The following is a 144,179-nucleotide window of genomic DNA, read 5'->3' as shown; positions in this document are numbered from 1 at the left end:
ATCCATAAACCTGCAAAAAATGAGTTGGCAATTTATTTCAAATTTTTTCAATTGATATTGGGATTATTCTTTTTTTCATTTTGATAATGGATCATTAAATGTATTTGATTGAAAAACGCAAACATTTAAAAGTAAAAACAATCATATTCTAGTTTATAGATTGTGAAAAAACTAATATGAAGAAATGTTTAAAAATAAATCATTAATCCTCTTTCTTTGAATGTATTTACCATCCAAGTTCAAAATCTCATGCTCTCTAAGCAGCATCTTGATCTTCAAATGAATTTGACATTAGTTCAAACCACTTGGTGTCAAGAGTTATACCAATGCACCCTCTTTGTTTCTCCTGTGTGCAAGAAACATCATTTAAATTGTAAGATCATCTAAAAAAACTATACTTAGATTTGAGTCCTAGCTGATCCATGAAAAGTTCAACATGTATAGAGGTCTCATGGAGGAAGTTACAACTTCCTTTATTGAATTTTTTGAAAGCTCACAGAGGAAGTACCTTCCTCCATTGAGTTATCCTTTCTCCACAGGACCTCTTTTTATTCAAAATAGAAATTTGAAAAAGTAGGTTGACACCTTGAAATGTTGCTTGTACATATTGACAGTAGCAAAATGAGATAAAAGTATATTGTGAGCAACTATGTAAGGTTCTGTTGAAGAGTTCCCTTGCTTACAAAGAAAGTGAGAAAGTATTGAACATCTTCTTGGAGCTTGGATGCCAAGGTCATAACCATGGATAGAAAATACCCTGGGCTCATTAAATGTGATCCAATGCTTCACTTTGTCTCCAAAAGCCTCAAAACAAGCCTTTGAATAATTGGAAAAATCATTAATGCAAAATGTAGACTACAACTATTATTATGAAATGGTTGCATGAATGAATTATCATGGGTGAGATTATACACAATGAGTATAAATTTTTATTATATGTTTATAAAGTGCTATATTATAAATTCTGGAATGCTTTTCCTTTCCAGAAGTATGTTCTTCATTTACCTCTTTGGCCTAGAGATGCCAAGATTTGCATTTGTAGGATTTACTTTCCTGGATATATCTATGGAAATTCCCTGTCACAAGATATTCCCCTATTAGAGTAACTAGTTGTTTTGTCTGTGTCTTAATTGATTTCGTTGATATATCTACAAAAATTTCCTCCCACTTCTCATGGAGGCATGTTGTACTGAGATGATCTAAATGATCTTCTAGATTGTTTTATGTTCTCCAAATTTCTCCCATATCTTATAGATGTTGAATATCTTCTTTACCCAATTATATTCATAATTTTGTCCATTCATTCATCCCGTGTCCATCCATGGAGCTAGAACGAACATGATCACCACTTTCAATTCCTTCAATGCATATTTTAATATCTGGAATCCATTGCATTTTGTATTTATGTAGGAATATTTTTAGCTAAAAGAATGTTATTCTTGACATTTTTTTTTTCTTAGATAACAATAGATGGCAATAATATCACCAACTGTATATTTACATTTTTATTATATGTTTTTAAAGTTTTATATTACAAATTATGGAATGCTTTTCCTTTCTAGAAGTATGTTCTTCATTTACTTGTTTGGCCTAGAGATGCCAAGATTTGCATTTGCAAGATTTACTTTCCTGGATATATCTATGGAAATTTCCTATCACAAGATATTGCCCTATTAGAGTAACTAGTTGTTTTGTTTGTGTCTTAGTTGATTTCATTGATATACCTATGGAAATTTCCTACCACTTCTCATGGAGGCATGTTGTACTGAGATGATCTAAATGATTTTCTATATTTTTCTTTTGTTCTCCAAATTTCTCCCAAATCTTATAGATGTTTAATATCTTCTTTACCCAATTCTATTCATAATTTTTTCCATATATTCATCCCCTGTCCATCCTAATATAGTCTAGAGGTTCCATGGAGCTACAACGAATGTCATCACCACCTTCAATTCCTTCAACACATATTTTAATATCTAGAATCTATTGCATTTTGTGTTTGTGTAGGAATATTTTTAGCTAAAAGAATGTTATTCTTGACAATTTGTTTTGCTTAGATAGCAATAGATGGCAATAATATCACCAACTATATATTTTTTGGGTATTATTTTTATAAATAATAGTATTAGTTTTTGATGGTTGTGTACATTACAACCAATAACCATTAGTTTTATCTTTGGGAAAGCAATTATGTGTTAGGGAAGTTATGATGATTTTAGCCTTCCCTGTATTGAAAAATTAAATAAATTATAATACCAAACCTTTAAGAAAAGATACAATTATCAGTATTAACTGTGTTCAGTTCCTATTATTATTTCTTTTGTTGTAATCTGGTAATGTAGAATCAATATCAAACTAATGCATACCTTGTTGTCTCCTAATTTTTTTCAATGATAAGAATTATGTCACTTTGATATGGTTTATATATCGAGTTGTTTCTGAACATATTTTAACATTTTAGTTGATTAGATCATAAAGTACATTGATCAATTGGATAGAATCTTCTCATTCATTTTTGCACTTAAGTAATATTCTTAAGCTTCTCTTTAACCCAAAGAGAGCACATTTTTTTCTTGCATTGTTCACAACCAATTCTTTTATCTCAAAGCTAACATACTTATACCTAAGGCTCAATTGTTTCTATTATGGTTCTATTATACTTATAAATTTTGCATGCTTCTTTAAACCTGCAACTTTTTTTTCTAATAGCTTAATCATTTTAACGTGGCTTCTATGAATTTCCATAAGTTTATCTTGAAAAATGTTTTCCCTTGTTTTTGTCAAAATCCCCTCCATGATTCATAGGCTGGTAGTATTTGAGCTTTGTTACCATTTTAATAACATAATCTGAATGTGGACAAACAACAACTTATAAATGTCCATGAACACTATATTTGTATATTATGTATTATTTTGAAACATCACACAAGAAAATTGAGATTCATTAAACTATTACAACTTATTAAAACATTAATACTTTCAAGAATGGACACAATTGTTATTCCAAATGTTAATCTAAATGGTGATCTACTCTTAAGGGTGTGTTGTATCTATATATATGCAATTAAAGAGTGGGTTGATGTCACATCAAAATTGCACTAGCCAGTGATGAATTTAATTTCATATTCAACATGTATTATGAACAAGAGTATGGGATTACATGTTGACCTGGATTATTCAATGAACATATTAATGGTATTTCTTTTACACTGTAGAAATCATGTCACATATTATGATAGCCATGTATGATGACTACTCCATCGTATAACGACTCTTAGATTGTACTTGTATATGATAGTTGTTACTTTTGGTGTATGCTGGAAGTTACAGGATAACAATGATCTCAGGCAACGATATGTCATCTCTAATATTCTAATGTTTTAGATTATGGTAAAAACAAGTTTTGAAGGGACCCCGAAACCCTTTCACATCCTCAAAAAAGGAAAAAACAAGCTAACCAACAGGAACGAGCCTATAAACCTACTAAAAAGTAGTATCAAAATCAAGTTTTATAGGGACCTAAAACCACTAAAAAAGTCCAAATAAAATACCCAGGTTTTACAAGGACCTAGAACTGGTAGTATAAGAAAAAAACTAAAATCCAAAAAACATGACCAAACATAGGAACCAAAAGAACTAGCCAGCAAATAGGACCTGCACAAGAACCCGACTAGAAAAGAAGACCCAGGAAACTATTGCAATTTTTTAATCATCTTCACAGCCTCCTTACCAATCTTAGTCGTATCCTAGATGGAGTTAGCAACCGAAGAAGCAGCATCAATCAAAGCTTTTTTCCTCAAACTCTATCTTGTCCTCTTGCTTGGGCCCTCCAAAGATATGGTTCCTTCATTAACTCATTTACCCAAGGTCGTCGCGGCTGCACCGATGCTTGAGGTAACTTGCTCCATTTTTGTTTCACTTTCCCTGATGAGCAATCTAAGATTCTACTTGTAATCCTTTAGTTCTTTTGGGATATCTCCCATTTACACTTCCATTTGTTGAATAATAGCTTGGTCAACCTCCTGGTTATGTTGCAAGGTATCCACTTTCTTCTTTAGCCCCATTATTTCATTATATAACCAGGAATCAACCTAAAGGAAAGAGTCAGCTTTTTGTTTAGCAGAGTGGAGGAAGGAGAGAATGGTTTCCCTCACCTGGGAGTCACCCGCATCATCAATAGTGGTGTGTGGAACAGGGCCATCTTTATCAATATGAATCCCCTCATCCAATGGTTCCACCTCACCAGGCTCTGCTTGAGTATGTTGGCTTTGTCACTCCTTATCATTTCCCTCAGTCTCCTTAAGAGGAGTGGGAGCTTTCCCCATGTTTTCCTCCTCACTCAAAATGGCTAAATCATCATTTTGCTTCTCCTTATCACCTCCCCCAGACACAATATGAGTGTCCTCATTTTCAGACTTGCTCTATTCTAAATTCACCTCCGTAGAATCTTCCTCTCTCCCCTCCTCATTATTGTCTTTCAAATCCAAGTAACCATCCAAGTTAGAGCTAAACTCCCCAGCATCCATCCCCTCCTCTTCCTCAAGGGCATCCTTATCAGAGCCATCAGTGCTCTCCACCTCAGTATCCTCTTCCTCAATTTGTCTTTGAGAACTGGAGGGTTTCAGTTTAGCCTTTATTATCTTTTTAACACTCTCATCCATTTTTCATGTAATGGGATTAAGACTCTTATGCTTGGCAGTGGAGGGGGACGAAGAAATGGACTTATTTTTACAAAAACCCTCAATGAGTAAAATCAGACCTTCATGTAATATGGGTTGAGATTGTTTCTTTTTATGGGCATTCAAACTTTGGAGCAAAGAAAACTGCAAATAGAAAGGGAAGGAAATTATGTACTTGTACCTAAAATGGTTAAGGAATACAAAGTGGAATTTGTGAACCCTTTTACTTCTTCCATCAAGGATGAAATATTTGTGAATACAACCAAACACATCACACCAAATACCTTTTATCTGTTGTACATCAAAGAAGTCGCCACTCTTTTCCAATTGCAACTCCTCTTCTTCCGTCTTCGAGAATTTTTTGTAGGCCACATTGGAAATACTGGTCTACTTCGAAAACTTGATACCTTTCATGGGAAGACCAGTGACTTCGGTAATGAATTCCTCAGTCAGCTTAATGGACACTCCATGTAGAGTAACTTTGTTGTCCGCCCAATTTTCGAAGAAGGCAGTGATGACATGGGGTTTGAATCCATGCAACTGCTCTAGGTAGCTAGCCACCTTCCCTTTCTGGAGAATCTTTCAAACGTCCTGCCTAGCCTTCCAATCATCACATTTTTTGGGTTCCTGCTTCTTCGGTTCACCTCCCATATTACAGAGCAGACAAAAAACCAGAGACACCCAGATATCAAAAGCAGAGAGATAGAAGTGAGACTAGTTTTTTGTGACACGATATCGAGGATGCCTTTTTGAGGATATGTGCAGAGAGCACATAGCCTTCACATGAATGTACCTCCTTGGGAATGCTAAACTGACAATCGTAAGGCCACTCCCACAAATCATTAAATTTCTAATTCGAGCAAATCTTTTACACTCTGGAATGAATAACATCATAATTAATGATCGCTTTAAGATCCACATGTTTGTGTAAGCCATCGAGCCACCTCATCTTTTGCCCCATTTGTACTGTGTGATTAGCTATCCAATCAGCAACCCCGTTGGCTTCTCTATAAGTATGGGAGATGACCACCTTTTCAAAATTTTGAAATAGAGTTTTGATTTTCATAACCGTTGCCTCTATAGACCAAGAGGTAGTATTTTTATTATTAAGGATATTTATAATATTTAGAGAATCACCTTCCAACCATAATTTGGAGTACCCCAAATCAACAGCTAAAATGGTAGTATAAAGGGCAGCAGTAGCTTCATCAATATGACTATTTGAGTGACCAATAAGGATTGCAACGGCATCAATAACATTTCCCATATGATCTCTAAGAATGCCTCCACATCCTGCTCTTCCCAGGTTACCCTTGGCTACTCTGTCAAAATTTCCTTCGATCCATCCATTAGGAGGAACAAGCCATTTTATAATCGATCTAAGATTATCAATTTTCAACTTAGGATCTTAAAACCTTAAAGGGTGATCAAGCTGGAAGGTTTGAGCAAGCTCCCTCTGGGACAAAAAATTCTCCTTGAAGGCTCTAATAATATTTTGACCAAGCACCCACCCTAGAAGATCTTTATTTTTGAATATCCTATTATTTCTTTCTTTCCATAAACCCCACCAAATATGGGGGAGGGTTAGTTTCTTGAGCATTAGGATCCTTTGAGGGGCATCTCCAACTCTTGAAAGCAAGCTCCACATTGTTTTGATGAACCCATGTCATGCCCCAAAAGTTCAAAATCTCAGTCCAGACTTCCTGAGAAAAAGAACAACTCAAAAACATATGATCTCTATTTTCATATCCCTTTCTACATAAAGAACACCTGTTAACCAAATGTATACCTCTTTTTTGCAAATTATCAAGAGTCAAAATTTTTTTTTTGGAGAAGAGTCCAAAAGAAAATGTTAATTTTGGGAGTGAGACCTTTAATCCAAGCTTGAGTCCAAAGAGGTTGATTGTTCATATTCTTAGGAGCAAAGATAGAAGAGACTTTGAAATTCCCACTGGGGTCAGCAAACCAGATAATCTCATCCTCCAAACAAGGGTAAAGAGAGACATCATTAAGGGATAATTGGATATTATTGAAGACATGGCTAACATCAGTTAAATTCACCCATGAATCATTCTGCCAGTAATGACAAACAAGAAGGCCAAATCTCTACTTGCAACGATCAATTAAGGCCTTATCATTAAAATATTCAGTCAAAGGGTGATCCAAAAGCCAGATATCTTCCCAAAAATTCACTTTAAGTCCGTTGCCAACTTTCCATGCACATCCTTTTTTTTTAAATTTTCTTGGTCCCATGAATAGCAACCCATATGGATGAAGAGTGAATAACATCAAGAGATTCGAGGAAATCAGAAAGGGAGTAAGAATTGGAGAGATACTTATGTTTCCAAATGGAACTCCACTCTTTATTGTCATGGTACACTCTCCACCCCTATTTGGCTAGAAGGGCTTTATTCAAACTACTGGTTTTCTGAATTCCTAATCCCCCTTCACTGTGAGGTTTACAAACTTGGTCCCAAGCAATTAAAGGCATTCTCCTTTTATCCTCTGAACCAAACCATAAGAAGTTTCTTTGAATTTTATCAAGAGACTCAGCAAATTTAAAAGGAATTCTGAAAAGACTTAAAGCATAAGTAGGAATGCTCTAGAGACAAGCTTTGAGAAGAGTTAACTTACCAGCTTGGCTTAAAAGAATATCTTTGCATCCCGCCAACTTTTTTCTAAATTTGTTAATAAGCTCTTCCCAGAAAGCATCAGGGACCTTCAAACCTAGGGGGAGCCCCAAGTAAGAGGAAGGGAGAGAACCTATAGAACATCCCAAGATTTTAGCAATTTTAACTTGTTTGTGGATAGCGGTGCTGATGAAGAACACAACACTTTTGCTCCAATTTACCCCTTGACCGGAAGTAGCAGAATATAAGTTAATAGCCTGTTGTAAAATCCTAGCTTTCTTCACTTCAGCCTTACCCATGAAGATAGTATCATCAAAAAATTGACCATGGGAGCAAGTTAATAGTTGAGAAGAAGGTTTTAAGCCCTTGAGAAAACCTTTTTGGACCAAGTCCCCAATAAATCTCCCCAAACAATCAGCCATAATAACAAAAAGGATGGGGGATAAAGGATCTCCTTGTCTCAGCCCTCAAGAAGGAAAAAAGAAGGGAGAGGAACTACCATTAACCAAGATTGCTATAGAGACAGTAGAAACCAATTGGCGGATTAGACCCACAACCTTATGATCAAAGCCAAAAGTAAGCAAGATATTACAAAGGAAAGACCAATCCACTCTATCATAGGCCTTGGCAATGTTATATTGATGTTATATTCTAATTTTTTGATCTAATATTCTGATGTTATATATATGCAATTATCTCTATTATAGGAATCATCTTTGATGTGTATTTGATGTTATACGCTCTTCAATGGATGTTGTCTCTGATATACAATTGTATTTCTTGCATCAGTAGTTGCTATTGCAACCTTCAATCCTCTATAGTTGAGAGATTCCACAAAGGGAATATATAATTTATAAAATCAATTCTTCTTATCTACCTTTGGTGAGTCGATCAACTTGTATAAATATGTGATTTGGGATATGAAGGGACACAGTGGAAATTCATCACCTTTCATAACTAGTTTATTTGTTCTTCATGATTATTATGAATAAATCATGGATGATTACCCAAACATTATGAGTTATTAAGGACAACTGATAATGGAAGCCCCATAATGTTGGCTAGTATAACAACATAGTAACAATTTATAATCCAATACATGAATTGGAAGTGATGCCTGATCATGTTGATGCATGGAAATACTAGTAGTGATGGTATACACACTCATCAACTTAATATCTGACAGAGGTGTTTATGAATGTAGTGCTCAATGCAATATGCCATGGGTGCCTCTAGTCAATTTATTTACTAATCACCATTCTTCTTGCTTTATAGGTGTGTGCATGTCCTGCTCTTTTAGCAACTTCTGTATAATCTTACACTTACTTTGGTAGAGATGATTTTTATGTGAATTAAGATGCCTATACATTGGAGTATTTGATGGCGGAGATGTTGATTTTTATCACTGATATTGCTATTTATTAATATTTTTCCTATTCTCATTATAAATCTATTTGTTTCATGTATTGTTGATTGATGCTAGTCCCTACCATAATCAATGATTATATTATTATTGGTGATGTAAAGATATTCTTGATTGGTCTTGTAAAATAACTAAGGAGAAACAATGCAAGGTTAGATAATATATGATTAGTTTATAATGTGAATATTAATGAGTGTTAAATATTAATAGATTTGTATATTGTTTTCAATCCAACTATCACCCTACCAAAAAGCATCTTGATTATTAATTTTGGATGTTCTTTTAATACACTTGATATAGAATCTACAGGTTGCAAACAAATCATCCTTCTTCCACCAACGAGTCATTCCATTTCAGAAAGACCATGTCTGATGCTATCAATGCACAACAAAATAGGGAGACAATTGTTAGACTGTGGTCTAACTTTAAAAAAAAAGGTGATGGAAAATGTTATTGTCCTTCCAAAATTTGTAAGGGCTTAAAGACTCAAAGATATCTAATCAAAATAGCCGAGGAACATTGTAGGCAACATGGTCACATTAAAGGGGGAAATGAATTTCGTCCGTTGGTATGTATTTTAATAGTTTATAAAATACATAAGACATGATTTGATGATGACACCATGGTCATGGTTAATATAAGGTCATCATTTTGATATAGGCCAACCACCCTAGGTTTCATGGTATGGACCATGACGATTCAAAGAATGTGGATTTCAAAATGAGGGAAAATGGAGGTGTGAATATAGAAGCAAAAGGTAATGATCCAATTCAAGAAAATCATGATGATGATCATGATATTGACACAGACCTTGATGTACCTATACATGAGAAGGCACACAAGCCCTTATATGAAGGCTCCCAAATAACTCTTCTTGTTTTTGTATGTTGTTGGTGAACTTGAAGGTTATGAATGGTTTATCCAACGTACCAATGACACATATGTTAAGATATGTCATCTTTTTTCTTTTTTCAGTCATAATTCCCTTACAATTAACATTGGGTGAATTGTGTAGCAATTAATATTTTTTATATTAAAAATTTATATTTTTTGTCTTAGGTTGATAGGTGAGTGTTTGTTACCACCATCAAACATTCTACCTTGCTCATACTAAGAATTAACTGTCATTATGAAAGATATTGGAATGGAGTATCAAACAATACATGAATGTCTGAATGATCATATTATATATCATAAATAACATGAATTTGTAACACAATGCCCTATTTGTCATATTAGTAGATATCGATCAGATTGAATAACAAAAAAAGGTGTCTTGCAAGGTTCTTTGGGTTATTCCCATTATTCCACATTGACAACAATTATTTAGGTGCAATAGCTTGGCACATTTATGAATTACCATGCACGCAATAGAAGTCGAGATGACATTATGACAATGCCTATGAATGGTTCAACATTTAAGGAAATAGAGAAAAAATGGCCACACTTTAAGGAAAAACATCGTAATCTCAAGCTTTCATTGGCAACAAACAGTGTCAATCCATTTGGAGAGATGGGATCTACTTACTCAGTGTGGCCTATTTTTGTTATCAATAATAACATTGCTCTTTGGATGACCATAAAGAGGGAGCACATAATGTTGGCACTAATTATTCCAAGTTTTTTTTTCATTTAATAGTCATTTAAATTACTTTATTATAAATAATCCATCAAAATGGTCATAATAATTATGTAATGTTTTTGTTCATTCAACTAGGGAAGTACCAAGTTAAAGATATCAATGTATATTTTGAGTCCGTTGTTAATGAGTTGATGGTGTTATGGAATGGGATCACTATGTATGATATCTCTAGACCAATAGGATAGAGACAATTTCAATTCCATGCAATGCTTGTATGGACAATACATGATGCCCCTGGGCTAACACATTTCTTTAGTATGTTTTATTTTTAACACCTCTTTTTTGGTATGTTATAGTGCTAACACAAAATTAAGGTATTTAATCCAATTATACATGATCTTGTAGATCTTGAGACAAAGGAAAAAATTGCATGTCCTGTTTGTTTTCCAAAGAGGAAATCTTGTCATTCAAAAAGTTTAGGAAAGTAGGTGTTTGATGAGAATAGACACTTTCTCCACAAAAATCATAAGTACTGAATTACCTAAAAACATATTTACAATGAGAAAGAAGAAACTACATCAAAGCTACGGAGAATGACACCTCGCCTATGGAAGTTGGAATACAATAAAATAAATTGCAAAGGTAATGTCATTCCATCTTATAGTTTTTTGTTTGAAATTCACATTTTGATTTTGTTTACTAATGATGTAATTGATGCTCCTAAAGGTCGTCAAGGCATTAATGACCAGCTTCCAAAAGGAGTAAAAAGTTATGCTATGAAATTTAGTAGGTTGTCGTACTACGAGAAACTCCCAATCATGCATTTGTTTGATCCTATGCATATTGGAAAGAATGTAACAAAGATGTTATGAAAAATCTTGGATGGAAGGTGTGACAAAGGCAAAATTCTCAAAATTTGTAGTGATATTGAAGAATCCAACCATGCAATGAAAAATTTCATTCGATCAAATAACAATCAAGACCATATTGTTACAAGTGCCCTTAGTTGGTTATTGTTAGAGTAGGAGAGCAATGCTATAAAAGAAGTCATAAAAAAATACAATTTCCCACAAGATTTTCTATGAACATAAATGATCTCATATTAAAAAAAAGTGAATTTGGGTCAAGGATGAAAACACACAATTGACATACATTTATGAAGGTAATTCATGTTATTTTGTATTCACTATATATTTGTATATTGCATGTAATTTTCATTGCATTCTTTTATAAAATATTGATAATCTCATTTTACAAATATTGCAGTATGTTCTACCTCTATCTCTCCCACAACACTTCGAAAAAAATATCAAACAAGTTATATATGATCTTGAAAAATATATGAGGTGATTGTCGTCAAAAGCAATCATTAAAGAAGATATAAAAAATGGAAGAAAAAAAATTCTTGTCTTATGTGTGAAATGCAAAAGTGTCCACCTCCAACTTTTTTCAATGCACAAGAACACTACCTCATACATCAAGTTGAGAAGATTGAATTGTGTGGACCTACACCAACTAGGTCAATGTGGAGGGTTGAGAGGCACTTGAAATTTTTGAAAGGCTTGGTTTGACAAAGAGCGCATCCTGAGGGTTCTATGGAGGAGGGATATAAGGTATACGAGACCATGATGTACATTAGGGAATATCTTCCTAAGTTTGCAGCAAAGATTCGTGTAGATTGTATTTGGGATCCAAACTCCATTAACAAATTTGAAGGGGAGTACTTGATGGGCAAAGGTGGATTGAGGAAAGTGAAAGTTAAATATAAGATGTTATTTTAGATAATTAATTCTTATAAATCTTCAATATAAGTTATCTATAATTGGTGTATTTTTCTAATGCAATTGGTCAAGAGTGGGATGCAATACATTTGTATATTGTGAACAATCTTTGATTGGATGATGGTATGGATTGAATGATGTCAACAAAATAGTTTCTCATTAGCATGGGAAGGTGTTGCTTCATTGGTTACAAAAGCTCATTGTAATAAAGATTCCAATGTTACACTGATGATAGTTGATCTAGTAAAGGGTTTAAGAGGTGGATAGGTACGTACAAATTTATTAATGATCATCACTCATATGTTTCATAGCAACTCATGATGCAAATAATTGTCACACGCTTCAAAAATTGCAGGTCAAGCACCACAAAGTTATGTACTATCATGGGCACAAATTTTGCATTAAAAAGTTGGATGACACTAAGAAAACTTGTGATTCTAGGATAACTGTTATTTTTGAGGTCACTAATATATCATCTAGAAATGACATACATTCTCAAAAATCCCAAAATCAATACTATGGTATCTTCGATGATATGATTGAGTGTGACTTTAACTTATTCAAAGTAGTTCTATTCGTCATCAACTCGTACAGGCTAGGACGAATCAAAATGATCCAGATAGAACTGTTATTCAACATGATAATGGATTTACAATGATTAATACAAGGTCATTTGAGCCAATTGGATATAAACCTTATGTTCTTTCAAAGCAATGTGAGCAAGTTTTTTACTCAAAGGTTCCACATAAACAGGGTTGGTCATTTGTTGTTAGACATGAACCAAGAGGAAGGCAGATAAAGTATAATGATATGGAAGAAGAAGATGTTGAAGATGATGAAGAAGAATATGATGAAGATCAAGATGATGGTGATGATGGTGACAATGTTGGTGATGATGATGATGATGATGATGATGATGATGATGATGGTGATGATGATGATGATAACGACAATGATGATAGTGATGATGATGATGATGATGATGACGACGATGATGATGATGATGACGACGATGATGATGATGATGACGATGGTGATGGCAATGGTAATGATGATGATGAGATAAATGAAGAAGATGATCAATGACATGATTGAAATGTACAAGGTATGTGATCAATGACTCCTACTAAGCTTTGATCGTTAAGTACAGCATACACCAAAAAAAATTCAAAACCATATGTGCAAATATAAACATTAAGTACAACATGTCCAAATTTTTTAAGATATACATGACTCATAATAAGCTCTAATTGTTAAGTACAACATGCACCAAATTTTTCTTTCAAAACCATATGTGCAGATATAAACATTAAGTATAACATGTCCAATTTTTTTAAGATATTCATAACTCCTCGTAAGCTTTGATTATTTCACATGTAGGTGTCCTGAAATAAATTCAGTGAAATTTTCATGTTGTCTTCTAAATTATTTGTAGCTAACTTAAGATAAATGATTAACATATGCAGGAATTTAACCCCTTTAGCAAGGATCGTGCATAGTGACATGAATCAGTAAGTATAAGTCAATAAATAAATATATTTTTCTTATATTCTTCTTTTTTAAATAGACAAAGAAGAACCATAGAGACATGTAATTATATAATCACTTTCAACTTAGTATATTTTATATCTCTCAAGTATAGAAAAAGACGAACCGTATGCTTGGGTCATGACTTGATTATTCTATGTATATTACTTAATTATTATCAAAATTCTCTAGAAGTTGAAGCAGGGATGTGACAATATCTCATTTGATGGATTGCAGGGACCACCAAATAGGTACTTGTCAAATCTATTTACATCAATGAGAGAAATGAGGGAATGGTAGATGAAAGTTCTACATGTACTATGGCTAAAATGGGGAGATCAACTAGAGGTCAAAATATTAGAAAAAAATTCAATAAACGCATGCAATTTTTCCTTGCTAAAGGGAGGTCATGTTCTTATGATGATGAGAGAAAAGGCGACATCAAGGTGCCCTTTGGTACACACATATTGAGAAAGAATGGGTACCTAATGAGCTACCTCCAATTAACATTGATTTTTGTGTTAATGAGAGGATATATTGCATAGCTCCATCCTCATTACATCGTTTGGGCCTATTTTCCATAGATAGGATAAAGTTATGTTACAATAAAGTTGTTGAATTGGTGAATTATGTCGATCCTTGTTAAAATTACAATGATTGAATGTGGATTGTTCAATATATAAAAAAGTATGTGTAAGCATGCACTATCAGCAAATTATATACAATGGAAAGAAAATTATCAAAATAAAAGATTTGTTATGTACATTGATGGGAGACCAAAAGCTGCAGGTAATATTACGAGTTTTATAAATAGTACGTGACCTTCCTCAACTAATAAGTAACCCAATTGAATTTTTGGGGTGCATGAGGGGAATCAAGTTTTTGTATGTATGCTAAAATCAATAAGTGTAGGGGAAGAACTGCTAATAGATTACCATTTAAATCGCATAGATACAAACAAAGTTACTATCATAAGGGTGGCAAGTACTATATACCATTTTATTTATAAGTTTTTTTTGCTAAGATCAGTGGGCTGAAGTTTTTATATTTATTCTTTTTCATAGGGTGATATGGATCAAACATGGGATAGGCCACAAGGATGCTCCTCCTACCCATTCTTCGGCCATGGTAAACCTTATTGAAATTGTACAAATTAGATAGTTGAAGAATGTTATGTCATTATCAAGGTTGCATGGGGACGAGGGTATTTTGAGTACTTAGGGTACCAGTACCAATACCAATACGGCTATTTTTCATAATAGAGGCTGGGGGTACTTGGTTATCAAACTTAATTTTTAATTATACTTTTATATTCATAGAACATCTGAAATTATGAGTCATGAAAAGTTTTTTTTTAAAACAAGAGCAGTGATAAAGTTTGCTAATGTAATGTATTGTTTTCGGTTTCAGATTGTTGTATGTTTGTAATAATAATATATGATAGCTATTTGGATGCATAACAAAGAAGGAAAACTTTAAACATGAATAAGAAGATCATAAATCATATGACAATGACATATTGCAAATGATAAACTTCTGCCTTGAACAGTGATAAAGTTTATTATTAATCAATATTGTATCAAAGTTTCAAACTAATCAGGTATTGAATTATCTTCCCATTAAAAAAAGTATAATTTATCATCTAGCATTTAACTACATGTTAGTATAAAGCCAATTGAGATCTAGTCTCATGAGTAATAAATGTGGGGAAGACCAGAAAAATGTATCCTTTGATTTAACTATTATCATTAAGTGATATCAAATTTCCACTATCCATGTTATAACTGTATCTTGTTGGATGGTAAAAGAAAATATAGAATGAACATTCCCTCATTACAACAATGATGGCCCTTCCTTGGATGCTCAAGTTATGGAAAAACACATCAATGTTATAAAATTGAAAAAACACATGAATGTCTTGAAGACAAGTCATTTTAACTATCATGGAATCCCTTGTGGATGGAAGTGAAGATTTAGACTAAAAATTTTGTAACGATATACTAGTATAATTTTAACTATCGCAAAATCACTTGGGGATGGAATTGAAAATCTGGACTGAAAATTTTGTAGCGTCACACTGATGGGTCAAGTCACACCCCAAATAAAATTCATAAATTTGTTACCAGCATGCAAATGTCAAATGGACTAAAACCATAAACATGTGTCATTCTTAGGCATGTAGAAGTATAAATCTCCAATGGCAAAAAAAATTCCACAATGTATCCATTTGGCAGTCAACTTGCAACCACAGCAAAAACATTTAGTTTCCTACACTTGCATACATCAACAAAGCAGAAAATTGGCAGAGAACCAATTTAAACTTGAAATGTTGAAGCCCACTAGGATGAGAAATCACTAGTGTTTGAATCACCCATAAATGCTTTTAGACTTTTATTATATAAATAATAATTTCATTCCCATAGTTAATAATTCATTGTAATAACAACCCTTTCCTAGAACTCTCTTGTCAAATGAACACCATAGTAATGCAAATAGAAGTTTATTGTCATATAACATAAAATTGCAAAACTAAATTATTACGCTAACAAATCATTTCATTCTTTGAACCTTTCACAGTGTGGGAAAACAGAACATGTCATTTTAATCAATTATCCATCTGATTGATAGAGGAAAACTGATAGCCTCAAAATGTTAGCTGCTATATAGAAAATCTAAAATTATGAGTCATGAAAAAAAAATTAAAACAAGAATAGTGATAAAGTTTACTAATGTAATGTGTTGTTTTTAGTTTCAAATTGTTGTATGCTTGTAATAATAATATATGATTACTATTTAGATGCATAACAGAGAAGGCAGACTTTAAACATGAACAAGAAGATCATAAATCATATGACAATGACTTATTGCAAATGATAAACTTCTGACTTGAACAGTGATAAAGTTTATTGTTGATCAATATTGTATCATTGTTTCAAACTAATTAGGTATTGAATTAAGCTTGATAAACAACAAGATGATATGCAAACAAAAATCCAAAAAAATAATCAAAAATCTTACTCAATGTCCTTAGCTATGATTTTGGAGATTTTATGAAAGTTGTATTGATATTTCTATCACAATGTAATGTTTAGGATCGGGGAAGAGCACCTACAAGAACAAAGGCAGCTGCTGCCCCTTCTGATGAGGATATCGCAAATGTCCCTAATTTGACATACAAGATGGAAAAAAACTAAAAAAATATCAATATAGAAATAATGAGCATTTTTTATGATTGCTGAAGTTTTAATATTTAATCTTTGTCACATGCTCCATCTCCCACCCATTCCTCAACAATGCTAAACCTTATTCAAATTGTACAAATTAGATAGTTGAAAAATGTTATATTATTATGTTATTTTATTTAGGGTTTTGGAGTTTTTATGAAATTTTTACTGATATTTCTGCCACAATTTGATGTTCAGGATAGGGGAAAAGCACCTACAACAACAGAGGCACCTACCCCTTCTGATGATGATATCACAGAGGTGCCTAATTTAACATATATGATGAGGAAAAAATTGAATAAAATTCAATTTAGATATTATGAGCATTTTCGAAGATCCAAATCCAATGGAGGAGGTGTTGAAGAGGCAATAGGAATTGATGGCCACAACACATCATTTTGAAGTAAGCAGTAGTGAATCTTTAATTATAACAAAAGTTCAATAAAGGTTAATTTTATGTTGTGAACTAAAATATGTATGTGTTCTTGTTACAGGATTTTTTGCAAACTCAAGTGCCTAGTCTAGGACATCACAGTGAGGTTGGTACTAGCAAAGCTCCAACTACCTTAGGTAAAATAATCCTTAAGTTGACAAGTTACAAGGAATTTTTTCTTTGATTGAACATTCAAACACTTCTTAACTCTTACTTTTATTATATCATAATATCTTTGCTAACAATGTATTGTTCACTAGGTCATTAAGTGCAGGAGACTCCTAGGAGGTTGATAGAGGTCCACCAAAGATTGTTGACTACAATGTCGGTAACAACGGCCATGCAAACATTGACGCCTTCACGATCTATGATTGGCAAATCCTTGTTTTACTATATTTGGTTTTGTGTTAATTATGATTTGATAATTTGTACTTTAATCATGGGTGCACCTAGTAGTACATTCATTCCTAATGTTTGTGATGCTAGATACAGATCATTGTACATGTATTGGTGATAATTCACCATCATTTCCTAGATCTACTTGTGTTTCTAGCACGGGAGCTATGCAGACATTATTGTTGATTGACAACAATGAATTGATGCCTTTGAAATGTCCTAAGCTTCCTAGTACTTTTAAATTATTATTTTTTATATTGTAATATGCATTTACCTATTCATAACAAGTTTTGGATTGACGATCCCATGACATGTTTTACAGGAAATAATTGCTTTTATAAGACGCTTTATGACCATGCAATGAAGATATTCGAGCCCACCATACGTACAAGGTACACAACTTTTCTTTTAGTATATTCAAGGTACACAACTTTAGTTAATTTTTCTATCTAACAATTTTGTGTTTTCTCTTAAAAGCTGGAACTTACAAGATAAAAAATTAAAAGATCAATTCATTGCAGATTTAGAGCATTAGTTTGGTAATATTTTTAAGGAGAAGAAAATTTTGGAAAAAGCTGCAAAAGATCTTAACACTATGAGGGACTCCTATAGAAGAAGTCTCATCCACAATCCAAAGTACAGGCGTCCTCCCTTTATTTCAATGAGGGATTGGAATGATTTCATTTTGGATGCAAAGGAAAAAAAAAAAAAAGGATGTTAAAAGAGGAGTTACACCTACAACTGAGAGAAGAAGGTATGCAATAGTATTAAATACTAGTACAATGTAATAATGCACTAATTATGCATCTTTATATCTATTTCATCTAACATGTTTCAAACTTTTCATAGGTTGCAAGTTATGGCAAAGGCAACAAAGGCCAGGCTGGAAAAAATTGGGCAGCACAAACTTGGGTCTGGTGGATATTTGAAAATTAAAACACGAATTGTAAGTAGGAGTAAATAAATTCTTGAAAATTTTTAGTTATAAAATGGAAATAATTTTGTTTAATCAAAAATGCAGGGCTCTGAATTTAATTTAGAGGCCACAAGAGAACACCAAAAAATTCCCTTCAAGGAAGGCTATCAAGTTGTGGTTGAACACCTATGCCAAGCTTCCACTGGCCCAACCCAAGAGCCCCCTACATCATGTGAATAGGTAAATATGTAAAAAATAATAATTAAAAATTGAATACTTGAGCAACAATCTATTTGATAATAATGGGTGCATGGCATTGCAATGCAGCCTCTAATTGTAACACAGATCCTTATTATACGCCGCAAGATGAAACCCCTGATGTGCATCATAGTGTCAATGGAGGTGTTCATTTGCTATTTAAAAATAATTATGTAATTATTAATACAATTTAACATCTTCAATTGAACTTGGTGTAACTTTTTTGTGTATATTTTAGAGGATATAGAATGTCATGTTGAAGGAGTGTCAGAGCATGTTCAGACTGATCACCATGTAGATCATGTGGCACATTCAGGTAAAGAAAATCTATGTTTTGTTCATTTAAATAATTTTTTTGATTTGTAGTTCATTTACTTAATTAAATACATGTAATTCACTACTATAAATGGTTTAAATTTAAGTCATGATGCAGTTGTTTTTACAGCAGACTCCCCTTTGCCACAACAGCCACCTGTTCCTGAACAAATGAGGAGGAGACATGCATTGGCATTAAAATCAGTAGAGGAGGGGAATGACAAGAGGGATGATGAGGACATTGATATTCCTCTTACAAAGACACTTTTTAAAAAAGAACATTAAGAAGCCCAAAAGGAAATGATGTTAATGAATTTTATGTGTTAATGAAATATTCATGAATGTTGTGTGTTAATGAATTTTAAGTGGTAATAAAATATTCACTAATGTTGTGTGTTAATGAATTTTATGTGGTAATGAAATATTCATGAATGTTGTGTGATAATGAATTATGCATGAATGTTGTGTTAATGAATGTTATTGTGTGATTATAATGATTGAATGTTATATTTCAAAAATGGTTGAATGAATGGATGTTATTATATGTTAATGAATTTTATGTGTTAATGAATGTTATCGTGTGATTATAATGATTGAATGTTATATTTCAAAAATGGTTGAATGAATGTTATTAGATGTTAATGAATTTTATGTGTTAATGAATGTTATCGTGTGATTATAATGATTGAATATTATATTTCAAAAATGGTTGAATGAATGAATGAACGAATGTTATTAGATGTTAATGGGGAATTTAGTTTCCACCTTCACATATTTGGCCTTGTTAAGCAAAGAATATTAAACTATTCTCAAAACCAACTGAACCTCAAACTAAACTAAACATAAATCAAATTTTTAAGGCCAGCTATCCATGGCAAATATCTAGCACCAAAATCTATAACACATGAGAAATGGCCTAGGTGATAGTTACTCTAGCAAAAAGAATAGCTATTCACAACATTGTTTGGAATATGGTTGGTGTCTGGTTTGGGATATCTCAAGACTTTCTCTATCCTCCCCCAAGTGTTGAACATAGTGTTCTAATAATTGAACTCCATGAGTTTGAAGAATATGCCATTGATGACATTGAGGACTCGTCACCATCTACTATCAGATTGGTTGTTGGAGGTCTAGCCATTGCCTTCCATGCCAATTAAAAAGTAGTAACATTTTCCAAGGACTAGAATATCTATCTCTCCCCTAGTTTTCAATAGATTAGGGATGAGGAAGATGTAAAGTAATGTAGTTACTTTTAGTTTTACTATTCTGATTTTGTCAGACATCCTTTATATCAGGCTATCAACCATCAGGATTCCACATGGTGATGAGGTTTTGTGCTCATTTGCATTCAAATCAATAAAACTTAGTACAAAATGAAAACACTTGTGTAATCATTTAAGAACTTTTTGGATACTTCTTGTCATCAAATTTTGTAGAGGAAAAAAGATGTTTGTAAAGACATTCAAGCAATTTTTTAAGTTACCCAATTATTTGCCAAGTTGATATTTTTAGGTCTATCAAGGTTTTGTCGAGATTGAGTTTCCCAACTATGATTGGAAGATAAGTGTCATACATGAAGACCAACTGGTAAACCATCTAAAACAACCTCCATTGTCATGATCAGGTAGACATTAAATGCACATTTGTAACATAACAAATATAGAGATTTAGCATGAGAGCATGAAAATGAGAGAATGCCCTATATGAAACATACAAATTAGTTAAAATGGTTCTAGTCCTAGTATTCTTCTTTGCCTAACACTTAATATCCATATTGTTTTTGCATTCTTACAGCACATCTTCTATCTAGGCCATGGTTGCTTGTGTTGTCCATTGGACTACTCAGGATCCATGTCGCCTATCATCTATGCCTTATGTCCAAAGAATCCACGACTCTAGTCTTTTACAATTGGGAATTGTCTTCTTTTCAATGTTGCATGGTACTCGTTTCCATACCCAAAATTGTTTCTAAAGCTATGTTACTCAAAATTGTTTTAATGTTTTTGTCATCAAGGCACAATCACCTCCTCGAAAGCGTGGAAGATCCAGTTCATATTCCTCTAAATCTCCTAGTCCACAAAAGGTGCATAAAATAATCATTAGTCACTTTTGACAAGTTTTTTGGTCTAGAATCATGGTTGTTTTGATTTTCTTTTTGTTTGTACATCTGAAAATGCTCATTGAGGTCGATGGAACACATAATCGCATTTAGATATCTCATATATTTGTATGTTTGGAAATGCTTATTGAGGTAGATGGAATACTTAATCATATGTAACAATGCACACAATTGCACTTCGATATATCATATTCAAGATATCCACAATTTTGAGTTTTATTTAGCATCTTTGATTCTTCAGCGTTCCTCTTGTGGAGATAGAAACTTTCAAAGAGTTCAAATCTAAGAAGGTGCATGCTCTATTTATAGCTTGGGCTTGTATGCTCATTTCATTTTTCACATTTTATTGATAATTTTTCTTAATGGTTCTATAGGCCCATGAGAGGAGGAAAAAGAAAACCTAGAAGTAGGTGAAGTAGTTCAAATTCACCTTCAAAAAGCAACACATAAGGGTAGGGAGTTTACAATATTTCGTGGCAATTTCGCTATGAATTTTTTTTCCTACTTGAAGAAATGCAATAGTTTAATTATGTTTGCCAACTGCAGGTTTTTTCAGAAAAATGGATAGCCTTGAATTTAAGTTAGCAGGCCTTGGACTTGGAAGACTCCTTTCTCTATGAGTAGTATCCAAGTTTAAATATTTGTATTTGTAAATTTTTTTTCATATGAATGTCCCCTACAGCTTTAATGTTGACAATGGTTGTTTGTGTGTGGTAGGCAAGTGATCCTTGATTTTGTAGTATTGTGGTGGTAGAAATTTTTTTGTTGTCAACCAATTTAATATTAGCAGAGTTGATTGGTTCATCCCATGAAAAGTCTTGCTTCTCATTTCTAAATACCTTGTCAGGCAATTCACATGTATCTTTGCAACAAGCAATGGTTTCAGTAGTATGCCTTTATCACTCTTTCACTGTAAGCAATGATTAACATAGAAGGGATTCACTTTGTTGCATTTGACCACACAAACAATATTTTTGAGACAATTCCCTTAAAAAATATTTTGTCGTGTGTCTAAACCATTCCTCCCTATTATTTTGGTCACCCTGATGATATTTTGCTGCCTTAATTCATCAATGCATTTTATGATAGCCAAATGGGATTCATCATCATGGACCGCAGTTTTATTGGGCATGTGGAATATTTTGTAGAGTATTTAGTGAATTTTTGACAGATAATCACAAGAGCTTTTAAATCTATGATAATCACATTAATCAAAAGACTGGAAACCTATTTTTGGTACCATCTGAATGAATTTGTCCCCTTGTTTACATATTTAATATTGCTACCAGATATTTATTCCTTATGTTTTGTGCCTGGCATTCTTGTGCAATGAATACAGTTCAAATCAAAGTTCAAGAATGAGAGACAAAATTATTTCTACTAGAGTAGAGATGCATATGATTGAGAATATTTGACTAATGAATTTTATTTTTTGATTATCTTGAATTGTATTCTAACTTTTTTTCATCTTTTGGTGCTCCCTTGAATGCAATTTTGGATTCAAGCAACCAAAATTTCTTCACTAATTTGTCCTTGAATGAGGGGATTTACTTCCTTTCATTTGTCTAGATTATTTGAAATATATGCACAAATATTTGAGGGTCATGGGATATATTTTCATTGTTATTTTGGAGTCCAATTGTAATCTCTATTTTTTTTCTTGAATGCACATACACATCAAAAAGGGGTGGGTCTTAAAATTTGGAAATAATAAGAACTATAAACCCTTGATGAGGAGGATTACCAAGCTAAAGTTGATAGACCTTTATGGCTTAGGTGTTATTACAAAATTGATACAAGATTGAGGTAACATCTTTAGAGTAGGTAAGAGGATGTGGTCAACCATTTATAGTGAAGAGGTTGGGAAGAAAGAGATATATCTTCCTTGTCTAGTATACCTCTATAAAATCATCGACGTGAACATGATCTTCAACATGCACTTCACAAGAAAATGACTCCAGCACAAGAAGCTACTCGCAATAAATAAACAAGGCATTCTTGACAATATATTAGCAGTAGTATTTATCACACCATGCTTATACTTGACCACAAGAAGGAACTGTCATAGAATTCCCATCCATTTGTAATATCTCAACTTCTGTAATACTAATTTTGTTTGTGCCTACCATTATATGCGTACTACAATCTCCTTTCACATGAGGTATGTTTCCACTTCTTTGCTAAACCAATGCATAAGTTCCATATTGTAGGTGCTATAATTCAAAATGGACCCCTTTTGAACATCTCCAAGTGATCACAGATTGGTCATCCTCCTTGCAAAAGCACTACATCTGTAGCATAATCAATTAGCATTTGTCTCTACCTCAACTGTTACTTGCAAGTAGGGTAAAGCTAGGACAGGTTTTGTACTTATTTTCCTCTTCAACTCCTCTAAAGCTTGTTAATGTTTATTGCCCTAATGAAACTTTCATAACTACTAGCAGATGAGGGAACTTAGAGACACCAGAGTCTAGTATGGATACCAATATGGCTAATTTTCATAGGTAGGAGACACAATAGGAGACAAACATACTTGGTGATGCCATTTTTTTTAAACATTTAATAATTTCCAAAAAATATTGTAACATAGAACATGGAAAGCAAGAATACCAAATCAACCATACAAGAACACTAAATAGTAAAGGCAAATTCTCTTTAGAACACCACAATGACAAGAAACCAGTCATACAACTATTTTTGTCCATCTCAAAATGTATACACTTAGTAGATATAAGCATTATAACTTAGCATGGATTACTGTATCATCCAAAATATCAACATGAGATCTTATGCAGGCTTATATTTTTTATTTGTCTTACTTTTTCACCTTATAACGTGTTTTTCCCTAAGCTTTTTGGCGAGAGATGTCAATTTCTATTCAGGAGACTTTGGAGACGACGGGATAGGGTGTCCAAAAGAGCCCTATGCTTCGGAAAATTTGTATAGATGTCTCTTGTAAAAGAGACATGTCTCAAGCGCCGAAGATGGGTCTTTAGGTAACAATGGAAACTTTCTTCCTTTACCTATGACTTCATTCAATGGCGAAAGAATAAGAGTTCTTCACAAAGTTGTTGAGGTATTGTGTTGTGCGTAGAAAGCTTCAAGTCCCACTCATGATTGGGAATTTTGGTCATTACCAATGGCCTCAACCTTGGAAGGATCTACCCTTTTTCTCCTCATCACCCAACACATGACCAATGTACAACAAAAATGTTTTGGCATACTAGCACTTAATTATCAATCAACAACAATTTGTGCTCCCTTAAAATTTCAAATACCTTCTCAAAATGAGACAAATTCACTTCATAGAGTGTACTCACCATAGATATGTCATGTAAATAAATGATATATAGGTCAATGAATTGTCTCAATACTTCTTTCATAAGATGCTTAAAATGACTGGTGCCTTGCACAATTTGAACAATGTACCAGTCACTCATCAATGCTTGATCTATCTTTAAAGCACTCTTCCACATATCCTCTTCCTTTGACCCACACTTTGTGAAATCCAAAATTAAGGTCCCACTTTGCAGAATTTTTGGCATACAAGAATTGTTCCAACAGATTATCAATTTGGATAGCAGATATTAGTTCTGTGCAATCTTATTCAATCCTTAACACACATCCACCAGATCCCATCTTTCTTTGACACAATGCATAATGTAAGAGCTACCAATGGAGCATTTCTCAAATTTGCAACAATACTGTATGTATAGTATATGTTATCTTTACAGGCTTTTTATCAATTCATGTTTGAAATTTTTGTTATTGATTGTAGCAACACATAAATTAAAAGGAGAAATAGTTGCTAGATATATTTGAGCATGTAATAGAGATTGTTGTGTTGCTATCATGTTCAACCTGGGTGTCGTGTTGTAGTCAAGGAAGTTCTTTGAAATTTGTCTTTTGAAAATTCCTCAAATCAATAACTTTATGTGGTACAAGGGGGCATACCACTTTGAACTCTCTGTCCTTGCCTAGCAGCATTCTTGGTATGTCAAAACAGCAGATGTCCCCTCGCTAAAGAAAATTTGTTAAATACACATGGGATACCATTCAAAAAGGGGAAATGTCATTGGGAGAAAGCAATGTCATCAATGAGCTCTGGAGCAGGGCCAATGCTCATCAAGCTTCTCTAGACTCATATAATACCTTGCTTGATAAAATTGTTCAACACAACAATCCATGAATGGCAACTCTCAAGAAATATAAATGATAGAGAGTCTATGGGTAATATCATTAAGAAATTAACTTGCAATCACCCATGCAAGTCTAGATTCTATAGCATTTTGATGAGGATGCTATACGTGCGACATGAGTTTCGACTAGTATTCATCGCAATTTTGATGACAAGGAGCATAGCGTTTTGACGAGAATGCTATATGTGCGATGTGAGTTTCGAACAGTATTTGTCGCAATTTTGATGCAAAGGAGCATAGCATTTCGACGAGGATGCTATACGTGCGACATGAGATTCGACCAAGGTTCGTTGCAATTTCGACGCACAGAGGTAGAGCATTTCGACAGGGTTTTTATTGCTTTCGACAACCATTGGTCACATAGGTGGAAAGTGTAGTGCACAATGCTTGCAAGTTGAGGCAGACATCCCAACAATAGTTTTGTCGATATATCTACCATAGTAATGTCAAAATTTTGACAAACATTTATGGTGTCGTAAAATCAACAAAAAAAGATTGACAATAGTGTTCGTCGTTTTGTCGACATAGTGGTGTCAAAATTGCGATGAATCCTTGTCAAAACTTAGGTCTAAATTTACTAGTGTTTTACGAAAGAAGATGACTTTGAAGCTTACAACTTTTTAGAGTGTCCTAGTTCATATTGGTGAGATTTTGATTATGTGAAAAGAGGGAGAAAGAGAGGAAAGATTGATGGAAGAGACATCAAATCACAGAGGAAACTAAAAAAGCATATTGCAACATCAGGCAAAGAAGTTGATTCAAAACTAGTATAGGAGTTATAAATGTTTATGACTTTCACTCGAGAAACATTTCTACCATGGCTGTTTGATGCAGGGACATCCACATGAAGGGAGCCCTGCAGAATCTTCAAACTCATTTACTGTACATTGCATTTCTTCAACTTGACCATAAATTACTTTTAATATATGCAGTTCACTCTAATTTAAGCCAAAATTTAGTGATTGTAAATGTAACATAACAGCCCAAATGATGGGCATTTAAATTTTGTTTGGGTGATGCTCTACAGGGGGCATCGTACCAGCATCTGATTTGGGGAATTCTAAGCCTGAAAAATATTGTGAGTTTTTTTTTCCTGGGTTTTGAGTTTTGGTGACAGTTTTTACCTTAGATGGTTGCAGGTCTGTGAATGACCAAGATTAGAGGAAAATGTTGTAAAGGGATCTTGCCATTTTGTAGTGCAAATTTTGTTTTGTGTATTATCAAGAAATCCTGAGGATTGCTACATTAGTCAGCTATTCATTTCTACATATTTTTCTGTCATATATTTTAGATGTGTGTGGTTCGTAGTGTTGATTGAGACAGGTGATAAGGGGAATTCCAACCTCATTGCATCAAGATCAACCTACATAATGGTAAAAAATGCAAAGATATTAAGGCTTCTTTCAATATGTTTTATAAGGAAAGTATCTTCCATTTCCACAATTTTGACCCCAACCAGCAGATGGGGGCAAAAAGAATGCAGTACAAATGGAGAACTTTCAAAACTTGAAAAATTGGTAGATATTAAAATTGGAACACCTAACATTATCACTTCCATGATTCCCCTCATTTTATTTAGATGGATTTGCATAGAAAGTAGATCAACTCACACAAACAGTATCAAGTTGTACTAGATATATGTTCATAATCCATTCTAATTTGCTTTTTCCCTTGATCTCTTGTACTAGTTAGAGAGCAAGTTTATGAGGATACATGTTTCAAAAAACATGTATTGAAATTAGTTGTTTTGAGTTTTTTTCTTTCCATCCTAGCTAATTTCAAAATCTCATCTACGAAGTCCTGGTGAATAAGGATTCTAGAATCTTTGTGGCTTGCTAAACAATTCAATGAGAAGTTACATTAAACAAGTCGATATAATGCAAGACTGGTGATCAAAATACTTTTATATTTATTAGTTACAATTTGGAGGTTTTATACATTTAAAGAGTCCTGAAAGAGGTTTCTTGGGAGCAGGGATGGCCTTTATATCCACAAACCTGACTTCCCCAGGACTAAACAATAGTTCGCTGTGCCTGCAATTGGGAAAATGGGAAAGCGGTAAACAGATGCATCTGCGGAGAGAATAGAAAGCACTTTATAATTCATTTCAACCAATCTCATTACATTAACAAATTTAGAGAAATTTTACCTCCGGAGATCCAATCCAGTAAGACCTGCCTGAAGAATTGTCAAGTTGTCTGAATCAGGTGAGACAATGATCACATTCTGACTGGAATATTGTGTTTCCAATATGGACATGAGTTGTGTCACACGAACGAATACATCAGCAACGCTTTCATTTGGAGTTCCATCGGTGAAAGGAGGCGGCCTATAATTTGGAGAAATTAAATCTGCTGCATATATCTGTTCATTAAGCATAGCATATTGCTCATTATCTGCTTGAAAAGACGAAAAAAGAAACAGAAAGATGTTCCATTCCAGATAACCATCATATTGTTTTAGCTTATAAATGAAAATTTATGTTATCTGCAAGTCATGATAACTTGCATAGAACTCCTAGATTTCTTGCTTCAATGAAAAAATATCAATATACCAGTTTAAAAGCTAATGAAGACAAGGAGAGAAAGACAAATAATTTCTTGTCAGCAAGGACCATCTAGGATCCCACTACAAACTTGCAGGTCCATCCAGGACAAACCCAGGTGTACCTGCAGCAAATTTGAGGTGTGTGATGCCCAAGCAGAAAATTTTAGAGCTTTTAAAAAACATTGACTCCCAAGTTTGACTAAAAATCCAAAAACGGCCCCCAAATTCTAAAACATAGATTCCAATAATATTAAAGACAAAAACAAAGTCAATTCTCATATTGTGAATGTAAAACAAAAATATAATTCATTATTTCTTGCCATTGCATGTACAGATCTGAAGATTGATGAATTAAACATTTTGAAATAGTTGGTTTGCTATGTTTTTGCATTAACTCTATGAAGATGGGAAATTGCTTATTATAATTATTTGGTCTCTATTGACACCCTAAAATGATGAAAAATGGTAGTTCAAATCCCTTACAATTAGGGACTCAAACTCAAAGCCTATCATTTTCAAATCATGGGAGTAGCCATAGTGGATGTCATGTTGAAAGACTCCATGGCAACATCACATTGAGTGACTCCATCATGAGAGATTATGTTTACATTTATTTCACACATGGGGGTAGCCATGGTGAACATCATGTTGAGTGGCTCCATGATGCTATCATGTTAAGAGACTCCATGATAGATTATGTTTTTTCTCACAAATGGGTGAAGCCATTGTGAGTGTCAAGTTGAGAGATTCCATGACTCAAGTATTTGGTAAGATATCGCCTTTGCTAAGAGGGAGTATTGAAGTTTGGTAGCTGTGGGAGCTCTACATACCTATTATGGTTGCTCCACATTCAAGCGAATTACGACTACGAAGAGTCTACAATGCTGAATAGATTTCTGCATGATGATTTGAAAATATTCCTCCCTAGCTAAGATGGAGTATTGATGTTTTTGAAGTGTCAAGAGTCTTCTTTTCTCCTACTAAAGACACTTCATTTTACGTTCTTGATTTCTGATTTTTCTAGCAAATTTGTTTCATATTCCATGTGATAGAGTCTTTAAATAGGCACGGTAGATTCATTGAAAAGTCACAAAAAACAAATCTAAAAGGCCCCATCTTGTATATGATGTGGAGGTCATTATGGTAGTTGTCACAATGAACATTTTTGGACCGTCACAAGTTATGGATAGGTCTTGTTGTTTCCGTTATTGTCGCTCAGATTGAGGATTGTTCACATTCCATGTGTTCGAGTGGTGTTCTTTAAGGAAATGATTACCCTATGAAGAATCTCGTCCTTCGTGTTGGCCATCAAAAGATAATAAAGAATCTTAAACTCTAGAAGGTGAAATGGCACTTCTTGATAACTATCGTCAGTTCATGCAGCATAGGAGTTGAAGATCATAATGTCTTGCATTCTTGTTTCACTGTATTGGGAATATTGCATGACATTCTTGTGGCACATGATTCTAATATAGCATGTGTCATCTTTCATTTGATATGGGAGATTAGTGTTTGCAAAGGATATGATCATGCTTGCTATTGAAGCTTTCTTTTGGGGAGACTATCATTTTCACAAGTTGTTGTAGGATCTGTTAAATTTAGAACCAAAAAAGAAGAGAAACAATATTTTGAAACTCAAAATATACACAAGAACAAATGACACAATTATTTACCCTAGGAAAGCCCTCCACTTGAGGGTGAAAAACCCAACCACACCAAAAATTCAAAATCCTTTATTGAATCTTTATTGAATAAACAAAATGGATACAAATGTTCACAAGCTTGTTTACCGTACATGTTAAGAAACTTAAGACATGTAGTATAGCACGATAGAACACAGAATAGATACTTTATTCATATATGCACTTAATGATTACAATCCGAGTACAATGACTACAATGATGATTCCAAAGTCAATCTCGGACGTGTACATATACCTTTCTGAAGGGGTGACTCAAGCATCACACGCCCGTTCGGATACTACTCTACCCATCAACTACACTATATGCATTTTACCGACAACATCATCCCCCTCAAAAGAAAAGTCATCTTCGGATGACAATACAACAAAACTCAAAATAAACAAAATACATCAGTGCATAAATACTAGACAAAGGGATGCATCCCTGGAGTAGTGGTCGTCCACGCCCTCAACTCATTCAACTCCGCCTGTAGCTTGTAGACTTTCTCTTTCCTAATCTTCAATTCTGCTCTCTAGGGCTGATTGCATCATCTCTGCAATTTCTCCCAACTCTTTCTCTTTTCCTGTTGCCACTTGTTCCTTTTCTGCTGCCAACTTCTGTAGCTGACTGTCTATCTAACAGAGCTGTCCTCTCGGATTGCCAGGCCGCCTTCTCAAATTCCTAGGCTGCCCTCTCTGAAGCTAAACTGGCAGCTGACTCCTCTCGAGCTCTCTCAGTTGCTACTTGATCTGCCTAACTCTTTCGAAGAGTGTTATACGCCTCCCTGTGTAACTTCACTATCTCATGAGTCAAAGCCTCTACCCGGCTCTCCATACCAAGATCTCTCGTCGTGGCCCAGTCCTGTCGCATCTCCACAGTCTCCACATCCGGCCATCCCCTCTCCTCAAAACAAACTATAAAGGCAGCTGGGCATTCCAATTTCATGAAAGATATGACTCCCTCCAACTCCTTCACCACTGAATCCAACGCCTTAGTTTCTATCGAATCTAGCACCTAGTGAGCTCGAGTCGCTAGAGTTGCTGCATCAACAAGAAATGTCTCTCTCATCCCTATCTCCCACGCTATTGGGTGTTCTTGTTGTGCACCCATAGCCTTCTCCACTACTTCCGCCATACGCTCAACAATGCTATGTGGTACTCCCTCACTCTGTATCTGTCCTACCTCCTGTAATGGGTTCTCCGAAACTACTTCCCGCGTGGGTGTCGATAGGTATGTCACTCGAGGTGCTAGGGTTCGATATTTCACACAAACTCAATACAAGAGTGATAGGCACACAGAATGATCGTACTCAGATCGTATACAAATGATCTTTGAAGCCAATACAAAAGATTGCTTGATATAGATATGATGGTGTCTTGTAGATATTGTTGTTCCAAATACAATATTGTCTCACAAACTTACACTTGAGTCATTATCACACCAGACTTCCTGTTGTAACTAGAACCCATACAAAATGTCTATCTGAACAGCAGACTAAAAGCCAACAAGATAAAGAGACAATGACAGTTACACAACACTATTTCAAATTTCTGAAATCACGAATAACCACGCAGTCACTATATCATTGATCCTTTTGCTAAGACAGAAAAAATACATAATAAACTCTCGAGAGATGAATACCATTTGACTTTTTTTTTATTCCAGCAAGCATAGAATACCAAAGAACCTTTCAATAATGCTTTCTCTTCAGACTTCATTACATGGGCAGTGATGGTTATGAAAGAAAGTTGATTCACCTTCAAAATATGCAATGCCTTAAATATGACGACCATGAGACAAACACGAAGGCATATGTTCTCATAGCAATGAGACAACTAGGCTCCACACACATACACATGAAGTTGGGCTATTACGGTAGAATAAAGAGAACATAGTGTAATTGAATTTAAACAGTAACACAAACAAAGCAACCAAATAGTAACACCCCAGATCAGCATATCCAAATTGAACAAGCTTGAGAACAATGGAACATGAACACCAAAGATAACACAACCATCATAGGTACAAATGATCTCTCTTGTCACTACAAAACATTAACACTCCCCCATGGCAAAGGAGATGTCATTTACAAATTTGCATGTCATGGAGTCTCTCAACATGACAAACACAGTGGTTACACCCATATGTGTGTAAAAAATAACTTTATCACAGACTTCCTGTTGTAACTAGAACCCATACAAAATGTCTATCGGAATGGTTGACTAAAAGCCAACAAGATAACGAGGCAATGAGAGTTGCACCGTTTCAAACTTCTAAAATCATGAATAACCATGCGGTCACTATGTCATTGATCCTTTTGGTAAGACAGACAAGATACATGATAAACTCCTAAGAGATGAAGACCATTCAACTTTTTTTTTCAATGCCAGCAAGCATAGAATACCAAGGAACCTCTGATGACGCTTGCTCTTCAGACTTCATTACATGGGTGGTGACAGTTATGAAAGATAGCCGATTCACCTTCATAATATTCAATGCCTTAAATATGATGACCACGAGATGAACATGAAGGCATGTCCTAGCAGCGAGGGGACAGTTAGGCTCCCCACACATACACATGAAGATAGGCTATTACAGTAGAATAAAGAGAACAGAATGTGATTAAATTTAAACAGCAAACACTGATGAAGAAACCAAATAATGATAACTCTGATCAACATATTTGAATTGAACAAGCTTGAAAACAATGGAACATCAACACTGAAGATGACACAAACATCACAAGTAAAAGTGATGTTTCATATCACTATAAAACATTAACATTCCCTCTTAGCAAAGGAGATATCATTTACAGATTTTCAAGTCATGGAGTCTCTCAACATGACCAGCACAATGGCTACACCCATATATGTTTAAAGAGAAACATTATCGCAGATTCTCTCAATATGATAGTATCATTGATTAATTCAACATGATGTTCACCATGGCTAATCCCATGTGTGAAATAAACACAAGCTCACATTACAAAGTCACTCAATGTGATGTTGTCATGGAGTCTCTCAACATGACATCCACTATGGCTGCTCCCATGAGTGGAATAAACATAAGCTCTCATCACGAAGTCACTCAATGAGATGTTATCATGGAGCCTCTCAACATGACATTCACTATGGCTACTCCCATGAGGGCAAAGAGCGACAAGGGCTTTCACCTCAAAAATTTCTGTTTCAGAGAAAAATACATTACAAAGGCTGTCACGTCAAATTTTTCCGTCTCACAAAAAAATACATTACAAGGGCTTTCACCTCAAATTTCTCCATCTCAGAGAAAAATGCATTATAAGGGCTTTCACCTCGAATTTCTGTCTCAAAGAAAAATACATACAAGGGCTTTCACCTCAAATTTCTCCATCTCAAAGAAAAACGCATTACAACAGCTTTCACCTCAAATTCCTCCCTCTAAGCTCATTATAAAAACAATTGAATGGTGAGACCGCCTCTCAATAAAGACTCCCTCTCAACAGGGGCAGCATTCTCACAACTTGGATTTTCCCAATTAATTACAAGTTGCTCCAATGTTTGACCAAACAATGAGCTATCAAAGCCACATTGGTTCTTGAGTTTTCTAACCCTCTACAAAGGACTTTGCACTCTCCCTCTACTGCTCAAGCTCCCTCTGAATCTTCAAGAACTTGCATCAACCTCCTCAATCAAGATTTCTGCAATACTTGCCTTAGAGGAACGATTTTTCAATATACACCTCTGAAATTTCTGCCATGCTACAGTCTAGAACTGTCCTCCTCAACCTTATCCCAGATGAGCCTATTCTGAATAAGTTTGCAAAGATATCAATGTCAAATCCAAATCAACTCTGCAATTTTTTTCTCTGCAGCTGAAGAGTTTTACCAAAAAAATTAGCACATTACCTTGCAACACTGCAACCCACTTAGATGACATGTTCACTTCTTCACAAAACTTCCTCTTTATCCCTACCTCAGATATTGCAAAGAAATTTTCTAGAAATGAACCCTCCTCTATTAACTTAGAACCTTAATGCTCTCAACTTGAGCCTTGGATTCTTGGAATTTAAATCCCTATGAAATCATTTCCTCCTCTTAGAAGAAACTGATAACAATGATAGGTCCTTTGTTGTTTAGTGTCTTCATCTATCTCAATTTCTTTGTAGATGCAAACTCTCCAATCAAAGCTGACCCAACCTTGTTATTTGTAAAATCACGACTGCAAGCTAAGTCTTCATGAATGTTCATTTCTCCTACGGACATAACTTCCTCACTGGATGTATTAATCTCTTCCCCTTTTGAATTCCTTATGCAATTTTGGATAATAAATCCATCATCCTTTTGCTCCTTGATCCATCCTGCATTTTACAGGGATTAATAATAGTTCATAGAATCAAAACTATCCTAAATGGTAATATACAGACCAATGATAACAGAATACAAAAATTACTATCCTAAAGATGAACTACACAAAAGATTCATAAACATTATTCAAGGATGTGAAATGATTCTCTCTTTATAGGCATAATCTTCCCCTTGGATCAGAAAATAAGAATCACATGATCCTACAAGATTTTAAGACCTGTTCAACACCTCCAATGAACATATAAAGGTCTGCAGCTAAAATCTAGAAAGTGCTGAAGCAGTCTGTGCAACTCAACATGGAAACGGAGTTTCTAAGCTTCATACAATACCCTCATAACTCACCCAACTGGACTAATTCAAGAAACAATTGGCTACAGGAATTTGAACAAGAGTCTGATATACACCTCCACTGTAAGATGCTACCTCTGCTTGACAGATATTTTTCTTTGCCACTCACACTAAACTGAAACTATGTATTGCTTCTAATTCAAACTCCACATGTATTAGAGACACTCTGAATTCAATGTCTTTATCATCAGCTAATACCATTTCTGGCATCTATGGTTGAACAAAAAACAACACGCAGATATGAATGGCTATTCAAGGATGCCAAATCGGAGCCTAGACCTGCAATTCATGCCTTAGCACTGCTGTACTCTTATGACAGTCTGTTTTGAAATTTCATCAGTTTGTATGCAAAGTTTGTTTTGAGTTTCTGAGATCTTATATCTGATTGCATTGCAGTAAAGTTCTAATGTTGCCAACCAACTTAAGAATCATATAATCATGAAAATAAGGATGCAGAGGAAAGGAACAACCAAGGCACAATAGAAAACCATTAATAATGCTTCTTATCAAACTTAAGCACAAACAAGGACAGCTCTTATATGACTGAAGAAATTTATTTAACACATGATAGTTCTGGACAAATCAGATACTCAAATCTGAGATGCACTAAAACATTCAATGTTGTAGGACCTAGGTTGAAGTAAATGACCTATTTGACCATTTGAAGACAGTTATTAATATTTGCAGATATGAATCCTTTACTCCCAGCAATGGTGATCTTCAGGAATGCAGGAGATAGAATACCGACAATACTTGGTAACGAATGTGGAATATTCAATCCCGGAGATAAGCAGCATTAGCGAGAACTCACAGGAGGGAAGGGTACAGAAATTTGGTAATAACATATCCCAATTCCCAGCACAGAGATATAATCTTACAATCACAATCAAGGCTGACATTCTCTCATAGTAATGGCACATGGCACAACTGTCCATACAAACCATAAATCTTCAGCCCCAATATTGCACTACAAGCCACTAAATCGCTATTGAAGTGCCCACTCCATAAGAAAGCCTTACATCCCACAGAGTCATCAAACTGTCTTCCTAACTGTCCATGACGTATTAAGAAATCTGTACATTCAAACCAAGAGCTTCAGAAATTTATGCTTAGTCCAGAATTCATTTGCCATTATATATATTTGTGTGTGTGTGTGTGTGTGTTATCAATGCCCAATTCATACGCCTGAGGATGGAAGAAGTACTGAATCCAGAACTCCCGAACCAGTCTCCTTTTTCAATCCCGATGACCATCAATGCTATTTTCCTTCCACAAATACATGCGCTGAAGCTTGCATAGAGATTTCCACTGCTGTCCTCAGAGAACCAAAGAAATTGTCGGGACCATTTCCACAAGTTCTTCACCACGTTACAATCGATAAACGAATCAGTAGACCGCTTTCAAAATATTTCATCTAGGACTTTATAGTTTCCAAAGTATTGGGGAAGAAATATTTAATTTCAACTTTAACTTCATCCACAACAACCTAAATATGTTCCCCGAATGAACGGAAATGATAAGTGACAATGTTTGCTTGAATAACTATTCATGGTATCAATTGTTTTGATATATTTGTTCCCCTTTAATAAAAGACAATCCTTTATTGAAGCTCAATATTCTAACCCATGATTTCCTTGCAACACATACAAGCCACTAGCTTCTGTGACTATTTAACTCTTCTGCTTCACCATAATAGTCAGGCTGCTGTAAACAAATATATTGAGGGGCAAAGTCTTGTCGAATATATGTTTGCCCAAATAATAGAAGCTCAAAAGTTTTGGTTTTGGATCTTTTCATCTTTTCATTAAACATGGCTCTGATACCATGTTAGATTTAGAACTAGGAAAGAAGAGAAACAATATTCTAAAGCTCAAAATATACACAAGAACAGATAACACATTTATTTACCTTGGGAGAACCCTCCACTTGAGGGTGAAAAACTCAGCCATAACAAAAATCCAATCCTTTATTGAATGATCAAAATGGATACAAACTTCAAAGCTTCAAAAGCTTAATTCGATATAATGCAAAGCTTATGTATTTCACACATACTCAATACAAGAATGATTGGCACACAAAATGATCACACCTAGATCAAAAACAAATGATGTCTGAAGCAGATACAAAAAGATTGCTTGATATAGATACGCCGATGTCTCATAAAGATTGATGTTCCAAATACAATACTGTCTCAGAGGCTTACGCTTGAATCATTATCGCACTAGACTTCCCATTGTAACTAGAAACCATACAGAATGTCTATTTGAATGGTAGACCAAAAGCCAATACGACAAAGAGACAACCACAATTACGCAATATCATTTTGAATATCTGCAATCATAAATAACCATGTGGTCACTATAGCATCGATCCTTTTGGTAAGACAGACAAGATACATAATAAACTCCCAAGATATGAAGACCATTCGACCATTTTTCAGATACCAGGAACCATAGAATAACAAAGAAACTTGGATGATGCTTGCTCTTCAGACATTATTACATGGGCGGTGATGGTTATGAAAGATAGCCGATTCACCTTCAAAATATTCAATGCCTTAAATATGATGACCACAAGACAAACACGAAGGCATATGTTCTGGCAGCGATGAGACAGCTAAGCTCCACACTTAGAAGCACGAAGATAGGCTATTACAGTAGAATAAAGAGAACAAAGTGTGATCATATTTAAACAACACAAAGAAGGAACCAAATAATGATAACTCTGATCAGCATATCTCAATTGAACAAGCTTGAGAATCACGGGTACAAATGATGTCTCTTATCACTACAAAACAAGAATAGTGTTGTGATGTGGATCCTAATCAGACTCGGAGGTTTATTCGGCATGTACCTTGTATTGTAAAAGGTGTCGGCTGCTATTTTCCTATTGGACAACTTATTCTAACCCTAATTTTGTAAGCGGCAAAAAGCTTGTATAAAAAGGCTTAGGGTTAGAGATTTCATAATGTAATGGTGATAAGCTTCTTGCGGCGGTATTGAGCTCTAAGGAATTGTGGATTATAATCACTGGATAATAATAATATTGGACTTGTTGTTGGTGGACGTGGCCTAGGGATTGGGTGAACCACGTTAAATCCTGGTGTCTTGTGTTCTCTTTTGTGCGATCTATTATTTTCTGATATTGTTTATATTTGCATGAAACTGTTATTTTTGTCTGAGGTTAATCCTAACAAACAGGGTTGTGTTGAGAAATAAAGCATGGTTAATCAGTATTCTTCATATTTAGTCTTAGTATTGTTCACAGCAGATAGAGAGAAATTTGTTCTTTATTATTTCTGTATGCAGCCTTCATTTAGTTTGTAGTTCTTCCAGTTGTAAGTTCACCAGTTTGTAAAAGGAGTTCTGTTTATTCTTTAGTCGTATGAAGGCTCAAGAGTTTGTCAGCTCTATATCTGGACTCTGTTATCATTATTCAATAAAGGAGTAATTATTTGTGTGCCTGGGTTTTCCATCAAGGAGCATTATTCCAGGGTATCTCTAGTGTTCTTGTGTTTTAAGATATTTACACTTTGTTTTATGTTATTCTGGTTGTAAATTTAACAAGGTAACAGAGCCAGATTAAAGAAAAATAGAAATGAAATAAGACTGGAAATGGCAGATTTGGAACTGGAAATTGAGGGAATCTAGTAGGTTTCTACAGGTGTAGGAATCACTTTGCTTCTGGGGGGAAATGTGTTTCTACCAGAGGGCCACCATCTTTGATTTTGACAAGATAGATTGTTGCAGGTGTTACATATCGGAGAATACGGAAGTTTGCATCACATGTTGAGTTTCATATTTTAGAGGGTGGTATGTTTCTCTAATGCTCAGGGTAGCATTTCTTAGTGATCAAACATGTTGGAATGTGTGAAATCAACAGTCAAAGTTTGTCGTAAGTCTGAGACGACTGGAATGCCGTGTGAGCAGTGCAACTGATGGGTTGTTCATGTTTTCTCTACCTATGGAGTTGAATCAAACAAATATGGTCTATTGTGTTCCGTGGATGGCTTACGTGCCTGTTAGTAAGCTTGGAGACTTTTGATGAATGAGCCAAAGCTTCCGAATAAAAAATAAAGACAAACATTCATTCTGGGTGAGTCATATATGTATTTGAAGGTCATTGTGTTTGGAATTTAGGCAGGAGCCTAGCTGTTCAGTCAACATTGCAGTGGTCTGAACTGAGTGAAGGTGACTAAAGTCTGCACAGATTTAGAGACATGCATAATTGTAAAACCAAAGATTGGTTTGGTAACTTCTGGAGGACAATTTTTTTTAGGAGAACATCATCTTTGGTACTGAGAGATGTCTCCATGATGGTCATCGTTTTTCATTCTTTCAGTAATTTGAGTTTTATTTTGGTTATTGGTTAATGGTTGATTAATAGTGCACAGTAACCATGTGAGAGATCTTGTTGAAAACTACATCTTTTCCATATGTTTTGTGAGACATTTTCTATGATGATCTTCATGCATGAATCCTTAAACAAAATTTAAAGAAGCCAGCATGGAGTAGAGACCAGGTAACGGGGTGATTGGCAACATGAACAAAGTTATCAAGGAAGCTTTAATCAGTCTTCAGGGTCTTAGTAGCAAATCTGGATATTGACAAAAGGTGTGTAGAGGTTAGCAAGAGTGTATTGGCATTAAAAAAAACAGATACTACATGAGCCATCTTCAAATCATTGTGTTATATGTGCAGGATGTGCAAGTTGGGATGGATTGATTTTAAGAGAGAGCCCAACATAGTTAAATCTTAACCCTCAATCTACCTGAGATTATTCGAAAGTTTTTTTTCTTGAACTTTCTACAGCCAATGAAAGACAATTCATACCAGCAAAATAAGTTTTGAGATGGAGGAAGTTCCAACTGCTAAAGGCCTTCATTCCATATTTCATGATAGTCATGTGAACAAAAACACTCACTGGAGAATGTGACTTCCAACAAACAAGACTTATTGGGTAACAGCGTCGAATCTTCAAGATCCTTCGCTCTTAGAATGCTCTGTTCATTTTACGGAATGAAGGAAAAGTGGTAAACATGGCTGATGTGAGTTGACTTTCCCACCGTCATTGGGGCTCATGCAAAGAGTTGATCTCTCTATCAGGCATATCAAGCAATCCGATCAATGTGTTGTTCCCTCGTGGTAATCTATCAATCAATTTAGGTGTGCTGTTTATAATTCTCTCTTCATGAATTCCTTGAGGTTGAAGCCATGTTTTTCCTTTACAATCGTGATTTTTTCACTGTTATAAAATCATTTCAAACTATTTGGTTGACTATATATATTTATCTTGACTATTTTATATTTGTGACTAACGGTGTTTTATCTGATGTATGATTACATTGTTCCCTTGAGTATCTAATTGCAAATTTGATTTTTGAGATGAGAAATAGAAGTTTGGAACCCTGTTCTTGGAGAAAATGCCACAAGATATTAGTGACAGTGTGAACAAAAATATTGATATTCATCCATAGAGGCCTCGGTTGTGGAGTCAGTAAAAGGCAGGCGAGAAACCAAAGATTCAAAAGGACTGCTACAAATCAATGTCCTATGTCTCAAAGTTGTTGTGAATGTTGTGAAGCATTCTCTTGTCAAGCTTAAGTGCAGATATTATATTCACCTTGACTACATTGGATCCGTATACATTGCAAAGGGGATAACACAGTACCCAAAATTAGAGTAGTAACTAAATAGCGAACTAAAACTTAAAGATTATAAAGGCGAAATGAAAAATAACTATCCCCCTTGGTAAGATACACGTTTGAATTTGTTGTTTAGAGATTGCCCAAAATTTGCAGAGATATTACAATAGCAGCTCAGAGGATAATCTGACAGTACTTTGTGGCAAATCAACTAAGTAATTGATGTGAAATTACAGTTATCATGTATATTTCATTAGGGCATAGTATCATATGGGAAGTATTTCAAATTGATTTAAGCAAATAAAGAGTATTGTGTTGTTGAGAACCCAGTTGTAAGAGTCTATTGCATGGGTAAACATGATGGAAATGTGTCAAGCTTTCACTGAGCTGTCGAGTTTTTGGAACAGTCATCGGCTGTCTTCCATTTGGGTAAGAGGAATCAAGAAGCATTAGGATGATGAGAGATTGCACTCGAGGGAGGAAGATCTTGATGCATCTTGTAGGCTAAAGAAGTGAAGATGTCAGCTATGTGTGTTGCAGCATTGCAAGGCCAAGTACTAAAGTTCTTGGAAAAACACTTCAGCTGTAGAGAGCAGAGTTGCACAGTCAATTCGGATTTGGTATTGGTAGCTCTGCTAAGTTATTCAGAATAGAGTGATTTGGAATGAGGTCCAGGAGGACAGTCCTGGACTATAGCATGACAGAAATTTCAAAAGTGTGTGTTGAGAAACCATTCCTCTAAGGTAAGCCTTGTAGGCAATTTTGAAAGAGGAGATCTGGAGGTTGATGCAAATGCTTTAAGACTTGGAGGAAGCTTGAGCGGCCAAGTCTTTTGCAAAGGATCAGCAAGCATCCAAAGCAGTCTGGCTTCTAAAGTTCCTTGTTTGGTCAAACATTGGAGCCAATTGTAATTTATTGCGATGATCAAATTTGTGAGAATCTTGTCCTTATTGAGAGGGAGATTTCACTAAGAGAGAATCTCAACATCTGTTGTTCTTATTATGTGTTAAAATGCATTTTTCTTTGAGACAGAACTTTAAGGTGAAAAACCCTTGTAATGCATTTTTTCTAAGACAGAAATTTGAGATGAAAGCCCTTGTGATGCATTTTTCTATGAGACACAGAAATTTGAGATGAAAGCCCTTGTAATGCATTTTTCTCATAGACGGACAAATTTGAGGTGAAAGCCCTTATAATGCATTTTTCTCTAAGACTGAGATGTTTGACGTAAAAGCCCTTGTAATGCATTTTTCTTTAAGAAAGAGAAATGTGAGGTGAAAGCTTTTGGAATACATTTTTCTCTAAGACGAAGAAATTAGAAGTGAAAGATCTTGTAATGGATTTTTCTTTGAGACAAAGAAATTTGAGGTAAAAGCCCTTGTTTCCCTTTGAGACAGAGGTATTGCTCTTTCCACTAATGAGAGTAGCCATAGTTGATGTCATGTCGAGAGACTCCATAAAAAAATCACATTTAGTGACTCCATAATGAGAGCATATGTTTACATTTATTTCACACATGGGAGTAGCCATGGTGAACATCATGTTGAGTGACTTGATAGTGCTATAACGTTGAGAGACTCTGAGATAATTATGTTTTTCTCACAAATGGGTGAAGCTGTTGTGAGTGTCATGTTGAGAGATTCCATGAATTGAGTATTTGGTGAGATATCTTCTTTGCTAAAAGGGAGTGTCGAAGTTTGGTAGCTCTAGGAGCTATCTGCGTACTTGTGATGGTTGCTCGACATTCAGGTGAATTAAGACTATGAAGAGTCTACAATGTTGAATTGTTTTCTACATGATAATTTGAAAAGATTCCTCCCTAGCTAAGAGGGAGTGTTGATATTTTTTTAGTGTTGGGAGTCTTCTTTTTTCCTACTGAAGAAGATTCATTTTACCTTTTTGGTTTTTGATGTTGTTGGCAAATTTGTTTCTTATTCCATGTGATGGAGTCTTTGAATAGACACCATAAATTAATTGAACAGTCACAGCAAACAAATCTGGAAGGCTCAGTCTTGTATATGACTTGAAGGTCAGTATGGTTGTTGTTAGGGTGAATATTCTTGGACTGCCGCAAGTTATAAACACATCTTCTTTTTCGGTTATTATCATTCAGTTCCATGTGGACAAGTAGAGTTCTTTAAGGAAATGATTATCATATGAAGTCTCATCCTTGGCATTGGTCATTAAAAGATAATTAAGAATCTTAAACTCCAGAAGGTGAAATGACACTTCTTGATAACTGTCATCAGTTCATGCAACAAGGGAGTCAAAGATCATCACACTTGCAGTCTTGTTTTACTGTATCCTGAAAATCAGATGACATTCATGTGATACACAATTCTGATGGCATCTTTGATTTGATATGAGAGATTAGTGTTTGTAGAGGATAAGGTCATGCTTGTTGTTGAAGCATTGTTTTGGGGAGACTATTCTTTTCACAAGTTGTTTTTGTAGGGTCGAATTGAGACATACAGTATGGTTAATAAGTATTGTTCATATTCAGTTGCAGTTGCTAGAGATAGAGAAAGTTTTGTATGATTTCTGTTTGCAGCGTTCATTCTGTGTTGAGTTCTTCCAGTTGCCAGTTCACTATTTTGCAAAGCGGGTTTTCTGTATTCTTCAACCGTGTGAAGGCTCAAGAGTTTGTGAGCTCTATATCTAGACTCTGTTATTATTATTCAACAAAGGAGTACTTTTGGTGTGGCTGTTTTTTTCCCTCGAGGAGGGTTTTCCTAGGGTATCTCTGGTATTCTTGTGTTTTAAGATATTTACTCTTTGTTTTATGCTACTCTGGTTGTAAATTTAACTCTTAAACAATTTAATTGCGTTTTAGCAATATTGTTGAGGGTGATCTCAGCTACTTAATTCTCTCTCAAACTATGACATACATTAGTGACAATGATTTACTATAAACTGACATGTCCCCTCCGAGGTGTTATATTCCAATTTTTGACCCAATTTAAAATGTTCATATAGCTGTTAAGTTCACATGAAGTCAGTTGACAATTAAAATGTTATAATCCTGCGAAATGATAAGATTGTTAGTCGTTATAATTTCATATGAAGATAACTTGCTAATTAACCATTGTGATGATATTTTAAAGTTATTTCCGATAGTTGATTATTTATCATGAATTCATGGAATTGAAAAGGCGGTTAGCCGTCATGATTATTTATGATTAATAAATTGTTATGGTGATATGATTTAACTGTAGGGAGCACGTCAAAGGGTGGAAGCATTGTCAAAAATGAATTGGGCACAGGGGCATCACCATCACTAGGCAAATGGGTACAAATCTTGAATCACCATGGTTGAAGACCTAGCGACTGCATAACTGGATACACACATTGGACACACATGAGCTATTGGATAATCTTTATAACATTTTAACATTTTAACTTAATCAAAGTACATACCTTTAATGGTTTGTGATTGACATTCTCATCACTTCAATATAATACATATATATGTACATTCACATAGATATAAAAATAAGGTGATACCATAGTACTAATTTATACAAACTTATAACTATGAAAATACGTATATCTAAATATGCGTACAGCTGGAGAAGATATGGAGATAAATAATCTTCCAGGTGATACACGTATTTAGACATGCATACCTTAGTGGGTACAACCTTGGATAAATATTAAATATGATGTCATCATAATAATATATATGCGTGCAAATGCCAATAGTGGCATGTTGTGATGGTTAAGTTGTTGCGTTGTTATCCTTGCCATCAAGGTTCAAATCTATTGGGGATGAGGTCCCCTGTTTGTGGCCTCACTGGTTCATAGCTCCAAGTCAAAGCGTTTACCCTCTTGGGGAAAAATATATATACATATATAACTTTATAAATTATCCTTTTGAATAAGTAACCTTCGAGTTCTCTTCCATATTTATTTATTTCTTTATAAAACGCAAGAATGTACACTTGGCATTTTTTATCGCTGATTCAAGAAGATGATTCTTCTTATTTTTATAACTGCTCAAGAATCACGGCTTCTTGGAAGCTTGTATTATTTTCGAATGCCTCCTTTTATATACAAGTTGGGAGAACCAATAACTGGTGTTCTGCATTATATACCTCTCTCTTATGTTTTCTTTTATCATTTTTGCTGCGAATGATTGAGGACAAATCGTAGTCATTGTTTACTCTGAGCTCTGCACTTTGGATTACTCACGTCAATAGGAGTCAACTGCATAGAGTCAAGCCAAACTCACATCTCCCTAATCAGATTATGTGGTCAGCCATTCCAAGTCATATTTCATTATATAAAAATTTGCAATTGAATTTACAGCAGTAAGATGTGTCAATAAATTTCATGAATCATTGTTGAATTCTAAAATCGAATAGACATTCGATGAGTCCATTATTTCCATGTTAAATCAAGATCAATTGTATATGTTATGCACAGACATCTCCGTTACAGTCGGATTCTAGAATCAAACTATTTCCTTGAAATCTTTAAAGAAAAGTTCTAAGGTCATAAAAACTGTATTATGACAATACTAAAAATATGTTATTCTTTACACCAACTAAGGTTCAACAAAAGAGTTGGTTTACTCTAAGATTTGAACACCTAGGACAAACCCAGCCACATGGCCAAGAAAGAGGGTGAAGAGGTGGAAGAAAGTTTTGCAAGAAAAAGAAACCAGAATCAGATTTGATATAATAACTTTATTATTTTTGAAGAACCATTTAATAGCTCATGTTGTCCAATTCATATACTCTGTTGTCAAGTCGAATGGTGGAATTAAGTACTAGGATGCTCAGTTTCTAAATGAGGTGTTTCATATCTATTCCAAGTAAGGAGGGCCTTTCTAGTTAGAGAAAGTGTGGGGATAAGCTTAAGGTCCGTGGTTGGGTGGTGGTTAAGCCCTTGACAATGCTTCCCCCCTCTCCACAAGATGTCGGGACGTGCATTAGACAAAAATAAGTTAACAATTCAAGCATTTATTGGTAACAGGTATTTTACTTTATAATGTTTATTCAAGTAGAAGATAAGATGTGTTGAGGCAAATAGCTTTGGTTCAAAAAATTGCACTAATCTCATGAGACCATACTCATGTATATATAGATGTCGATATGCAAAATATCGATATGTTTATGTACATGAATATCGTCTGAATATTCTTAATGAAGATCGCAGCATTCAGAACTGTTGATGCATATTATTATTAAAGTAATATCTCAAATTTGAATTCAGTAAGCAATCATATTTATACTAATTGTTATCAATTGCAAAAGACTTAATTAAGTCTTAAATGGCATTAGTTCTTGTTATGACTAATCATCGGGTGTGGCCTTTCCATCGAACAGGCACATCAATGAATGGAGACATGCCCATTCACCCATGTACCCGTCCAAATCATATATAATGTATATGCCGCTCGATATTGCAACATAGTAATTGATTAATGTGTACAAATCGAAGGCTATACAAACGCCGATCTTGAAGAAATATTTATCATCATTTGCATTAAGTTTTATATATATTGTGCAGCACTTGTATAGTTCATTGGCATTGACTGTACCTACATGAAATATACATAATTCAGCAGTGAAAAGAAAATCTATAAGTAAACTTTACAAGATGGATTGAGTTAAATCATTGTTTTCAGTTATTCCTTTAAATGAAAGCAACTCTTATTGTCAATGTAATTGGCAACTAGTTAAATCGGTTGTCTTTCAACTGGACATGGAATGTATCTATATGCAAGAGATAGGTTTATCTAATGGATTGATATTTCAATCTTCCATTTATTTGAATAATGAATGAGTGTATTTTCCTAACTGAATGTTGTTGCCCTAATTGATACAGTGGTAATGTGATGCCCTAAACAATCTAATGATAACTGATGCCCTAATTGTTACAGTGGTATGTGATGCCCTAAATGATCCAATGGTAATTGATGCCCTAATTGATATAGTGGTATTTGATGCCCTAGATGATATATTGGTATTTGTCATTACAATAAAGTAGTATAGCTATTTGTTCCTTAAGAGGTATTTTATGGACTAAACTGAGTTTTGCAAAAGCATCCCTAGACGGTTTTCGGTTTTGAATTCTACAGTATGTATATTTTAAATTCCTTGGTAAATTCATTGATGGTATCTTCAATTGTTAGTTATGAGATTTCCGTCTAGTGATTGTAACTGTTAATCTCATTCACATGAACATAACTGATTTAACTGTCTTCCTATGAATATGAAGTAATAACTGTATTTCTCTGATATATTAGTTGTTAGTTAAGACCTAAAAAAAGCGGATGTTACATATGGTATCAGAGCACTAGGTTCGACACTAAACCTTGGACCCAACAATATTTTAGAGAAACTGAGAATGTAATGTTGAAAAAGATTTATTTTACATATCTGGATATTTTACAATCAAGCTGAAAAAAATTTTAAAAATAAAAAACACACTAGGGAATCATCCAGAAAGCCGGGAAGGGCTGAGATGATGGTGTGGTCCATATGAAATAGACATATGTATAAACTGCAAAATCATAAAGATGAATCAGAATTAAGGAAAATGACATGATAGGCAAGTCGAGCGGTGGTGATCAGGTTGTACATTTGACAATCTAAATCCTTGGCCAAGGTCATTTAGAGGCATACTTGCCTAATTTGATCACAAGATGTTGGTGGTGTCAATTAATCAAGCATGCCCGCCTATTACTGAGCAGACATTCTAAACACCAGTATGCTCAGATGGCAAGACCAAAATGGTACATGTTCCTTATCCCAAGGGGGAGGGCCATTCTCAATAGAGAATGAGAGGATTAAACTAGGTCCAAATGCCGAGGTTTGCACAATACAACCTAGTTGCTATATACCTTGATGCAATGTTATCTAAACCTTGATGGTGACTAGATATTCTTTTTAGTTGCATGTTTCCAGCATTATACTTTATGCAATTACATTCCTGTTCTTGTGAAATGGTAGTTAATATTTTTTTATCCATTTTTCGACTTGAAATGAAGGGAAAATAAAATGATAAACCATGATTTTGAGAATTCTTTAACTTGAAAATGTTAATCCTTTCTGATGTTGATTAAATGACAAGAAGGTCATTTTCTGCTCCAGTATGGAGTAAGCGCACTTGCATAACTGAACTATCAATGCTTATTTATAGATGTAACTTCTGTTTAGTTTAAGTTTTTTCTTGAAACATTACACTAACAAGATGGGCATGAAAGCCTAGGTCACCCAAATGGAAAAAATAAACTTCCAAATATTTACAGGCAAATGATGAGCATGCTCAGATGAGCTACTGAATAAAAACCCCATGTAAATTTGTTTCAGATGCTTAAGGTCAATTGATGACCCAAGGATAGGTTGAGCTATGAAAATTCAGCATGAAAGATAGAGTTCCATGACATGTAAGAGTTTTGTGGACTCAGGGTTTAAGCCACAATCGAAAGATGGTAGACAAAACATACAAGCATCAAGTTGCACCCCGTCTCAGGAATTGAGTGTGGGCATGTAGTCCAAGTGCTAAGAGATTGGGAAACATATAGTTTAGTACCATGTTAACCAAACCTAAATGATCTTGATTGGATATATGATGATCCATCATAGTATATATGTTTTTACCTTTTGACACACTACTATACATGTATGATACACATACGATATTGACTTTATGACAAGGAAATAACAAGACATACTGAGCTACTTTATATTATTTTAGATATGAAGTATATATTCTATCATGAGATGATTATTCTAATGAAATGTTATTGTGATAAGATGGGCATAAAAGCCGAGGTTACATAAATAGAAAAACATGGATCCACTAACCCTTTTCAAGTGATCTATGAAGGATGATCTACTCATTAATGAGTACAATATGCCAGATGGTATGTATGAGTGATTTAAATCATATGATCAAGTTATGATCTAGAACATGTTAGTTGAGGAATTACAAATTTTGAATATTTGTCTTACTCTTGATTATTTAACACTGAAAATTCTCTTATATGAAGACATCAATATGAGAATTGTACTAACGATATGGTGAGTGTCTACATGAGTAAGACAGGAATATGAAAGAGAATATCCTAAAAAGTGATACTGATATGACCACAAGTACGGTAAAGCAAACTCAAGTGAGTGTGTGTTTCATTTCTTATTTTATGATATCATGCAGAGGTTTTTCTAGAAGCATCGAGGTAAAGGAATAATAGACCTTGAATTTTGATCATGAATTAGATTTGATTCAATTTTAAAAAGAAAAGATATCATGATGCTATATATACATCTTGTATTGGGAATATTCTTTTAGCATCTAAAATTGCAAAAATCATCGAGGACGATGAAACACAAAGGGGAATGGTACATTACATTCCAATTTTTTGCCCAATTTTAAATGTTCCTTTATAATGATCGTTACAATTTCAAATTCATTGAGGACGATGAAACACAAGGGGAATGGTATGTTACATCCCAATTTTTGAACCAATTTAAAATGTTCATAGAGCCGTTGCGGTTCACATGAAGTTAGTTGACAATTAAAATTTGTTATAATCCTGCGAAATGGTAAGATGGTTAGTCATTATAATTTCATATGAAGATAACATGCTAATTAACTGTTGTGATGATATTTTTCAGCTATTTCAGATAGTTGATTAATCATGAATTCATGGAATTGAAAAGGCGGTTAGCCGTTATGATCATTTATGATTAATAACTTGTTATGGTAATATGATTTAACTGTAGAGAGCACATCAAAGGGGTGGAAGCATTGTCAAAAAAGAATTGGGCACAAGGGTATCACCATTACTGAGAAAATGGGTATGAATCTTGAATCGCCATGGTTGAGGACCTAGCGACTACATAACAGGATACACATATTGGACATGCATGAGCCATTGGATAATCTTTAAAACATTTTAACATTTTAATTTAATCAAAGAACATACCATTAATGGTTTATGATTGACATTCTCATCACTTCAATATAATACATATATATGTGCATGCACATAGATATAAAAATAAGGTGACACCATAGTACTAATTTATACAAGCTTATATCTATTAAAATACGTATATCTAAATATGCGTACACCTGGAGAAGATATAGAGATAAATAATCTTCCAGGTGATACATGTATTTAGACATGCATACCTTAGTGGGTACAACCTTGGGTAAATATTAAATATGATGCCATCATAATAATATATGTGCAAATATATATATATATATATATATATAACTTTATAAATTATCCTTTTGAATAAGTAACCTTCGAATTCTCTTCTATATTTATTCATTTCCTTATAAGAGGCAAGAATGTACACTTGGCATTGTTTATCGCTGACTCAAGAAGACGATTCTTCTTCTTTTTATAACTGCTCAAGAATCACAGCTTCTTGGAAGCTTGTTTTATTTTTGAATGCCTCCTTTTATATACAGGTCAGGAGAACCAATAACCAGTGTTCTGCATTATACACCTCTCTCTCTTATGTTTTCTTTTATCATTTTTGCTGCAAATGATTGAGGACAAATAGTAGTCATTGTTTACTCTGAGCTCTGCAATTTGGATTACTCACGTCAAGAGGAGTCGGTTGCATAGAGTCAAGCCAAACTCACGTCTCCCTGATCCGGTTATGTGGTCAGTCATTCCAAGTCGTATTTTGTTATATAAAAATTTGCAATCGAATTTATAGTAGTAAGATATGTGTCAATAAATTCCATGAATCATTGTTGAATTCCAAAATCGAATAGACATTCGATGAGTCCATTATTTCCATGTTAAATCGAGATCAATTGTATATGTTATGCACAAACGTCTCTGTTACAGTCAGATTCCAAAACCCAAAAAATTTCCTTGAAGTATTTAAAGAGAAGTTCTCAGGTCATAAAAAATGTATTATGACAGTACTGAAAATATATTATTCTTTACACTAGCTGAGGTTCAACAAAAGAGTTGGTTTACTCTAAGATTTGAACACCTAGGACAAACCCAGCCGTACGGCCAAGAAAGAGGGTGAAAAGGTGGAAGAAAGTTCTGCAAGAATAAGAACCCAGAATCAAATTTGATATAATAATTTTATTATTTTTAAAGAACCATTTAATAGCTCATGTTGTCCAATTCATGTGCTCTATTGTCAAGTCGAATGGTGGATGTTGTTGGTAAATATTGTGTAGCCGATGGGTTGATGTCATCAGTAATTGTTATGTAGCCGACGGACCCCTTCGGGAAGGTTCTTCGAGAAGTATATATACACCATCCGAGATCATTGTAATCATCATCGAAAGTATTATGTAATCCCTTTGGCATATATGCGAATAATAAAAGGAGTACTGTTGTTACATGTTTTTGTCTATTGTCTGTATGCATAAAACTATTTATCCCATACGGTAAACATTTGGTGTCGTTGCCCAATGGACCTGGAACAAAGGCAGAGGAATGAAGACTAATGCCAAATCAGCTTAACAAGGATAGAAATAAGATAAAGGGGAAAGATGGAATACGCACCGCACAAGAAAATTTAATTTTGGCACAACAGGTCAAGCGCAGACGGAGGTTTCAGCAGATTGTCGACGAACACCGAAACACCGAGGACTTGTTGGAAGAGACTCGACAACGGTTGGATTTGGTGGAAGAAGCAAGGGAGGAATTTCTGAACTTGTATACGCCGAGGGAAGAGAATTAACTCGCACGGCTCGGAGTGCCGAGGGACCGCGACCATGGAGTGAACTCTTCGTCCATGATACACTTCTGGAACTTACAACTTCGCTTAACAACGATCCTTCTTCATCAAAGAACGTAGTTGTTGATAAGACGACTGTCCGAAACAGCGCCGGTGTCAGAGTGCAAACCGCTGGTGTCCGAGTACAAACCACTGGGATACAGAGCGCCGGTGTCGGAGTGCAGAACAGCGCCGATGTTGCAATTTCGAATGCCGCCAGTGTTGCAATTTCGAACGCCGCCGCTGGAGTAGTACTAAACAATGCCCATACACAAAATCAAGTAACAATGGTAGGACCAAAGGAGAAGTTGCCAAAGTTTGATGGTGATGGAACAGTCGATCCAATCAGACACTATAAGACATGCGAAACAATTTGGACAGCGAATGGCATAACTGACAGAGATGAATGGGTATGACAATTTCCAGAAACCCTAAGGGGTGTAGCAGTTGATTGGTTTTCTAACACAGATCCCCAGAAATTAACTACATGGGCAGACGTTAAAAAGTTTACCATCGAGTTTCAATTGATGTGCGACGACAATGAAATCGTAGCAGAAACCTACACCACGAAGCAAGGGAAAAATGAAACCGTCCGTGTATATGCCAGAAAGCTCAAAGAATTAATAAATAAAATGGAAAGTAAGCCGGCAGATGGGCTGAAAAAACGATAGTTCATTGAGGGACTACGCCTAGAGTTAAGGAAGAAAATGAAGATTGTGTTGCCATCATCATACACCGAAGCATACGATCGAGCGATGGACTTAGAGAGTGAACAGAAAACAAAAAAGAAAAAGAAACGTAGCTCATCCGACTCAGATGACACGTCTGCGGAAGAAGATAGTAGTGATGACGAAAAGGGCAGCAAAAAGGTCCAAACTCTCTAGAAGGATATGCTCTGAATGATGAAGGAATTTAAGAATATGCAGAAAGAGACAAAGGGAAATGAGCTATGATGCACAGAATGCGAGACCAAAGGTCACACGAAGGGATCTTGTCCGAAGAACCAATTCTGTGAGATCTGCCAAATTATGGGACATTCCACAAAGGAATGCCCGTTCAATATGAAGACAAGAGGGCATCAACAAGTGCTCCTAACACCGGCAGCTTTCACGTTAGGAGGGAACAGAAACACAAACAATGATGGTGCCACTTTGGGTGGGTGCAGAAATAATAGTAGAAGGCAAAGCAACAATACCAACAATAATAATGGGGGCCACAGCTGAATTCAGTATGATGTGAACAGTCGCCCAATTGTTCAATTCCGAGCATGCCATTTGTGGGGCCACTTTGCATGGAACTATACATCAACAAAGGCACCAAAGTTGTTATGCAGATGCTTGGAGATCATGAAGATGCCAAGTGCTCGAAATCAGGAGTGAATTTGATCAGCATCGGTGCAGACGAAGAAGTCTTGGCAATCACCCGTAAACAAGCAAAACTGTACCCCGACCCAACAGAAGAAAAGAAGAGATTTGAAGAAGCACAAGAAGAAATTGAGAAAGCAACGTAGACAGAGAAATCATAATTGAAGGACACTACTAGTACCTCAACAAGGAACTGCGCCGAGCAAAACATAATAAGGCAAGTGATGCAAATGGAAGTCTCGATCAAATTAAGTGACCTTCTCACAATGCCCTAGTTACGGACAGCCATTCTGAAGATGACACTATTTTTGAAAGCGAAGGAGGAAATAGGAAGGGACAGTAGTGGAACGACGACAATAGACCCAATGCTTCTAGCACCCACAACATGAAGGCATCTAACAATAGTCGAGATGGGCATTCTGGGAACTGTTCTGATAGACACAATTGTGGACGAAGGGTCAGGCATGAATGTATTACCAAAAGATGTATGGAAAAAATTAGGACAACCTACGCTTTGGCCACCAACATTTCAGTTGCTCACAGCAGACCAGCACGGGATCAAACCGTTGGGAACCTTGATGGCACAACCGGTAACTATTGGAGCGCAGCCATTTTTATTGGATTTCATGATCATTCCACTGAAAAGAAGAGGGTATGACGCTATTCTTAGACGAAGTTGGTTGGTACAAGAAAAAGTAAAACATGACTGGAAATGAAATACTCTATCAATAGAGCACAGAGGCAGAAGATTCATAATTGACTTGCACACACAAATGGTAGGCGAGGAGGCAGCATCGTCGGATTCCAAAAGCGAGGGTGGAGGGGATGACAAGAGAAAGAAGAGAATGGAACCTGATGAAGAGGGAGTATTGAGACTAGAAGGAGGGTCAAATGAGGACGACCTAGATTTCGTGAACAGACTATTTCACTGGTAAATGGAGGGTTACGAACTCTTTCCGAGCTACAACATGTTGGGCGTTGAAGAAGAAAAAGGAAGAAATGAGTTCCCGGAGGAATATAGTGAACTAGAGGAAGGAGAAGCACAAGTGGATGAAACACTAGCCCATACATTCAGTGAAGATAAGCCGATAAAATATGAAGAGGCCACAGTACAAACCATGAACCTCAAAAATGATATTGAACCAAAAAACATACTGGTAGGAGAAGAGAGAGCTTTGACCCACGCGGAAAAGAGAAGAATACACTGTACGGCTGGAAATTTGCAGGAACAAACCTAGAGGTGCACCATACGGCAAGCACAAGGCAAGGGAAAAATACTATTCAGACTAGAGGCTCTATACGGAGTCTGGACAAGGAGCTACCACTGTACGGCCTTCTCGAAGCAGGCAAGGAAGTACTATACAACCTAGACAAAGCAACCGTACGAATTCAGGAAGGACCGTACGAACCAGCTAGGATACCGTATGATACTATATGGACAAGAAGCCACCACCGTACAACCATGTAAATGCCTACCGTACAGACATGAGAAGTACCGTACGGCCAAAGAGGTGTACCATATGGCAGTACGACAAACAAATGAAGGGGAAGCCATGTCTAAGCATTACACCGTACGGCAGCCATACAAGTACGGCTTAAGGAAAGAAGGAAGGAGGGTACGTCATACAACCATCCAGTGCAGGGTATGTCATACGAACTTGGAGCATAGGGGAATAAATCAAGGCACACCATACGGCCATGGTTGGGAAAGTTGCAAAAAAGGTAAGAGCATCATACGACCCCACGAGGGCGATGCCCCCTAAACTCCCAGTCGGTGCAGTTATCAGTCATGGGAAGTATGACTAGTTGATGAGACCTGGAGCTGCTGCAAGCATAGAGTGTCTGTGCACCAGAGGTGGAAAGATTAATGGATGTAGCCTTTCGAGAGGGGTGATACACTTTAAGGCACTTGGAGTAGGTGTCGGACGTGAAGCTGTCTTGGTGGATGCATAGAGAGCTCGGGAGGTGCTGATCATCCAGTTGAAGGCAGTACAACAACACTTGGCTCAGGGTACCCAAAAGTTGGAAGCAGAGAAAGCAGCACGGGTTGCTATCAAGGTCAACTTGACTAAGGAGACAGTATTATGTTAGCAGAGGCTACAGATGCAACATGGGTTGGACATCAGTTTGGTGCAGGCACGGGACGAATGTGAAAGTGGTGAGACAGAAACAGATCTATCTTGTTGTAGTTAGTCAGTTAATGTATTATGTTTTGTTAATCTGTCTTGGATATTCTATAATTGTCGTCCGGAGACGACTTTTTCTTTTGGGGGAGATGATGTCGTCGGTAAATATTGTGTAGCCGACAGGTTGATGTCGTCAGTAATTGTTATGTAGCCGACGGACCCCTTCGGGAAGTATATATACACTATCCGAGATCATTGTAATCATCATCGAAAGCATTATGTAATCCCTTTGGCATATATGCGAATAATAAAAGGAGTATTGTTGTTACATGTTCTTGTCTATTGTCTATATGCATGAAACTATTTACCCCATACGATAAAACATCTACTTAAATTTATTTCATATAGGTAATTAAGGGTAGTCAACAGCAGAGATTGTAATAATAGGATTAAACAGCTCTATAATTCTGTTATCTCGAAGGAAAATAGCAGCTCTCTAATGACAAAAACCCTAAGAAATCAATCTAAGTACACTTTCAAAATCAACCAAGCAAATGAATTAGCAGAGATAATAATAAATTGATATTCTTAAAGGGAGACAGACCATAGTGGAAGGTTGCTGCTCACAGTCTTAAAAAGCACTAATGTAAGAAAGTAGACTTAGGAACCTTCTTTCAATAGTCTGATTCATTAAAATTTTACAGTTTTGTTAGCATTTTAACTATGTTTTCCTATAGGCTCTAATCAATTGGTTTTCATATTTATGTTTTATGTAAACTAACAAGTAATCTTAGCCAAAACAAGTGATCTTACCCAAAACAAAAGATATGCAAGTTGGAGAATACAAAGAACATAACTCGTAATATTTGCTTGGGAAATGAAGAAGTCGGAATTTTCTAAAATTGTAAACTATATACAAATATAAAAAGAATCATCTCTCCAAAGAAGAAATTTGTATAAACTACAATTGTATCAAATTTTAGGGGAGGAATGCCTTCTCAAAGTCCCTTCTTTTTATAAGGGTAAATGTACATAGTAAGCAGGACGTATGCATCCCAAGCTAAACCGGGGTTTTCTTCCCCCGTTCTTTTCCCCCCAATGGCTGCACTTGAATGGGTGAAAAAAGATCTATGTAAAACTTCAATTAAATCTAATTAAAAATGGGCTTCTACCTTTTACCCATCAAATAAAAATTGAGATAAATAGAAGCTAGTTTGCACACATACTCAAGTTTACATTGATTACATAAGTACAAATGCGAATTTCTGAAGGAAATAAGTTAATATAATTTATACAGAAGGTATAAGTTATTTATTATCATCATGTGTAATGTCCCCATTTTAGCAATTGACCAAGTGTGTGCGCGTTAGCCTTGTTCTACATGGTCCCGAGGGCTAACGAAGGGTTTAATGGGATCTTGGAGTGTTTTGGCCTAGTCATTTCCAGTTTGGGCCAAAACGAAGTTGATTTACTCAGTTTCAGGCATACTTACTATCTTTAGTAAGTCGGCAAGACACAGTGCAGGTCAATTTTGGTGATTGGATTCGATACTCCTCGGTGAGAGCTTTCCGATGAGCTATCACTCGCATTATTCGGAGTCCAATTGCTAATACATTTTAATGCCTGAAGTTTTATTAAAGTAACGTCTAATTTAATTGTAAAATATTAAAGTGTTACTTTAATATTTATTTTATGGTGATGTGTACCCAAGGGAGACATAAGGGGTATTTTAATATATGTTTTATATTACACATCTTTTATCCCACATTGCCCATATGAGTTGAGCGGACCCGTGGGAATAGAATAAAAGGAAGCATTTGTGGCTTCATTAGACAGGTTGAATATGAGAAGAAATTGGTGTGTGAGTTGCAGCTTTGTTCTTGGCATTTGAGGACGTCTATCCTCTCCTGTAACATTCTAGACGTCATTCCCTTGGGGTTTGGCCTTTGGAATTCTTTCTTATTGGCTTCATTATCAGGCAGTTTAGTTGCATTTCCGGCTACAGGCAGATTTGATATTTTGCTCATATCTTCTTCACTACTTGTCCGACGCTTATGCCGCTTGGAGGGAATGGTATTATGAAGGTAGTGGACTGATTGGAGGACAAAGTATTGTAGCAGCAAGTTCGTAAGCATGGACTGGAGTATTATGACAATATTGCTGAAGTAATTAGTGAGTTGATAAATCTGCCATGTATTTGGTTTTATGAATTCTGAAAATAACATTTTATTAGCAGCCGTTCATTTCCATTTTGCATATTATTGTAGTTTCTTTCTTGTTTATGTTGTATGATACCAATTCCATGCACGAAACACAACAAACAAATAAACGTTTGATTTCCGGAGTTATAAGGGGTTTTAAGAAGTTGAATGCAAACTGTTTGACATAATTCCTTTCAGCAATTTGGTTTAGTTTTTTGGGACATCCAAGGGTGCCCATTACATCATGTTAAGTATTGTGTTCATGTTGAAGACTATTGGTGGTATCTGCCTTGAAATAGACTATGAGGTTGCTCCCTCGAAGTGGCATACATCAAGTGTTACAACATATTTCATATTATATTCTTCTAGCATGCAAGTTATTCATAACAGCTTCTCTTAACTTTTTGTTCTTAGTAGATCAAAGAGATCATTTTGAATTATTGGAATGTATCAAGTATATAATTGCTTGCAAATGGAGTTGCATGCAGAGTGGGTTTAACCATGGAGGAAACTTCATAGTTAAGCGTACTCAAGCTAGAGTAATACTAGGATGGGTGACCTCTCGGGAAGTCCTAGTGCTTCACCTTTGTGAGCATTACCTAGATCCAATGAGTACTAAGTGTTTCCATTTATTCTCATGAGAGATGGATTCATGTGAATCACTAATCATGAAACATGGGTCAATGAGTTCGACTCAAAAACTACACAGTTAAATCTTGAAAGCGATATCATTATTTGACTTACTGTGGAAAATCTCTCCTACTTATCAATTGATGAGCTTAAGGGGCATTCTAATGAATGGTTCATAAGGCACAACACTTGGTGAAGGTTTTGCAAATGGGGTTGCAAGCAGAGTGGGTTTAACCATGGAGGAAACTTCGTAGTTGCTCAAGCTAGAGTAGTACAAGGATAGGTGACCTCCTGAGAAGTCTCGTTGGTTCACCTCTGTGAGCATCACCTAGATCTAATGAGTGCTAAGTGTTCTATTTATTCTCATGAGAGATGGATTCGTGTGAATCACTACTCATGAAACATGGGTCAATGAGTTTGAGTCAAAAACTACACAGTTAAATCCTAATAGCAATATCACAATTTGACTTGCTGTGGAAAATATCTCCTACTTATCAATTGATGAGCTTAAGGGGCTTTCTAATGAATGGTTCATAAGGCACAACACTTGGTGAAGGTTTTGCAAATGGGGTTGCAAGCAAAGTGGGTCTATGGCGAAACTTCGTAGTTAAGCGCGCTCAAGCTGGAGTAGTACTAGGATGGGTGACCTCTTGGGAAGTCTCTGTTCTTTACCTCTATGAGCATCAGCTAGATCCAATGTGTGCTAAGTGTTCCATTTATTCTCATGGGAGATGGATTCGTGTGAATCACTACTCATGAAATATGGGTCAATGAGTTTGACTTAAAAACTACACAGTCAAATCCTAATGGCAATATCATAATTTGACTTGCTATGGAAAATATCTCCTACTTATCAATCTTTTAACTTTGTCAAATGACCAGTTTCACAAACATCATTTTTGATTTCACAAAAAAAAAATTGTCAATCTTTCACAAAGCTTAAAACTGTTCTTTTATTGTTCTAGAGATGTCCAATTCTTTAAAATGAAAGCATTTTATTTGTTGCAATCCTTTCAAAATTAATAGTGTTGTTTTAAATTTTTACTACCTAGTTATAAGAATTTGAGATTATAGTCTGTGATATGATACAGCTTTTTGGAAAGAAAAAATTAGAGGAGTCATACCTATAATCTTATTTAGAGACAAATTGTTATGCTTTATTATGTTAATACTTGATGCCTGTAAGAAATTTTTTATTACTCTGTGTTGGTTTTCTCATTAAAAATTATCATTTCAAAATTTTGGAACTTGTTACTGCATTATGATCATATAAGCCAAAAAAATCACTAAAAACAATTAAAGACGTTTATTTTTTAATTTATTGCTCAGCGAGCTGCAATAGAGTCTTAGCTAGCAAAGTCGCCAAGTTAGAAAAGTACACAGACTCTATGTGTCCTAGCAGGACTCAACTAAGTCGAAGTCCATAGACCAAAAAGCTCTGGAACCCTCACTCGGCTCGAGACTCGCAAAGTCCTGCCAGGACTCACATAGTCTTGTAACACTTATTTGAGTACCTGTAGCCTCTTCTTGTCATTGAGGACATTCTTCTCTCATCTACAAGCTAGTACAAATTCATTTTCTATAGTAGATTGTTGATGTTTCAGTATTCTTTACTATTTGTTGGTTCTCTCACAATTTCATCCTTAAAGTTCTTTTTTTTCCATAGGAGGTTACATTTTTACTTGCTTCATAATATAGTGGCTAGACACGAACCTAGAACTTGCTCGGTGTTCATGTATAATAAATATGTTACAAAATTCCCAAATTAGTAACTTCACTTTGTTTACAGAAAACTTAGAAACCTTCATAAAGAAAGAGGGTCAACTAACCCAATTAATGCCTAACTCATTTACATATTTTTATCAAAAACCAAATTCTTTTAATACAAGATTTTAACACCAAATCTAAATAATTGGCAAACAGTTAAGACACGAGTAACAAGAAAAAAAGCTAAAACATTGAGGGCTTAGATTTTAAAGAGGTACTCATCATAAATTGTGCCAGATATTCATTGTAGTTCTAAGCTCTTCCATTCAAAATAGAGCAGGATTTGCAAAGGAACTAAGTGGCAAAGTTCCTTATGATGGTATAATTAAGTTCTTCCTTTCTTTATGACATTTAGCATATTTAAACACTCATCTCATTGTATTTCTACAATATTAGAAATTGTCATTCAAAAAAATATTTTAATCATCAATGTTTAAGACCTCAAACTCAACAATTAATGTTATGACTAAATTTAACAATAAGCATATATTCTTGAACAAATGAGGTTTTATTAAAATATATATATATTTTTCCTCTACATATAGTACTCATTTCTATATAGATTGTTTTCATACTGAAATTATATAAATGTTATTCCAAAAGTTATGACCTTGATATCCATAACAAATTTTGTACAAAGCTTTTAGCTCTTAGAGTCTTACTTCATTTATATCATCCACGCTTCTTCCTTCATATTTTCCCAAGCCACGTGCATCCAAAAAGCTGTATTCTGGAATTATATGACTGCAAGAAAAACTTGGTAAGATGATGTAATATCCCCAATGGATATTTTACTCAAATTTATCTCATAAACAAATTTTGAATGTAGCATATGGTTTATGCAATTTAAAACCAACAAATAACCAGTAAAACACTAATATAAAATGCCACAAATTTTGTTATTGCATTATAAAACAGCAATACAATAACATGCAAGAACTCCAATCTTACAAACAACAATAACACTCAGATTGGAAATACATAGAGAAGAACTTGTAAGTCAAGTGTGAATCCTGATGTGAATTCACCACCAATGCTGAACTGAGTTAACATCTGATCTGGTGAGAAAACCTTGAAGGTTTCATCCTCAAGCTCTGAAACTGAATGCCAAGCTTTCGTTTTTCTCAAAGAGAAATCTGAAAATAACTCCAGCATCCAAGATATCCAAAAATGAACTCTTCAACCTTCTTTTATGCTCAAAATGGTGACCATTTAGTTCCCATCTCCAATTCTTTTGTCATTTTCCTTCTTTGTCACCTTTAACCCACTTTTTAAAATTAAGTTGACCCATTTTATAAATTTGCATTAAGGTCTCTTAAGCTAAAATTAATATTTCTTATGTCCCAAAAATGGGACATTACAAGTGCTCCCTCCTCAAGATTGTTTGCCCTCAAGCAATCATGAGTTCATAATCCAATACCAAGGTCCCAAGTCCATCTGCAAGCTGCTCCATCGCTTGTACTAGTAACTATATAATCAAGATATGCCAAACTACAGAACCAACAATAAGGATGCAACCAATCTACCATTATGATCCCTGGATCCCAAATAAAAACCTGTGTGATGTCCCTGATATCACCAACTCCTATAATACCTATGCCAATGAAGAGGATAATATTTCCAAATTACCTCATAAAGCATAGCACCTTGATGGAAATCATGGAGTAATCCAATAGTAGGTGTCGCAAGAGTAAATATCTCAAAAGAGCGCGACTCAAAAAGTCATCATGTCTTGCCTTCATCAACTATGTAAGGACAAACGCCACACCAACTATCCAAATTCTATGCACAAGAGGAATCCCTCAAAAATATGAAATCAAGCCCAAGTAGATCATCAGACTCTTGTCGCACGATTCTGACCTCATCTTCACCATAACTAGATTGGTGAAGCCCATCAGTGGAACCCAACCAAGCTATACTGCTAACTCTGTCAACACTCGGGTCCCAAGGCAAATTGTTCTCACATCCATTGTTCGTAAGGAGACACAAAGCATTGAAGGAATATGCAATCTCACAACTACATACAAACTCTACAAGTTTCCTACAAATGTGTTGACTACACATATAACCCAACTAGTAACAACAGACACCATAACCACCCTATAAACCTCTATCTACATAACGCCCCTAAGACATAGAAGTAACCAACACGCTCGAATACATATCACTATCGTGAGAAACTAGTTGGTGCACCTATGAATTATCTCCCATCACCACATGATTCAAATACTTGCAGCTTTGAATACTATATTTAGAAGATGAAAGACCTTTATCCCACAATGGATGACACAATCTCTAAGTTAACCCATACTTGTGCCTCATCAAATCCTCTACTTGTGGATCAAACAAAATGTGACAAGCACACCTCACTGTATAATCACACTACATAATCTCAACCTTCATCAAAGACTCGGCATATGGTACAATTTGGCCACTGGATGTGGATGAATACCACTCAACATGATCAGCCCTTGTGCTATCATCACTAACAACCTACTCAATAGTCCTATCTGGATGTTGGGTTGGATTAGAATGTGTCAAATCTAATTTATGATCCAACTCGGCAGTCTTATTTTCAGTTTCCTGAAGTGCCAATAGAGTAACCTCAAGGCTGTCCTTAGCATTCATGAGCTCATATGTACATATGTCCATTTTTGCTTCCTTCTTCTTCTATGCTTTTGAGTAAATCTATGCAAGGTCAAAGAGTTGATCCCGATCTGAAAGAATGTGTATATAATCTGATTTCATTGCTCTTATTCCTTCCTTAATTACCTATGAATGTGAGAACTCCTCTTGGAGTCCTTTCTCTCTTCTCTCTAATCGTTCCCTCCAAAAGTGTTTTTCAACCATCTCATAAATGTTATCAGAGTGTGACAAAGCTGCAATAATATTTTTTTCTGTTACTTTCATTTGACTCTCCAAATAAGGTGAACTACTAGGTGTATGAGATAAGTGACATGCATATGAGGTGGGAGAAAATATTTCATCATACATATCCATATTATCAATGCCATCATCTATACTCAATTGTGAAAAAGAATTAGGGGCAGCATCATACTCAAAAATAAATGCATCACAAGGAGAATCTATACAATATGTAGTGACCCACAAATCTGAATCAATATCAGCATCAACACTCACAAAAGATGTTGAGTCCTTATCATTGGTTAATTGGACAATCTCCTCCAAAGTTTTATCAATATGCTTATCAAGAGCACTAGTGTGTACAATCCCACCAGAGACCTCTAACTCCATACTATGGATCAATAAACTTGTACCAGATTTAACATCTCCTACATGATTATGAAAAGGCGTGGTAGTTGGTTGCTCTACTTTTTCAAGACCACCATCAGACTGATTATTGTCTTTCTCATACAAATATCTGTACTTATCTTTCGCAAGGAGATCCTGGGCCAATTCGCAATATTTCATTTTTGCCATATCAGTTTTGTTTTGTAGATTTGGACCAAAGTCTATATAATCAATAAAAGGTAAATTTCTTTTAACCTGTAGAGGAAGTTTGTTGTATTCATCATACATATCAAGTACCTCTGTTCTTACATCAAATTGTGAATTTCAGACTAATTGTTGTTGTAATTTAACTAGATTTTTATTTTATTTTTCTAGACCATGTATCTTTCCCATAACTCCTGCAATGGTATTATAATCACGCATTTTGTGAAACAAATCCCATGCACTTAACAACACGCAGATTTATTATCCCCGTAATTCTGTTTGGGACCATAAGCATTACATCAAATACTTTGCACACTATCTTCTTCACAAATTTGTTACAAATTGTAATTTGAATTTAATACATTTATTCCTTGCTCTTGGTCGCCATCATAAGCATCCACAAAAAATAACACTATAAGTGCAACACTGAATATATATTGCATATAAATACCAATATCGTCTGTAGCAACCAAACTAATGCACAGATACAAGCCAAGTGTATCCGATTTATGCATTTTCTTTCAAACACAGACAGTAACATCATGATGAAACATAGGTTGTATTTTCCCCAATCGGAAGCAGAGTCAACTTCCTCGCTGCTCTAAAATCAATTCTCTAAAGCTTGTACTCGGATGAACTCAAGCCAACAACTGCTAATCTCAGTTTGTTAGAATAATGCTTCATATACTTTAATAATCCTATGAATGGATGATTAGCATCATAAAAAAGATATTCATAGTTTATTGAATTTTACTGAAGTGTATCACACCCCTATTGCACAACCCCGCTATCATTCTCTTGTATGTTTTTGGTTGGAGTGTGACCATGTGGAGGTAAGTATTCCTGCTAAGATTTTAATGGATTTTATAACAGATGTTTGACTATGAGGAGAAATGCTAGATTTCTGAATTATTTATTCTAGCCCAAACATTCTTGTTCAAGGATAGCAATTCGGGAAGCGAGTCTTGTGACGACAATGATAGTCTTTTTGAAAACTCTACATTTCTTCCACCATTTCGCCAAATATAGGCAGTAAGGAATTTTACGTTTCTTACAATTCTTTTTGTCACCTCCGCAATTCCTCTGTGTTGATAAAGCGATATTCTTCGTAAGTAATTCCAAATTACTATTCAATAATCTCAGCCAAAAGGAAATAGTTGTTCCCAAAAAAAAGGCTACAACTTGTTACATATGGTATCGACCAAGAGCTTCATCATAGTGTAATAGCTCCGTTCAAACAACAGTTGCATTCATACTGTTCAGTGTGACTGTCAGGGATGTTCACCACCATTCAGAATCGCTTATTGAATGATTCTAGTGACTGCACATAACTCCACAGTCACATAACCCCTACTAATAAGTCTGGTGTCGTGTCCTAGCATTTGCACAGTATTGGCTCCCATCTTTCTCTGTTGAGTCTTCTAGAAGATGACAAACTATAGCATTTGAATTTTTTATAAGTTTGTTGATGCCTCTGATTGTCTATGTGTCAATGGAACCACTGTTTTAGCCTGCATACAATTTGTTATCATATACAAAGACAAATAGTATAATGTTATGTTCTTCTTGTCTGAAGGCATAGACCACCAAAAGACTTCACGTGAAAGGGACAAGTTTCACCTTAGTGGTTAGCGTTATCTTGTAAGAGCTTCGACATCTACTGAATATTTTGTATTCTTGCCTCTTTCAAAGATGAACATAGTAAAAGTTTTTCTGTACTCTACCTATCCGATAATCGAGCTTATTATCAAATTTGCAATTCCTTAAAATACTAAACGGACCCAATATAGGTGTTTGCATACAACTGCAGGTACTGGCTTTGCCAAAATGGCAACTGTAAAATTGTTGCTCCAGAGAATAATGTAATTCTTGAAATTACAAATTATTACGGAACTCTTCCAGCAGATAAAATCATGACGCACACAATCAAGCTTATGCCAATTCTACAGTTCACCAAAGATGGTAAGTAACGCTCCAACAAATACTTTAAAAACTATATTCTTTGTAAACAAAGATTTTTATGGTTGCCTTAATTATTTTGCTCCAATAAATCAAATAATAGTATTGTTGCATTCATAATTCTCGCAAACGCCACTACATTTGTCAGGTTCTACAGTATACCTTCACTAATGTTCCAGAACAAAATTGCCAAGAATTAATGGCAATGACACCAACCTCACCTCTATCAGGAAAAATCAAATTCTTTGTTTTCGAAGTCATAACGACATTACTGAATTTTTCTTGCTATAGAATGCATGGAGGTCCACACAATCTCACCAAGTTGATTCATTCATACTGCAATGAGATCATTCGGCCTAATATCAAATAGTGTTGAAGGACCGATGAAGACAAACAACTCCTTTTTCGCGCAAACTCACAACTCAACCTCCAACATGATACATTCGTTGCTTTCCCCTTGATGATTCTCATCTGCTATAGACAACTTCAATGTTAACTTTCTTCTTTAACAACAATAATTTTTAATCTTTCCGAACCTCTGCCACATTCAGAGTTGAATTTTCAGTGCTTTCCTTCTGAACATCTCATATGTCTTCAACCCACAATATTGAATTATTTTCAGCCTTCTTTACTACCAACCGATATTACAAAATAACATTTGAGTTATTTTCCAAACTTTATAAATTCCAACTTTTGGAGATGAAATATATGTTCCCAATTAAAGACTTCATACATGGAAAAGTGTTATGATTTGCAGCTAACATATATCCCAAGGCACTATAAAATATTCTTCAGAATGTATCGGCACAAAACTACTTTGCTAACCCTCTGATATAGTTTTCAGAAATGCTGGTTATATAATTTTTCCTTGTACAATCTATTTCCCAATTCAGATTTTAAAATTCAGCACTGCAAATAACTCTTGTAATTCATGAAACCTCTAATTAAACCCAATGGATATTTTACTTGAATTTATCTCATAAACAAATTTTGCATGTAACAGATGGTTTATGCAAATTAAAACCTACAAATGACCAATAAAACACCAATATAAAATGCCACAGATTTCGTTATTGCATTATAAAACAGCAGTACAAAAACATGCAAGAACTCCAATCTTACAGACAGCAATAACAGTCAGATTGGAAATACATAAAGAGCAACCTGTAACTGAAGTGTGAATCCTGATGTGAATTCACCACCAATGCCGAACCGGGTTGACATCCGATCCGACGAAAAGACCCTGAAGGTTTCTGTCCTCAAGTTCTAAAACTAAAAGCCAAGCTTTCCTTTTTGTCAAAGAGAAATCTGAATATAACTCCAAAATCCAAGATATCCAAAAATGAACTCCTCAGCCTTCCTTTATGCTCAAAATGGTGACCCTTTAGTTCCCTTCTCCTTTTCTTTCGTCTTTTTCCTTCTTTGTCACCTTTAACCCACTTTTTAACATTAAATTGACCCATTCTATAAATTTGCATTAAGGTCCCTTAAGCTAAAATTAATATTTTATGAATTGGACTTTAGAATTCTGTATATCCCAAAAAGGGGACATTATAGATGAGACACCGATACAAGAAACAATCACCATTTTGACATGTCTAAATGTACGCTTCTAAACAAACAATAAAAAAAAAAATTATGTACAAGAAGACATTCTACAATAGACATTTTTGCTTTCACGAACAAAGAACAACTACAAAATAATTCCTTCTAATAGATATTTTACTCAACCAAAAACACTGTTATAAGTTGAATTATAATTATTCATAAATTGGAATAAGTTGACATTTCCTTCTAATTATTTAGGTTTATGTCTTGTCTCTTACAAATCACAATGTCATGAGCATATTTGAATATATTTTTACAAAATGCACCACTCAAACGGAAAATCATGAAGATTGGTTTTATGATAAAATGCCCAAAAAAATAAAGACTTGAATCATAATGCAGTTGACTCACAATTTATAAAGTCATAACACAATCGACATGATCCTTAATGTTATTCAAACCCATTATTGCACTACTATTATGGCATATCTCCTAGTCATTGTAAGCATGTTTCAGACACACAAACCCATTTCTCTACTTCTCAGTGGATGATGGGTGATTGCTAGGGAAGTTTTTAATAGTGAGGATTGGTTTCATTCATTTATCCCTAGTATTTTTATGAGGTTTGATCATTTCCTACATTTTAGGTTGTCTATTGGGTAGAGACTCTCATTGTTAATGTCCTTATGGGGGATTTACCCTAAGAGGACCTTTTATTATTAGATATTTTTAACTATACAAGTCTATTATTAATGCCCCACTAAAAACTTTTTCCTACTTACAAGCTCAATTTTGTATCAGCCATTCCATTCTCAATTAGACCTTACTCATATTCCACGTATTTTATATTTATGTATTTGTAGTTTGCTTTCCAAGTATTAGACAAAATGCATATTTCTACATTAGTGTACTTGTTATCATCAAGGTATGTACCCTAGCTGAGCTATGAACTTAGCTACTTGTTGAAAAATGTGATCATCTCCAGCTTGTGTGTGGCCTACAAATGGGATTAACCTCTGAAAGCCTTTGCAAATTGCATAAAAATGACCTACTCTGCTGCTTTGTTGACAGAAGGCATGACGAATGCTTTGAAAATGATCTATGACAACTAAGGCGTTGCACCGAATTTATGCTTAAACCTGTATTTTTCTGTTGATGACACAATAACTCAAAAGCTCTTTGCTTTTTGCACTTCTTCAGGTTTTCACAATCTATGCACCATATTTTTGCAAAAAGGGTACTTGTATCTTGCTTAGAAGGAAAAGGAGTTCTTCACAACTTAACAGCCCTATATTTGCATTTCATAGTCTACAACCTACATATGAATATGCTTTTTTGCCTGTAAGTATTCTTTTAAGAGAGATTTTAAAGGTTTCGAGATAACACAAGAAAATACATACATCAATTCATTAACACATAATAGATGTGAATACAAAGAGGAGACAATATGAAGATTTTCTTGAAAGGGAAGTTGATGCAAGAACATCAAGCAAAGAAAGGTACTAGAGGTGCACGATGATCAATTGGCAATGGCAATATTGAGAGCCAACACCACTTTATTTGGTTTTGGTTTTATACAACTAAAAATTTAAAAAAGAGTCAAAATATCATGCTAGCCTAGAAGGTGAAGAGCCAAGGGTGTTGCAAACACTAAAGAAAATGTAGGTAATAGAAGAATGCGAATAGAAGAGGAGGAAAAGTGAGAAGGTGCAGATTAAACAAAAGATGAGGAACCCAGTGTTACATAGAAGAGGAAAAGTTGGATTAAAAAATAGGAATCCCCACCGGTTCCAACTCTACCAACTAATAATTTCTCAATGCAAATGATATATGTGACTGATTTTTGAATTAAATATGCAATTCCCTGAATTCTTATTTAGTGTTACCAGACAAGACAATAGCTTTGCATAAAAGAAATTATGGTACTAATTTCCAAAGCATTGAACCAGAAGCTTTTCTTATTAAAGTAAGATCATATACAATGCAAAAGGAAATTAATTGAAACTTTTTAAAATAACCTTAAACGAATTGCATGTATTATTGAGCACCAAATATTAGATGCAACCATTCTGGAAACAAATATTCTTAATAACGCCTGCTGGTTATATCTTAATCAGACATCGTTTTCTTTCACAACTCGATGGTTTGACATTCCAACAAACATTGGCAAGCATTTTCCCATACTAGCTAGTGCTACTGAATATATAAGTAAATTGCTCTAGTCTGGTCTAATCAACAATTTATGTATTTTCAGCTAGCAATCATTTACAATTAATGCCAATGCCTTTGCTCAACAAAACAATTTCTTCTACCATTCACTGTTTGCTCAAAAGCAATAACAAATTACATTTCATTTATTAAAAAAACAAGAAAATGGAATCTAGAAATGGTATGCACAATAAACATTCAGCTTCACCACAGATCGCAGCCCTAGAATGATAGGCTACAGCAGTCAAACATGACACTTGTTATTATGTTGAGATTGTAAAACCAGATATGCAAAAATATGTCCAGTGGAATTTTCCCAGCTCCACATGTAGCTACAGCAATCTCTGCCAAATCACTCCAACACATCAAACAGGAACATGGGCCCTATAATCTTGATCACAGGCCCCAAAAACTGAAACGCAGATCTCTAACTTGTAACCATAGGTCTGCCAATCAATTTCAGACTTTCCAATACACCTCAAATGCTGCCCAGAATCAGGATGGCAGCCTCCAAAACCCCCAAAAGTAATCTTTCAGCCAAAGTTGTATAATATCAATGCCCTATAGATATACAATCTCAAATTTTCCAACCCCAATCAGCTCCCCACACAGAGAATATAACAGTAGGGGAAAAGACTTCTCAATTCAAATTAAACAATTGTCATAATTGAATCTACAATACTTTAGCCATATATCCCAAACCCTTATACTTCAACGAGGGCACAGAAAATCAGAACTTTGGGAAACGTCACAAAGACGACAAAGCAAAATAAGATAATCAAATGATCGGATGCTTTTCTCATCAAATGGGCTCATATTTATAATCTCCAAATGGCACAAATTTCCCAAATGAACTTCACTTAAGAAGCTTCCTCAACAAAACATTAAAATATTATAAAATGTCATTATAATATAATTTATTAATTGTTTTTGGCTCCCAAAATTGACCTTTTCCACCATAACATTATATTCTGATAGACAAGGTCACTGTTTCTTGTGCCCATGATTTAAAACTTTTTTCAACCCAATTCCAATGAGCTATGATACTCAAGAGACCAACATACGACACCAACAAAAATAGAAACCTCAACATATTTAGATGAATAATAATAATTCACTCATCTTGCGAAAACAATTGAAGAGGCACCAGAGTCAAAATCTCACAACACCAAAGTGATCCTGATGAAGAAAGACGATGAATGAACCTAACAGGGTGACTTACTATAAATAGACACTCCCTCCAAGATTCTTGGAGCCTAAACTAGAAGCCCAAAATAAAAATTGAGAGCATCACTCAACTCCTCTAACTCAACTGAGTTCATCAGAACCAACAGTTGACTTTCTATAAATAGTAAGTCCCTCAAATGGAGCCAAAACACACCATAGGCTGTTGGAAAGCCTATAACTCCACAACTGAGACCCTCAAATCCCACTATCAGCTCACAAGGGTCGCGAAGGTGAATTGACCAAGCCAACTACAAGAGCCTGCTAAAAATGGGGACATTACATATTCTTTGATGCCAAGCTATGAATTCCAAAGTTGAAGCATTAAATTGTCATAACATGCTACCAATGCATCAACTGCAGCCCTAATTACCAAACACAACTTCTATGTCATTATCCGTTGCTTGTAGATGATGGCAGCACTCTACTTGAAATCACAGTGCCTTGAACTGCTTATCGCTGCTCTTTAAATAATAAACACAGCCCTCTACTTGCTGGTCGTTGCCTGCAAATAAAGAGATGTCGCCTAAACTCCAAACACTGGCCTCTAATGGCAATGATCTGCAACAAATAACATTCCCAGCATGCTGTAAAGTGATACTGATCTGCAACACTGGATCTTCCCCACAATTTGGACACCAATTTAAGTGCACTCTGAATCTCTGGATGAGATTAAAGCTGACACAATTCATTGTAAGAGATCAACCAATTCAAAGTGCTTGGACCTGTGAGAATTATCAGTTCTTCAGACCCTAGAATTCTGAAACCCTTTTTCCAAATTCAACATGCACAAGTTCATCAAATAACAATTCACAATAAAATGCCTTTTGATTTCTCTCCAAGTCTCTTTTATAATATTTTCCTATGAATCTTCATTAGCAAGGCTCTTTAATGATTTTGATATTTGTTTTTTATAATAACGAGTTGACTTTATAATACATCATTAATAAAGGGCACTTTTAATCAATGATTATTAATTACTCTTTACCCTCAATATGGCCCCCACTTTGTTACAACATCAATTTATAGAGTGAAAAAGGTTATCAATGGTAGATTTCCACTTCACACCTACACATAGGAAGGGCCTAAAATGTGATCCTTAGACCCTGAATCTGATCAGCACAACCCAAATAGATGAAGGGGAGCTAATGCATGATCTAGCACATAAGGGTGTGATTCTAGGGTCCTTTCCGTGTACGAACATAAATGTAGAGTATATGCAATGTAAGGTAAAGAGAACACGTATGCAATGATAAATGGCAAGATTTCAAATCTAATATATCAAAGTAAGTGTTATGAAGAAATAAGGATGACAATGTACTCAGTTTGAGGGTTAGTAGAGGATAAAACTTCAAATCTGTAGAAACCCTATCAAAATCCATCAAATCTAGAAACTATTCTAGATTTGGGATCCTAAAGACTGAATCTACCGACAATGAAAATCTCAGACCTCTAGGAACAGATTATGACTTTTTGGCAATTGGTCGACTTTTTGGATGTCGGTCAACCTATACCTGAGAGGCTATAAAAAAGTTTTGTTCAATATCTGTGTTTGGTTCTGCAATTTCGCAAATCAGAATCCATAGATTTGTCACCTACACTTGCATACAAGTGAGAAGGGGAAATTGTTGTGGGGAGGCACTTGCCTTGGTCAAGAAACTGTTTAGGAATTAACCTTGAATTGAAATAAAGGAAACGCTATTATGTAGTAGAGATTCACTCTAACAATGAAATATATCAAACCATCTAGATGCAATTGTGTCTAGTATGTGATCAAGTATGTAGATGCAATAGCTTTGACTCAATGCAAAAATCAAAAGGAAATCATGTAAGACAAAACCTCATGTAGTAGATGTTATAATTCACCTCAATGTTAAATTGAAGAGAAGAAGAGAAAGACTCGAATGGATGAATGTAGATCTCCCTCCTTGATTTCATACTCCCTTGCCTCCTATGGAGAAAGGAGCTAGATTTATGGAAGGAAATGTGTGAATGCTTGATGTGTGATGGATGAATGTCTTCCATGGGTTCTTGCTTCCTTGCTTGCTTGAACCCCTTGAATGTGTAATAGCTTTCTTGTAGATAGGTTGCTTGAGAGTGGATGTGATTGCAATTGATGGATTGAGATGTGAAAATGAGGGAAAGAGGTCTCTTTTTATCATGATTTTTGAGTTAAAATTTGCAAAGATTGATTTCTTGCTTGCTTGAACTCCTCGAATGCACAATAGCTTGCTTGTAGATAGGTTGCTTGAGAGTGGATGTAATTGCAATTGATGGATTGAGATGTGAAAATGAGGGAAAGAGGTCTCTTTTTATCATAATTTTTGAGTCAAAATTTGAAAAGATTGACTACTTTGGGCAGGAAACTAAAACACCTTGCATCAGGCCTAAAACCCACCCAAATTCAACCCCCTAGGTATAGGTCAAAATAGGTTCGACCTATACCTGGTATAGGTTGAAAAAGGTTCAACCTATACCAAGGTTGAAGTTGCGGGATTCGACAAGTGTTAGGTGATTCGGTGGTTCAAGTTGGAGTCGTACTGGGATGGGTAACCTCTTGAGAAGTCTTGGTGCTTCACCTCTATGAGCATCACCTAGATCCAATGAGTGCTAATTGTTCCATTCATTTTAAGGAGAGTTTGACTCAAAAAACTATAAAGTTGAATCCTGATGGCAATATCACAAATTGACTTGTGGAAAATATCTCCTACTCATTAATAAAATAATATTTTATTTTTATTTTAATTGCAAAGTATATAACCAAGAGTTGTATCTATGTCTAGGCTGCTGCAAGTTGTTGTTTACCGTACAAGGTAAAGATACTTAACGCATGCAATATAGGATGATACAACACAGAACAGATACTTTATTCATATATGCAATATGCACTCAATGCTTACAATCTGAATACAATGATTACAACGATGATCCAAAGTCCATTTCGGACGGTTTACATATACCTTCCCGAAGGGGTGACTCAAGCATCATGCGCCCGTTCGGATACTATTCTACCCATCAACTACACTGTAGATTTTATTGACAACATCATCCCCCCCCAAAAGAAAAGTCGTCTCCGGACAACAATTAACAAAACGGAATATATTAACTGACTAACTATAGATTTGTTTCCGTCACACCACTTTCACATTCATCCTGTGTCTGCACCAAACTGGTCTCCAAAACACGTTGCATCTATAGCCTCTGCTAACAATACTGTCTCCTTAGCCAAGCTAACCATGATAGCCACACGTGTTGCCTTCTCTGCTTCCAACTCCAGGGTACACTAAGCCAAGTGTCACTCTTACTACTTCCAACTAGATGATCAACTCCTCTCTCTATGCATCCACCAAGACAACCTCACGTCCAACACCTACTCCGAGTGCCTCAAAGCGTAGCACCCCTCTCGAAAGGCTTACTCCAATGCTCTCTCCATCTTTGGCAGACAGACACTCCATGCCTGCAGCAGCTCCAGGTCTCATCAACTGGTCACACTTCCCACAACTGATAACTGCACTGATTGGGGGTCTAGGAGGCATCGCCCCCAGTGGGGTCGAGGGGCAGCGCCTAATCACTTCCTAGTGAATACTGATTTACAATGTTTGGCAAGGTATCTTTTATGCTGGCTTTTTCTTGCTACCATACAGCCCTTTACTCACAATCGTACGACCACCTTAATTGATTGAGTGTATTCGTACAACTGTACATCAATGCTTAAATGTCTTCTCCCTCTACGTCCGTACGGATCGTACAGCATACGGTGTTACTCTGTCCAACTGTGATTCTTTCAAGCCGTACAGTGTTTCACTTGTCCGTACAATGTATTGTTGTTCCTCAAGGCCGTACACTATCTTCTTTAACCTATTCTCCGATCGTATGGTGTTCTTAGAACCTATAGGTCGTACGGTCATCAATGTCTCTCTCATGCTGATCAAGTTATCTCCTAGCCGTACGGTGCTTGCTTGCCATAGGGTGTCAACTTTGAGACCTTGTCATACGGTGATTACTTTGCCCTGTCTATTTCTTTTATCAATCGTACAGCTACAGTTCTCCTTGTTCGTACAGTCTCATAGAAAATTTCGTACAGTGTTTTTATCCCCTATATGATACTGATGAATCTCAAGGGTCGTACTTCTATTGTTCTTTATCACTTTATTACTTTCGTACCCATATTCAAGATTTATGTTCGACTCTATATTACATTTACTTATCTTACATATATACATTATTTATTGCTTTTATACTATCTCTCAGTTGTCCGTCTACGAAGGTGCATTATTTCTTTCATGGTAGACTTTCAACTTCAACCCATTCACTACATCGGCTACTTCCTTCTCATCGAGCGTCCATAATTTTATTGCTCTGTTATCGCCCACTTCGAGGATTTTATATGGCCCGACCCACTTTATTTTAAATTTGCCTAGTCTGATCTCGTTGCGCCCATTATACTTCAACACTAGTCCCGAATGAAATCTATTCAACTTCAAGTGCTTGTCGTGCCATGCCTTTTGCTTGTTCTGCGTAACCTTCATGGCCCATACCATGATTTCCATCAGCTACCACTCCTTGCTGTCAATAGCTATATTCTTGATTCTAGAACCTTCACTCCGTACAACTGCAGGTTTTATTAAGCTCTTCCTCTTTGTTTCCTATGCAAACCGTACGATGTGCTTTCCTTGCCGCCGGTACCTTTCTACTAAATCCGTGGTGTGGCGTAACATTTTCTTTTCGCGTGGTTCATTCACCATGTACCATACGGTGGAATCTTTCCTTTTGTTGCGTTTGTACGGTATGTTCTTCCCTTCAACTTCAGCCGTAACCTCCTTTGCTTCTTTCGCTTCTCTATATTCCTTTGAACATTCATTTTCCTCTCCTTTCTCACCCTCGTCGACCCTTAACATATTACAACTCGAAAAGAGCTAATAATCCTCCATCTGCCAATGGTATAGGTCATTCACCGAGTCTAGGCCGTCATCATTCAACCCTCCTAATCTCAACACTCCTTTGTCTAGTTCCATTCTCTTCTTTCCTTCATCATCACTCTCGCCTCCACCTTCTGAGTCTGACGACGTTGCCTCCTCCCCCACCATCTATGTGTGCAGGTCAATTATGAACCTTCTACCTCTGCATTCCATGGATAGAGTGTTCCATTTCCAATCATGTTTTACTTTTGCCTGGACCAACCACCCCCATCCTAGGATGGCATCATACCCTCTTCTCTTCAGCGGAATGACCAAAAAATCTAGTAAAAATGGTTGCGTCCCAATCGTTATCGACTGTGCCATCAAAGTTCCCAACGGCTTTATCCCATGCTGATCTACCGTAACTAGAAAGTAGGTGGCCACAACGTGGGTTGTCCTAGCTTTTTCCAAATATCTTCTGGTAGCACGTTCACGCCTGATCCTCCGTCTACAATTGTATCTATAAGTACAATGCCCAGAATGGCCCATCTCAACTACTGTCGAATGCCTTCCTGTCGTAAGTGTCAATACCATCAAGTCTGTTGCCGTTGTTCCATTACTATCCCTTCCTGTTTCCTCTGTCACTCTCAGGAGCGGTGTCATATTCATAATAGTCGTTCGTAACTGTGGCATAATGAGGTCATTTAATTTAATAAGAACTTTTGTTTGCATTATCTACCTTATCATGTTTTGTTCCGCTAAGTTCCTTTTCGAGGTTTCGGTAGTGTCTTTTACCTATGATTTCCCTGTTTCCATCTACCTTTCCAACTCAATTCGTGCTTTTTGTAGCCTCTCCTTCTCTTCTTCTGCATCAAGGTATTTTGATTTCTTCGCCTACTCCCATGTGACCGCTAGGACCTCAACACATGTTTCAATGCTTAATAGATTTACGCCTTGCTTTGGGCATTTTGAATCTTCGTGGTCCCCGGAGCACACCATCTGCATAGTAGCTGCAACGTCTCCTTCATAGTATAGTCTCTAGTGAAGTGGTCCCAAAGATTGCACGCACAGCACTGAATCATCAACCGTCCACTCGCATCATATTGTATTTGACTCCGGCCTCCATTGTTACTATTTTTGTTATTGCCACCCCTTCCGCGTCTATTATTGTTGTGATATCCTCCCGATGTTGCATCATTGCTTGTGTTGTTTCCGGTGGACACTTCCTACATTAGTAACACCTATTGATGTCCTTTTGATTTCATGTTAAACCGACACTCCTTTAGGGAATGTCCTGCAATAGCAGATGTCACAAAACTCTTTCTTTGGGCATGAGCCTTTTGTATGGCAATCTTCTTTACAATCTATGCACCACATTTCTCCATTCTTTCATCATTCGAAGCATATCTTTCTGTAATGCTCAAAGCTTCTTGTTCAATTCCTCGTTACTACTACTACTACTACTTTCAGAGGATGAATCGTCTGAATCCGATGACTTATGCTTTTTCTTCTTACTTGTCTTCTGCTCACTTTCCAAATCCATCACATGATTATACGCATCAGCTTACAACATGGGTGGTACAATCTTCATCTTCTTTTTTAGAGCCGGTCTCAGCCCCTCCACAAGCCATCATTTCTTCAATCCATCCGCCGGTTGACTTTCCATCTTCCCAACCAGCTCTTTCAGTCGTCTGGCATAGGCCCGGATTGTTTCATTCTTTCCTTGCTTGGTGCTATATATCTCCGCTACTATTTCATTATCGTCCCGTAGCAATCGAAACTCTACTATGAACTCTTTTCTAACATTTGCCCATGTAGTCGGTTTCTGAGGGTCGGCCTCCAAGAACCAATCAATTGCCACACCCCGCAGGGTTGCTGGGAACTGTTTGACCCAATCATCCTCGTCTGTCATGCCATTTGCTGTCCATATGGTTTTGCACATCTTGCAATGTCTGATTGGATCTATCATACCATCACCATTAAACTTCGGTATTTTTCTTTGGGACATCGCTACTTTCTTTTGATTCTTAGGTACTTGTTGAGCACCTGCGCTATTCTAAGCACCGGCGTTGTTCTGAGCACCCACGTTGTTCTGAGTACCTGCATTGTTCTAAATACCCACATTGTTCTGAGCACCTACGCTATTCTAAACACCTGCGCTATTCCAAAAAACCGTCCTACTTCCAACAACCATGTTACTTGGTGAGAAAAGATCTTCCTCAAGTGAAGTTGTTCGATTCTCTCCCTGTATCCTTTCCTTGCTCGTGCTCCCTCGACACTTCGAGCCGTGCGAGTTGCTTCCCTTTCGTTCGGCTGCTCTACCCTCGACGTATACAAGTTAATGAACTCCTCCCTTGTTTCCTCCACCAAATTCAATCGCTGTCGAGTCTCCTCCAACGGTTCCTCGGTACTCCTCGGCCTACTAAGTGAGTGCACTCCCTCCGTCTGTGCCCCTTCACCCCCTCGATGTTCGTCGGCAATCTGCTGAAGCTTCTGTCTACACTCCGCCTGTTGTACTAAAATTAGAACTTCTTGTGTTGTGTGTATTTCATCCTTATCTTTTATCTTATTTCTATCCTTGTTAAGAAAATTCGACATTAATCTTCATAACATTCCTTCGTTCCATGTTCGTCTGGCAACAACACCAAATGTTTATCGTACAGGGTAAAGATACTTAATGCATGTAGTATAGCATGATACAACACAAAACAAATACTTTATTCATATATGCAATATGCACTCAATGCTTACAATCCGAATACAATGATTACAACGATGATCTGAAGTCCATTTCGGATAGTGTACATATACCTTCCCAAAGAGGTGACTCAAGCGTCACGCACCCGTTCAGATACTATTATACCCGTCAACTACACTATAGATTTTACTGACAACAGCTGTCAGATTGTGCTTGGAAAGATATTAGTTTCATTTAAATTGTATTGGTGTATCACCCTTGTTTGTTTATGCAATTTTCAATTATCTCATTCTCTATCCTTTTTCCTTACAAATTTTTACCAATTTTCATTAGTTAGGTGATTTGTAATATAAATCCAATAAAAACCGGCCTAGAATCCAAAGGTTCAATCTGGTCATAGGATACCCACAACCTCTAATTGCTCCCGTGTCCTCCAAAAATTCTAAGCATTTTGGTGCTTAGGCTAGGGTGCAAATTTTTGGAGTTAACAATAAGTAAGTCTTACAATAGTTAGCCCAAGTCTCTTGGTATTAAATTAAGATTATGACCTTAAAAGGGGGCCAAGTTTGATATGGATAATCATAATGACCCCTCATGAAGTTGAGATCCTAGGAGTGACTGCCAACACATACAAGTATGACTCCAAAAATAGATCCAAAATATGCTATATATGCTCTCATTGGCTCTGAAAATACATGCTCCAAATCTGATACAGTAGTGAAAAAAAAGCACAATGCCCCAAAAATGCCAAAGGCTCTGCTCTCCAAAAACTGAGCCCTTTCTCATTAAAATGAGAAGTATATAACATAATCTTACATCCAACCAAATCCTACAAAATAGGAGTTATGAACTCGGATTTGGAAGGAAACATTCCAAAAAAGGACTCTCAAGACTCCAAAAAGATGCCAAATGTCTCTCCAACTCTATCTCTACCACTTGTCTAGGTGAAAAAGTCAAGAACAACATGAAAAATATCATTAGGACTCTACACATCCATGAAAAGTTCAACCACTTTTTGAAAGAAAAATCAAAATAGGACTCTAATTGACTTTCCAAAGATGCCACCTACCTTTTGAAACTCTTTTAAGTCACAAAATGACTCTATTAGCTCTAACTTGAATTCAAAATTTAAATCTTTCTCCTAATTATAATTTTGTTGCATCAAAATATATTGTTAAATAATTGATTTATAAAGCACCAGTTATATAATAATAATTACATTCTTAATATTTACAACAATATAACATCATATTTATTAACATAATAATACATAACCTAAATGATAAAGTTATACGTTACCATATTGACAAATAAGAAATTCATCCCAAAACATAAGGGTGGACCCGAAATCTTTCTACAAAACGATTAAGGAATAGATAAAAGGCAAAACATAAGTCATTTGGTCATTTGAAAACTTTCAATTTGGAAGAAAACATATAGAAAAGGGTTGGCATTGAAACTCTAGCCGCTAGTTATTGTAACGGTTTTAGAATAAGGAATATGTAACAGCTCTGACATGTGCAGCCCAATCAAAGTCGTCTATTCTTATTCCTCGTCTTTTCGTCTTCTACTTGGGATAATGAAAGTAATATGTAAAATCAGTCCTGTAGCTGTTGTTAATTTTACTGTAAAAATAATTGGAATAGAGATATTGCCCTTCTTGAAGAGTGGACATAATCCAAATAATCTGGATGAATCACTATAAATCTGTGTATTGAATCTTTTGCATTTGGTTGTCTGATTTAGTTTAGATTTTATTTTCACGTCTATATTTTCTTAAGCTCAACAATTTGTATCAGAGTTGGTTAAGCTTGTTTTATTTTCTGGAAATCAGTGCAGATTTGCAGGGGCCATGGAAGCGGAGGATAAGTGGAAAATTGAAAAAAAAATTGGGCAAAACTTTGAGCTATGGAAAGTGCAAATAGAGTCTTTGCTTATCAAGGAGGATTTGCAACCTGCATTGCTTGGTAAAGCAAAGGGCCAAGTAAAGATGACAGATGATGAATGCGAGAAAATGATTTTGAAAGCAAGGGCAGCAATTTTCTTAGCTCTCTCAAGCAATGTGTTGTTTAATGTTTCAGGTGAGAAGACAACAAGAGAGCTGGTTGAGAATTTATCTTCATTATATGAGATACCTTCAGCGTTGAATAAAGTTTGTATAATGAAAAAACTGTACAATCTGAAAATGAAAGAAGGGGGAGTGATGTCGAATCATCTGAATGAGTTTAATACATTAGTCAGTCAACTCAGTCGGTATACCTTTAGATGATGAAAGAAAAGCCATTTTATTATTATGTTCATTGTCGAACAGTTAGGAAAGTGTAGTAATGGTTGTGAGCACTTCAATTGCAGCCAAGACTAAGCTGAAATTTGATGAAGTTGCAGCCACACTACTTAGTGAAGACATGCAAAGGAAGCACCGAGAACCCTCTTCTGGTGAACTCTAACAGCTATGAGCACAAGCAATAGAGGTAGAAGTTGTGAAAGAGGCAGGCATAAAAACAATGGAAGAGGCAGATCAAATCATCATTCAAGATCTAGAGGAAGAAATGGCATTTGTTGTTTTGTGGTATACCAAGGCACACAAAGAAGCAATGTTGGAATTACAAGAAGGTGCAAAACAAAGTAATAAATGATGGTGTCAATACTGCAGTTGTTAAAGATGATGGAGTTTTGGTACTTGCAGCTGGCAATACCTCTTTCCATGCTACTCCATGTCGGAGTGCATCCACAAATTACCACGAAGTATGTTTGGTAAAGTTTTTCTTGGGGATAACAAAGAATGTGATATTGTTGGCAAAGGGGATATTTTATTGTCACTAAAAAATGGTAGTCAGTGACTTTTAAAAGATGTTAGGCATGTACCTACACACAAGCATAATCTGATTTCTGCGAGTAAGTTGTATACACAAGACTATAATGTTAATTTTGATCTTGATTCTTGGAAAATGTCCAAAGGTCAGTTAGTTTTAGCTAAAGGAAAGAAATCTGGAAGTTTATATGTTTTAGAGTGCAATGGTGAAGTGGGAGCAGCCATGGCAGTTGCGGATGGTAACGCTGAAATTTGGCTCGATCATGAGTAAAAAGGGTCTTGAAATGATGCTTCAAAGAGACCAACTTCCGAATCTCAAATCACTCAGTTTGGAACTATGCAAACATTGTCTTTATTGCAAGCAAAATCGCACCAGCTTCATAAGGCAGGTCATGAGAAGAAATCTTCTCCATTAGAGCTTGTGCATTCTGATGTTTTCGGTCCTACGGAGGTAACGTCTATCAGTGGTGCTAATCACTTTGTCAAATTTCTTGATGATTGCACTCGTAAAGTAAGGATTTACATGTTGAATAAGAAATCAGAAGAATTTTCAAAATTTAAAAGTTTTAAGGCTATGGTGGAAAATCAGATTGGGAAGAAGATTACATGTCTACTAATGGGCAATGGTGGTGAGTTTTTCTCTTTGGAGTTCGATAGTTTTTGTGCAGATCATGGCATTAGAAGGATTAAAACGGTCCCTTATAAACCTCAAGAAAATGGTGCAGCTCAGAGGTTGAATCAAACTATTTTGGAGAGAGCTTGGTGTATGTTGTCTAATGCTGGCTTGGGGAAGGAATTTTGGGCAAAGATGTGTAATACAGTTGTTAAATTGATTAATTGTGCTCCTTCTCGTCTCAATCTTGATATTTCAGAGGAACGGTGACTTGCGAAAAGAATTTCATTTAAACATCTATGTGTTTGGCTGTGATGCGTACCTTCACATTCAAAAAGAACAGAGGATAAAATTGGATTTTAAATTTAAAAGATACATATTTCTGGGGCATTGGTGATGACCAATTCAGTTTTTGATTGCAAGATCCGGTTGCTCATAAGGTGGTTCACAGTCCAGATGTTATTTTCATCAAGAAATCATTCTCAGGGTTGCACAAAATGGTCACTACTTTTGATACCTATTTTGAATATGGTTTATTTGATAATGGCACATATTCTAATTCAAGAGGCCAAACATGCAAAATCCGTTAGTTTTTCTCCTACTATGATAATTTTCTTCACCTCCCACAATCCCACAACTTTCTATACCCTACGATGCCTCTATGTAGAAATCCCCATTGCCTACATCTCCAAGTCTTTTTTGACAGCCCTTTCAATCACACTCACGCTGCAATTAAACCCACATGGATTGAATAGTCCTCTGCATCCCTCCCCACATTGACTAAACATGGACATGATGCATCCAGTCAACGCTTTAAAGGATTCTCTTCTACTCACAAACTTACCTTGCAGCAAAATCAACAGGTGTGTAGGGATTTTGACTCCGAGCATGTTGCTCGCTTAGAACCTACCCATATAAATCCCCTACTAAACTCTACGGCCCCATCTTCAATAGCTTTGGTCCCTCCTTCCTTGCTTGACCAAACCAAGGAACATCCCACTCAGCCTCTTACTTAAAGTAAGCCTAAGTGCGGAAACACTTCCAAATGCTAAATATAACAGGAGAGATGATGCTAAAATTTATCTCACAAAACCTTAAACTATTGCGAGCTAAATAAATACATATAGAAAGATTCAACTCATAAACACAGAACACAAGATATACATGGGAAACCCTTCTTGGGAAAAAACCAACCACTCCAAAGCCAGACTCAATCGTATTATCAGCAACAACAATTACAATACAATCTACAGAGTCACAACTCTCCAAGAGTATTCAGCTGTGATATCAAATTCAGAACAATTTCGACAGCATAACAACGCTTTTCAAACAATGCTCTCTCTCTCTCTCTTAATTCTCTAGAACAATGCCTTGTACTTATAGAATTTTCATACAAAAGGAAACAATTTCTAAAGCGTCTACATTCAACACATCTACAAATTATTTTAGAAACTTCCTTATGCACAACCTGTTAATTCTGTAACTTGCTATCATACTAATCTGATCATTCTGATCTGATATGGCATGATAAGTAAAGGACTAAGTCTTTGCTTTGTTTCCTTTATAAGATTGCCGTCTATCCTTAGGATTTTGATTTAAGACTAAACTAAACTTCATTGTTTATGTTTATGATTAAACTTAATCATTCTTAGAAAGTCTAAGAGCACACAAGAAAAAGACAAGTCTGCTCCTTAGTCATTACTGCCCACATTTGAATTGTAGAAGTAAAAGACAGAATTCTGAATTACATTTCTAATTCAATTGAAAGTAATACTATGAAGTTATTCTCAGCAAATCACAAGGAGAAGAACCTATAGTCAGTCTTAGGAATTGCAAAAACGTTACATGGTATCAGAGCGCAGTTCCTTCGTGGGAAGCTTAACCGCTTGAAGGTAGATCCATTCATATTCATTGGTGACGTTTATGAGGTTTTGAATCCAATACCGATGCTGAGGTAAGAGATAAGAAACCCCCCTGTAGATCGAAAGAGCAGAAGCAGGGCAACAGAAGCAAAGAGCAATGGAGGCGGCAACCGTTTCCAGGATCGGCCTGGCTAGATTGAGTCAGAATCTGGCGCTCAATATTGCTGAGAAGGGATTCCCAATTTCTGTATACAATAGCATGAAGTTGTGATAACCTGTAATAATAAATGTAATTTCCTACACAAGAATTCATATTTTGTAATAATTATTATTAATGAGGAAGTAATAAAATAATAAATGTAATTGTGAATAAGTCTTATTTTGTGATAATTATTATAAATAAGAGAATAACAAAACACAAATAATGAATAATATTATAATAAATAACTAATGAACAAATAAAAATAAATAAAATACAAACTAAAACATAGCAAATGAAATATTATTGCAAATATACTAAAACTGCTCCCCAAGAGGCACAACTAGCCGACAAGTAATCGTATATATCATGGATCGAAGGTAGAGAGGAAGGGCAAAAAGGAAGAGCGCGAAATCAGGAAGAATAATCACTTAGACTTTGGCGACAGAATCCGATCAGAGATTAATTAGAGGTATCAGCATCGACGTGTATCCTCTTCAATGTAAGACCACTACACATTAGCGGGGGCAGAAGACATTTTAACACCAGAGTTGCCATCATGGGGAAGCCATCGTACACCAATCAAAGCTTCTCAAACAATAGCAATCGAAGTCCTACAATACCACAGACTAAGGAAGAACCAAAAACAAATCTACGTATAGACATTACCTGCAAATAACATCCATCAAAATTTGCAATTACTGATCTCAAGTAGACATTACACAGGGAAAGAGAGACCAAGAAGATAAGCTTAATACACCACATTTGCATCCAAACCAGAACAACGTCAGCAGAGGTATATAAATTTGTCATTCAAAGACCCAAGAGCACCTAGGTGAGGAACAGCTGAATGTCCAGTTTCTTTAGAGAGAAACTCAGAATTAAAGCATTCAATTAAGAGGTTAAGATTCTGAATTAGAGTTCAAAATGTCTAGTTTCTTTAGAGAGAAACTCAGCATTAAGGCATTCAATCAAGAGGTTAAGATTCTGAATTAGAGTTCAGATTGTCTAGTTTCTTTAGAGAGAAACTCAGAGTAAAAGACATTCAAATAGATGATGAGTTCTCTGAATAAAGACTCAGAGAAGGATAAATTTTTTGTATCCTTAGAGACAATATATAAATTGATTCGTTACAGATTAGAAAGGGATTATACGGGATAGTTTTTAACATTATTAATTTCATGTCCAGTTTGAATTTCATACCTTTTTATATATACTAATGATCTGATGCAAACTTCTACTTTCAAATACAGATTCAAGCAAGGGTTCATTTCAGGAGCCGTTGGATTGATAGCACAAAGTCCTTGGCGCTGTAGAAACCTTTGAGAGGCAACTGTCCTTCCTCCTTTGCATGCTGAACTGCTTGCACTGAGAAGCGTATTTAAATCCAGAGATGAGGTATTGCAGATTTGGGTGCTAAGAATTTATTGTAGTTGGAAGACATTGTGGCCGTATTTACTGTGGTTGGAAGACATTGTGGCTGGTTATTTGTTCATCTACAAATTGTGAGAAGTTACAATTGGATAAATGTATTGGTGGTTGTCTGAAATTTATTGTCGATCGTTGAGGCTCACTGCTCACGAACTATCCGCATTCATTGTTTCTTCCTTGGTGGTTCTTTCCTCTACATATTTGAGCCAACATGGCTGAGTTTAGGGCATCACTATTGGTCGTTCAACCTGGGGTTATAGCCCACCAACTTCTTGTTGTCCGCCCTATGAATTGGGTGTTATTGAGCCCTGTGTGTGGTCTTTAATGGATGCCAATAGCAACATCAGCGAGCATCCTGGTCCTAGCGTGAGCATTATCTAATACCAGCATCAATATTATTGAGGCACGTGGGTGGAGTTCTTTGGCACTGTGGCTGCGTTGGGAATGCAGATCCATCACCAGAAGCTGTGTAATGATGATATATTTGAGAATCCTCTTATCTAGTGGGGCGAGGGATTAAAGATTCAATCATTTATTTGAGAAAAAGCATCGACAGAGCTCACATAGAGGGTGTTATCGAAGATGATTCATATTAATTATATTACTATCATCTTGAACCAGACAGTTTAGTTATCGAGTTTATACTAGAAGTTAATTGTATTTGGCAATGTTTATTTTTATTTTTATAAGTCACTCTACCATTAAGAGTGATACAACTAAGGTTTAAAGAAGATGTATATGATTGTGGATATGGGCAAGAATGATTTGTGGGACAACAGTTCAGACCATTGTTCTAGCTAGCACTATCTGTCAACGTGACTGGGATGTGGAGGCTGCCCAAGCCATAATTTGAGTTAGTCGATAACATAGGATATCATGAGTCCTAAACCAATGTATCATCATGATTTTATTCAACTAAGTTGAATCAGCATCTCAAAATAATTTTTGATTAGCTGCCATGGTTTGTTATGGAATCGTTAAATCAAAGTGTACAAAGGAAGCCACCAAATGTCAAAGGGAATTATTTCCAAGAGTATTCAAACATTTTCAGGTGCATTCTAAACACTGTAGAATATTTTTTGTTTAAGGTTGAATGTCAATAGGGATATTACATTATATTCATTTCTGAGTATGTGTTAAAGAATTAAAACTAGTTAAGCCATTAATTCTGAGATAAATCTGAACTAAGTGCCAAACAAAAATTCTCATGGTTTGATTATGACATGTAACTCCTCAAGGGAGGGGATCTTACAGTGTACACATTGAGAGGGAGTCCTACCAAAAGTAGTTAAAACCTAAACTTCAGAGGAAGCAGCTAGGAAACTTGTAAACTCTTCACTAAGAGAGTAGATCACATTAAGTGTCATGGCCTTCAATTACTTCAATTTGGTTTAAATACAGTCATGGATAAATTGAGAACTTGCGTACATGGATTGAATCCACCTTAGAGATGATAGAACCTAAGGAGTTTATATATGGGCCTACTTTCACCTAGTTTTGCATTATAAACTCTTTCTTTGGGGATTCATATGTATTAGCATTTCTTTTCAAAGACTATATTTAGCCTAGGCTACATTATTGGTTGTGTTTGTTATAATCATTAGCTATGTTATAGAAAAGACTAACCTCTTGTTATAGTTGAGTCTATAATTGAGATATTTGGATATTTTGCATGATCATTTCTTTGATATATATTATTTGTATGCATATGTGGCTAAATTCATCTATGTGATTATACTTTTATGATTTGTGGATAATCCATGGTTTGAGTCTTCTCAACTCAAGGATTGAGTACTTGATGGACTTAATGTCCGGATACTAGTACTAGAAGCATTTAGTGAATATCATGTATTTGATATTCGGATACCAGTAAGGGTGACATCATAAACTTGATGTCAATTGAGTCCTTGTGACTCGTGGATCCAAGATCCACAGGTTAAGTACATGGTGACATTATGGACTTGATGTCGGGAAGCCATTACTCGTAGCATTTAGTGAATATCATGAACTTGATATTTAGCCAATGTTTTTGATATCATGGATTTGATATTTGTTGAGTCAATTAGACTCAAGAGACTAATACTTAAGAGCATATGATGATAACTTTGAGTTCTATATGAGTTTTACATCATGAGATGATGTTTGGAAATTGTTCCAAGGCCTGAAGAAAAATTTGTTGTTTCTTCTGAATGGATATTTAAAATCAAGCATACTGCTGTCAGTAGCATTGAAAATTTTTAAGCCAAATTCATAGCTAGAGGATTCTCTCAGAAGGAGGGAATTAATTATGAAGAAACCTTTGCTCTAGTTGCTAGATACACCTCTGTAAGAATAGTCCTAGCTATTGCAGCTTCGAAGGGATGGAAGGTACATCAGATGGAAAGATTACAGAAGAGGTATATTTGGAACAACTTGAAGGATTTGAAACTCATAACCCTAAAATCTTTGTTCGTAGGCTCAAGTATGAGAGAATTGACTTGAACCTACATGGATTCATTGGCTCAAATTGGGGTGGAAGTGTTAAAGAAAAAAATATATACTTCAAGATGTTGTTTCAGTCTAGGATCAGCAATGATATCTTGGATATGCAAAAAGCAGCCTTTAGTATCACAGAGTTCCACAGAAGCTGAATACATTGCAGAAGCGATGGCCTCTCGAGAAGTAGTTTGGCTTATAAAGTTACTTGTGGGATTATTTGGGCAAGCCATGAATCCTATGATTATTTGTTGTGATAATCAGAGTTCCATCAAGCTTTCGGTGAATCATGTTTTCATGATAGGTTCAAGCATATTAAAATTCCTTACCATTATGTAAGAGATATAGTAGAAAGGAATTCTGTAAAATTAGAATACATTTGTACTGCAAATCAGACAGCAAACATACTCACCAAACCTCTATCAAGAGTGAAGATAGACCACTTCAGGAGAAGACTTGGTATGGTTGAATTGTAATCCATTTGTATTCTTTAAATTATTAATAAAATAATTTTATTTGTCAGGCTACTGACTGTTATGGGATTCACCATTTGTATTCATTATTTAAGAGGTGACGATCTCTAAGATAATAAACACTTGTATAAAAGACATTATGAGAGATGATAATCTCTTAGATAATGTGCTAAACAATAGAGTTCTACTGTAAGATCTAGAAGAGTTCAAGATCATATTATGATGTTGACATTGCTATGTCAGTAAGTCACAATTTGGATAAAGGAAGAATTTTATTATTCTCCGGGTTTATCCTGTATTATGGTAGAACTTAAACTTGGGATAATGTTGTGATATAGAAAAACTAGTATCTATGAGTCACAATTTGGATAAGTGAAGAAATTAAATTACTCTTCAGATTTATCCTGTACATTGTATTCTTTGCAATACTATTATCACTAGTAACAATGATTTGTCATACTACAAGTTTAGTAATATGACATTGTATCATGTGTTCTATGATACCACATGTCAAGGAGATTCAAATAGAAATAGAGTATCAATTCTTGCTTGTTCATCTTTATTGATGTTGCTAGATATGATATCTCTCAGTATGATTTTCAAGTTAAGAGGGAGTGTTAATTTTGTAAACTGTTATCATACTGATCTGATCATTCCAATTTGATATGGCATGATTAGTAAAGGACTAAGTCTTTGCTTTGTTTCCTTTATAAGATCGGCATCTATCCTTAGGATTTTGATTCTAGAGGTTAGGCAAATAACTTTGGAAGAGACATGTCCTTTCTAAGGACATGTCCCTTGGTTCCTATACTTACAGAGGGTAAGGATGAAGTCTAAGAGCACACAAGAAAAAGACAAGTCTGCTCCTTAGTCATTACTGCCCACATTCGAATTGTAGAAGTAAAAGATAAAAGATAGAATTATGTATTACATTTCTAATTCAATTGAAAGTAATACTTTGAAGTTATTCTCAGCAAATCACAAGGAGAAGAAGAAGATTGAATCTAATCTATATTCAGTCTTACGAATTGTAGAAACATTACGCAACCCTTGCACAAAAATAAAACATAAGAGAATAAATCACCAAAAAACATAAGCTTTCTGTTTTTCTACTCCAAGTCTTTTCTTGTGGAAGAATCCAGCTTCATTTAGCAACTTTCTATGGAAACACAAATAAAACAATAAATCATGGTAAGGCTGAATCACCTTATCCCAACAATCTCCCACTTGACGAAGACCTTACAAGAGTCAATGTATCATAGCAGAGGCCCCAAGGCCCATAGAACTAACACACCATCTAAACTTCTCAATGTTCACTAGCTTTGTCAATGCATCCACAACATTCTCCAAAGTCGCAACCTCTTCTAACTTCACCTTTCCATCTTCCACCATATCACGAACAAAATGATACTATAAATCAATATGCTTTGTTCTGGCATGGAAAGTAACATTCTTTGCTAAACATATAGCACTTTGGCCATCACAACAGATAGTAATCTATCCTGCATCAAAACAAATATCAGAACACAATCTCTTAAGCCAAATGGACTCTTTAGAAGCATGAGTAGCTGCCATGTACTCTGCTTCTATAGTGGAAAAAGCAACTATAGCCTATCACTTACTCATCCAACTAATTACACCACCAAACATCATGAAAACATATCCACTGGTGGATCTTCTGCAGTCAACGTCACCTGCCCAATCAGAATCCACATATCCATGAATGCAAATAGAACGTTGAGATACAGAAGAGTTACCATGAAAACACAAGCAATACTCGAATGTGCCTCTCAAATATTTGAACACTCTCTTAACTGCATCCCAATGCACCCTTCCAGGATTAGCCATATATTGACTAAGGACTCGCAATGCTTGGGCAATGTCTGGTCTTGTACAAACCATAGCATACATTGAGTGCGGAAACACTTCCAAATGCTAAATCTAACAGGAAAGATGATGCTGAAATTTATCTCACAGAATCTTAAACTATTGCAAGCTAAATAAATACATATAGAAAGATTCAACTCTAACACAGAACATAAGATATTCGTGAGAAACCCTTCTTAGGAAAAAAACCAACCACTCCAAAGCCAGACTCAACTATATTATCAGCAACAACAGTTACAATACAATCTATAGAGCCACAACTCTCCAAGAGTATTCAGCAGTGATATCAAATCCAGAAAAATTCCGGCAGCATAACAAGGCTCTTCAAACAATGCTCTCTCTCTCATAATTCTCTACAACAATGCCTTGTACTTATAGAGTTTTCGGACAAGAGGAAACAGTTTCTCAAGTGTCTACATTCAATGCATCTACAATTATTTTAGAAACTTCCTTATGTTAAAGTTTGTAGCTGCAATAGAGATCTTTATCTCTGGAAATATGGACATTATTACTATTATTGTCTCCTTCAGTTGAAAAGGATACTTAAGTTTAATTTGTAATATTAAATGTAAACGACATGTGTCATTCACATGCATTAAGGCATGAATATTTGAAGACCCATAATTAATTATAGGAGTTATGAGAATCTCAAGAGACTTTCAGTTATAATGTCAAAAGTCTCTCCTATTGTTATATATTTGCATCAAGAAAAGGATATCGTACACTTGAACATTTCATTATCAATAAAGGTATTTTTGTGTTGTGTGGCTGGGTTTTTCCCTTCATTCTCAAAGGGTTTTCCTAGGATAATTCTAGTGTTCTTTGTTTCAGTTTTCCCTATTTCTTATTGTTAGTTATCTTCATAGTTTTCTGGGCTCTAGATTTAACATGGTATTAGAGCCTAGTTTGATAGAGCAATGAGGGAATCTACCTCTAGTGGTTGTCGTTCAAGCTATGATTATGATTGTATCCATTTTGAGTCTTATTATCTTTGTTATGCTAGCTCTTGTGGCTCATCTATTCGTTGCTGAGGCTGCTTCTTTCTCTTTCATATGATATGTGTACACTCGAAAGTGTCCCACTCTAAACCCTTCTATCCAAACGATTCCATGAGTTTGGAATGCTTGGATGCCGGCTTAGAGCTCCCTATCCACGGAGTGCAAGATAGAATATTTCAAGAATAAGAAGGCTCTCAGATGAGCCTTAGAGATACTCTTCTTGCTAGTAAACCATGCAATGGGAGGTTCCAAAGACAAGATGCAAGAATGCAAATGTCCCAAGGAGTTCCTCAAGAATGCAATGCAACTAAAGATTAAACTAGAATGAATATGAAAAGTGTAGCTATTCTAATCATGGATGAGAGTGTTACAATCCAAATATTAAGCTATGTGAGATAGATTATTGCAAAATAGAAGCTAAACTAACATGCAACATGAATCTAAGCTAAAATGCTATGGTATGAGAGAATGTAGACAAGAAATAGAAGTTCTCCACAAAGCTCCAAAGAAACCTGTTAGAAAACCTGCAGCATAACAATATTCAAAATGAGGATAGATCCTTTGAGGGGGAAAGCTCTTTCCCTTTTAAAGTCGTACGGACGGTAGAGATCAAGATGAAGATGGTGGATGATCAACAATGGAATTTGAAAAGAGGAGTGATCCATGTGCACACACAAGTCAACCAATAGAATATAAGTTGACTTGTAACATAAGACAAAAGTCTCACAAGCCTTTTCTTTTAATTGTAAAATAGAAAAATGACTTTATGTGTGCACTTTAAGTGGGTTAGAAGAATGGGGTCTTTTATTTAATTAAAAGGGGACATGTTCTTTTAATCAAATAATGAACTTAGGATAGCATAGTCAAACTATAGGTTATAATCAAAGAAATTAATTATTAGCAATTTGGTCTAGGTAAATGATTAAATTAATTTAGCCAAAATGTTGAAAAGGGAGCTAATAGTCTAGATGACCATTCTTAGGTGATTACATTTGCCCCTCTTTGACTAATGCGTGATCGATCTGGGAACACATTATGTCAAAGAAAATAGAAAGCCAAGTAGGTAGTGATAGATATAGATATCTAATTTTGAAGAACGAAATTTAGAAAAAGATAGCAAGTCCTAAATGTACAGCCTGATAGTGGTAGTACTGAACACTAGGAAAAGATGATGTCAAAATTCAAGAAGAATGCTAACACTTAGCAAAGTAGATAGATTGAGAACAAGTGAGAAGATCAAACAAATGTTCCTAAGAAATAGATAGTTGTAGCAATCAGTGATAGAGTATTTCTGCCCCCTCGGGATCGAAATTGAAATGAGGTAAGGGGATGCAAAAACTGGTTGGACATAAGAAAATTAGAATATAGCTATGTCCAAGATGACAGATAGATGATTAGAACCCAAGAATGACTATAAAAAAATTGATAAAATGCCCCAATTTGACTAGAGTTGACCTTGAAGGATATAGCATAAAAATTAGGTCGAAATGAGTAGAAAGGTGATTTTAGACATGAAACAGTTAATTGAAGTAGATATGAAGTATGGAAATGATGAAGACATGAAGAAATGAAGATGCCCCAGTGATGATTCAGAGATTAGACCTCAAAAGGTCAACTAACTGCTCAGAAGAAAGTAGAATTTTAAAAGACAATTTTGACCATCAAGATGAACTCGAATTTGGATTTCGATCTCGAAAATGAATCTAGGACGTTGAAATTATTTAAGAGGTCAAAACTTTATATAATGTGATGATAAGATAGAAAAGAGATGAAGTGAAAGATTAAGACGGTAAAGGACATGAACAAGAAGAAAGTAAAGAAATATATGAAAGGAGTTAGCCGATATGTCTATGAAAAGATGAAAAGAGAGCACTCCCAATATGCAAGACTAAGCTAGAAAATGAACCTAAAATGCAAGCTAATATGAAAAGTGGTTTACCAGCAAGAAGTGCATAACATTTAAACTCTTAATTTCATCATTGAGCATTTATTAGGGACATCATGAGATCATACAACCATCACTAGTATAACTATGAGGATTTAAATATGGTCGATATCAGATAGGTATGTGGAAATCCAATCTAAGCATCAGAGACATATAAGTCAAGATAACTACGTGATTAGATTCCCTAAGTTTAATTTAGCAAGATTACACCTGTATCAAGGCATAAGCGCTAGGATAAACCCCAAGTGCGGTCTTGTGAAACAGTCAAGGATGATACATTTATATGTCAAAGTGTTGAATAGGACAAGCACAAATGCTTACAACACTATAGACAAACAAAGTATACCCACAAGCAGAAATCAAGAAAACATGCCCCATGCCCCCAGTCTTCTAGTCAATGACATCCTTGAAAGACTATTAGGGATGGAACATATAGTAAATAAATCGTCATAAACAGCACACAAAGTAGATAAAGATCAACATAGCTTAGTTGTTTAAGTGTTAAAGTGCGTGTGTGTAAGTCACTTGGCCATTTCTTCAAGACTTGATTCTGATAGTGAGAAATATTGCGACATTGGAGACTGTAAGTAAACTATCTGAAAAGTGTTGAAAAACACTTGATGTCAAGGTGGGGGAAGTGTTGAGAAACACTATTTTGTGAGTTGTCAAAGAAACCCTAATGCACAAGAATACCTCAATAGGCTAAGTAACCATGCCCCCGAGAAAAAGACAAGAAACAATTTCAAGTCAGGAAATGTGTAGCAAAGTGGATGATTGAGATTGATAGACATAGGTGCGAGGGTTTCAAGTAGCGCCTATTTCCAGGTTTTGACCACTTGACAGATTTTTTTCAGGACTTTTTTCAATTTTTTTGTATTTTTGAAGTTTTTTGGTGATACATCAAAGCACCTATTGCTAGGTTTTCACTAAGATGATCATTTTTTCAAGACATTTTCTCATTTTTAGGATTTTTTCAGCATCATATATGATTTTTTGGATTTTTTAGAATAATTTAGAGATCGCTAGTTCTCAAGCAAGATCACATCATTTTCTCCCAATGTCTAGCAAGGTATAGGACACGATGGAGAAACAAGCCGATAGATAAGCAAAGATGCATAAGAAAGGAATGTGAAGCAAGTGAAAGTGATCCTCAAGGACTGACTCCTCAAGAGTACCCAAGCTAGGGAAAGAGGTGAAATAGTCATATGAAGCATGTTTTGGATAAGCAATGGAAGTAATGAGAAAGATAGCATGTAGAATAAGCAGTGAAGCCAACAAGTGAGATAGCATGAAGCATGTAGTCCAAAAGAGTAGACATGTCAAGAGACCTAAGAACCATTTTTATTTATCGTGATCAAGACGAAGGGGTCAACTAGATAGTATAGCAATGGGATAGAGCAATAAGAATAAAGCTCAAGATAGAGGCTATGAGTGAATGGGAGAGCACAATAGAAACTCTCATGGATAAGATAGCCAATATGCAAAGATAGCTCAACATTGTCAAGATCAAAGAGAGAAGAGAGGATAGATGGATGGTGGAAGAATTACACATGACGCCTGTTTGCCAGGTTTTCATCATGGTACTTATCCAAGGTACCACAAGATGTTGTTTTCACCATAGGACGCATTTATTTCTCTTTACTTTTGCTACCAAGGTGCCACAAGAAGTAGTTTTCACCAAGGCACATTTTCATTTTTATTTTTATTTGCTTTTTTTATTTTTTCTTTTTATTTTTTTGAATTTTTAGAAAGAGCTCAAGTTTTTTGAATTTAGATAGTGCTCCTATAGGAAAGATAAGCCATGATAAGCCAAGACCATAGAAAGGTATGCTCAAAGATGTTGATAGAGTGATGAAAGGGAAATGGTAGTAGGAAGAATATATGGAGGATAAGAGCTCATGTATAGAAAGGAGGTGTAAGCTTTAGAGAATTTCATGTGGGTAGCTAAAATATTGGACAAGATCAACATTGACACACACCTTGAAGGGTATTGGAACAATGGAGGAATCATGGATGAAATAGCTTGAGATTTAGATGTATGAGGTGGTAGAAAAGATTTGGAAAAAAAGTGGAGTGGAAGGCTTTGGAATATTTTTAGGAAGATTTTTGGAAGAAGATGGAATAGAAGCCTTTGGAAGCTTTGAATGTCAACTTTGAAGTATTTTCAATATTCAATTCTTTTAAAAGAGACTTGGGAATCCATATAGCTTTAGATTTTCTTTTCGATACTTCAAAACACATTTCTTCAATAATGGGTTTAGGAACTCACATTTGCTTTGATTTAGCTCTCTTAATAGTTGACCTTTGCAGTCTCTTTTGTGAATTCTCCTTCTTAGCATTCACATGTCGATTAGATGGGACATAGTGATCTTTATTTTTCAATGGATTCTTATGTTTATTCTCACTTCCAAAGGACTTGGGATTTGTGGATGAATAAGGCTGATATGACTGGTTTAAATGGATAGATGGGTGAAAATTCATCAAGGATGAGTGTCTTTGTTGATCTTGAGGTATGATGGGAGAGCTAGAAGTGGAAAGTGTGGGAGATGAAGGAACGTAAGGCCCCAATATGGATGGAAGGTTTGAAGGCTTTAGCTCTAATGGATGAGGACCAAGGATAGAATTAGGATATGCAAATGGATAGTGAGAAGGGATATCAACATCTTTAGAGTGAGCAACATGGTAAAAGCCATCAATAGACTCATGAGTAGCTTTGATAGGAACAACATTTTTAATAGAAGCACTTGAAGCTTGAGCACAATTTTGAAGTGGATGTGGAGAAGTAGAACATGAGGGGATCCTTTGATCTTGACAAGTAGCTTTGGATAGCATAGGAAGAGAACTTTTCTCATAATTTTTAGTAAGCTCAAGGGAGATAATGGAAGTGCTATCTTCATCATACTTAGGAGGTGGACAAGATATAGGATATGGAAGGGAAAAATCTTGAAAGAGATGAACGGGTGCTTGATCTTGATCTTTCTTGACATTTATAGCTTTTTCTTTTTGAGAGTCCTCTTGACATGGAGCCACTTCTAAGGACCAGGGAGAATGAAGAGTGAATGGAGTAGTGCTTGGATTAGGCATAGTAGTACATGAAGGTTGAGGATGTTTAGGATTAGTAGCATGGAAAAGGTTTGCAGCCAAGTGAAGGTTAGCTTGAGTTCTTTTAGAGGTAGCCCTTGAAGATACACGTAGTCTATGTGGAAAGCATTAGGTTCTTTATTTGATGGAGGCATGTTGGAAAGATTTGAAGTGTTGGGAGATGCACGAGTGTTGGAAGAAGTGGAAGATGTAATAGAGCTGCTACTAGACGTAGGTTCATTAATGTAATCTTGCTCATGAAAAGTATCCTCATCGCATGAATCATTAGAGGTATCAATAATTCCATTATCAATAAGATCTTGGATTTTATGTTTTAGCTCAATGCAATCTGAAGTAGCATGGTCATTAGATCGATGATAGGCACAATAGGTATCCAAGAATGGATTTCCATAGGAGCTAGACTTAGGCAACATGATGAGCTTGGTGCCAAGAAGTGTTCTCAAAATGTCATCATAAGAATTCCCCAAGGGAGTAAAATTTCTCTCAAAAGTATGTCTAGAGTCCTTTGGTTATTTCTCAAGTGAACAGAATGCATTCATGTATTCATCATTATCTTCGTCAAAGATAGGTCCATCATGAAATTTTGGCATAGGCTCAACGAAGGTATCACTTGCTTGTTCTCTAAAGAGGTCTTTAGATCTAAATGATGAAGACATTTGATGTCTTGAAGTAGAGCATGTAGACCTAGAAGAAGAGGATGACCTCAAAGAAGGTGACTCACATGCATATAAAGACCTTAAGGAAGATTCATATAACAATGTAATCTTCTCCTCCAACCTTTTCTCAAGTTTAGACTTCATTTCCATCATGTGCTTAGAGAGATGAAGGTAAGAAAGATCATTTGTCTCTTCTAGTTCTTTGTATTGTGCATATAGATCTTGAAACTCTTTAGTGACATGGAGGATATCATGATCATCTAGATTCGGTTGAAGTTTGGTAGCACAAGGTTTAGATCCCATAGTTTTAGATGCAAAGCCAAGCATAAAAGAGCCTACAAGATAACTTGATGTTGAAACTATAGGAGGTAGGGTGTTCACTTGCCAAGATAGTAGATAGAGATTAAAGCAACTTGTCAAACAATATGTCCAAGAAACTTACGACATGAATGACTCAAGTCAATAGCTAGGCAAGATGCCCAAATAGCCAAATAGATAGAGCAAGCGGGGTGACAAGTGAACAACTCTCCAACCCAAGAGTGTAGTCAAGAAATCAAGGCAACCATTTCAGCAAAAAGATAACTAGCAAGTGGACATAGACCATGAAGATAGAAAGACCAAGAGCGCTAAGACCAAAGAGCCACTTTAAGCATGTTCAACAACTAAAGACATAGCAAATCAAAGTCAAATGACGAGACTCCCCTTAGCAAGCAACACAAGAAAAATGTTAAGACTTGATGCTTTGACTTGGTTGACAAAGTTTGACAATAGTTGATAGCATAGCAAGTTTGATGTTCAAAAATAATTTATTTCCAAGCAAGATAGTGACACATGAAGCAGTCTTCAAACAATCAAGCAAGGGACAAAGCAACCTTGCATGATACAAGCATATGTGAGGTCTTAAAAGAAATCCCTAGAACTATCGTCATGTGTATGTTCAAAAGATTTTCACAGATCTAGCACATTCAAGAACACATCAAGCAATATCTACCTAGAAGTCATGGTTCATTACTCAACAACTTGGCCCACACGTGATGCTCCTTTGCCTCACACCAAGTGGTTTCCCACAAGAGATATTGGCTTTGTCATGGAAGTGCCATAAGCACAACCAAGGGAACACATATGGTGAGTGTAAAATCTTGGGGTGATCCGGGTAGTCCACTAGGATCGATCCTTGCACCAAGAAGTTGAGTGGCTAAAAAAAGGTAGTTACTAACTTAGAGTGTTTAGATAGGGCTTCCATTCATAGTGTTCCTCTTGCTCCCAATTACGGGACACCTCACCTTGCGATGAGTAACCAATCTCGCAATCACAAGAGTACTTTAAGCATTCTTGCCTAGTGATCTGCCTATGGTCGAAATCCCATAAGCAATCACACTAGGCAAAGATAAACACTACATCTACCAAGGTTTTGTGTCCTTGATAGCCTTGAGTTTATAGTGGGTTGGAAGAGCCGAGTAATTTGCTTGTCCCCACTTGGGTCGTTCCTCTCAAGTTGTCCGAGAGCAGGCCCTCTAAAGGATTTTAAACTACACAAAGAGTGGATCAACTTTTGGAAGTCAAGATTTCTAAGTCACCACAAGGGTGAAGAGCATACTCTCCTATTCCAATCATTTTCTCCCAAACACGCCAAGAAGATTCAGTTGCCTCTTACTCTTGAAACCAAATGGTAAGTCAAGATTTCTGATTCACCACAAGGATGAAGAGCATACTCTCCTATCACCAAAAGATCCCAATTGTAAGTTTTAATGTGCCTAAAAATAAACAACTAGTATATGTCGCACATGTAAAAGTAAAGAACAAGCAAAATTGGGTTTTTATGCGTTGGGCAACCCTGCAAACAATCGTTAGTAGCCCTTGTGCATTTGAAGCTTTGACATGTGTTCTTTTTATGCAATGTTTCAATTTTTTTCACAAGGATGGCAACCTGCAATCACAACTTGTTAGCACCACAAGTTAGTGTGAAATAACATAAAAAACTAAAATAAAAAGTGGTTAGTTGCTTCAAATATCCAAGTTATCTTCCAATCAAGTGTATGCAAAGAAAGGGCAAACTAATCACAAATGCTCTCATTTTTACTCTTTGCTTTTGATCTAGTCAACAACATTAGACTTTTTTGCTATTATTTCGGATCCAAAAAACAGAAATGAAAAGAAGAGACCCTTGCTAAAAATTAGAGAGCTTTCCAAAAATGCAAGAAATTCAAAAAAATCTCTTCATTTGCTCCCTAGAGACTGATTTTGTCAAAACAGGCCAAATTTAACAAATCGGGTTTTTGATCCCTAATACGACCTCAAAAGTCAAAACACAAAGAAAGTAGCCCTCTTAGAATTCAAAAACCTTTCTGAAAATGTAAGTTTTTTTGAAAAATTCGCTGATTTGCGATCACAAACGGCTTTTTATGAAAAACAAAGAACATATTATAACTCACGCAAATCACGTCCAAATGCTCTAAAAATCAGACTAAGACATGTTGGACATATATCCAACCTGCAAAAAAAAATTTACAACTAAACTCTAAGCGGTTTAAAAGATATGATCAAATCTTGAAACCAACTAGATTTTTGGCCTTCAAACCAATCTACTTATGGGTTGGCCTTAAAACCCAAGTGATAATTCTACAAAAGCACTTGATTAGATCCAATATGCTGCTGTAAAAAATCAGAGATGAAAAATAAAAGAAAATGGAGCTAAAAACTTGATTCAAGCCTCACGGTGGGCGCCAAAAATGCACACTCAAATTGTGTCACACTCTAAACCATTCTATCCAAATGATTCCATGAGTTGGAATGTTCGGATGCCGGCTTAGAGCTCTATATCCACAGAGTGCAAGAGAGTATATTTCAAGAATAAGAAGGTTCTTAGATGAGCCTTAGAGATACTCTTCTTGCTAGTAAACCATGCAATGGGAGGTTCCAAAGACAAGATGCAAAAATGCAAATGTCCCAAGGAGTTCCTCAAGAATGCAATGCAACTAAAGATTAAACTAGAATGAATATGAAAAGTGCAGCTATTTTAAGCATGGATGAGAGTGTTACAATCCAAATATTAAGCTATGTGAGATAGATTATTGCAAAATAGAAGCTAAACTAACATGCAACATGAATCTAAGCTAAAATGCTATGGTATGAGAGAATGTAGACAAGAAATAGAAGTTCTCCACAAAGCTCCAAAGAAACCTGTTAGAAAACCTGCAGCATAACAATATTCAAAATGAGGATAGATCCTTTGAGGGGGAAAGCTCTTTCCCTTTTAAAGTCGTACGGACGGTAGAGATCAAGATGAAGATGGTGGATGATCAACAATGGAATTCGAAAAGAGGAGTGATCCATGTGCACACACAAGTCAACCAATAGAATATAAGTTGACTTGTCACATAAGACAAAAGTCTCACAAGCCTTTTCTTTTAATTGTAAAATAGAAAAAGGACTTTATGTGTGCACTTTAAGTGGGTTAGAAGAATGGGGTCTTTTATTTAATTAAAAGGGGACATGTTCTTTTAATCAAATAATGAACTTAGGATAGCATAGTCAAACTATAGGTTATAATCAAATAAATTAATTATTAGCAATTTGGTCTAGGTAAATGATTAAATTAATTTAGCCAAAATGTTGAAAAGGGGGCTAATAGTCTAGATGACCATTTTTAGGTGATTACAATATGCAGTTGTTTATTTCAAATGTTGTTTTAATATCAGGCATCACCGTTAATGAAGACATTGACCTTTTAATTTGGGCGAAGTTCTCATTTATTCTCCTTTACGAGAGTTTTTCATGTGTACAGTCTTTTGTATGCCATGTTTTCCCTCTCGGATGCCTTGTGTATGTAGGGTTTTGGCTTTTGACTTTGTATGTAAACCAAGTGATATTTTCAGTTCTGTGAATGAGCATTGCATGCTCTATGTATGATCAGTTGTCTGATGCTTTTGTATGGTGTTCTCAATTGTGGTTGTGGTCTCACACTAGCATAACCCCTCTATAGAGTCTTTGGAAGTTAACATTTCTGAGATAATTTTGATGCTTGCAACTGTACTCTGTCTGAGATAAGTTCAAATTCAAACTTTGTTTCATATTTTCTAAGGTCATCGTGTTCTTTTGTTGTTAGCCTGCATGCCTAAAACGAATTGAAATGAGAATTTCATATCTATTTTGATTGTTGTTCTATATTTCTTTTTGATCTCTAATTGGGATGTTCGTTACGAACATCACCATTGCATGATAGTGGTATTTCCGTTACAGCCTTCTCTCACGTCATCGCTCGACGCTTCACCTGTTGAGTTGTTTTTTGCTATGTTGTCTCTTCTAAAGTACAATCACTCCTTCAGGCAGTTATTATTAAATGCTCCTCTATGCCTCGCGGTTCCCAACAGATGTAAGGCAGAGTTCCACCTGAGCATTGTTCTCTGCTCCAAATGATTTCATTTTTTAGCATTTGCTCTGGCTGCAGACGTCAACAACATCATTGTGAATCAATCATTTCAGAATTACGGTTGGTATCATTCACCACCGCTAATATGGTTCATCGTGATGAAGGTTGTTTGTGTTTTTTATTACTCTTCAGATACGAGGCTCATGATTATATTTTTGTCCAAATAGAACATAACTGTTGTTTTATGATCTCTCCTACGTGCATGATTTTCTTTTTATATGACACTTTGATTGCATTTATATTTAAGAAAAATAGTCAGACTTTTCTGATACTGAGTTTGTTTTTTTTTTGTTTTTTTATGTGAGATCATTGTATATCAATCTAGTGATATAAAGTGAAATCAGAAATTGATATTAATTGAGATAATTTTGACGGTGTTGCAGAATCAAGAAAGTTCTACTGTATGAAGAAATTAGTCTTCCTATTGTTTAGTCTTTTTTTTTTTTGGGTGTTATCGATATTACTCAATCAAAGCATTCAAAGTTTTCTGATGGCTGTTCCATTACTTTTGAACATTCAAAGACTTTCAACTGGTTGTGTGCATAGATTGTATTTTATTATAGCAAAGGACAGGAAAATCATATACAACATTGCCATGGTGGAATGACAGAATTGCATGGAATTGAAGAGATAAGTATTCTTATAATTATATTGATGCTATGAGATTTACAGTAGCTATTGAGGCATCATTCTGAACCTCTTTGTGTATGTGTGTTTATTGAGATTAGATCACAAAGAGATGAATATTTATGGTTATATTTTTGAAAAGAGATTATTTTTAGCATTGATAGTTGATTTTAATCTCTCTTGCTTCAGGATAAGGATTATAGCTCCAGAGGGAGATGTTGAGCTTTAGAGGGAGATTTTAGCTTTAGAGGGAGGCTTCATAATTAAGTGGGTGTGCTTATGGAAGTCCCTTTCATTCTCTCATATGCTTGTGATGCTTGTGATATTTATAAAATTTGAGACTTAAATGGAATCAAGTCTTAGTTTGTTATTGTCTATTTTATTTGTGTATGAATAAATGAGATTGTAAGATCAGCTATGATAACTCTTTCACTATGTGATAGTGAACATCATGTTGAGAAAATTCATGATGTCATCACATTGATAGATTTTGTGATGGGAGTTGAATGTCATATTGAGAGATTCCATAACAGTTCACGTTGAGAGAGTTCGTGAATAAAGGCTTAGTTGTGAGTCTTACTAAATCTTTTCATGTTGAGTGATTCGTGAATATGACTCATTGTTACAAGTTTTCATATTGAGTGATTCCATGAATATGACTCATTGTTACAAGTTTTCATGTTGAGTAACTCCATGAATTATGTTTTGAATTTGTATGATCAAAATTTATCATTGACATTTTTGTTACAGCTTTGTGCGAATGTTCAGCTAAAGATCTCTCTTGCTAAGAGGGAGTGTTAAAGTTTGTAGCTACAATAGAGATCTTTATTTCTAGAACTATGGACATTGACACTTAAGTTTAATTTGTAATATTAAATGTAAACGACATGTGTCATTCACATGCATTGAGACATAAATATTTGAAAAGTCATAATTAATTATAGGAGTTATGAGAATCTCAAGAGACTTTCGATTATAATGTGAAGAGTCTCTCTTATAGTTATATATTCGCATCAAGCAAAGGATATTGTACAGTTGAACATTTCATTATCAATAAAGATATTTTTGTGTTGTGTGGTTGAGTTTTTCCCTTCATTCTTGAAGGGTTTTCCCAGGATAATTCTGGTGTTCTTTGTTCCAATTTTCCCTCTTTCTTATTGTTGGTTATCTTCATAGTTTTCTAGGCTCTAGATTTAACACCTTATGCACAATCCTTGCATAAAAACAAAACATAAGAGAATAAATCACCAAAAAACAAAAGTTTTCTATTTTTCTACTCCAAGTATTTTCTTGCGGAAGAATCCAACTTCATTTAGCAACTTTCCATGAAAGCGCAAATATATTGAGATAATATTTTTAATATCTTTATCAAGATATTATCTCCTTAGTTAAATACTTTCTATAATGGTCAACTACTTGTATGTAGTCTGTCTTTCAATCTAGATAGGAATGTTTCCTATCCTGACTCTTTTGTCTTTAGTCCAGATAGGAATGTTTCCTATCCTGTCTTTAGTTTTGTTTCTAATTTCGTCTTCAGTCTACGTTGTTTCTAAAAGAAACAACGTCCTTGTAATTCTTTATAAGGAACAAATTTGTTCCTCTGTTAATCAATCAATCATCCGAAAATCCGTTAATCTGCCAATTCTTGAATCTTGTAACATGGTATCAAAGCTAATTCTTCAAAAAAAATCGAAAAATTTATAATTTCTATTGGAATTATTTGTTACGATTTTTTTGAAATTATTTCTGAGCTTTCACCAAGAACTCGGCTAGGGTTTCTGCAAATCGTGGTCCAATTTCTACAAATTGTGGTCGAATCTGAAAATCGCATTTTTTTGGCATCCAACTTTAGAAAAACGTGGGTTTTGTTTGAAAAATCGCAACCATAAATCCAGCCTAGTCCATGCGATCTGAGGTTCTGTTGGTATCTGATTACATCCACGTCCATTTTTGTGGAGATCTTCATGCCTAGATTGCAGAAATCATGATTTCTTGTTGACCTTTTTTTTTGAAAAAATGGGTCTATCTGTTTTTTCTTGCTCCGAGCCTACATAATTAGCTAATCCACATTCTTCTTCCTCCATACTGGTGTTAAATCCTTCAAACACTGGTCATCTCTTCATGCTGCATTTTTTTTGACACGTTTTTGGCATCAATTTTGCTCAAAGCCGCCATTACTTGGAGTTTTTGCAGCCGGCTAGGGTTTTGCTCGAAACCCTAGCTTTTGACCTCAAAAAAAAAAATTGTTTTTAGATTCTTTGTGGGTTTTTCAAGACCTCATCTGGGTCTTCGTCAGAATTTTCTGGGTACCTCATTTTTCATGCCTCAATTTTCAGGCTGGCGGATCTACATTGTGATTGTAGATTCCTTCTGGGTTTTATGTCTACTCTTCTAGTTCTAGGTACTTGTCATTTTTTTTGGGTCAGCCTCAACATTGCCTCGCACTTTGCACAAATGGCATCTTTGACTAATTTGATGTTGGAGGGCAGTCTACGATTCAGTGGCCACAATTATAACCATTGGAAGCAGCACATGTTAACCATCTTTGAGTATCGTCGTTTGGATGCGCTTGTTCTAGGCAAAAAGACTTGTCCAACCTCCAACCAAGCAAAATAGGACAAGTTTGATGATCGCAATCAAGAGGCTATTATGCTTCTTAAGCTCTCTATTATTGATGATCAGCTACCGCAGATTCCTTCAGGTAAGTCAACTGCAGAAATCTAGAAACATCTGAAGGAGCTGCATGAAACATCTGACAAGAGTCGGGCATTCTTTCTGAAGAATCAGCTGTTCTCCATTATGATGGATGAACGTATGTCCTTGCAAGAGCATCTGACAAAGATTAAGGACATTCGCGATCAGCTCGAAGCTATTGGTCGGAAAATGGAGGAAGAGGATATGGTAGTCATCACTGTGAAAAATCTACCATCGTCCTATGAGCACTTCATAGAAACACTCAACATTACGTCAACTAATGTTGATCTGAAGTTTCCAGAATTATGCACCAAACTTCTGCAGCAAGATTGTTGGAAACAACAGTTTGGTAACAATGCTTCTACAGCCTCCTCAGAGCAGGCATTTGCTACAAAATCTTTTCAACAGAACATTGGCAACCATCAGTCTTCTCAGTGTTTCCAACATCAACCTTCTGCTCAATCCCTGGATGGCTCTACGAAGCAAAATGTATAGTGTAATTACTGTCACAAGTTTGGCCATATGAAGTTCGAGTGTCGGAAATGTTTGGCTGCCCAAGTAAGGCAAAATGCTTCCCAGCCAACAGCACAAGTTGTCAAGCTTCCTAATCAAGGCGAAGCTGCATTTTTCGCCTTCTGAATCTGTTTTTGTTTTTCTAAGTTTTTTGATTTTCTCCTCAAAAATCATTTCATGTTGTTTGTAATATGCAAGGTTGCGTGAGATTGTGGGTTTTATCGTTTTTTCCACAAAAAACGAAGTTTTGTAATTGCAATCTATTTTGAGTCATAGCACTCTTCTGGCAAAGCTTCTTGGTTTCAGCATTCTGTAAATCCAGGGAGGGTCTCAGTTATCCCAGAATGTTTTGATATCCGTACATTGACCATTAAGGGAGGGTATTAAGATAATATTTTTAATATATTTATTAAGATATTATCTCCTTAGTTAAATACTTTCTATAATGATCAACTACTTGCCTGTAGTCCGTCTTTCAGTCTAGATAGGAATGTTTCCTATCCTGACTCTTTTGTCTTCAATCCAGATAGGAATATTTTATATCCTGACTCTTGTCTTCAGTCCAGATAGGAATGTTTCCTATCCTGTCTTCAGTTTTGTTTCTAATTTCATCTTCAATCTACGTTATTTCTTTTAGAAACAATGTCCTTGTAATTCTTTATAAGAAACACATTTGTTCCTCTGTTAATCAATCAATCATCCGAAAATCCGTTAATCTGCCAATTCTTGAATCTTGTAACACTTGAACATTTCATTATCAATAAAGATATTTTTGTGTTGTGTGGCTGGAATTTTCCCTTCATTCTTGAAGGGTTTTCCCAAGATAATTCTGGTTTTCTTTGTTTTAGTTTTCCCCCTTTCTTATTGTTGGTTATCTTCATAGTTTTCTAGGATCTAGATTTAACACCTTATGCACAATCCTTGCATAAAAACAAAACATAAGAGAATAAATCACCAAAAAATAAAAGCTTTCTGTTTTTCTACTCCAAGTATTTTCTTGTGGAAGAGTCCAGCTTCATTTAGCAACTTTCCATGAAAGCACAAATAAACAATAAATCATGGTAAGGTTGAGTTACCTTATCCCAACACTTACTACGACGTGGCCTATCCACAATACTCTACCTACTTCTCAGCGCTCACCATCCATGGTGGTTGGACACTATACCATGCAGCTTGGAGGGACTCTTACTACTGTCCCCATGCTGACTGGACATGGGAATGATGCATCTAGTCAGCACTCAATCGTTCATCAACTGGTTTATAGTACACAGCCTCCATTTGCTGGTAAATACCAGCCTACGGTCTCCTCTTTGCCACACATAGAGACTCAACAGCAATCGGATTTTGTTGGCCCGATGTCCAAAAACCAACAGCAAGTTATGCCACACGGGACAAGTAGTTTTCAAGTTGATTCTCAAATCCAAAATCAAGAAAATCTGCTAGGCACTGAAACTAATTCTTCAGTTGGAAATATACAAGGTACGAACGAAGGTCTGGGTCCAGCAAATGAACAGGGTATATCTCTATGAAGATCAAACCGAGAAAGAAAATGTCCTAAGAAATTTGATGATTACGAACTCTTGTTTTCTTTGTGTTCTAATCAGGCAGAGCCACAAACATATAAGCAAGTATCTACCAATGTTAATTCAGCATTCTTCATGGATGCTAGGAAAGATGAAATGGGGTCTTTGAATGCGAATCAGAGATGGGATTTGGTTCCTCTTCTACCCAATCGAAAGGCTCTAAATAATGAATGGGTATATCAGAAAAAAGAGGAAGATGGAGAACGGAAAAGGTACTGAGTCAGATTGGTAGTGAAGGGACTTGCTCAACAAAAGGGAGTTGAATTTAATGACATTTTCTCTCCAGTGATAAAAATGTAAACTATTCCTTTGGTTTTGGGCATAGCAGTAGCTTGGGATCTTGAACTCGAGCAACTTGATGTAAAAACAATATTTCTACATGGGGATATTGAGGAGGAACTATACATGGAGCAGCAACAGGGGCAGGAACATCTATATTACAGGTTAAAGAGAAGTTTATATGGGCTGAAGCAACAAGGTTTTACTCCCTACGAATCAGACCCGTGTGTTTACTACAAAAGGCTTCCTACTGGTGAGTTTGTGTTTTTGCTACTTTATGTTGATAATATGTTCACTGTTGGAAATAGTCTGCAAATTATTCATGAGCTGAAGACGCATTTAGCTCTTCGTTTTTTCATTAAAGATTTAGGGTCAGCAAAGAGGATTCTTGGGATGGACCTAATCCGCAATAGACATAAAAGAGAAATCAGATTATCTCAAGGAAAATATATTTTAAAAGCCATTTAAAGTTATATAAGTCAAATGCCAAATCGGTTGCTACTCCATCGACTGATCACTTTGGATTGTCTTCTAAGATGTGTCCTTCCACTCCGGAAGAAAAATGTGAGATGGATGGTATTCCTTATTCTTCAATGGTTGGGAGTTTAATGTATGCCATGGTTAGCATGCATCCGGACATTGCTCATGCAATAGGTGTTGTGAGTGGTTTTATGAGTAATCTAGGAAAAACTCATTGGCAACCAGTTCAATGGATTCTTTGGTATTTGAGAGGCACCTCCTCTCATGTTTTATGTTTTAATAGTAAGACTCCTTATATTTGCAGTTATGTTGATTCTGATATAGCTGAATATTTACATAAAAGGATATCTACTACAAGCTATGTGTTTACTTTTGTTGGGGCAGCGATTAGGTAGACTTCTCGTAAGCAACAAGTTGTTGCTCTTTCCTCTACCGAGGTTGAATACATTACTCTTACTGAGGGGGCTAAAAGGCTGATATGGTTACAACAATTATTTGGAGACTTGAGATTGAAACAATCCAAGTTTATTTTCTGATAGCAGGAGTGCCATCCATTTGGCTAAAAATTCAGCTTTCCACAGTCGCACAAAGCATATAGAGACCAAATTTCACTTTATATGACATGCTCTTGAAGAGGGAAGATTACAGTTAGAGAAGATTGATACAAAGGTTACTCCGGCTAATGTGTTCACAAAGGTCTTATTTTCTTAAGCTCAACAGTTGTGAAGGAGTTCTCTACATTTTACTTGGTCTTCCACCATGAATCTAACCTGGAATTCACTCGTTTTTCTTGGCTCTGGTCTGTTGCATGGCTGAGAGTTATCTCAGTGTTTTCTGGAGCATTTTTTGCCTGATTTCTGGGCATTTAATCGCCATTCTGGAGTCTTTTCTTCTGCTGCGACTGGGTCTTTGAACTGGAGCAAACATGGCTTGTGAAGCTTTTTGCTGCTACTAAATTGGTCTTCATTGATTCACGTAGAGTTCTGCTGAGAACTCTGCTATTGGAGCCATTATTTTAGGCTTGAACTAGAGCGTTTGAAGCATAAACATTTTCATCTCTGCTGGAAAACAAGAATTCTTTACTGGAGATATTCTAACGCCAACTTGGAATTGATTTTCGCTGTTACTGGGAATGTTTTGAGTTCTTTTAACCATGATTATAGGCTCTTTCTTGTTGTCGACCCATGCCCTCTTTCTTTTCTAAGGAAAGCATGCAAATATTTCTCTAACTATTTTGTGTTGTGAGTCACTGTTGTTTGAATCATGAAGCTCTTTTGCAGATTTAAAAAAACTATACATGGGTTCATTCTGTACCATTTTATGCTACACAGATCTGATATATATCTTATATATCTGTTCTTTTCATCACATTGTAGCATTCAGTACCTTATATTTTGCTATATATCTTACATATCTGTTCTTGTCATCACATTGTAGCATTCAGTACCTTGTATTTTGCACTGGTTCTGTTGCATTCTCTTTCCTTTGCATCAACTAGGGTTTATTTCTATTCCATTTTGCTCATATTTGTGCTTTGATATCTGCCTTTGTTTTGCACCTAGAATATATTTGTTGTCATTACAGGCTACAGGTACTTGCTCTGTTTTATATCCTGAGCTATGATATCTCTCCAGAATCTTCTAGTTTATCATTTCATACCTTTGACTGAAAATTCCTCTTTCAAAACTGAACTTCTCTTTTGCAACAAATACACACAATCCCCTACCTTTGGTGAACATATCTCAGCATCTGTTTGCACACATACTATCCTATATCCTTGAACAAAGTCAGCAACAGTACACACACCTCTGTGCTATATATCCCCTTGAAAATTTGAAATATGAAACAGCATATTCAGATTTTTTTCCTTTTAAAAAACAAAAATCTAGTTCTTGTGCTTGATTACATATTCCTTCTGCACTTGTTGCATTCACCATTCTTTACTATGATCAATATTTCACTTCATGGTGTGACTTGTCACTATCTCTTGTTTACTATGATCTATGTTTTTTAGTTTTCTCTGATCAGCATTTATCCACAGTGAGGTAGCAGCATTCATGACAATCATTTCAATGTCTCATATTTCACTTGCATCTATATCTGCACATTGCCTCTTTCAAAATTGAACTTCTCTTTCAAACTTACATCTTTCAATTCTGCTATTTCTGTTGTTGCTGCCTCTTATGCCCTCTCATAACACTTGATCAAAAGAAAAAACAATACAAGCATCAATCACATATAGTGATGCAAGTGCAGATACCCTTTTACAGAGAGGGCATCTGCACTTGTTTCCCTTGTTTCCCCCTATGTGATGGATACTTTAGTGGCACAAGTATAAATACTTCAGCATCATATGGTAATATGAAATATAAGGTTTCGGGTATGAATCTGTCCCTTTGACATTTCCTTTTGATTTGAAATTGTTGTAGCATTATTCTGTTGTAAAATCAAAAGGTTTCATAAATTTTTATGCCCCTTTGACACTTATGTTGTGCTTTTTGATCAGCTTCTATGATTCTATCTCTTATAGCCACATTGGACTCAATAACCCTTGTGGGAGCCTATGGTTATATCTGCGTACCTATGAGATATAAGATTATGCACAGAAAAAAAACATGTTAGCAATAAAAACTTGATGTGATCATGATTGTCTCTGATATGCTGGTATATGTTTCTGTTTTATGCAAGTGTATGACATGACAGTAGCATAGAATATTTGTGCATGAGGTGAGGTGTTTCCACCATTGCTTAGATCCATTGGATCTAATACATTTTCTTTACGTTATCAGGACTTAGACATTCAAACGAGCTATGGTTCGGGGCAGCGGACAAGTACAGCTGAAGGAAGATGATGTGACCAGTCATTACAGGTAATGACTTGTTCCCTTTGACCCTCTTATTCTATATTCTTTCTCTTTTGTGTTTATGCACTTCCATAGAATAGGGATATGTATCAGCATATTAATGGCTACTCTCACAGTCAATTGTGTGAGAGGCATTTACTTTCAGCATTTTCATTTTAATTTATCAATTGTATATACCTTTTGATGATGAATACAAAGGACATTTTGGACTTACACTTTCATTCAGAATGAAACATGATTTTGCAATAAATATAGGCTGAATGCAAATATACAAGAAATGTGTACCTTACTTCCAATTGTACATTGTTTAGGACTGAATTTTGACATGTATGAAAATTTAATAACAATTATATCATAACTGATTAAAATAATCACTTTTATTTCTATTTTATTACGACTAACTTGGAAATAATTTTATTTGTAGCTCACTCATCTGGATCCAATCTGAAATCTATTTGAAGGTCCCTGTCCAGTGATGTTGTCTGACCATGGTGAGCTAACTAGTAGTTCCATCCAAAAATTTAGGAACTCTCCTAAAAATAGGAAATGTACCAAAAGTGTCCAGGCCCATCCCGAAGGCCTCCTAGTGTGTTCCTGCTTACTCCTAGTTCATCCCTAAAACTTAGGGGTTCCTCCTAAAATCTAGTGGACTGCCCAAGACTATTCAAACTAACTCCCAAGCCCTAATAAGTTGTCACAAGCCCCTAAAACGGTTACATATCCATCTCATTGGCCTATGAGACCCCGCTTATAGGCCAATCCTTCCAGCTAGTACTGACAGTAGTGTAAAAATGGGGACAATACGGTATACCCTCCACAAAGATTGTTGTCAAGTAAGGACAGTACAATCCCCAATGAAGCAATTGATCCAAACTGAAATCAATAATGATCCTAGGGCCCCACGACAATCTCAAAATGAATCTACCATGCTAACACTGCGCCACTTTGATCATAGCCAAAAACAAATTGTGCCAAAACTGCACTCTCCCTTCCTAGAGTTCGCCGAAGTGATCATCATCAAATCCCAGACCGAGATACCTGAAAGGATTGAAATTAATGTTGTGGAATGTCTCCTACCAAGGCACCTTAGAAGAGACCATGAAAGCAACCTCACTTCTTATTGCGATCTTGCACACTCAAAAAAAATACTCTGCCCAACCATGTAGCACAATCCCAATCAATGCCCAACCTAAAACCCTCAAAGTGAAGATCAATCACTTGTTGGACTCTATGACAAACCAACCAGGAAATGTCTCCAGTGTTATAGGCTGGAATGATGAGACCTACAGTGAATTCTCAAATGTCAAAGATAACACCTTGGAACAACAATCATCCCTTCTCATTGTGTTCAATCGTACATCATCTAGGAGTGTGCCAATGCCAAATGTCCACCTAAATGGGAATAAGCTCGTGAAGAGAGCTCGTCGTGGATGCAAAATCAACTGTACTCATCCACCACATAAAGCTGGTACAATTTAGAACATCATTCACCCAACTGAAACTCTTACCGGAATAAATGCAACTAGTGCCCCCAGTGTTAGAAGAAGTTGGAATCTCAGCACTGTACCAATCTCCAACAAAAAGTGGGTGATCCCAAACTTCTCAAATCATCAAACTAGCTGCTATCCTAAAGACCCAAACTGAAACCTCTATAATAGGTAATAGAAAACAACCATCAACCACCAATGTGAAAGCTCCAACCCAATCGTACCAACACAAAGTAATGTTGTCTTCTACATGTGCCATGATGTTTTCTTCATCTATCATATACCCCCTCCAAGTGCAATTCTCAAGGCTGCCAACTGTATCAACTAGTAAACTGTTGTCAACATCATTTCTTGCTGTCCCATGGTGTATAACTGCCATCCTCCCCTTAATCCAAATCGGGTACTCAATTTGCTCGCGAATTGTGGCATCTCATTAATGATAAGTCCAAAACCGGAAGAACAACAAAAAAATCTAATTCGCTCCTTATTTCTTGTCCATAAAATTCTGATTTCTCTATATACTTGGCTGCAAGAAAAAACTTATTCACCAGCTGTACAATACCCTTATTTCTTGGATCCACACAACAATCCTCATGTCTATCACCAGCAAACACAGTGTTAACATAGGCAGATTCTATATTATCAACAACTCCAAGTAATGATGTTGCTACCAAACCATGATGGGAAGATGTATGATTGCTGACATAAAACTCAGAGTAGCTGTCACATTTTTGACCCATGTCCCCACCACTTCTAAATGCATCTTCATGGAAAATTTCAAGCCCAAAATGCATTTTGAGTGCTTATGCTTCTAGATTCTTCCCCATTTGTCACTCCATGTGTGTGGGTTGTATTCTCATGAAACTAAGAGAATACAGTAACACTGTCCACAATGTCCTCGAGCATCTTCCTCATTGCTTTAATAAGTGCTAAACTAACATGAATCTCCCAACCTAACTGTGCCATATCATAAGGAGAAGGCATCCAATCTGAAGTGCAGTATGGATTTCCTCATTGCCGCCAAGGACAATTCTTGAGTGACCGTTCCACTAAAAGTACCATCCCAAAAATCATTATCATCTTCAGAAAATGAGACAATATCAACCACTTTTTCAACATTAGACAATTTTTGCTTATCACCAACTATGGGATGATGAATGCATTGGCAATGAAGTTTGACCTGTCGTGCCATCAGCTTGGTTTGTTTTGACTTCCAAAGCCAACTTTCATCTAACCTTTAGGAGTATTCTATAGCAGCAGCTCCATAGTGTTTTAAACCAGTCCTATAATATGATGTTTCATCTAACTGGTCATAACCAAGCTTGTAGCTTAAGCACCAACCAAGGTGGGAAGTTGGGAACTATTTCACACATTTCCCTATGATTAAAAGCTGCCATATCATGAGAAAGAGGTAATACACCGCTGTTGTCCATGCAGAGAAAGTGGTACTGATTTCAACAATTTTGTTTGTGCCTTTGAAATCTTCTATGGATTGTTGAACAATTTTAGTGCCTCTGTGACTTGGATCAATATTATATTCCTCATGTTTATCATCATAAAATTCAGAATACTTGTAATCTCTTTGTCTCAACTTTTTAACATCAGCACCTTTATTTATACAGTCCATCATACCAAAATATGGAAATAAAGTAGGAACTGCAGTGAAGTCATAGGTAGGTCCACCATTAGCAGAATTCTCGACATGTGTAAGTGTAATGGACACCCAGGAATGCCCAAAAGCTGAACCAACTACTCAAATTATATTAATTCCAAAAATGCTGCAATCAAGTACAAAGAGATGTATTCCAAAGGCCAAACCCTAAGGGAATGACGTCTAGAATGTTACAACAGAGAATGAACGTCCTCTATTGCCAAAAACAAGAGTGTGATTCACACATCCGAGCTCTTATCAAATGCAAGTCATAAACCTCCGGTACAATAATTCCATCCTAAACAATGAGACTCTCACCCCTATTTATCCTATTCCTTCAGCCTTCTAGAAAGAAATAAAACATTAATTAATTGCAGGTGCTAGAAGCTTCCCCCTTCCAATAATTAATGCACTCTCTAGAAACTCCTCTCTTGCAATAATTAATTGGCTTCTAGAGGCTTCCACCTTTCCAATAATTAATACACACTCTAGAAGCATCTCCTTTGTAATACAATAATTAATTAAATTAATTAAATATAAAGCCACCTTTTAATTTTAATTTATTTAATGGCTTTATAAGAAATTAATTTAATTTCTTCTTATCCTCCACTTAGACTTTAGAGAACGTGAAGGCCAAAAGATGGGATCATTACAAATCTGCCCTCTTTGAAATTGCTTGTCCTCAAGCAATTAAGTAACATAATGAACTCCAACCTCCACCTGGATCCCAATTGAAGTAGTATGCGACATCTTTGTGGACATTATACCAACAACAAATCAGCATCATCAGAACCAACCACATGTCATGCAACCTAGCACCCAATACTTGTGCTGATGGTGAAGAAGTTAGAATGTCACCAAAAGGTAACTCCGTATAAGATCTATGAAATCTCTTCTTCCCAATTGCTGCAACACAAAACTGAATATTTGTAGATGGTGAAAACAAAGCCCAACTCCACTCAGGAGAGTGATCAATATCAACCTCAAACATCAAATTGTCATAAGACAATGTGGCATCCATGTTGAACATAGTACTATCGCAGAAGTGAACATCTACACTTTGTTGATCAATAGTATAATATGACTCTGTCACTATATCACTCACCTCATTAGCAATAATAGGTGTACTATCATCAAAGCACGCATCTACAACTGCATGCATATTGCTAAACTCCTTGTTGGATGGTTCAACGGACACAGAAGTGGCTGCTGATAGGATAGTATCCTCGCATTCTCCTAATCCCATTATTGTTGCATTGCCATCCTCTGACAAAGCTTCATACGTGGACTCCTGTCTATCACCAATAGCATAGCCCGGTGGTGTCTCGATCCCATCTGAAGAATCAACTACCTTCTACGCTGGAGCAACATACGAATCGTCAATGTTGATGCCCATCTGTCTAGCCATAAGTTGCAACATCATATCCATTCGCCTATTATGCTCCTGTTGCATCTGTTGCCCCTCCTCTAATGAACTAAGTAACCTAAGCATTGCATTTTCTTGATCTGGACTGGTATACATTTTGTCAAACCCTTTTCCCTTTATCTCGCTGTTCCAAATTCTCTATAAGAACTCCACAGGATGGCAGGACTAATAGCTCTAATACCACTGTAATGGACACCCAGGAATGCCCAAAAGCTGAACCAACTACTCAAATTATATTAATTCCAAAAATGCTGCAATCAAGTACAAAGAGATGTATTCCAAAGGCCAAACCCTAAGGGAATGACGTCTAGAATGTTACAACAGAGAATGAACGTGCTCTATTGCCAAAAACAAGAGTGTGATTCACACATCCGAGCTCTTATCAAATGCAAGTCATAAACCTCCGATACAATAATTCCATCCTAAACAATGAGACTCTCACCCCTATTTATCCTATTCCTTCACCCTTCTAGAAAGAAATAAAGCATTAATTAATTGCAGGTACTAGAAGCTTCCCCCTTCCAATAATTAATGCACTCTCTAGAAACTCCTCTCTTGCAATAATTAATTGTGCTTCTAGAGGCTTCCACCTTTCCAATAATTAATACACACTCTAGAAGCATCTCCTTTGTAATACAATAATTAATTAAATTAATTAAATATAAAGTCACCTTTTAATTTTAATTTATTTAATGGCTTTATAAGAAATTAATTTAATTTCTTCTTATCCTCCACTTAGACTTTGGAGAACGTGAAGGCCAAAAGATGGGATCATTACAGTAAGGTCCATCACCCCTGGATCCCAAGTGCAAAATTGCTGATTGCTCTGCTCAGAGAAAGTTTGAACCCAACCTCCTTGTTCACCAAAGGTATTGCCGAAGCTAAGTGACATTCCATCTTCAAATTCATAAAGTGGATTTCCATGAGTCTTTTCAACTTCCATCTCAAACAATGGGTTACAGAAGGATACCCAACTCTGATTTGGTGAAGAAGGTACACTTCTGCTAGGGTAAAGATCTAAACTAGAATTACCATTTCTATCATCAGAATCTCCAAGGAAACAAAAAATCAGCTGTTCCCTCTCGTCAACATTTTTAGCAGTCAACTTTAGATCCTACTTATCAAAGTCACTAAGCCTCAGTTAAAAATCAGCCCCATGCAAAAACAAATCTGATTTATCCCCATGAATAATATCAACTCCTTCCCTGATAACAGATGAAGATCCTTTATTGTTAGCTATTTCAAAAACTTCATCTTTTCTCCCTCCTACAAGCCCATCATTTAAAGGTGAATTAATGATCTCATCTATACTGATTCCTAAACCCATGCAACAACTTCATCAGAACACTCTAGGGATATGTTTGAAGCTACAATTATGTTATTTCCTTCAGGCACAACCTTATGCACTGTAGTTGCGTGTATATCCAAAGAGACATCATGTGGCTTGGTCTAGCATTCTTCATGTTACCTTCTTACCATTGAATTAAAATATCCTTTTATATCAGGAAATTTGGTGTTTGCGTATTGATGGTTGCACTCCCCATGTTTTATGTGGTTTCATGTTTTTAGAGGTTTAATATTTTTCTGCATGTTCTTCAAGTTTGCTCTAACTAGTGGGGGTCTTTGTGAGAAAATAAAGATATATTAAATTGGAGATTTATAATGATGGAGGGAAAGAATAGTTACACGAACAGAATTTTGCATTATGGTAATGATTCTCGGTCAGTAGAATGATGTCTTCCGTATTCTCCTTGCTGTTTTTATACGTGTTCAGTCAGCCCTTGCTGATAGCATTAATTGTCTGTTTTCTTCTGTGACTGTTTGCTGTGTGTAAAAAAAAGGATCTGGATTGTTTCCAGATAGAGAAAGTCTGTGATGTATCAAGTTTTGAAAAAAGAAACCAGTGTGACTGCATGAAAATCCCACAAAAATTAAAATTCCTATTCAACATTCCCACAAAAGGACTTAAATACTTAGCAACAATATTCAATTCAATAGACTCTTACACTATCTTACCTGCGATCCACGACATTAATGTAAGCAATAATTTCTGCAGACTGGTATGCACGTTGAGTGATGGAAGCCCATATCCAACAGCTGCCCTTGCAGGCCCCCATGGTCTCCAATTCCAACGCAGCCTTCACCATCTGCTTCTCACCTTCCTCTGAAAGTCCACTGTCCACTGATGTCTTCGCAACAGGATTGGTGTTAATAAGTCCCTTGTTCTCATACACCGATTCACCTGATCTCACCAGGTAATACCTGAATATTGTCCACAAGTTAAATAAGACATCAATCAACATGCGAGCTTTCTTATATAGCTTACTCTGATCAACCCTAATTATAATGTTGTTTTCGACATGGCGATATGATGATTTCATGCAAATACCCATGATCTTGATCACATATTAGCCCACAACTTCATCCCTACAATGTACTTTCCAATCTAGACATTGAGCAAATCCCCTAGATAGGTGCGTTCTGTGACAATACATTGTAAAATTATCTGCTGGACAGGGACTACAAATTCAAAAATCAGATTAACCTAAGTTTCTCAGAAGTAAGTAGTTTGGTTTTAGGTAAGCAAAAATGTTGCAATGTTCCAGGAATAAGTTTGCGATTAAAATTTTGTAAGGGTCTTTAAATTCAAATTCAATAGTTCCGTTCTCACCAGTCGTGTGGCAATGCTTGCAGGGAAATAACTACCATTCTTATTAAATATTATATCGATCGATTGGAATGCCCATCCTTACCTGTTGCCAAGTTTAGCGGGAGGCATCAGAAAGAGTCCAGATGCTTCTGCAATTCCATTGCCCCTGTAGGTTGGGATGTCCAACAAATGGCCAAAACACAGTATGGCAGACAGAATGCAAACCAATACAGGCTTCTTTTTCAAATCATCCGTAAGAGCAACTAAGCTTGCCTTGACTGGTCTTGGAGTTTTCTTACTCCGGACTTTGCATGAAGCGAACACAGGCAACGAGAGTCTCGTAGGTGTGGGATACGAAGCTAACACCACTCCCACCCAAACTGTCATATTGCCACCCGAGCTCTCCAAACATTACTAGGATCTCCACCTCAAATACTCGTATGGTTGAAGAGGAGATAATTTCCACAGCAAGTCAAATTCTGAGATGATGATTATTTTTATGTCTCTTGCTCTTTCATTAGATGAACACAGGCAACGAGAGTCTTGTAGGTGTGGGATACGAAGCTAACACCCCTTCCATCCAAACTGTCATATTGCCACCCGAGCTCTCTAAACATTACTAGGATCTCCACCTCAAATACTCGTATGGTTGAGTAGGAGATAATTTCCACAGCAAGTCAAATTCTGAGATAATTGATGATTATTTTTATGTTTCTTGCTCTGTCATTCAATGAGATGGAATACGTAGTGTGAAACATTGATAGCAAAAATCTTTACACAATCTAATCAGAAACTAAGTATTATAATAATTAATTGAGTTAAATTCTAATAGCAATAATACTATTCTATGATTTTATTGGTTTTATTAGAATTTCTAATCATATGTTATTAGTATTTATCCATAATCATATGCTATTGTAATCTATTTGATTTAAGTAGTTATGAACTTTTTCTTTTTTTTTTTAAGTTCTTAAATTATTTCATAAAGTACAATATTTAAATAATAATAAATAACAAAATGAAACCAATGTTTTTTTCACTCTCATTGGTTAATAATTTCACATCTTATGGATGATTTTAGGGAAAAAGCTAACAATTGTCAAGCCAATTTGTTGGCATCCACTACCTCATTCAAATTTTTATAATGTTATCAAAAAAATATTAAAATTAATTTATTTTCCACTATTACATAAATATTGTTGAAATTCTTTAGAAAAACTTGGGGGGTGGGGTGGGGGGGGAGTGTTGGTGGGGGCAGGGGTGAATCAATTATCCAAAGTTCAAATGTACAAATAAAAAATTTCACAGCCTAGTGAACCCATATCTATAAAACATATTCATCATGCATGTATCTATTAGATCATACAATCACTTAAACTTTTTAGGTTACTATCAAATCAACTTTGCAAAAATATAAGCATGAAACATAATAGATTCAATAATACATTTGACAAAATGAATTTATGTGAAAATCCAATTTGAGAAAAACCACCAATAACATGCTACTCATTCTCACTCTTCTGAAGTGATGCCTTGTAAAAGGCCAACCCTATTAAAAGATACAATACACGCTGTTAAATGTGACATGGTTAGAGGATTTCAATCACACTGTTAAGAGTGAGCCGTGTTGGAGAACTTTAGATCATTCACTTAGAATGTCACTCAATTAAAAGATTTACAAATGACTATTAGATCAACCTTAATCCAAAGGATTTACCCTAGATTAATACAATTATTAAAAAGTAATAGTAAGGCTTAATCTAATAACAACTTACAACTCACTTTACAAATTACAGATCTATGTTTTCAATCCTTCATTCTGCTTGGCTTTCACACACTTCAACTCTGATAACTTGTCCACCCTTTAAACATCCATACCCTTAAGCCTTCTTGTTTTGCTTGCCAATAGCAATCTCTTCTCTTTGGTCACTAAATGAAACAATACCCTAGACATCTTGTCTTCCTTAGGTTCTCGCACATGACAACTTTTGCTTCTGACTAGCCATCTCTATAAATAGAAAATTAAGATATGTTGTCATTCATCCTATATCGTCCATTTTAGAGTTAGGTAGGATTAGGCAGGATTCAATGAATCTAACCATCTTTTCATTTTATTCCCTTCTATAAATTTCTCCTTCAATCATCTTTGAATTCGCCTCAAAATAGTTCATCTTGAATTCTATGGCACCAGCTCATCAAACTTATCTTCCACACGGTTCACATAATCTAAGAAATCAAACTGGTTGGCTTAGATTCATCGAATTCACTATCTTTCTCAAAATGTTGTCACTCAACATTAACTTGCTTCTGATGCTCGACACATTCTGCATTACTTGGCATCCACTATCAAATCACTCGGCACAAACTAAAGTTTGCTAGTGCCCTGCATCAACTAAAGTTTGCTAGGCTAACATTGTATCACTCGGTATATACTAAAATTTGACTTTGCTCGGCTCCAACTAATTTTCTGTTCGGCTTACACTAACATTGCTCAACACCTACTATACAGATTGTTAAGCTTGGCAAACACAATTCATTTTACTTGTTCTTCTGAACTTCATCAGTGTATCCACCCTTTGCAACCTTAAGTAGATATTTAATGCACTATAATATCACTATCTTAACTGATCTTTGTACTTATTTTCCATATCATAACTCAATTTTTTCTCTAGGTGCTATTGTTACCTCATTTGATCAAATCATCTTTATCAATCAAATAAATGATAGTACTCAAATCATCTAAGCAATTGTCTTACCAGCAAGTAACAGGTTTGACATCATTGATAAAATAATGATTGAAACACATTCTCATACTTGTATCAATCTACTTTCAACAATCTTCCTATTTAGCATTGATGAAAAACTAAACTTAATCAATACAACTAACAATAATACCAAAAAAAATATATATATATTTGTATTGAAGTCTCTCTTTCTATCAACAACTTTCATCTTCTATATAGGTTACAAAATTCTATTATGATCAACAGACAATCAATTCATCCTTATGACTCCCTCTTGATTACTTCTTATATCTCCCTTAGCACTATCTCCCTCTGATTAAATATTTCATGTTTCTCTCCCTTTATTTCTCTCTTTACTAAGTTATTCTCCCTCTTTGACAACAAGGCCAAAGACTTGTCGTCTTAATATGTAAATATAAACATTTTTAGTTTCTTCCTCTTTCACCTAGCTTGTGACTAATTTGTAGCTCTAGCTCTTTGATTACTTTAGGCAGCTCCTAAAGTAAGATCCACTGCATCAATGTGTAACATATGTCAATCACCTTGTTTGATGTAGGGCACTTCTCATGTTTCTTAAATAGCTTTGGATTACTCATGAGCATCCCTAGGTAATGCTTTTGTGAAAATATTAGCTATTTACTATTTTGTGTTAACATATTCCATCTTCACCTCTTTATCTTTAACTAACTCTCTCAAGTAATGATACTTGATTGTAATGTGCTTAATCTTTGTATGCACCACAAGATTCTTTGATATATTTATAGCACTTGTATTATAACAATAAAGTATCGCAGGTTCAATGATTTTCTCCTTCATACCTTTGAGTAGTTGTTTGATCAATACAATATTTGTACAATTTACTGCAGCAACAACATATTCATCTTTAGTAGTACATTGAGATATGCAGTTTTGTTTCTTGCTAGTCCATGTAACCAACCTTTTTCCTAAGAAAACTGAGCCTCAACTAGTGCTCTTTCTGTCATCAATATTTTCAGCCCAATCAACATCAGTTTAGGTTCTCAATTCAAATTTCTCATTTTTCTTATAGTAAAGACCATAGTCTTCTATTCCTTTTAGATATCTCATTATTCTCTTAATAGTCATTAAGTCATTCTCCCTGGGATTAGCAGAGAACCTTGTAACTATCTCAATTGATAATACAATATCAGGTCTATTATGTACTACATATTGTAATTTGTCAATCATAGACCTGTACAATGTTTGATTCAGCTCAGTTGAATCATCATTCTTTGACAATTTATGTCCTATCACCACAGGTGTGTTTATTGGCTTGGAATCTTCCAATCTAAAAAAATTCAGTATCTCTTTTACATATTTTGACTGAGTCATGTATATACCATATTTTATTTGATGTATTTGCAAACCCACAAAGAACTTGATCTCTCCAAATATAAACATTTCAAATTCTTTCTTCATTTCATTTGCAAAAGCTTTACATAAAGTATGTTGACCTCCAAATATGATATCATCAACAAAAATTTCAAATAGTAAAATAAATTTTCCTTTCTCTATCTTCAAGTATAGATTGTTGTTATCATCAGTCCTCTCAAATCTAATCTTCACAAGATAATTATCAAATATTTCATACCATGCTCTTGGTGCTTGCTTCAAACCATATAAAGCTTTGTGTAGTCTACATACCCTATTTTGTTGTTAGCATCAACAAATCCTTCTAGTTGTTCTATATAAATCTCCTCTTCCAACATACCATTTAGAAATGTAGATTTAACATCCATTTGATAAACTTTGAAACCTTTGTATGCAAAATAAGCAAGTAAAGTTCCTACTCCTTCAAATCTTGCAACAAGAGTGAATGTTTCTCCATAGTCTATCCCTTCTTCTCATGCATATCCTTTACAAACTAATCTTGTCTTGTTTCTTATGACTTCACCATTTTTATCTAACTTGTTTCTATACACCCACTTAGTGCCAATCACATCTTTATCTTCTGGTCTAGGAACTAGAGTCCACGCTTTTTTTTTTCAATTTGTTCAATCTCTTCTTTCGTTGCTTTACTCTAGTCTACATCTTTGAAGTCATCTTTCACTATTTTAGGTTCATGCATGCTAAGAAAACATGTATCATTTATGGACTTGTTCCTTGTCATTGATCTTGCATCTTTATCTTTAATGATTTGTGTTGTAGGGTGATGTCTCTTGACATACTTTGACAATCTTGGTTCCGCTCTATTTTTCTCATTTGGTCTCTCAACTTCTAAATCACTATGTACATCTCTATTAGGTAGTTCAACATATATTTCATGTACATTAATCTCAGAATCAAAATGTGCCTCAACTTCATTCTATAACTTGGCACTTGAATCTAGCTTGGTTCTTGAATGCAACTCGACATTCATAGTATGTGACTTGGCAATCACCGAAACTTCTTGTTCATTTGCAACTTGATTTACAACATCTTCATCAGTAGGCATACCTTCACAAAAATATACAAAAATTGTATTCCTCTAGTTCCTTCATAGGTTGAGCCTTATGTACTTCTGTATATTCATCAAATTTCACATTTACATTTTCCACAACCTTGTTAGTGTTAGTATTTAAACACTTATAAGCTTTGCTTCTCGTGGAATAGCCAAGAAATGTACCTTCTTTACTTTTTGCATCTAGTTTACCATTCATGAAATCCTTGAGAATATAACGCTTGCTTCCAAATACCTAAAAATATTTTACATTAAGTGAACATCCATATCACAGTTTAAAAAGTGTTGAATGAGTACATTTCTTGACTTGCACACGGTTCAAGATATAGATAGTTGTACTTATAGCTTCTCTCTGGTACTTCAAAGCAACATTTTTCTCCATCACGAGTGTCCTAGTAGAGTCCATTACAAATTTGTTCCTCCTTTCATCAATTTCATTTTGTGGAGGGGTCCTAGGGGTAAATGTTTGTCTTTTGATTCCTCTGTCATTACAAAACAAGAGATCTATTAGATTTCCACAATCCATGCTGATGCTTTTAAATTTTTGGATTTTATTGTGTATATTTTTTTTACATCAACATTTCAAATCATACTACATGATCTATCATCAAGATGCTAAAGAGAAAACAATATAAGATAGTAGAATGCAGATCCATTAGACCTTAAGAGGGGGGGGGATAGGGGAGGAGAGAGAAGGTACAACACAAAGTTGACAAGACCCACCTCGAACATCAATGAGAATAATAAACCAAGGTGGAGGAGACCTAAAAATAAATGGAGACAAGTCAAACGGATTAATTAAAAATCAAGCAAGCTTGTGTGTGTGTGTGTGTGTGTGTGTGTGTGTGTGTGTCTGTGTGTGTCTATAAATATACATATATCTATATATATAAGTGAAAAGAAAGCAAAAGAATAAAAGGAAAAGTCAAAAGAGTCATGATAGCCCTCAAGATAAAAGAGCATGACGAGACAATAAAATAATTAATAATAATAATAATAAAAAGGAGTAATGAAAAAGATGCTAAAAATATAATAAAATAATAAGTAAAAATGATATATATATATATATATATATATATATATATATATATATATAGAGTGTGCATATAATATGACAACACGAACCATACAAACGATATATATATGTACACACACACACACACACACACATATATATACATACATATATGCCTACATGTGTGTGTGTGTATAGAGCAATATGTATGAATATATGAGTATATATATGTATGTACATATATGTGCATATGTTTATATACACACATATATAATATAAGAGCAATAAGTGTGTGTGTGTGTGTGTGTGTGTGGGAAATAAAGATTCACTAAAATGAGAGAAAACACAAATATAGCAATGAAAAAACAATCAAGACACAAGAACACAAGGAGAAACACCAAAGTATGAAGTAAGTGAAGAGATAAATAAATCAAATGATAAAACAACAAGGGGATGTACTGTGTGTGTGTGTGTGTGTGTGTGTGTGTGTGTGTGTGTGTGTGTGTGTGTGTGTGTGTGTGTCCATATATATTTACACATATATCTACATATATACAAGAGCACCACAATGAGGGAAATGCCCAAGAACTAAAAGAGGAGTAAAAGAAGGCAGGGATGAAAAAAAGAAAAAGAAAAAAGACAAGTGTGTGTACTAAAGCACCTCCAGGCCTGAAAGAGACAAATTGAAAGGAGGGAGAAGTATGACTGTGATAAAAAGAAAAAGCCAAGGAGGGGAGCATTGGGGGGTAAGGAAGAACACCCAAGAAGGGGGGGGGGGGGGGGGGGAAGGTCAACCGGGGGGGCATAGAGAGAGAAAGAGGAATCAGGGTAGGGGGCAACAAAGATGGGATGAGACTAAGAAAGGAGGTCATGGGAAGGGGGATTGCACATGGAGGATAACAATAGTTGCTAGGACATGCTTAAGCCCCATCCCTCATTTATATTGAGGTTAGCAGGGTTTTTGTTGATAGCAATGGCTTCCTTGAGCTTTCTTTTGACATAGTTATCTTCCTTTTACACAATTTGCATCTTCTCAAGTCCACATTAGCTAAGCATTCTTCCTCTACCAAGCATCACATTTTCTTAAAGAAGATTCAAATTGTGTACAAGGATGATAACTTCGTCAAAAGAAAGCTCAAGGAAACCATTGTTATCAACAACAACCCTCCTAACCTCAATAGAGATGAGGGATACGGCTTAAACATGTCCTAGCAACCACTATTATCCTCCCTGCGCAATCCCCCTTCTCATGACCTCCCTTCCTAGTCTCATCCCATCTTTGTTGCCCCCAACCCTATTTCCCCTTTCTCTCTCTATACTCCCCCCCGGTTGACCTTCCCCCTCCCCCCACCCTCTTGGGGGTTCTTCCTTACCCCTCCACACCCCCCTGGCTTTTTCTTTTTATTTACGGTCATACTTCTCCCTCCTTCTAGTCTTTCTCCTTTAAGTCTAGAGGTGTTTTAGTCCACATGCTCTCACACACTTGTCTTCTTTTTTTTCATCCCTGCCTTCTTTTACTCCTCTTTTAGTTCTTGGGGGATATATATGTAGATATATGTGTATATATATGGACATATATATATACAAATATATGTATGTGTATATATATACATATATGCAGTACATCCCCTTGTTGTTTTATCATTTGATTTATTTATCTCTTCACTTACTTCATACTTCAGTGTTTCTCCTTGTGTTCTCCTATCTTGATTGTTTTTTCACTGTTATATTTGTGTTTTCTCTCATTTTAGTGAATTTTTATTTCCTATATATATACACATACATACACTTATTGCTCTTATATTATATATATGTTTATATAAACATGTATATATAAACATATGCACATATATGTACATACATATATACATACACACACACACACACACACACACACACACACACACACACACACACACACACACACACACACACACATATATATATACTCATATATTTATACATACTGCTCTCTCTCTCTATATACACACAACACACATGTAGGCATATATACATACATCTACACACACACACACACACACACACACACACACATATCATTTGTATGGTCCATATTGTCATATTATATGCACATATATATTATATTATATTATATATATATATATATATATATATAATATACATAACACATATTTGATATATATGTTTGTATATATATCATTTTTTGCTTATTATTTTATTATATTTTTAGCATCTTTGTTGTTACTCCTTTTTTCTTTTTATTTATTTATTATTATTAATTATTTTATTGTCTCCTCATGCTCTTTTGTCTTGAGGGCTATCATCACTCTTTTGACTTTTCCTTCTATCCTTTTGCTTTCTTTTCACTTATATACATAGATATATGTATATTTATAGAGACACACACACAAGCTTACTTAATTTTTTATTAATCTGTTTGACTTGTCTCCATTTATTTTTAGGTCTCCCCCTCCTTGGTTTATTATTCTCATTGATGTTTGGGGTGGGTCTTGTCAACTTTGTGTTGTACCTTCTCTCTCTTCCCCTATCCCCTCCCCCACCCTCCTTTAAGGTCTTATGGATCTGCATTCTACTATCTTATGTTCTTTTCTCTCCAACATCTTGATGATGGATCATGTAGTATGATCTAAAACATTGATGTAAAAAAACTATACACAATCAAATCCAAAAATATAAAAGCATTACAAAACATCTCAAACTCATTTGATGTAAATTCTCCTCCTTTGTTAGACCTCAAACATTTGAGACTTTCACGTGTTTCCTTCTCAACTCTTGCTAAGTACCACTTAAACATTTGGCTTGCGTCATATTTCTATTTCAGAAACATAATTGTCATCATTCTAGAATAATCATCAACAAATAACGTAATGTACTTATCTCCTTTGTAGCTTTGCACATCAATTGGTCCATACAAATCAATATGAACAATCTCTAATATTCATTTAGAGGTATGAGTCTTACTCTTAAAACTTGACTTTGACATTTTGCCTAATTGACATTGTTTATAAATTATATTGTCAGGTTTCTTCAACTTAGGAAAAGCTCTGACTCTTCTAATGTTACTGCTACTAACCAAGTTATCAAAATTAACATGACATAACTTCTTGTTCCATAGCCACACATCGTCAAATTCTATAACTAAACAAGTAGCATTCTCCATATCAAGGTAGAATAGATTACCTCTAATTTGATCACCTTTTCCAATTAGTTTTTCATCAGTATCTTATATCTTAGCAATCTTGTTTTCGAACTCAACCTTACAATTTGAACTATTCAATTGTGACACACTCAACAAATTATAGTTAAGTCCTTCAACATAATAAGAATTGTCACATAAAATCTTTTCTATGAGTTTGATAGAATGTTTTCCTTTTATTAGATAGGGTGCATCATTACCAAACCTTACATTATTTCTATCATAATAATTCAAGGTAATGAACTTACTTTTATCTCCAGTCATGTGATGTGAACACCCACTATCAATGATCCATCTCTCATTCTTGTTCATACAAGACACCAATGCGGTTGCCTCGCCCAAATCAGAATCATCCTTCATTGCAACATACACCACTTTGTCATCATGATCATCAGATCTATCTTTAGTTTCCTCTTCAATAATGTGGCAAGACTTCTTTCCTTTGTCTTTGTAATCTTGTTGTCTTCATCTCTTCTACTTTTGTACTTGTCTCCACCTCTATAATTTTTCTTTTCTAGACATTTAGCAGCAATATGACCAACCTCATTACAAATAAAACACATGATAGGTAACTTACCTTTGAATTTTCCTTTTACCTCTATGAAATCTCCTTTCTAGTAATGCTTCAAGATGATCTACATCTTCCTCATCTGTATCATTGTCACTAGAAACATATTTTACCTTTTTCTTATTCGTCTCATTAAATTCCTTCAATAACAGCTTGGCTTTAAAAGAAAATTCAACATTATTAGATTTGAAATTAACAAAATTAGATAGCTCAAAAGTAGTGAGCCTACCTACCAGACCTTCAAGAGTCAAATTAGAACTTGGTACACATCTTAGTTTGTGAATTACAGAAACTCTAATAACATAGATAGGAAACATTGTTCTCAAAACTTTTCTTAGTACAATCTCATCATCTATCTTACCAATATCTCCTCTTATACCATTAACAACATCCTTTTCCCTAGAGTAGTATTGAGCAACATTCTCACCTTTTTGCATTGTCATATCATCAAACTTACCTCTAAGACTTTCAAATTTGGCTCTCAAAACATCTGGATCACCTCCATAGATGGTGTGAAGAGCATCCCACATTTTCTTTGCACTATCACAACCCTTGATGTTGTACACTAGAAATGTGTCACACTCTAAACCATTCTATCCAAACGATTCCATGAGTTGGAATGCTTGGATTCCGGCTTAGAGCTCCCTATCCATGGAGTGCAAGAGAGTGTATTTCAAGTTCAAGGGCTCTCAACTGAGCCTTAGAGATACTCTTCTTGCTAGTAAACCATGCAATGGGAGGTTCCAAAGACAAGATGCAAGAATGCAAATGTCCCAAAGAGTTCCTCAAGGATGCAATGCAAATAAAGATTAAGCTAGAATGAATATGAAAAGTGCAGCTATCCTAAGCATGGATGAGAGTGTTCCAATCCAACTATTAGACTATATGATTTAAGCTACATGTAAAAAAAAAGCTAAGCTAAGTTAGAATGCCATGGATGAGAGAATATAGACAAGAAAAATAAGTTCTCCACAAAGCTCCAAAGAAACCTATTAGAAAACCTGCAGCATAACAATATTCAAATGATGGATGGATCCTTTGAGGGGGAAAGCTCTCTCCCTTTTAAAGTCGTATGGACGGTAGAGATCAAGATGAAGATGGTGGATGATCAATGGTGAAATTTGAAAAGAGGAGTGATCCATGTGCACACACAAGTCAACCAATAGAATATAAGTTGACTTATCATATAAGACAAAAGTCACAAAGCCTTTTCTTTTAATTGCAAAATAGAAAAATGACTTTATGTGTGCACTTTAAGTGGGTTAGAAGAATGGGGTATTTTATTTAATTAAAAAAAGACATGTTCTTTTAATCAAATAATGAACTTAGAATAGCATAGTCAAACTATAGGTTATAATCAAATAAATTGATTATTAGCAATTTGGTCTAGGTAAATGATTAAATTAATTTAGCCAAAATGTTGAAAAGGGAGCTAATAGTCTAGATGACCATTTTTAGGTGATTACATTTGCCCCTCTTTGACTAATGCGTGATTGATCTGGGAACACATTATGTCAAAGAAAATAGAAAGTCAAGTAGGCAGTGATAGATATAGATATCTGATTTTGAAGAATGAAATGTAGAAAAAAATAGCAATTCCTAAATGTATAGCTTGATAGTGGTAAACTGAACACTAGGAAAAGATGATGTCAAAATTCAAGAAGAATGCTAACACTTAGCAAAGTAGATAGATCGAGAACAAGTGAGAAGATCAAACAAATTCTCCTAAGAAATAGATAGTTGTAGTAATCAGTGATAGAGTATTTCTGCCCCCTCGAGATCGAAATTGAAATGAGGTAAGGGGATGCAAAAATTGGCTAGACATGAGAAAATTAGAATATAGCAATGTCCAAGATGACAAATAGATGATTAGAACCCAAGAATGACTATAAAAAAATTGATAAAATGCCCCAGTTTGACTAGAGTTGACCTTGAAGGATATAGCATAAAAATTAGGTCAAAACGAGTAGAAAGGTGATTTTAGACATGAAACAGTGAATTGAAGTAGATATGAAGTATGGAAATGATGAAGACATGAAGAAATGAAGATACCCCAGTGATGATTGAGAGATTAGACCTCAAAAAGGTCAGCTAATTGCTCAAAAGAAAGTAGAATTTTAAAAGACAATTTTGACCATCGAAATGAACTCAAATTTGGATTTCGATCCTGAAAATGAATCTAGGATGTTGAAATTATTTAAGAGGTCAAAAATTTATATAATGTGATGATAAGATAGAAAAGAGATGAATTTAAAGATTAAGAAGGTGAAAAGACATGAACAAGAAGAAAGTAAAGAAATATATGAAAGGAGTTAGCTGATATGTCCACAAAAAGATGAAGAGAGAGCTCTCCCCATATGCAAGAATGCAAGACTAAGCTAAAAAATGAACCTAAAATGCAAGCTAATATGAAAAGTGGTTTACCAGCAAGAAGTGCATAACATTTAGACTCTTAATTTCATCATTGAGCATTTATTAGGGACATCATGAGATCATACAACCATCACTAGTATAACTATGAGGATATGAATATGATCGATATCATATAGGTATGTGGAAATCCAATCTAAGCATCAGAGACATGTAAGTCAAGATAACTACGCAATTAGATTTCCTAAGTTTAATTTAGCAAGATTACACCTGTATCAAGGCATAAGTGCCAGGATAAACCCCAAGTGCGATCTTGCGAAACAGTCAAAGATGATACATTTGTAAGTCAAAATGTTGAATAGGTCAAGCATAAGTGATTACAAAACTATAGACAAACAAAGTATACCCACAAGTAGAAATCAAGAAAACATGCCCCATGCCCCTAGTCTTCTAGTCAATGACATCCTTGAAAGACTATTAGGGATGGAACATATAGTAAAGAAATCATCATAGACAACACACAAAGTAGACAAAGATCAGCATAGCTCAGTTGTTTATGTGTTTAGGTGCGGATGTGTGAGTCACTTGGCCATTTCTTCAAGACTTGATTTTGATAGTGAGAAATATCGCGACATCGGGGACTGTAGGTAAACTTATCTAAAAAGTGTTGAAAAACACTTGATGTTAAGGTGGGGGAAGTGTTGAGAAACGGTTTTTTGTGTGTTGTCAAAGAAACCCTAATGCACAAGAATACCTCAATAGGCTAAGTAGTTGTGCCCTCGAGATGAGGAAAAGAAACAATTCCAAGCTAGGAAATGTGTAGCGAAATGGGTGATTGAGACGGATAGACATAGGTGCAAGGGTTTCAAGTAGTGCCTATTTCTAGGTTTTCACCACTTGACAAAATTTTTTTTTTCAAGACTTTTTTTTCAATTTTTTGTATTTTAAATTTAAATTTTTTTTTGGTGATACATCAAAGCACCTATTGCTAGGTTTTCACTAAGATGATCTTTTTTTAGGACATTTTTTTATTTTTAGGATTTTTTCAGGATCATATATGATTTTTTGAAATTTTTAGAAGGTTTTTAGAGATTACTAGTTCTTGAGCAATATCACATCATTTTCTCCTAATGTCTAGCAAGGTATAGGACATGATAGAGAAACAAGTTGGTGGATAAGCAAAGATGGATGAAAAAGGAGTATGAAGCAAGTGAAAGTGATCCTCAAGGATTGACTCCTCAAGAGCACCCAAGCTAGGGAAAGAGGTGAAATAGTCATATGAAGCATATTTTGGATAAGCAATGAAGCCAACAAGTGAGATAGCATGAAGTGTGTAGTCCAAAAGAGTAGCCATGTCAAGAGACCTATGAGAACCATGTTTCATTTATTATGATCAAGACCAAGGGGTCAACTAGATAGTATAGCAATGGGATAGAGCAATAAGAATAAAGCTCAAGATAGAGGCTATGAGTGAATGGGAGAGCACAATAGAAAATCTGGTGGATAAGATAGCCAATATGCAATGATAGCTCAACATTGTCAAGATCAAAGAGAGAAGAGGGGATAGATGGATGATGGAAGAATTATGCATGATGCATGTTTTCCAGGTTTTCATCATGGTACTTATCTAAGGTGCCACAAGAAGTAGTTTTCACCAGAGGATAAATTTATTTTTCTTTATTTTTGCTACCAAGATGCCACAAGAAGTAGTTTTCACCAAGGCACATTTTCATTTTTTTTTTATTTTTTTATTTTTTCTTCTTCTTTTTTGAATTTTTAGAAAGAGCTGAAGCTATTTGAATGTAGATAATGCTCCTGTAGAAAAGATAAGTCATGATAAGCCAAGACCATAGAAAGGTATGCTCAAAGATGTTGATAGGGTGATGAAAGAGAAATGGTAGTAGGAAGAGTATATGGAGGATAATAGTTCATGTATAGAAAGTTAGTGTAAGCTTTAGAGGATTTCATGAGGGTAGTTGAAATATTGTACAAGATCAACATTGGCACACACCTTGAAGGGTATTGGAATGATGGAGGAATCATGGATGAAGTGGCTTGAGGTTTAGATGTATGAGGTGGTAGAAGAGATTTAGAAAAAAGTGGAGTGGAAGGCTTTGGAATAATTTTAGGAAGATTTTTGGAAGAAGATGGAATGGAAGCCTTTGGAAGCTTGAATGTCAACTTTGAAATATTTTCAGTATTCAAGTCTTTTAAAAGAGACTTGGGAATCCACATAGCTTTAGATTTTCCTCGTTCTTTGGGTGCTTGAGAGTGCATTTGTATAATGATGGATTTAGGAACCCATATTTTCTTTGGTTTAGCTCTTTGAGTAGTGGACCTTTGCGGTCTCTTTTGTGCATTCTCCTTCTTAGCATTCACATGTCGATTAGATGGGACATAGTGATCTTTCATTTTCAATGGATTCTTATGTTTATTCTCACTTCCAAAGGACTTGGGATTTGTGGATGAATAAGGATGATATGATTGGTTTAGATGTATAGATGGGTGAAAAGTCATCAAGGATGAGTGTCTTTGTTGATCTTGAGGGATTATAGGAGAGCTAGGGAATAAGCTATGAGTGAATGTAGGAGATGGAGGAACATAAGGCCCCAATATGGATGGAAGGTTTGAATGCTTTAGCTTAGATGGATAAGGACCAAGGATAGATTTAGAAGATGCAAAGGGATAGTGGGAAGGTATATCAACATCTTTAGAATGAGCAACATGGTCAAAGCCATCAATAGACTCATAAGTACCTTTGATAGGAACAACATTTTTAATAGAAGCACTTGAAGCTTGAGCACAATTTTGAAGTGGATGTGGAGAAGTAGAACATGAGGGGATGCTTCTATCTTGACAAGTAGCTTTGGATAGCATATGAAGAGAACTTTTCTCATAAATTTTAGTAAGCTCAAGGGAGATAATGGAAGTGGTATCTTCATCATACTTGGGGGGTGGACAAGATATAGGATATGGAGGTGAAAAATATTGAAAGAGGTGAAAGGGTGCTTGATCTTGATCTTTCTTGAAATTTATAGCTTTTTCTTTTTGAGAGTCCTCTTGATGTGGAGCCACATCCAAGGACAAGGGAGAATGAAGAGTGAATGGAGTAGTGTTTGGATTAGGCATAGTAGTGCATGAAGGTTGAGGATGTTTAGGATTAGTAGCATGGAAAAGGTTTGCAAACAAGTGAAGGTTAGCTTGAGTTTCTTTTAGAGGTAGCCCTTGAGGATACACGTAGTCAATGTGGAAAGCATTAGGTCCCTTTTTTGATAGAGGCATGTTGGAAAGCTTTGAAGTTTTGGGAGATGCATGAGTGTTGGAAGAAGTGGAAGATGTAATGGAGCCACTACTAGACATAGGTTCATCAATGTAATCTTTCTCAAGAGAAGTATCCTCAGCACATGAGTCACTAGAGGTTCCAAGATCAACAATCTCATCATCAGTGAGATCTTGGATTTTATGTTTCAGCTCTATACAATCAGAAGTAGCATGGTCATTAGATTGATGATAGGCACAATAGGTATCCAAGAATGGATTTCCATAGGAGCTAGACTTAGGCAACATGATGAGCTTGGTGCCAAGAAGTGTTCTCAAAATGTCATGATAAGAATTCCTCAAGGGAGTAAAATTTCTCTCAAAAGTATGTCTACAGTCCTTTGGTTGTTTCTCAAGTGAATAGAATGCATCCATGTCTTCATTATTATCTTGGTCAAAGATAGGTCCATCATGAAATTTTGGCATAGGCTCAAAGGAGGTATCACTTGCTTGTTCTCTAAAGAGGTCTTTAGATCTAGAAGATGAAGACATTTGATGTCTTGAAGTAGAGCATGTAGACCTAGAAGAAGAGGATGACCTTAAAGAAGGTGACTCACATGCATGTAAAGACCTTAAGGAAGATTCATGTAATGATGCAATCTTCTCCTCTAACCTTTTCTCAAGTTTAGACTTCATTTCTGTCATGCATTTAGAGAGATGAAGGTAAGAAAGATCATTTGTCTCTTCTAGTTCTTTATATTGTGCATATAGATCTTGAAACTCTTTAGTGACATGGACGATATCATGATCATCTAGATTTGGTTGGAGTTTGGTAGCACAAGGTTTAGATCCCATAGTTTTAGATGCAAAGCCAAACATAAAAGAGCCTAGAAGATAACTTGATGTTGAAACTATAGGAGGTAGAGTGTTTACTTGCCAAGATAGTAGAGAGAGATTAAAGTGACTTGTCAAATAATATGTCCAAGAAACTTACGACATGAATGACTCAAGTCAATAGCTAGGCAAGATGCCCAAATAGCCAAATAGATAGAGCAAGCAGGGTGACAAGTGAACAACTCTCCAACCCAAGAGTGTAGTCAAGAAATCAAGACAACCATCTGAGCAAAAATACAACTAGCAAGTGGACATAGACCATGAAGATAGAAAGACCAAGAGCACCAAGACCAAAGAGTCACTTTAAGCATGTTCAAGAACTAGAGACATAAAAAATAAAAATCAAATGATGAGACTCCCATTAGCAAGCAACACAAGAAAATGTTTGCATTTGATGTTTTGACTTGGTTGACAAAGTTTGACAATAGTTGATAGCATAGCAAGTATGATGTTCAAAAGCAATTTCTTTCCAAGCAAGATTGTGACACATGGAGTAGTCTTCAAACAATCAAGAAAGGGACAAAACAACCTTGCATGATACAAGCAGATGTGAGGTCTTAAAATAAATTCATATAACTATCATCATGTGTATGTTCTAAAGATTTCCACAAGTCTAGCACATTCTAGAACACATCAAGCAATATCTACCTAAATGTCATGGTTTATTACTCAACAAATTCACCCACACTTGATGCTCCTTTGCCTCACACCAAGTGTTTTCTCACAAGAGATATTGGCTTTTTCATAGAAGTGCCATAAGCACAACTAAGGGAACACATATGGTGAGTGTAAAATCTTGGGGTGATCCGGGTAGTCCACTAGGATCGATCCTTGCACCAAGAAGTTGAGCGGCTAAAAAGGGTAGTTAGTAACGTAGGGTGTTTAGATAGGGCTTCTGTTCATAGTGTTTCTGTTGCTCCCAATTACAGGACACCTCACCTTGCAATGAGTAACTGATCTCGCGACCACAAGAGTACCTTAAGCATTCTTGCCTTGTGATCTCCTTATGGTCAAAATCCCATAAGCGATCACACTAGGCGAAGAAAAACACTACGTCTACTAATATTTTTTTGTCTTTGATAGCCTTGAGTTTATAGTGGTTGGAATAGTCAGGTAATCTACTTGTCCCCACTTGGGTCATTCCTCTCAGGTTGTCCGAAAGCAGGCCCTCTAAAGGATTCTAAACTACACAAAGAGTGGATCAACTTTTGGAAGTCAAGATTCTGATTCACCACAAGGGTGAAGAGCATACTCTTCTATTCCAATCATTTTCTCCCAAACAAGCCAAGAAGATTCAGTTGTCTCTTACTCTTGAAACCAAATGGTAAGTCAAGATTTCTAATTCACCAGAAGGGTGAAGAGCATACTCTCCTATCACCAAAAGATCCCAATTGTAAGTTTTAATGTGCCTAAAAATAAACAACTAGTATATGCTGCACATGTAAAAGTAAAGAACAAGAAAAAATTGAATTTTTATGCGTTGGGTAGCCTTGCAAACAATCGTTAGTAGCCCTTATGCATTTGAAGCTTTGACATGCATTCTTTTTATGCAATGTTTCAATTTTTTCACAAGGATGGAAACTTGCAATCACAACTTTTTAGCACCACAAGTTAGTGTGAAATAACATAAAAAACTAAAATAAAAAGTGGTTATTTGCCTCAAATATCCAAGTTATCTTCCAATCAAGTGTGTGCAAAGAAAGGGCAAACTAATCACAAATGCTCTCATTTTTATTCTTTGCTTTTGATCTAGTCAACAAGATTAGACTTTTTTGCTATTATTTCAGATCCAAAAATAGAAATGAAAAGAAGAGATCCTTGCTAAAAATCAGAGAGCTTTTCAAAAATGCAAGAAATTGAAAAAATCCTCTTCATTTGCGCCTTAGAGACCAATTTTTGCAAAATAGGCCAAATTTATCAAATCAGGTTTTTGATCCCTAATACGACCTCAAAAGTCAAACCACAAAGAGAGTACCCCTCTTAGAATTCAAAAAACTTTTTGAAAATGTAAGTTTTTCCAAAAAATGCATTGATTTGTGATAAAAAATGGCTTTTTATGAAAAACAATGAAAAAATCATAACTCTCGCAAATCATGTCAAAATGCTCTGAAAATTGGACTGAGACATTTTGAAGACATACCCAACTTGTAAAAAGAAATTTCAAAACCAAACTCCAAGTGGTTTAAAAGATATGATCAAATCTTTAAACCAACTAGATTTTTGGCCTTCAAACCAATCTACATATGGGTTGGTCTTAAAACCAAAGTGATAATTCTACAAAAGCACTTGATTAGATCCAATATGCTACTGTAAAAAAACTAGAGATGAGAAATGAAAGAAAATGGAGCTAGAAACTTGATTCATGCCCCACAGTGGGCGCCAAAAATGTACACTCGAATGTGTCACACTCTAAACCCTTCTATCCAAACGATTCCATGAGTTTGGAATGTTCGAATGCCAGCTTAGAGCTCCCTATCCACGAAGTGCAAGAGAGTATATTTCAAGAATAAGAAAGCTCTTAGATGAGCCTTAGAGATACTCTTCTTGCTAGTAAACCATGCAATGGGAGGTTCCAAAGACAAGATGCAAGAATGCAAATGTCTCAAGGAGTTCCTCAAGAATGCAATGCAACTAAAGATTAAATTAGAATGAATATGAAAAGTGCAGCTATTCTAAGCATGGATGAGAGTGTTACAATCCAAAAATTAAGCTATGTGAGATAGATTATTGCAAAATAGAAGCTAAACTAACATGCAACATGAATCTAAGCTAAAATGCTATGGTATGAGAGAATGTAGACAAGAAATAGAAGTTCTCCACAAAGCTCCAAAGAAATCTGTTAGAAAACCTGTAGCATAACAATATTCAAAATGAGGATGGATTTGATGGGAAAGTTCTCTCCCTTTTAAAGATGTACAGATGGTAGAGATCAAGATGAAGATGGTGGATGATCAACGGTGGAATTCAAAAAGAGGAGTGATCCATATGCACACACAAGTCAACCAATAGAATATAAGTTGACTTGTCATTTAAGACAAAAAGTCTCACAAGCCTTTTCTTTTAATTGTAAAATAGAAAAAAGACTTTATGTGTGCACTTTAAGTGGGTTAGAAGAATGGGGTGTTTTATTTAATTAAAAGGGGACAAGTTCTTTTAATCAAATAATGAACTTAGGATAGCACAGTCAAACTATAGGTTATAATCAAATAAATTGATTATTAGCAATTTGGTCTAGATAAATGATTAAATTAAATTAGCCAAAATGCTGAGAAGTGGGCTAATAGTCTAGATGACCATTTTTAGGTGATTACAGATATCATCAAACTTGGTATAACTTAGTGTAGAGGCAATCTCCAATATTGCTTGGTTGTGTTCTTTCTTCTTTTTTAGATCTGTACCAGTTAGAGCTCCAGTAAAATCAACATGTTCACTAGCTATGGTAGATTGTGCATGATCTCCAAGACCTCCTAAGTGTAGCTTCATTAGGCTTTTCCATGCAGGGAAGTTATTTCTATTAAGCTTGAGTACCTCTCTTTTCTACATCTTGATCTTTTTCTTCTAGTACCTTCAAACTAGTCCTCTTAAAAAGATGGCTCTAATACCAATTGTTGGAATTCTTTAAAATAACTGAGAGGGGGGTGAATTAGTTATCCAAGGTCTAGATGTATAAATAAAAAAATTCACAGCTTAGTGAACCCATATCCATAAAACATATTCATCATGCATGCATCCATTAGATCATACAATCGCTTAAACTTTGTAGGTTATTGTCAAATCAACTTTGTAGAAATGTAAGCATGAAACATAACAGATTGAATAACACATTTGACACAATGATTTTATGTAAAAACCCAATTTGGGAAAAACCACCAGTAACATGCTACTCATTTTGATTTTTCTGAAGTGATGCCCTATGAAAGGCCAACCTTGTTAAAGGTTACAATACAAACTATTAAATGTGACTTGGTTAGAGGATTTCAATCACCCTATTAGAAGCGAGCCTTATTAGAGGACTTCAAATCATTTGCTTGGAATGTCACTAGGTTAAAGGATTTACAAATGACTATTAGGTCAGCCTTAATCCAAAGGATTTACCCTAGACTAATACAATGATTAGAAAGTAACAATGAGGCTTGATTTGATAACAACTCACAACTCACTTTGCAGATTAAAGATCTTTGTTTCTAGTCCTCCATTATGCTTGGCTTTCACACACTTCAGCTCTGATAGCTTGTCCACCCTTCAAGTATCCATACACTTAAGCCTTCTTGCTTTGCTTGCCAATAGCGGTCTTTTCTCTTTGGTCACTGAATGAAGAAATACCTAGACTCCTTGTCTTCCTTAGGTTCTCGCACATGACAACCTTTGCTTCTAACCAACCATCTGTTTAAATATAAAATTAAGATCTTTTCCCATTCATCCTCTATTGTCCATTTTAGGGTTAGGTAGGATTAGGTAGGATTCAATGAATCTACCCATCTTTTTATTTTATTCCCTTCTATAAATTTCTCCTTCAATCCTCTTTAATTTGCCTCAAAATGGTTCATCTTGAATTCTGTGGCACTAGCTCATCAAATTTATCTTCCACATGGTTCACACAATCCAAGAAATCAAACTTGTTGGCTTAGATTCATCAAATTCATGATCTTTCTCATAATGTTGTCACTCATCATTGACTTGCTTCTGATGCCTGACACATACTGCATTGCTTGACATCCACTATCAAATCATTTGACACAAACTAAAGATTACTGGTACTTGAAATCAACTAAACTTTACTCAGATAACACTGTATCACTCGACAAACACTAAAATTTGATTTTTCTCAGCTCTAACTAATTTTCTGCTTGGCTTACACTAACATTTATCAATACCTACTATGCAAATTATTAAGCTTGGCAGACACAATTTTTTTACTTGTTCTTGTTAACTTAATTATTGTATCCATCCTTTGCAACCTTAAGTAGATAATCAATGCACTATAATATCACTATCTTAACTTCAACTCCTAGTGGTGGTTCTTCAAGGAATACCAATATACTTCCTCTCAATATTCAAGATTAACCATAATATGGTAGATAAACTTGAAAAACTACAAAGGAACTTCCTTTGGTCTGGCATGAAGGAAAGAAACAAATGGAGCCTCGTCAATTAGGAGACTATGTGAAAACCTAAAGATAAGTTGGGGCTAGGAATTAGAAGAATTGATGATATGAATAAGGCTCTACTCACCAAGGTCAAATGGAGATTGGCTAAAAATAAGACTAGTTAGGGAAGGATCATGAGGTCTAAATATCTAGCCACCAGTCACTTTAGATATAATCTCTTTAATAATGATCTCCCTAATAGCTCAAAGATCTGGAACAACATTCTCAAATGCAGGCCCCTCCTATGGAAGGGTGTGAAATGGCTGGTTGGGAAGGGTAAAAGAATAAGATTTTGGGAGGATAATTGGATAGGGGGGAAACCACTCATCTATAGCAAGTTCAGTGGGCTCCAAAAATCATTAAAAAAGTAATGTGGGATCAAAGGTGGAAGATTATATTAATGATCAAAGGAAATGAAAGTGTTTATCCACCTTGGATATCCCTGATAGAGAGGATCCCCTTGTTAAAGAGTTGGAGGAAATGATGTGCCATCACACTCTCCCTATACATGCATAATGGGATGAGGTGATTTGGGATAGGAGGACTAATGGTTAGCTCTTGGCTAGCTCTGCTTACTAGCTTATTTTAGAGAATACTCAGACCTCGATCTACCAGGGAAAGGTATGGAATAAATAGTTATTAACAAAATCCTTTTTTTCTAGGGACAATCATGCATGGTAAGATCCTCACTACTGACAACCTCTGAAGGAGAGGTATTTAGATAACCAACCCATGCTACCTCTACAAGGAGGAAGAGGAAAGTATTTTTCACTTCTTTTTGGAGTGTCCCTATTCTTTAAAGGTTTCGTCCTACATCTGGGATAAATTTCTTATGGTTTGGGTCATGAACAAAAACCTGGAACAATTCATGGAGAACTAGTATTGCCCCTTGATCCACCCATGCCTCAGAGTCCTTTGGAATCTTCTTCCCCCACATGTTTGTTGGGGTATTTGGAAGGAGAGAAAAAATAGGGTTTTCGAGAGGAGGAAAGGGGTGAGGAAGTGGTGGGAGAGATTTTGAGTAAGCTCATCATAGAGAATGTTATGGTGGCAAAATTTAAAGTGCCACAGGAACCTTCATGTAGGAAGGAGGTGGATATTGTTGGGAAGTGGAATATTCTCCCTGACTTCCAAAATTTTGACAATTCAAAATTGGTAGCTAGAAAAAATACCCATTGGTTTCCCCCCACTAGGTCCACAGTCAAACTAAATTTTGATGGTGTTGCGTGGGGGGAGGTGGGGTAGGCGGCAGTTGGAGGTGTACTAAGGAATGAAAAGGGTGATGTGTTGGCTGCCTACTCGGGACATTTGGGTCAGGGAACCAATAATGTGGTAGAGGCTCCTACCTTACTTTGGGGGCTAAAATTTTCTATGGAATTAAAGGTGAAAAGACTAACCATAGAGGGGGAATCTAAACTCATCATTGACTCTGTTCAAGGGAGTACTCAACCTGGTTGGGCCTTGTGTCACATATTGGATGACATATGGCAATACCTCATAACCCTAGATCATTATGACATACAACTCACCTACAGGGAAGGCAATGTGGTGGCAGACACCTTAGCTAGATTGGGGTTTGATTTGGAGAACATAAAAAGCTAGAAGAGTGCTAAATCATTGCCTAACTCTGTAAATTCCCTCATTAGTAGGGAAAAGAATCCTCTAAATTAGGTTAGATGACCTTCCAATTTTGGAGAAGGGGCCAATTTGGCAGAATTGCTATCATTATGATACTTAAGATCATCTTGAGTTTGACAACATGTTCTGCAAGGTTTAATTATGTGGATCGATTCATGAAAGGGTATAGAGAAGGGGATGCAATTAATAATACCAACTTTAAAATTAATACCATCAATTTTTGGTGTTATGGAAAGATTACGAAAATTAAATCACATTATGACTAAGGCTAGATCTTTAAGGTATTATATGTGGATTTCTTACACTCCCTGTAATGATACTTTAAACTGGTTAGTACATTCTAGAATTCACAGTCTCGTGAAGCATAAGAAAGATAACTTTTTTTACCACTGATTACTACTTTTCTAGCCCCACCTTCACAATTTTTTGGGTGCAAATGAGAGTTACTAAGATTGAGGAAGGGATATCATTGAGGAATTTGTTCACATGGGTGGAGACCTGAACAGATTGGAGCCCACTAAAATGGAGGATTTCTCCAAAAGGCAGGCCACTTAGATTCTATTGAAGGAGAATTTTCCCCCTGCATGCAGGCTATGGTGGGCTATGATGAGAATTGTTCGCAACAATTCATTGCTAGTCGGAAGGATACACGTGTGACCATAAATGACATAACATTTTAGGTGAATGAGGAGTCTATTACCATGGTGACAAGACTAGACATTACTGGTAGGAAATGGCAAAAGGTTACAAAGGTGGTCAATAAAGCAAGTATGACTAGTTTCTTTAGAGGCAATGAGGCCCTAGACTGTTACCGCAGTGGTTTTAGGAGGGATAAATTGTCGGGACCCTAGGATGATGTTTGTCTAATGATTATGAAATACCTAACGCTAGAAGGAAGACACAGATAACAACACAAATTTGGTGAACAACAAGGCTTTAAAGTTGGGAATGAAGGAAAAAGGAGTGGCTACTCACAAGGATCTCTAGGAGCTCAAAGATAGGTGCAATGTTGTGGAGGAGGGCTTCTCCCTATTCTCAAAGTTTGCCCTTAAGGTGACTCTTGCAATTGCCACTACTTTTTTGTTGTTGGCTAATGCATCGGAGGAGGACTCGAAGCTTCTCTATGGCTTCCTTGTTGAAGATTGAGCCAAGTTGCTCCTAGTTGGAAAAGGAAAGAAAAAAGATGCCACTTTATGGCCTTTTGTTTTCTATTGTGTTTGGTACTTTGCTGGTTTTCACTCTCCATCCTTTGGTGATAGTTTTGTTTCTTTGGTTAAACTTAGTTATGGGCTATAGGTGGTATGATGCGATGACCACCTATATGCTTTTTGATAAACTATTAAACTCTGCTGGTTCTAAGGGTTGGATCCCTAGTACTTTTTATTATTGTTATTCTATTACTTTTATTTTTTAAGTAAATTGTTAAGGGTTTTGTGTGTGGTTGTCTGCTGGTTGTTGGCTGGCTTTTTGCTGGTTGTGCCACCACTGCTGTAAAGGGCCAGCTCCCTAGTTTTGGTTGCTTTTATATCAAAAACATTCCTAGTTTATATTTTATATTTTTAAGTTCATATATATTTTTTATTTTTGTCAAACATATTATATATACTATTTTTTTCATCTTTAATAAAAATACAATTTATAAAATTAAGTATTTAGAATAAGTGTATTTTTAATTTAAAAGTTAAAATGTTTATTATATTACTATTTAACTTAACATTGAGCAATTTTGTCTCTACTAATATTTAAATTGTTAAAATTGAAAATAATATTCAAAAATATAAAATCTATAAAAATCAATTTTTTTCACATTTGATTTTGTTATAAAATTTGCAAAACATTGCTATATATATGATAAAATATAATAAAATTATTAAAATTACTATATAAAAACTCAGTTTAACTCAATATTAATTTACTAATTTTACTAAATTTATTCTTAATTAAATTATATTAAATATTAGAACTATTAGGCAAATACTCTATTCAAATACACATAAATATGCTATAAGTTGTAAAAATGCACAATTTTTTTATTATTCATATAAATATTGTATCTATTATTCATATTATGTCTAATTGAATAATTTGAATAGACAACAATAATTAATATTTTGAATGCACTAAAAGTTGCACAAATATACATAATTTATTATTATTTATATAAATATATTATTATATAAATACTTTAGCATTTATAAATATCACCACATGCAAGTGGTCTATAGTTTATAATATACTTTATGAGTACAAATATGTATAGTTATTGGTACCTTCTATCTTACAATAAAACATAACTAGATGTAATTTTATGTTTCCATTATACTCTTGTATTATTTCCATTATTTCAATATAATAATATAAAAAATTATACACATATATTTTTAATTGCACATTTTTGCACATATCCTCTCATTACTTCATGCACTTATTATTAGTACTTGTCTAGGCTAAGTATTATTATATCACATTTTGACTTACTCATCTTAATTGGTCATTAAATAAGTTGTAGAAATGAAATTTTTATATACTTGATCTTTTATTATAAATATTTCATTTTCTAAAATTCTTGGTTTAAAAAAGGATTCTAATCTTTTTGGAATATTGTTTCCTCTAACATTTCTAGTAGATATGGAAAATCAAAAATGAAGACAAGTATCAAAACGTTCTCGAAACCTTTATTGAATGTTTTAGAAGATTTGTATCTTTTAAAAAAAATTTGTGGGTGATGATAGACATGATGATTGATCAGGAGAAGATGAAGAGATTCTTGAAAGTGGGGCACACAATGATGTTTTTCTTTGAAATGAAGAATGACTGTGACTGGAGGAAGAACATGGACAACTTTGTTGCATTTGAAGATGCAGTAAAGAAGCTGAACCAAGAGATTAAAAAGAAAAAAAATGCATCTGATGATATGATCTGTGAGCTGGATCAGATACATGATATAATGAACATTGCTTGGATGCAAGGCCCAAAAGGGTGGACTACTTGGACAAATTCTTACTCAGATATTCTTCATTAGATAGGTGTCTCTCTATTGTTTCTTTTTATATTTGCTGCTTCTCTTCTATTCTTTAAACTATATTGAACTTGGTTTGATTCTTAGGTACACCCAATGTGAGGCCTCACCTCCTTGGTCTTCTTGATGTTGTATATCTTCCTTTTTTTGACCTCTCTATATTTAATACAAAAAAATAAGCATGGTAATTTTTTACTTTATAATTTGTATAAATTATTTTTCTCACTTTTAATTGGATGAATCAAATATATAGTTAGTGGTACCTTCTTTTTTACAATAAAAAAAAAACTAGATGTAATTGTATGCTTCCATTATACTCTTGTATTATTCCATTATCTCAATATACAAAATAGAAAAAAATTAAATGTACACTTAATATGTTTTCAATTGTAATTTTTGTACATTTTCTCCCACAAATTCATGCACTTATTAGTACTTGTCGTAGGCTAAGTATTGTTGTATCACATTTTGACATACTCGTCTTAACTAGTGATTAAATAAATTGTAGTTGACCAATTAATTTTTTATATTTGATCATTTATTATAAATATTATGTTTTCTAAAAAAATGGTAAAATTTTAACTTTATAATTTGTATAAATTATTTCTCTCTTTTAATTGGATGAATCAAATGAGGTCTTATATGTGGATTGTAGCTTTGTAAAATGTTATATTTTATAAACTATATTTTAACCCCTTATTCTAATAATATGTCTTATCCCTAATTATAAGGAAACAATCTACAATGATATTCACATTATAAGTTAAAGGGAACAAAAAATGTCTATTATATTTATTTTCATTATTTAAAACTAGCACGAACACATTATTTTTTTAGAACTATAGTACCATTATAGTAAATATTTTAATGACTATTGATTTATAAATTAAAATACAACTACTATGATAAAGATAATTGAAAAATATTATATTGTGAAACAATAAAATCATTATTCTAGTTCTATCATGCATACTTATGTGAGATTAATGTGTTGCTTATAATACATATTACAAGTATATAGTTAAATTATAATTAAAACTAATAACAAATAAATAAATTCAAAATCAAATAGAAAACTAAATTCATTGAACTTGTTGTAGAAATAAGACATAAATGAAAAACAATTGTAAATGAAATTATCATTTTTTCTCATATTAATTGAAATTAAAAAATGAACATTCACAAATCAAATCAATGCATTCATCTTCCGCATTTGATATATTTTATTATAAAGAATATCATTTCATTACAAATTTTCTTCATTTTCACTAAATATCCTAATTGAAGATCACTTATTTCAGTTGATACCTTAACATGCTATTTAATATATGTCTTCATAAATCAAACTACTATCAATATGTATTTATTCAATACATACATTATTTAAAGGTGTCCAAATTACATTTTTTCAATTAGTTGTTAATAATCATAGTAAACATTATCATTACATGTATGTTTATATTCATTGTATGTATTATTTAGAGGCATACAAATTATACTAGGCTTAGTCAACTATTAATTATGCAATGATACGCGTTTATATGTTTTAACTTTTTATCCACTTATCTTATTAATATGGAGTCGCTCTATTGGCTAGGGTTTGTTAATATAGCATCAACTATAGTTGGTTATAATGTCAAATTATTTTAATTTGACTTATCATACCTACAATTTGTAGGGTGTTGAATGATTTTATTAAGGCTCATTCCCAAGCTAAATTGTTAAATGTGAGTGCCATACATTGCATTCATCTTATAAGTAAGTATTTTTATGATTACATATATTAATTTTTCATTCATTTTCATTCATCAAAATATATGTTTGTGTTGCATTAATATTGGTAATGACTATGTTTACAATAAATTATACATATTATATTGATTTTAATCAA

General features: G+C 35.4%; 1 protein-coding gene across 2 annotated transcripts; it reads right to left on the bottom strand.

Annotated features, from left to right (window-relative positions):
* Positions 1 to 27,121: 27,121 nt before the first annotated feature.
* On the bottom strand, positions 27,122 to 116,382 carry LOC149530198 (Phosphoglycerate mutase family protein). Of its 2 annotated transcripts, none has more exons than XM_089809872.1 (5): positions 116,082 to 116,382; positions 115,345 to 115,590; positions 59,514 to 59,595; positions 27,632 to 27,846; positions 27,122 to 27,554 (listed from the first exon to the last, which is right to left on the bottom strand). In XM_089809872.1, exons 1-5 carry the CDS (start codon positions 116,363 to 116,365, stop codon positions 27,395 to 27,397), a joined length of 987 nt encoding a protein of 328 aa, XP_089665998.1. In that variant the 5' UTR covers positions 116,366 to 116,382; the 3' UTR covers positions 27,122 to 27,394. The 2 variants fall into 2 exon arrangements, with proteins under 2 accessions (XP_089665998.1, XP_089665999.1); XM_089809873.1 differs by having other exon boundaries at positions 27,122 to 27,515.
* Between the last annotated feature and the right edge of the window lie 27,797 nt (positions 116,383 to 144,179).

The sequence above is a fragment of the Cupressus sempervirens genome, chromosome 11, assembly GCF_028749045.1.
Source record: "Cupressus sempervirens isolate cs-2001-9-10 chromosome 11, ASM2874904v1, whole genome shotgun sequence".
NCBI classification, from domain to species: Eukaryota; Viridiplantae; Streptophyta; class Pinopsida; order Cupressales; family Cupressaceae; genus Cupressus; species Cupressus sempervirens.
This window is presented reverse-complemented; position numbering and strand designations above follow the sequence as displayed.

What these genes read in the sequence shown, in the direction of transcription:
- LOC149530198 (XM_089809872.1), bottom strand. Translation starts at nt 116,365, where the DNA reads ATGACAGTTTGGGTGGGAGTGGTGTTAGCTTCGTATCCCACACCTACG. An exon ending in CCCGCTAAACTTGGCAACAG is followed by an intron (nt 115,591 to 116,081) that starts GTAAGGATGGGC and finishes GACAATATTCAG; the next exon opens with GTATTACCTGGTGAGATCAG. An exon ending in GCGTGGATGATATAAATGAA is followed by an intron (nt 27,847 to 59,513) that starts GTAAGACTCTAA and finishes CTTAATGAACAG; the next exon opens with ATATATGCAGCAGATTTAAT.